Source organism: Sphaeramia orbicularis, chromosome 20, assembly GCF_902148855.1.
Source record: "Sphaeramia orbicularis chromosome 20, fSphaOr1.1, whole genome shotgun sequence".
NCBI lineage: Eukaryota > Metazoa > Chordata > Actinopteri > Kurtiformes > Apogonidae > Sphaeramia > Sphaeramia orbicularis.
The window spans coordinates 6,674,152-6,818,330 of NC_043976.1; the positions used below are offsets into that span (position 1 = coordinate 6,674,152).

The window sequence follows — 144,179 nt, forward strand, 5'->3', positions numbered from 1 at the left end:
TGAAATCAACCTGAAACACTAAGCTAATCCATCTGTTTTGAAAAAGTAAAGTTAAAATAATAAAACTGCAGAAAAATCAAGTAAAGATACTTTCAAACTCTACTTACTGGTACTTTATCAAAGTTCTGGTTCTTATTGAAGAATTATCCTGGAGGTCATATGAATCTATTGAGTCTATTGATCTGTAGTTTACCACACTGTAAAAGTTTCCACAAAGAACCACTTGTCTGTGGAGTCAGCGCCTCTGGGCTTCAGTCGATTCCACAGGATAAAGAAGCGTATTGGCGCCACTGCAACCCAAACACTTGTTGTTGTCACTATACACATAAATCATTCCTTTCTGTTCATCTCCACACAGAAGCTGTGAACAATAGCAGGTAAACAGAGCTGACAGTGGAAGAAGAGTCTGTTAGCTCAGTGCTGTCCTCTCCCACACACATTCCTAACAGCCTGTGTGTCTAGTTAAGGTGCAGATAAACGGCTGTGGCACCATATGTCAGCGCAGAGCAAACACACTGGGCAGACGAGAGCGGGAGACACAATTAGGATCATGCAAATGCAACCATGTACATGTGCACAGGCACACAAACAACACAGATGAATACACCTGCAGGGAAGTCACCTAGTGCACTGTGCATCCAGACAAACCCAAAGCCTTTTTATTTCAAACTTTGACACAAAACAGTGCTGTGCAGTTACACTTCTCCATGGGTCGTTTTTATATACACGACAAACATTCTTTGTACACTCCGATAAAGGAGTGGCCTCGTAAACAGACAGAGAGCAAAGGGAATGCAACTTGGATGGAAGAAACAAAGTGGAGGGTTGCAACAAGGAGCTGTCAGAGATGAGAAATCCATGACGGTGCTTAGAGAAGCATTTTAGAGGCAATTCTTTGCTGTGAAACCTATCCTTTGTCAATGCCTGGTCAATCCAGGATCACTAATGGTTACCACCAGCCCTCACAATTAATTTGACAATTTTTATTAGTACTATAATGTTTAGAACTTTAATTGTGGGTTTCTGTTTCCTGCTGGTTTAACATCAGTGAAATATTGTAGTTTCCACTGCAGTACTCCGCCACTTACTATAAAACGATTTGGGATTTTACATAATAAATAACACAGCCAACTTTTAAATGCAACATGCTGTTGAAGATTACACAAACTTGTGTTTTGTTTCTGACCCACATTTTACATGTCTTCAATTTAACATGTCAAATCTTTATTCTTTTTGACTTCCTTTAATCACAAGTCCTTGGGTTCATTTGTGCCCCTGTTTTTACAAGCAGATACAGTGTAATAGCTCCACCTCCAACAGATTTAACAGGAATATTATGCAATACTGATGCCTCTTATTAATAATCTAATGACATTTATGGTGTCAGAGATACCAAACCAGCTAAAATATCAAGACATTTCCTTGGACAATCACCTGTAATGGACAACTTTACATTGCTACAGTGAATTTTTTCCCTCAAAAGATTTGAAAACATCTTCAACCACTTGTTTGCACAAGTAGAATATTTAATGGTAGGTTCAACACTGTTACATCTGTCTTTAAACTAGAGTCCAGCACATATGAATGTGTGGTAAACATTCCCAATTCTCATGTTGATCACTGAAAGGATATTTACACACTATACATGGAATCAATGATCAATCTTTACTTGGCATAAGACTGCATTAAAAAGATGAATTCTAATTCATGTTCGGCCTGTAGTAACTTATCTGGAGATGGAGATGAAAATATTTTCCAAACATGTTATGACAAAGACTTTATTTTTACTTTGTTTCTGAAACCATGGGCTTAGGAGATCAAATTATTACAGTCATTTATGCAATTTTTTTTAGTAATCAGCATGTTTTTTGATGGCAAAAGCTGGTTTCTTTACCTCTTCTTCTGCTCTGTTTATTACAACCATCTATAATGTGGCCTATTCCAAAGGCAACTGATGACACTACACACTCTGGTTTATTCTCTTCAAACGCATCGATGGAAGGACATCATTATTTTCTTTCTGCCTTGCAACATTTCAAGGTTAGCTGCAAATTTGCTTGTCAGTTATATGGAAACACAACTACTTTAATGACATAAATATTAGTCAGTGCAGCTTTACAATGTGGATCACTAAAATAAAATGACACAGGCCTCACAAACTTTATTCAGCCCAGAAACTCATCCAAATGCCCACAAGCTGGAACCTTTGAAGTCATGCTAGGCCTGCGCACCATCAGTGTTGTGGCCCCTGTCTTAGAGAATCAGCAGTTTGTGCGGTCCTCACACAGGGAACAGAGGATGGCAGGAGTCTGGGTACAGACACAGAGCCATGGTTGAAGGAGGACTGGAGCGGATTGACAGCAGCGGGCTCCCCAGTCAACAATGTGGGCTTCATAATGTTCACTTCCCTGTTTTATGTGGAAGCTCTGCCATGTGAAAAAGAAAAAGGCACCCTATTGCTGTGAGGTCAAAGGCCAATGTATTCATTCACTTGGAGAAAGGGAAACGCTCACTATATATATATATGTGTGTGTGTGTGTGTGTGTGTGTGTGTGTGTGTGTGTGTGTGTGTATATATATACATATATATATATATATATATGGTGATTTGAGAGAGCCAATCACAATGCATAAAGACATGACAAATTCTGAAGCTGAAACTGAAGCATCGTGATACTGTTTGTCTTGCAAATGTTCATTGTGGTCAGTGTAAGACACTGCAGCTCTTTCAAAATTCATAGTTTGACTTTTGTTTTTTCAGTATTAATTTGCAGCCTTGTAAATACAAGCTGGACTGACTGTACATACCCTGAACAACAAAAATAAAATTCTCACTTTGTGCAGTAATCTCAACCTGGCTTTTCGGCCTCTGTCCCTGATAATATACATTATGGCTGAATCCCAATTCACCCCTTGGCCCTCCCTTTTACTCCTACCCCTCCGTTTTGCGCATACACAAGAAGGGGTAGTGTTGTCCCGATTCGTAATTAGACCAAAGGAAAGGGCTAAGGCGGAGGGCTGTGTACCCCTCGAAAGAGATTTAAAGGTTATCCAGGACCACACTATGAATGGAGGGTTAGGAGAAATTTCCCATAATTCTGTTTGAATCATTGGCAAGATGGAGGTAAACACAGCCAGAAAGTGCAGCAGTGTGATGAAAGACACACACAAATGTACATCTTTTCTTCGTAAAAAACTTAATCATTTGATCAACTGTTTAATCCTGTTTCAATGTGTTATAGATCGCATCTCTGCGGTTTACAGTTAATAGCCGTAAAAAGATGATCAAAGCCCATGCAACAGAGATGGTTACAGCTGCTGACGGCATGATGAATACTTTCAGAAACAAAGTTGTCGCATCTGTTAATAGCGGCATCGATGAAGGGGGAGGGCTAAGGGGTGAATTGGGATTGGGCCTATATAGCCTAAATGTTGCCTAAAATTAACGTTTATTTGGAACATAGTATAGCAAACCCATACATCAGTGGTTCCCAACCTTTGTTGGCTCGTTACCTCATTTTAACGTCCCAAATTTCTGGCGATGCCAGGCGTTCAATACAGAGACATTTTTTTTCTGAACCTTGCAGACCCTGCAGACCACATGTGACCTGAGATTGTTGTCTCAATGTCCTCACTGTAACTGTTGCCGTCACTGTCTTGTAATGGATGTGGAAATTACCAAAAATAGTCTCTTGTCCAATAAAGGGTTAAGCCTGTTTAGTAAATCCATGTTTATTGATGCAGAATGAAACTTAAAGGCTTTCCCAAATCAAAACAGTCAAAGATGATAAGCTAAAGTAGCTGAGGATATGTCATGTTACTGGTAGAAAGTAAGCCATTGTTTATAAAGAAAATAAAAATGAGAGGAGTACAGATTTAAAGACACTGTCTGTCTACTATTATTCATAGAGCAGCTGGTAATCAGCCACATGTCAGGGCTGAGACAACTGGGCCCCTGTTGGAGCCAGTCCTGGTAGCCATCCTGCTTTGTGTTAGTTTGCATTTATGTTGCTGTGATATCCATCTCAGAAGGGGGTTCCTATGGGGTGGAGGGAGGACTCAATGGCTTTTAGCTCAGGAGAGTTTACTGTGCTCTGTGATGTTAAGACTGAGAAACATACACAGAGCAGGAACACCTAGATCACAGAGGTAGTAATGTGATACAGATGGAATCCATACCGGTGGCTTGATGAGAGGGTTTGTGATTTCAGGAGCCATACCTCTGCTATTCCAGGCCACAAGGAAATAGCTGCAGCCTCTGTTACTGTCAGTGGCTCCTGACAGACTCCTCCACATGAGGTTTTTGCGGTAAATGGGGAAAGGTACACCTGACAGCAGTGTGCGAGCTCAAGCCTATGCTAAATATACCTGACAATATATTTATGAAGGTTTTAGGTTGTCCTGATAAAATGTCACAAATGATTGAAGGTGATTTCTTTGAAAAAAGCAATTATACAGAAGGAAAAGTGGAAAATGCCAAAGGCCCACCCGCAGTCAGTGGGATGCATTCTTTTAGGGATTATACTGTATGTAATTTGGGCAACTAATGTTTGTGAAACTGCACTGCAACCCACAAAGGCTTCATTTTCTAATGTTTATTGGCTTTAAAGACATCCAGATTGTTGGCTTGCCAATAGACAGTAACCTTGGTGTCACTGGATAGCCTCTCTAACAGCCTGTCCCTCAGATATTGCCAATGACAACATACAATCTTCCACATGGTGGCAAACATAGAGGAAAATCAGTAAAAACCGCAAATGTCCTTAAGAAGGTTTTGTGCCAATGCTGTGTCGCACAGAAACATACCCTGGTGACAAAACTTTCCCCTGTTTGTTTTCTTTTATTTGGATGTTTGTGAGCTGTTGTCCGCAAAAGTAAAAGGCCAATGAAATTATGCGTGAAAGGCTGCTGTCCCTGTGGGTGTCAAGTCAAAAAAGTGAACACAGAGGCCATTCCGGGCCAACACCAGGGTTACTTCATCTGAAAACAAGCAGAGTTTCTGTGGTAAAGACCATGAAATCTAGGTTGTTTTAGTTCATGTTGTGCTTTCACTTTCCCCTAATATTTCAACTTATCATTCAGAGTGGGAATCTGGCAGACTGTGACTTATTCTCCTGGGCTGTAAAACTAATCTGGATTTTGAATTCATTTTTATATAAAGTGCAGATGTATAACTCAGCTTGGTTCAAGTCGACTTAGCTGCGCAGCAACTCTACGTCTGTGTGTGTGACGGGGGTATGAACACACGCCGTTTATTAGCAACGACGTCACTTCTGCTGAGTTGAAATTTACCAGTCCGCCCTGCCCTCAAGGGATGCTTTACTGGGGACACATCCAGCCTCTCAACCTCCCCACTGGGCATCGGTTCCTGCCCACAGTGCCAACAAGTGTGGGGAAACTCACCTCAGAGAATATGTGTCATGTTCTTCTTAGTCGTTCCTGCTGAGCTGAAGGTCCGAATCCAAATCCAGTGGAGGGTAACACAAACACAGCGTGCAGCTGGTGACAGTCGCCAAGTCAAACAAAGAGGAAAATATATGCACAATGATGCTGCACATGCATGTAATTACAGACTGAAATAATGAAAATACGTGCATTCGCTGGGCACATTCTTCACTCTATTGCTCATAAGTTCCCAACAATTGTTTCTCCAAACATATTTATTAATGCATTTTCAGTTTTTGACACACTGAGACTGAACACAGCAATCCAAGTATCATATAATGAACTCTAATTTACAACACCCATCAAGGGTTAATACATTACCGACTGAATTTATACATAAGTATATTAAAAAATAATAAATAGTGTTTTTGCAGTCAAGTAGATGCTAAATTAAGTGGCAATTGTTAATTTGACTATAGTGCATTAAATAGATAGAAATTTAAATATGATGCAAATTTGCATCAACAGGCATAATGGTTAGTAGTAATAAAAAAATTAATAAAACAGATTACAAAAACAAATGCTTGCCAAAGGTTCCTAAATATGTATGGAATGTACCTGAACCAGCATTGGGGGATGGCGTCCGCTATCTCAGCTGATTCCATAATGGGAATGGTTTGATGCAAATTTGCGACAGTTGACAATAACGGGTTAAAAATGTGAGGACTGGAGAAAACAAACAACAGAAAAACCTGTTTGTAACAAGACAGAAACATTTGATGACATTAGACATGAGCACAGATGCATTGTTAAACTAACCAGGATTTGGTAGCTCTTATAAGTGGTAGAGTCTGATGAAAACTTCACATGATTAATAGCGGAATACAGAGCTTTTCTCCTTTCACACAAAAAATTGTGAAAGCAAAAGATGTTTGACAGAATGGAAGTTACAACATGAAGTTGTTCTGGTGAATCTAAAGCAGCTCTGTAATGTTTTTATCTATATTATTCATATCTGTAATTGAACACGTCAAGTTTGATGACAATATAGACCAGGTCAGTATCACCTTAACAGCACTGTTGCCCATAAAGTTGAAATAATTTTGTTTCAGACACTTTCCTCTTTTTATTCCTATTTTTACACATAATATAATATAAAATATAAAATATAATCACCTTTGACGTGGTGTTATGATTACATACTGAGTCCCAGTTACGCTTTATCTATCAAGAATAAATCACATTGTCGCAATCGTTTCATTAGAGGAGGTCACAATATTTTATTCCAACTTTACAGGTGACACTGTACAAAGTCCAGACATAACAAACACTGGCAAGTGTATTGCCCACCATAAGGGAGGGTGAAGCAAGGGGTTTTGGTTGCAATCTGCAATTTTACCCTTTGATGGCACTTAAGATTTCACACAAAACCTTTGCAACAGCACTTCTTGTCACTTCCCGTTTATGCTAATTTTGATATATTTCTGAACAGATATTTTTTCGTTTCCATTTTTGTCACTCAGTCATTGTTTTACTGAATACCAAACACACAACCATACACATAAGAATGCAAAAATGGTTACAAACACACAGGCAGACCCTTGTTTCTGTTGCACTTAAATAGGTGTGGATCAGGTCATATTGGAGAGAGCAGATACAAAGGGTTTAATGTGTCATGACGCCAACGATCAGTGACAAGCTAAGTTAAAAAACGACATTAGCTTATATGTATTGGTTGAAAGTGCAAATTCATATTCAAAGATTTCACCAATACATTAATACACTTGTGTTCCACTCACTAATATGTCTGTGTAATCTCAATCTACAGGTAAAACACTGATGTCAAGAAATCTTCAGCCATGCTTTGGTAATTCTACGGGCTAACCAATGTCAAGAGTCAAGACAAATTTATATCTGCCTTTGTTGTGTCAGACGTAGACATAAACAGGTACATGTTCATTAGACAAGCAACAATAGGAATGTGCAAATAGAAGTATAATATTGTTTCAAAAATTCTCACAGATGTACACAAACCCGAATTTTGTCCACTTTGGGAGGCATTTAATCTCTGTTTTTTCCACAGTTTGCATGCAGATGAGAGGCCTGAACATAGAGAAAAACCTCTTAGTGAGGAAAGGCCATCAGTCAGAGCAAACCAATTTGAGTGAGAGTGAATCAACAGCCAGAGTAAATGTAAGCACACATAATATGCCCGTGACGGTCTTTTAAATGAGCATAACCATATAAATTATCCACTTAAATGCATAGTATGGCCATCTGTACCCTTGCCAGTGTGAGTGCAGCTGCTTAATTCATGGAAGGAAAGAGTGTCTTGGTGGCAGAGTGTCGTGTAAATGGCTGTTGAAATGTCAGTGGCTGAATGTGGAGTTGTCATGCCACCATGGCCCACTGGCCTGCTTCAGCTCAGCACAGACTCAGCTTTGTCAGCCTGGCACAGGAGACCCGGGCCCCGCTCCGAATCCATATTTGTACGTGATGATGGAGCAACTCAGGACTGAATTGGAGCTGCTACCAGAGCAGCTTCATATAGCTTTCGAGATGGAGAAGCAACCTTTTTTTCCAATTCATTTGACTCAAATACAAGAATAACTTGGATACGTTTGTTTGGCTGTAACTGAGATCTTTCTCCTTTCACAAGAAAAAATAAGAATTTGATGAAATGCCTCACTAAATTACCTGAGTGGATGTTTGTCATGCTTACAATCCACAGTGGGTTTATGGTTAATTTAAGCTGAACTGAGCCATTTAAATATAGTTTAATCTTCAAAGGTTTAAACATAGTTAAGCTTGGATGGTATGCATCCAGTGCAAACATACTTACGATCAAACACCTTAACTCAGGCATGAATGTGAGTACACAGAGTCCGTCTACAGAGTGCACACACATGAACACACACATACATGTAGATAAGACAGAGTTATGGGACATCACATGGTTTCTCTGAGGTCAGAAGCGGAGTTTTCACCTGCTGGCTCTCCACTCAAGACAAAGACTGCATTGTGAGCTCTCGGATTCCACTGTAAGACTTGAGCAAGATTATAGGGTATTTGGACACACTTACACATACACACAATCACAGAAACATACACACAAATACTTTGCCTGTGTGTTTGTTTGTTTTTTGTCTTAAAGCAAACTTTCTTCTTTTATACTCATGTTCAAAGATGAGTGTAAAGAGCCTGGAATTAAAGTGGAAAAACTCTCACTAATAAAACACTTAAGTCACCCCTGTCCATCTAATGCCATATTGGCAGGCTATTCCAGTCAGTGAAGCAAAGTGTGAAGAGCGTGAAGGCTTTACAAACCTGCCATCAGTCACAGAAATACTGCTGTTAACGCATTCATTCAATACTATAGAACAATATCACCATCTACTGGGTGGATTGTATATGGCACTGGAATTAACCTAGTAAAAAAAAAAAAAAAAACAAACAAACAGGTAAAAGTGTTATTATAGATTTGTATGTTCAATAGCTGAGGGTTGAGTTTGTTTAGTACATTTTTATTCAGTTTATTTTTTATTTTTCTGAGTGCATATGTGGCTTTAATTTTATTATTTTTGAGCGGGACTAGTTGTAGTGTTATTGTTGGTGCTATTATGAGGAAGACATTGATGACAGATCCTGCACCACTCAAAACTTTAAAAACACTATAAAAAAGTGACTTAATCTGCATTTTCATTTCGCTGTAGTTCCTGTCACATCATGTCACTCATTCATTGTTTAGTTTTTATTTTTCTTGAAAACATGATTTTCTATTTTATTGGAAACAACAACATGACTGCTTCATGGTTAATTTAGGGTTTAGTCTTAGATTCCGTTAATTACAATAACCCTGCAGTAAAGACATTAAAGATATGAACGTCTGTTAATATATATATATATATATATATATATATATATATATATATATATATATATATACACTCAATTTTATGTATTCATGAGTGGATTCGAGGACACTTTTGCATGTAGTTATCAGACCAGTTCCACCACTTGTGTAGAACACACAAGTATAGCTTGACCTGTTGCTCCATCTTGTGGTACATCACGTTACTGTTTTGTGCACAGGTTGCAGTCTACTTCTAAATCAAAACACCTGAAAGAACAAGCATCCACTGAAATGTGTCTAAACAGGGCAGGAGTGTTGAGGGAGTTGTATTAAACCTGAAATGGATGCTGAAGCTGGTGCTCCCTTATCAGTGTAAAATGAATATTTGTTGAATGGCTCTTCACCAGTGAAACTGATCCCAAAGAGTTTTATCACAGGTAACTGTTACGTGTTAAAACACTATAACTCAAGTGTTCTAAAACTCAAGTGTTAAAAGCTGTTCATATGTCTTATCATGTTGTTTTTATTCATAGAATACAATGATTATTTTACTGGTAACTCCTAAAGAATGAGACATGATAGGTTAAGTTTGTACATTTACATTTTGACCAGATTATTTATTATTTCTAACTTTAGACAGTGTTGTGCTGAGGAAAATGTCTGCTCTGCCATGCTTCAACCAGTTTCAGTCAATAACTGTGGAAGGTGCAAATGGGTGTTAGTTGGTACTTTGTTTTTTTTTTGTTTTACACTAAATGAGTCTTAAGGAATGTTACATGAACTCATCAGAGGTGAGTGCTGACTGCACCATCATCCATGACAGAATCATCCAGTTTTCATCCACAACTGCATATGACAACATAGCCCCAGATAAAATTTTAACTTTTGTTGCAACATCATGTGTGCATGGTCAAAGTGGAAGGCCTGCGCAAAGGTGCCCTGCAGTGGTGTTTTGATGGCATCTTTTTGGTGTTGGTGTTCATGCAGAAGGTAGTCAGTCAGGTGATTCCAACCTTCTGAATCACTGTACTGAACAAAAGGAGCTGAATGTGCTTCTAGTCTAAGAAAGTCAGTGATAGTCCTTTGCTCATACTTCCCTGCTTCACCGTCCATGATGATCGGCTGGAGGTAGGACAGCCTGGCAAACCTATATTTGAGATACATCATCCCCATGATCTGCTCGGCTGTGTCTATGTGCCTGAGCACATACATGACTGACTTACAAATAGCCTTCTTACAGGTGACTATAGTTTGTTTCAAGCAGCAGGTTTGTGAATCTCCGTGTAGGTTGTCAACTGACAATTACGGAAATCATTGAAAAAAACTGTGTCCCAGTTGTGTTACTGCTGATTAGTCTGACATAAGTGTCCTGATCTGTTAGTCTTTGTGAAGATGATGTTGTTCTCTCCTTAAGATGTCCTTATCAAAATATCACCCTGTAAACCACACTGAAGTGTACAGGGCTTCTTTAGTGTAAACTGTTAGAATTGTCTTGTGTCTAATAAGTGCAGTAAGCGCCTGACATAACTTCTGGGTATAAATTTGTCTTTGTTTTGAACAGTTGACAGAGATCTCTTCTCATACCCCGACTGTATTTGGTTCCTGGGTGGACTCCTATCTGTGCACAACTATGGTCTTGAAATAAACATTCTTCTTTGAGCATCTCATCTCAAAGTGGTGTTTTTTTGTCTTAAAATCCCACATCAACACATTACACATCACCTCTTGCAGCAATAAACAAAATAACCCCAAGGATGGTCTGGATGAAAACAGGTAGTACTGTCCATTGATGCCAGTAACTACCCGAGGTTGACTGACACCTGCCGACAACCTGAGGATGAACACAACCTCCAAAACATGGCAGAATGTAGCTAGAATTATGTCAGCTTCTGACTTCTTCATTTAAAAAAAGGATGGTGTTGAATGTACTTTGGAGATGGAAGATCAGTGATGCTATCAGTTCATTCTGGCTGGGGAATGACACGCGGTGAGGACACCATCTTCATAGGGTTGCTGATTAGGGCGGAGCCTGGGCATAGTCCCGTGGATTCAAGCTCTTAGTCCAAATCCTCTGCTGGTGTGAACAGTTCCAATTACCAATACTGTTTTCATAAAATGGAGGTGGTGGTGGGGGAGGAAAGCTGGGGCCACTCATTTGTCTAGGAGGTGATGGACAATCTAATGAGGTGATGGACACTACATGATATAATATAGCTCAAGATTTAACTATGCCAATTTTTCAACACACACAAAAACTAATTCACAATATTTTACCACTTGCATTGACTTTTCTGTCCAGATAACAGCTGCAACCGTGTTTGACTGGTCACTGCAGACTTCATAGATATTTTTAAAATATATATGCACTGGGTAAATTTCGAGGGAAGTGTTTTGTATTCATGGTGAAGCGTTACGAGTAGGTGTAAATGCTAATACTGAAAAATGTCACAAATACAGTGGGTTAGTATGTATGAATAGGTTCATCTACATTTTGTCAACGACAGAGCAAATCTAATTAAAAGACAGTATTGGTTTTGTCATGACCCGTGTGATCTTGATGGGTCATGCAGTTGTTTATTGCCTCCGCCAAGGAGGTTATGTTTTTGCCAGGGTTTGTTTGTCTGTTTGTCTGTCCGTTAGTGTGCAACATAACTCAAAAAGTTATGGACAGATTTGGATGAAATTTTCAGGGTTTGTTGGAAATGGGATAAGGAAGATATGATTACATTTTGGTGGTGATCGGAGGTGGGGGGGCCCACGGGGGGTGGCACTGATCAGCCTTGGCGGAGGTCTGTGCTCTCCGAGTGCTTCTAGTTTTTTGTTTGTTTACGGACAGCTCTCTCTCCCCCGCTCTTCAGTGCCTCAAGTGGGCTTTATGCACAGCCCCACTACTTCCTGAACATAAGGCAGCTCCTTTATTTCCTGTCTTTCATTATTGGACACACTGATTAATCCGGGTGGGCCTGCTTCTTCTTGTTGTGACTACTATGGTCAGGAACACCCGGATTAATCAGTGTGTCTAATAATGAAAGACAGGAAAATAAAGGAGCTGCCTTCAGTTGAGGAAGTAGTGGGGTTGTGCATAAAGCCCATTACTGTGAGTATGTGTCGATCAGCCACAGGTGTGTGACGGAGAGGCACAAGCTGATTGGCTGGAGTGAAGATTTAAGCTGGCTGGTGCTGACTCTCTTGCCCCCCCCCCCCCCCCTTCTCGTCTCTCTTCCCATTTCCATCAATGGAGGCCTTGTGATTGTTTGGACTTTGCTGATGAGAGTTGCTGTGAGCAGAGTTAATATTGTAAATGTTGTAAATAGAGTAAATAGTGTGACAGTAGGGAGAAGGAAGGAGAAGTCCTTTTTTTCACAATTACATTCTCTCCTGTCTTTCTGTGGAAGAGTTAGGTCACACCACTTGTCTTTTGTTCCCTATTCTGTTTGATGTGAGGTAAGGATAAAGTGGTGACAGAAAACTGCTACCTTGTTGTGACATGTAACCTTGGTTTGGCCTCACATTCTTGAGGATGGGACAAATGGGGGCATCTTTAAACATATTGTGTTCAGTTTTCCCCTATATGTAAGTAACTGTCTTACCAGTGCTCACTTTGACAGAAACAGCTAAAAAAAATCCCCACATAGTTGGCATTGTGACAGCTGTGTCTATGAGCAAAGGACTTGTTTCTGGCATGAGAAACATTAGCATCTTGGGAAGGGGCACAGCTTCCTTTACATACAGCAACACTGGTGATAAAAGGGAGAAGGCATCAAAAAAATAATCAGTAAATTCAGAATCAGTAAATTGGGTTCATAGTCCCAGAGTTGAGCCAGACACATTTAAGGAACTCTTTCTGACGCCTGACAAGGTCTGATGTAACTGATGGTACTGAAACACCTGAATCTGTAATGGATACAAAATTTAAGTAAAATATACACTAAATAGCTATGACCTTTAAATGACTTTAAATCAAATGTTTATTCACAACCATGCAAATATTTAGAGGGAGAAGTGCTTAAGTGTTAAGTAACACATTTCTTCATTTAAATAAGGCTCCTAGTACGAATTTAATGCTGTCAATTCACTAAGTTTTCACATCACTTGTAAGATTTATATATCTATCATATAAAATTATACAAATCCATGTGTAATAACATATATATCTAGAAAATATCAGCCAACCAGCACTTTTGTCATTTGTTTTCGACTTCATCTTAACCAAGTATCTATCACTATAGTATCTTATTTCCAAAAACTTGTAGACCACATGATGATGGCATATCATCATGATGTAAAACAGTTACATTTCAGGCTGTTTAATGCTAAGGGTAAACATAATGGTCACTACATAACAGCCATTACATAACATAACGTTAGTTTGTGGTTTCCACATCGTGTTTGCATGCATGAAAACAGATCAAATGATTAGCTTTACAACCACTTTGTATTCATTTACATATTTATTTTCAGTTTGTTTCCTCTATAATAACCAGTAGTTACTGTTTACACAATATTAACCACCTTGGATCTCAAAGGACACATTCTATTGTCATACTGACTATAAAACATAACACTTTTTTTTTATTAAGAGGTACAGAATACAGCATCTATTAACTGGTTACACAGTGCCCCCCAGTGGTTATGTTCCCTTCCCAATCTCCTGTCTACAAGTAACCAAGCACGCATCACCTTTGACTTAAGCATCAACCAAGATTTAATTTGGCTCCAACTCAAAATACTTTATATTAGAGCTCAATTTACATTTCAGTAATCCAATCACTTCTTTTCATGCTCTTACTAAACTCAATAACCTTAAATTAAACTTTTTTGAAAGAAACACTAACAAAATGTCTGCTTCACTTCTTTATGTGAATCACATCAAAACAAATGGTTCATTTTAGTACCCATGTAAGAGCATCTTTAAATAGAGGATACACAAAACTACACTACTGAGTGTAATGTAAGCAAAACATATAAGAAAAGAACATAACTATACCAATAACTATGACAATGTCTAATGAAATAAAAAATTACATGGAGCTGCTAAATCAAATCCCCAATGCAACAAGAATTAACTTTAGTCTTACTAAAATAATCCAAGTACAGAACTGGCCCCTTAGCATCTGAAGCTGGTTATTGTGGAATCAATCATTTGTTAGACTGCTGCTTTTAACAAATGCCAGCAAGATACAGGGGTCTTTCATATCAGGACACCTGCAAAGAGAGAAGACGACGACGAAATATAAAGTAACTGAAACAGAGATATCTATGCAATTGATCTGTTCTCAGTCTCTGCTTTAAAAACATTAAAACATTTACATGGACATGATTTGGATACATACAAGTGTCCATCATGAACATTTTAAGTTAAAAAAAAAAAAATCACAAGCTGTAAACAACTATTTAAAATGAACCAACAAACAAATGCTACTCTGATCTGAGACTGCACTGGTAAAGTCAGGGGTTCATTTATTTGGTTTATAATTTACTTGAGAGAACAGTTCATTTCTTACTGACAATATGAAGCAACTGAGCAACATATAGGGGTTGGACAAAATAATGGAAACACCTTCACCTCAAGATGATAATGCCCCAATCCATACAGCTAGAATTGTTAAAGAATGGCATGAGGAACATTCTAATGAAGTTGAGCATCTCGTATGGCCGGCACAGTCCCCAGACCTCAACATTATTGAGCATTTATGGTCAGTTTTAGAGATTCAAGTAAGACGTCGATTTCCACCGCCATCGTCTCTAAAAGACTTGGAGGGTATTCTAACTGAAGAATGGCTTAAAATTCCTTAGGAAACAATTCACAAGTTGCATGAATCAATACCTCGGAGAATTGAGGCTGTAATTGCCGCAAAAGGCGGACCTACACCATATTAAATTATATTTTGTTGATTTTTAAAGTGTTTCCATTATTTTGTCCAACCCCTGTAGATGTACCAAATATAGACCTAGTAGAGGCAAAACCAAAACTAAACTCAACTATTACATATAGAAATATTAGGTCAGATTCAAGTGGAAAAATACTCCCAGTAATCTGGTGGGATATCAAACCAACGTGATGCTTTTATTTTAATTCTTCTCTTACATTTTGGAGATCCAAGCTCAACGTTGAGTGCCGTAGTCCCCTCGACCTCATCACCGGCTCTAGTATGATCTGACCTCCTTTCTGAGTCTTCATCCGCCTCCTCTTCATCACACCCCTCCTCACCTTCTGGGTTATAAGGGCAGCGTTCACATGGCCTCCTTTCCTGGAACCTGAGTAGACAGACACACAAAGAAAATGAGGTTTTTAAAGTACTCCCTATGCTAGAGATCAAAACACAGACTTGATTAGATTTACTATTATCAGTCAAAGGCTGAATGAATACATCACAGATTTTACTTTTAATATTATTTTAGAAAATGTTCAAACAAGGGCTGGGTAATTGACCAACAGATCATACAAGGATTTTCTGAGGTAGTTTCAAGATCCATGATCAAAAAATTCTCAAAAATGTTGATGAGGACAACCAAGCTGTAAGTTTGCCTCTTCCTTTCTTCTGGAGGCTGTGTGAGGGCTTTTTGTTGTTTTATCTGACTACATTATATTTTTGGGCAAGCATTGTTACAACACTGACAATATCTAGAGGAGGAACAATTGTCCCCCTGTCCCTGTACAAACATGCATCTGCAATGCTGCAGTGTTTCATTAAATGCCTTGATTGTCCTGGAGTTAAGAAGCCGGATCTGCAGCAGAGTAATAATACTTACTCATGCACCTGGACAATCCCTCTGACAAATAAATCATATGCCAAATTAATATCGATGACCCTCTGAGATGATGAGATCACCCAGCCCTAGTTCAAACTTCTCTGTAAACAGGGTCTGTATTCTGGAGCTAATTGTAATCTACTGTTGACTTTTGCAAGTACTTTACAGAGCCATTGAAGAATTCCTACTCATACCATGAAAATTGACATTTGGTACAGCAGGAAGCATCATCATGCTAAACTCTGACCTTACATTATATAATATTTGTATATTCAGAGATGCTGAATTTTTGGGTAAAAACCAGAATCAGATTTTTTTAAACAGACTTAGAGTTGACAGTTTATTGTCAACTATTTACTTATTTTATTTACTGATCAATTGCCTGTTTTAATTTGTTACATTATGCATTGATCTACTGGTTAATTTAACTTCTGAGGACATAAAGGTTTCATTTTGATAAGAAAATTTCTTGTAATTTTTCTTCTAATCTAAGTTTCCAATGTCTAAACCCGAGGCTGGTAACCTTTACTACTAAAACACAAACTCTTCTTGGACTTGAAATTGAATTGCTATAGTTAATTTTCTTCATGTTGAAGTGGAGCTCAACCCGTTTGTGGAAGAGATTTGTTAAGATTTGAATCCAGGTCTGTTTAGATCCATCTTACTTCAATGCTATTTCATCTTGACAACCTGGCATTTTTTATTGCATTTCATTGTAATGAATTAAAATAGCTGAAAATAAAACATAAGTAAGAGTACAGCATGTGGTTCTAAATTCACAGGTTGCCTACCCATGATCTAAACTACTACAACAGGCATCCAGAATGGAAAATGAAACATGACATCACATGAACTGTATGTTACAATGCGTATGCAGGGATCAGGGCATACCTCAGTCCTAACATGATGTCCACATAACTGGCATGTCCGGCGTTCACCAGCTTCTTGGTCACATGAACTCCATCTGCCAGGACATCTACCTTCCAGTGAATGTTTGACACAAACTCTCTGAAGAAGATCTTGATGTTCTTTTGGTACATACATTGCTTGAAGAAAAATGCTGCCTCATCATTCCACTGACTGCCCCCCTCACTAGGCTTCACCCCTCTCAAGACGCAGGGGTATGTAAACTTCGGGAGTTTCATTATCTTCTCTGGAAGTCTTTTCAATTTAAATCGTTCTTCATATGGCAAGCATTCATAATGTCCATAGTCCACAAGATTTAGGACTATTGTGGTGTCAGAGTGCATAATTTCAGCCCTGCACCACTTGCCATTGGAGTCTGATTTCAACATGCAGCTGGTACCAGGGATGATGTGGGCTTCTAGAAGAGGAACAGTTAGCTGAGGAATTTCATTCAACATGTTGGACACTATATTCAGGATGAAATGCGAGTCCTCCAACACAACACAGAACTCAAAGGGTGTTGTCACTGCAGCAACAAAACCTGAATATTCTCTGTCTATGTGGACTGGAGCAAACTCAAGCTGCTGAGGAAGACTTGAATCTTCAGTTTGGGTTTCAGCAGGTGACTGTGTGATCATTGCTTCATTTTTCTGCAGTGAGGTTGAGATCTGACGAAAAAGGGATGGTTCATTTAGAACTATTTCAACAAACCAAAGGTGATCAGTTTCTGAACAATGCAAAAACACCAGCTTGACTTCCTTGCCGATCATTGTTTTGAGAGTTTCATAACACAGTTTCTGATCATTCTCTGCTTCCTCACTGAACTCAAGCAGTTCAGTAAAGTACTTCAACCTGCACAGCACTGCAAAAGCTGGGATATTTGTGAGACTGTTACACTGTTGTGTTATGGAATCACGTGGGACTCCCTGTGTTATTCCATGATCCACCAAGAGGACCTGACACCTCTTCTGGTCTACATGTTGAACAACAGCCCTTTGCCACTGGTTGTCTACACGAACTAAACATTTTAGGCCTTCTTTGACGTCCTCTTCAGGCAGTGTTTCACATTTTTCTAAGCTGTCAGCAATGAGTTTTTCCAAAATGACAAGTTTATCACTGCCTTCATTAAGTCTAATGTAAAAATCTCCATTGCTCTGGACAGACAGAACCTTTCCGCTCTCCGTATTTGTAACATTAATAGTGGGAGGTTCCATTGCATTGTCACTGTTTTCCCCTTTGACAGTCAACTTTAATGAGTCCCTCTGATTCTTAGTTGAAACACTCTTGTTTTTGGCCAAAAGGGTGACACATACTTCTTTTGATGTGAGAGTTTTGCATTCACCTTTCACAGCTGGACTTAACCTTTGACATTCAGTGACTTCATCTTCTCTTATTTCAGGGCAGCTCTCTTCACAGGATCTCACTTCCTCCAATATTTGAGATGTGACAAATTCCTCCTCCTTTTCTTGTACACTTGCATTTTCTACAGATGTTTCATGTTTCACTGAAACTGCTCCATTAAGAATCTCAATCTTGACTTCCCAATGACTTCCATTCTGATGTACAAAGTCAACCATAACAGGATTGTCCATAACAGTGTCAGAGAAGGAAGCATTACTTTCCCAGGCACTTGCATCCAACAGGGAGCATGTTATACCAAATCGATGCTGAGAGATATAATCTTTTGGTATGGAATAGATGTTCTCCTCCTTTATTACAGCTGAGTTACCGTAGTCTATAAACTCTACCTTTAAACTGGAACTTCCTTCATAGTCCTTCACAACAGCACGATACAGAGCACCATCTTTCTTGTACTCAGCAAGAACAAGGTCATTCCTTTTCAACTTCACTGATGCACAGGTCTGTAAAGAGTCTCTGAAGACACACGAGTTGAGGTGATCTTCCATTTTTAGGATGTCAGCTTCATCCTCTAAAAGCTGAAGGCAAAAACTGCTGATCGAGTCCATGTGAGAAATGAAACACTTTGCTCTGAAGCCTGCCCTTACTTTGCTGGCTGGTAAATGGGAAATCTGAGCGATATTGGCTTCCTTAGTTTGTTGTGGCTCGTTTGTAGTTGAATTGTGACTTCTCTCATGTTTTATTTTAAATTCTGTCATGGTCTTTTGTGTCTCATTTGTATGTTTGCGATGTTTTGCTTTTATGTTCTTGTTTTGAGCTTTCACAGGAAAATTCTTTGTGTAGTTTTGTTTTTTCTGTGTTGCCTGCCTGGAATTAGTTCCTCTGTGGGCATGTTTGTTTGGTTTCCTGCTTCTTGTGTCAAAACTCACAACTGTCTTTGGCTTAGGTGAAAGGCTGAGAATGAGCTCCTGTACTTTCTTATTGATGTTAACTTCCCCATCAAACAACTCAACATCAAATGATCCATTGTCAGTCTTTCCGACAACAAAAGCTCTCATTTGCTTGTTGAGGACTGTTCCATCAAGCCATTCCTTGACATCAGCATAAAGCACTTCTTTCGACACTGAAGCCAGGGTAAATCTGAAACCCTGCATTGGAGTGTACAGCAGATAAGTGGAGTCTCTTGGGACGAACACAACATTCGCTTTCTCAGCTATGATCATGTTTCCGTAATCCACAAAGTACACACACAGATGCAGTGGTGACGGAACAGGATGTACCAAGCCTCTGTACCATTTGCCATCCAAGTATTTTGCCAGACACAGCTTCCTAACCACAGCTCTTGTACTGGTTTCCATCATTTTCTTGTTCTCCTCTGCGATTTTGGATTCAAGCTCTTCAATGATTTTAGCGTTTTTCTCCAGCTGGCCGTAAATCTCCCACTGACTGCTAACATGAGTGATGTACACTTGTTCTTCATTTCCTGGACTTAGACCATATGGTGAAAAGACAAAAGACTCAGGAAACACTGCTGACAATTGTTTTGGTAAAATGGCTGTTTTTCTCGCCAGATTTTGCTCCACAAGCACATCTGTTATGTTCTGCTGAGTTTGGATGTTGCAGAGATCAACAACATTGCATAGCTTGCTTTTCACATTCAGCTGTAAGACAACCTTACATCTTACGCTGTTGGTGCTGTTATTGATAAAATTTTCCAGAAAGTTGCATGCATCTGGACTCCAATCCCCTTCATTTACGGGGTCAACTGGTTCAATGAGACTTTTAAGGCTGCACTTAAAAGCTTGTCCTTCCAGAGCCATATATTCTGGCAGGATTGATTGAACACTGTTGTGCTCGACTTGGATGGTGAAGCCATAGTCAACTAACATCACTCTTGCATGACTCTGTTGTATTTCTGTGATGAAAGCCCTGTACCATCGTCCATCCTGAGGTGACTTCACAACACAACACAAAACTCCTGGCTGGAGGGCGATAGTGAATGTTGAGTAGTAGGCCTGAATTTCAGTCATCAGTGCCTTTAAAGCTGGAGCTTTATCTAAAGGCTGGCACCAGAAATCATATGGAGAGTTAATGTAAGAGCAGCACACAGCAAACTCATAACCAGGCTTGATGGTGAGAGCTCTGAAGCCAGCAGAAGCTTTGGGCTTTTCAGCTTCGTTTTTGCGTGTTTGTTGTTCTTTCTTACAGTCCTCCCATTGCTCTGTATTCCCACTGATGTCTGATAATGTACAATGTCTTGAGAACTGTGTCTTGTTTTGTTTTGCATTTTGCACAACTTCTCTGGGAATGGCCTTTACGTAGAGAGCCTGGCTGGAAGAGATCAAGAGCTCTGTGATACTGTCACTGTCACGTTCCAGTTCATGGAGATCAACAACAAATTTGTCTTTCCTTATCTGGACAACATGGACTAGCAGGGCTTTATTTGACACAGCTTGTCTGAAGAAGTCACAATTGTTGCTGGTCCAGACTTCATCCAAAGGGGCGACATTAGCAAGAGTAGACCGGAGGGCAAAGGCCGTTTTACTGGCAAATGTCTCTGGTATGTTCTTGATCAACATCTTTGGCACTTTTTCAATGTTCCCAAAATCAATGAAAAAGACTTCAGCTCCATGTTCAAGAATGTCTGTCACTACAGCTCTGTAGAAATGCATGTCTGCCTCATACATCGCACTACAGATGGTACCAGGCTGAGGATCTTCTAGCACATCCTCATCCAGTTTCACTTGACTGTAGTAACTGGTCATTTTCATCATCAGTTCTTCAAACTCATCATTACGTTTTTGTGTTCTGATCCAAAACTCAGTAGGACTGTGGACATGTTCAACATATCCAACAAAAACAGAGTCCACCTCTACCTCTTCCCGTATTTTGTTCATTACTTCGTTCATGATCGTTTCACAGCACAAATAGCCACCCAGAAGTGAATTATTCTTCGTCATAGAGTCTGAGTCAACGGGGTCCATTTTAGTAAGATGTTGGACAGGATCTGGTAATGCCACAGGATTATGATCAACACCATGTACTGTGATAGAGTAGCAATGATGTTCTTTGTCAAATCTATTTATTTCCACATCTAAGACTCCTCCAAGCAGACCTGCCTTGAGAAAACTTATTTGCTTAATTTTCACCATGTCATCCTGACAGGAGAGTGCACATGGAAAAGCCATGATGGGTACTGACCAGATATCAGGTGGCAAACTACAGATATTCTCAACTCTGACAGTTTCAAAGTACCCATAATCGATGAACAACACTCTAATTTGTGAGTTCACTGGGAGATATGGCACAAAGCATCTGTACCAGTTCTCATCTTTACTTTTAACTGAGCAGAGCTGATCAATGTTTTCTGTCATGTGTTTGACATCTTTGATTTTATGCTCACATACTACAGCCAGCTTCTTTGACATTTCTTTAATGACTGCCTCCATGTTGACCATTTGACAGTAAAACAGTCCTGGGTCAACAGCAGCACTGACTCGCACTTTAGCACATGTCCCACAGCTCAATCTAGGTCCACTAACTGACAAAATGTCAATATATCCTTGTAAAGCAGACAGTTTGAAGCAGAATTCTTGTCCTCTTGGCTTCTTCACGTGTAAATTTGGCACCGTTTTGATGTTTTGCACCAAAGGCACCTCTGTGAGTGTCTGGACTAAAAAGAGGAATGTATTAGTGTCCACATGTCTTCCAAAACCATGTCTAACAAGGTCACTGTTGATGTCTGGAGCTTCCAACAAGAGGGTTTCATAAGGCAGGTGGGCTTGAATGTAACCTGTGACATTTCTTCCAATCAGGCTCGAAAAGTACCTGTCCACATCAAATTGACAACTGTCCTGAAACAACAGCACACTTGAAAGAAATCCACAAACTATCTTTGGGGGAAGGATTAACAGGTCGTTTGAACACGATGATATGTGGGTGATGTCGACACTCAAAATATTCCCATGGTCTATGAGGAACACATCAAACAAGTTCTTTTTCTGGTTCTGAACTCTTCCTCTGTACCAGTGGCCTGAAGTCAAATCTTCTACAAGGCAAAAGTCTCCAATACTGACTACTGCTTTGACCTTTGGCTTCTTCTGCATTTCCCTATGTAAGATGGTGTAGTCAAGTTCACATATGGTCAGGTACTGTCCCTGGAATTGTATCAGAGTTGCTTCTGGGTTCCAGTCCAGGTGAGTTAACTTGAGGTCCACATAGTAAGGAGCTTGAGGTCCTGATGGAACTGAATCCTGAGACCTGCAAGTATAAGTGGTTTCTATTACTAATTTCTATTACATATTTCAAACTTCTTATGTGGTAACAATGAAAATTGAATGGAATTCTTTAAAGTAAGAACAAATGTGAGAAAGAAAATTTGAGACATCAGATTTCAACATTAAGATATTAGTAGAGATGTTAAAGATTAAATGAAAAATACGCAACAGGATTCGTGTCACATGGTAGATTTATGAAACAATTTCTTCCCAGCAGACAAAATAAAGCACAGAAGCTCCATTGTGAATGGATAAAGGTCTCTTTAAATTGGGATTTTTCTTAAGATATTTTGAAATTATCATCTAAATCAGGGGTGCCCAACCCTGGTCCTCGAGGGCTACTATCCTGCATGTTTTAGATGTATCCCTCTCCCAGCACACCTGACGGTCATTATCAGGCTTCTGCAGAGCCTGTTGATAGGCCTATCATTTGAATCAGGTGGGTTGGAAGAGGGATACATCTAAAACATGCAGGATAGTAGCCCTCGAGGACCAGGGTTGGGCACCCCTGATCTAAATCATATTGAGAATCTGTGGAGGGAGCTGAAGACCAGAGTGATGGGTAGGAGACCATCAAACCGTATCCAGCTGGAGGCTTTGGCCCAGGAAGAATGGACCAAAGTCCCACAGGAGACATAAGAATGCCTGTGGACACTTACAGGAACCATCAGTAAGAACAAAGGCTACTCAACTGACTGCTAAGAAAAGACAGAGGACTTAATAAACCTAAGGTATGAATAATTTTGAACATGGCATTTTTTAGAAATCCACTAACAGAATACTCCTGAAATAAGGCATTTCTTCAAGTGTCATTTGTAGTTATTCCCTCACTTGTGTATCACATATAAGTCACAAACAAACTTGACGAAACTCATTCATTTCATCACAAAAACAAACAAATCACAAAAAATGCCAGGGGTATGAATAATTTTGAGGATGACTGTATATGAAGATAGTGTGATTTTGAAGTCACAGACTCTAGAAAATTAACCTCAAGCCAACTGTATTCAGGTTTGACAGGAAAACTCTATCCCCACTAAAAGTCCACACCTGGCACCGCCAGTGTTGGGAGTACTGCATTACAAAAGTAATGGATTACAGTAATGGATTACTTCTTGCGGTAACGCAGTAGTGTAAGGCATAACTAATCAATTTTCAGTAATATTTTACTTGGTACATATTCAATAGCACTTGTGTTACAACTACTGCTGCCACGATTAGTCTGCTTAGTCAACGTAATCAACCATGAAAATTAGTTGACAGCAATTTTTTTTTGTCATTTTATTATAGAGGGTATGCACATACGTCACTCCCCCCCCCCCCCGGGCCACGCCCCTCTAAGTCAGACTGAGTGGCAAAAACCAACCTGCTCAACATGTGGGAGTATAGCAGTAAACACAGCGAGACCGGAAAATGTAAAATATGAAATTAAATTGAGAACAACTGGACTCAACATGGATCTGTACGAGCTACCAAAGAACAAGCGGTCCGTGAACATTGACATGCAGACAGAAATTGTGTATCCGGACATCCAGGGTGTAGGGGATCATTGCTATTTTTACTGGAAACAAATATACATGGTGTCATCATCTCTGACATCCAGGGTCCGAAACTGGGCAGAGAAGCAGCTGATCCAAAGTCCATTTACAGTAGACCATGTACTGACCCCAGTGAAGATATGCATGATCTACTGGTACTGTGGATATTTACATCTAGCTAATATCAAGTACTTTATACAACACAGGTACTACTGCTGTGGACCAGCAGGGTACCACTGTATTCTGGGAAATTAGGATATTTTTCCCACCTGTTTTTAAATTATGACATTATTTTTGTATTATGGCTTTGTCGGAATATGACAATTTTGATCTCATAAACGAATGACATTTTCAAGGTTTTTTTTTTTATAATTACAACTTTTTCTCATAACATTGTAATTCTTTTTGTATTTGACTTTATTATTTATTATTATTCCCCAGTACCCCCGTATCTGAAAAACTGGGTTAGCCTCAGTTTAAGTTAGTTTACTAATCATGTAGGTTCATAATCACAAAATGAACACAAAAACCATGAAAGATCTGATCATGAAACCAAGAGCTTTACTAAGAAGTAACATTAGCCAAAACAATGTGTCATTTAAGGTATGATTTTAACCAAAAATACAGCATAAATTAATGTTACCTGACATGAAACGGGATCCACAAATCTAGGTTTGGTCTCCTGGATTTGTGGATCCATCTACTTCTCTTTTTTGTCTTTCGGTGCCTGTAAAACGATAGCTCCGACTGCTTTTTAAACCTGTTCATACAATCAATCGCACAACAGCTCTTCCCATCCATCCATTATCCTCCGCTTTATCCGGGGCCAGGTCGCGGGTGTAACAGTCTAAGCAGGGATGCCCAGACTTCCCTCTCCCCAGACACCTCCTCCAGCTCTTACTGGGGGACCCCGAGGACATAGTCTGAAGGACATACTCTCTCCAGCGTGTCCTAGGTCTTCCCCGAGGTCTCCTCCCGGTGGGACATGCCCGGAACACCTCCCCAGGGAGGTGTCCAGGAGGCATCCAAAACAAATGCCAGAACCACCTCAGCTGGCCCCTCTTGATGTGGAGGAGCAGCGGCTCTACTCCGAGCTCCTCCCTGGTGACTGAGCTCCTCACCCTATCCCTAAGGGTGCGCCCAGCCACCTTACGGAGGAAGCTCATTTCAACCACTTGTATCCGGGATCTTGTCCTTTCGGTCATGACCCAAAGCTCATGACCACAGGTGAGGGTAGGAACGTAGATTGACCGGTAAATCAAGAGCTTCGCCTCTCGGCTCAGCTCCTTCTTCACCACAACAGACTGATACAATGACTGCATCACTGCAGACGCTGCACCAATCCGTCTGTCAATCTCACGCTCCATCCTTTCCTCACTCGTGAACAAGACCCCGAGATACTTGAACTCCTCCACTTGGGGCAAGGGCCCCCCACCTACCCGGAGAGGGCAGACCACCTTTTTCCAAACCATGGCCATGGATTTGGAGGTGCTGATCCTCATCCCGCTCACTTCACACTCGACTGCAAACCGCCCCAGGGCATGCTGAAGGCCCAGGTTCGATGAGGCCAACAGGACGTCATCTGCAAAAGCAGAGATGAAATCCTGTAGTCCCCAAACCGGACCCCCTCCGGCCCCTGGCTGCGCCTAGAAATTCTGTCCATAAAAATTATGAACAGAACCGGTGACAAAGGGCAGCCCTGCCGGAGTCCAACATGCACCTGGAACAGGTCTGACTTACTGCCGGTGTGAGATTGTAAATGGACCCCCATAGAATATGGACCCGGGGGTCCATATTCCGCAGCGGAATATGGACCCCCCCCTATGGAAAATGGACCCCCCTCCAAATTTAGGGAATGGTTAATTCTTTTTATTATTTTTGGAATATACATATATATGTATATATATATATATATATACACACATATAATGGAAACAAAACAACATTTTAAAAAAAACATATTTATTGAGGTATATAACAAGTATTATACAAAGTTAAAAATGTAACAATATCACAGATATCACACTGAATGGCAAATTACACTGTTATGACAGGCTCAAAATGTTCAAACATGTTCTTCACAAACATGGCTTTTGGTGAAGCCTCACAAGGTGAAGGAAGGCCAGAAAGTGGCGCATAGCACTGCCACCTGTGTTCCTCCCCAAATGGTGAGTAGGTCCAGATGGGTGTGGCGAGTAAGCTGGCCACAGCAAGTATTTCTACTTCTGTGGCATACTCTCCAGTCTGGGCCATGTTGCTGACATCTGCGTAGTCGTCCTGTTCTGCAAAGTTGCTGAAGGTGGCGTTGTTCTCCTTCATGTACTGGAGGGTGATGGCACGGAGAATGCGGTGGTTTGTCTGGGCACCTGTGAGGAAGTAGGAAATTGTCCGGAAGAAACAGTTACCATCACCACGCATGGCAATGGTGTTGAGTGGCTCCTCTTCATGGCTGATGGTCTGCTCAGCTGGTGATGGTGGAATCTTCTTCCTGACCCGAAACCCCAGGATCTTGGCCCGATCAGACTGCCACTGAGTATCAACTGTGTTGAAGATCAGTGGTGGGGCCGGAGTGAAGCCAGTCTCACTGTCAATCACTGTCAAAGAGCTTGTAAGCTTCCTTAAGGTGTTACATTACATGGAAAGAACTGTTGTCATATAAATGGGTCTGTCATTCAGTGTGTTATATTTTATATTTATTTGTTATATTAATAAAATCTTACATAGGGAAGGGGTGAAAGATAAGCTTATTGTCAAACGAGTTGTTTCCAGGGTTTTTCCCGAGCTAAAGCTCGGGAAAAAACCATGGAAACAACTCGTTTGACAATAAGCTATCTTTTACCCCTTCCCTGTGTAAGATTTTATTTCTCACATGACCAGTACAGTTAAAAATAACCATTATTTCATACAGTACTGCATTTAATAATTTCTACATATTAGGGGCCTAAATGCTTATTTCTAAGAAAATTATCAGAGGTGGGGGTGGGGGTTGCCCCACCACCACCACAAACAAAAAAAAAAAAGCTGGGCCCTGTAGTGAAGCCTTGCAGCATGAGTGTACCTCCCCGTACAGCCTGGCCTCCCATTGTGACGTCACTGTGGCGGTGACGGTCGTTTGATACATGTTCTTGTACTCTCTTTTCCCTCAGACAGATCACACAATAACAGAACACAAAGAAATTTTGTTTGCAAAATGTTGTTTTGTTTCTATTTTATGTGTTTATAATTCAAAACTTAAAAAAAAATAATTCATTCCCTAAATTTGGAGGGGGGTCCATTTTCCATAGGGGGGGTCCATATTCCGCTGCGGAATCAGGACCCCGGGTCCATATTCCAGGGGGTCCATATTCCATACTACACCGGCAATGCGAACCAGGCTCCTGCTTTGGTCATACAAGGACCGGACTGCCCTTAACAGAGGGCCCCGGACCCCATACTCCCAAAGCACCCCCCACAGGATATCACGAGGGACACGGTCGAACGCCTTCTCCAAATCCACAAAACACATGTGGACCGGTTGGGCGAACTCCCATGAACCCTCGAGCACCCTATGGAGGGTATAGAGCTGGTCCAGTGTTCCGCGACCAGGACGAAAACCGCATTGTTCCTCCTGGATCTGAGGTTCGACTATTGGTTGGATCCTCCTCTCCAGTACCCTGGAATAGACTTTCCCCGGGAGGCTGAGGAGTGTGATCCCCCTGTAGTTGGAACACATCCTCCGGTCCCCCTTCTTAAAAAGGGGGTCTGCCAGTCCAGAGGTACTGTCCCCGACTGCTACGCGATGTTACAGAGACGTGTCAGCCAAGACAGTCCCTGCACATCCAGAGACTTAAGGTACTCAGGGCGAATCTCATCCACCCCCGGTGCTCTGTCACCAAGGAGCTTGCCAACCACTTCGGTGACTTCAGCTTGGGTGATGGATGAGTCCACCTCTGAGACCTCAGCCTCTGCTTCCTCCATGGATGATGTGGCAGTGGGATTGAGGAGATCCTCGAAGTATTCCTTCCACCGTCCTACAATATCCCCAGCCAAGGTCAGCAACTCCCCACTTCCACTGTAAACAGTGCTGGCAGGGAACTGCTTTCCCCTCCTGAGGTGCCGAATGGTTTGCCAGAATTTCCTCGAGGCTGACCGATAGTCTTCCTCCATGGCCTCCCCAAACTCCACCCAGACCTGAGTTTCTGCCTCCACAACAGCTTGGGCTGCAGCACGCTTGGTCTTCCAGTACCCATCAGCTGCCCCCGGAGTCCCACGAGCCAACAAGGCTCGATAAGACTCCTTCTTCAGCTTAACGGCATCCTTACTTCCGGGGTCCACCACCGGGTTCAGGGATTGCCGCCACGACAGGCACCAGAGACCCTGCGGCCACAGCTCCGAGCAGCTGCTTCGACAATGGAGGTGGAGAACATGGTCCACTCGGACTCAATGTCCCCAACCTCCCCCGGGATCTGGGAGAAGCTCTCCCGGAGGTGAGAGTTGAAGACCGCACTGACATTGGACTCTGCCAAACATTCCCAACAGACCCTCACAACACGTTTGGGCCTGCCGGGTCTGTCCGGCTTTCTCTTTTGCCAGTGAATCCAACTCACCACCAGGTGGTGATCGATTGACAGCTCTGCCCCTCTCTTCACCCGAGTGTCCAAAACACGCAGCCGGAGGTCTGATGACACGACAACGAAGTCGATCATCGACCTCCGGGCTAGGGTGTCCTGATAATTTCATCAAGTGATCCTCACCTGACCCTCTCAGATTTTTCTAAATTTTTACATACTTCTGGTTACTAAAAGTAAGTACTAGAATCTAGTACATTACATATGATGGAAAAATCCAAAATTTCAAGGCTTAATTGCAAATAGTTCCAAAGTCATGACCATCTGAAGTGGGTAGGGGGTACCCTAAAATTGCAACCAAAATTAAGACTTGAAATTTTCAGCTATTTTCAGACTTCTATAACTTCTGTACAATAAGACCTAGAGGTCTGAAATTTTCAAAATCATTTCACAGGAATCTATAGTCCTAAGAAATGTGAAAATATTCACCTAAAATTAATAATTGCATGTTACAGAGAATGACAATGTTGAGATTTTATCCATCACGAACTTCTAAAATGCTACTTTTGGCCACTCATTACACAAAAACTAATCATCATATTCATTTTAAATTTTATGTGCTATATCTTGGCTACTCAGGGAATGGATCTGCGTAAAATGAAGGTCCTATGTTATGTTATGTATGATATATGAACAGCTGAAAATCAAAAATATCTGTCTGACCTTCGGATTCAAAGGTCAATATCAGCATGTGGGATAAGTAGTATCACAAAATAAAAGACACCATGTGAAAGTACAGGAATTGCCCTAAATTTTGACACCAATCACAACTTGCTTCAATAAATCCTTCTATGTTAATTGTTCAGATTAAATATGGACGTTTTCGCCCCCATATTTTAGCCATATAACAGAAAATTTAGTTATTTTCAAGTGTTCAAATGTATGTATTGCAGAGTCAAGAAGATACTTTTATTTAGTTTAGAAAATGTAACTTCACTTGGTTCATAAGATGGATCTTCTTCAGTACTCTCAGTCTCAGTATCAGTTTCTCTGGCTTTAACTTTGGCTAGACATTTTGGACAAAGCTTTTGACCAGCTTTTATGTCCTTTCCCGTTTTAGAACTCACCTCATTTGCTGTTATAATATCCACTACACGCGAGGCCCCTTTCACAGACTTAGTGTGAAGGGAGAAAGGATTACGGCATGATTTTTGCAAGTGTTCATATTTGTCAAGATAAAGTTTCTTGTGGTGAAGACACACAGTCATACTTGAGGTTACTGTTGTGTCCATAAGTCCACATCTTGCAAAGAGCAGGTCCTTTTCTTCTACAGATAATTCAGATATTTTAAGAAGATTATCACTCCTGCAATAAGTTTTCTTGTGATATTCTGACTCATCAGACATGTGCTGTCCAACTGTACATGATGCAAGTTTGCTGGCCATGTTAGATTTAGGCTTTATTTCTCAACAGTGCTAACACTTCAATTATAGTGCGCATATGTGGCACTAAAGAATTTTATAAATCCAAACTGTAAATATACATGCTGTTCTATCTGACAGTCTATGACTAAGAACTAAAATAGGACCAATGGCCCTGTAGCTTACCGGCCAAATTAAAAGCTTTGGGAAATGTATCCAGATGCCATTTATTATCACCCAGTTATGTGTAGTTATTATATTACAGAAATAGCCCATGTTTTGGTCATATTCCAATCAGATCTGTAAAAAATTCACATTCCAACTTGATATCATTGATACTTACTGATTTATTGCATCGATCCACTTCCTATCTATTATAATGGTAAAATTTTTCAAAGTCACACCAAATCCAGAGTCAGATCCGGATCAAAATAATTTCAATACCTTGTGTTGACATCATCATAAAGAAGCTGCATACCAAGTCTGAAGTCAATCGGAATTGTGGTTTCGGAGAAGAAGACGATTGAAATTTTTGTAACGGACGACAGATGACGACGACGGATGCCATATGACAACAATAGCTTACGGCCTGTCAGCCAGTAAACTAAAAATAGAAATGTTACTGAATGCTGATGACGGCATCGTGTGGTTTTCCAAGAACTTTGTGGTTACAAAGATCTAATGTATTTATAATATGGGTATTTCAGTAAAGCAATGTTAAAACAATGTTGTGAACTATTATCCCTATTATACATTATACTGTTACATAGATGCTACAATATGAGGACGAAAACAACCAATTTGAACATTTAACATAGAAGGATTTATAGAGGCACATTGTGCTTGGTGTCAAAATTTAGGGCAATTCCTGTACTTTCACATGGTGTCTTTTATTTTGTGATACTATCTATCCTACATGCTGATATTGACCACAGATATTTTTGATTTTCAGCTGTTCATATATCATGCATAACATGCATAACATGATGACAATGCATAACTATACCTGCAGTTCCTAACAGGCGGACCGCGGTGCTGATCCGGACACAGAAGCCGTCCCATACAGACCCGGACCTACAGGAAGTGGTGGACCACTTCTATTTTAACCAGCGCAGCTTATGGTAGAGTAGATGAGTAAACGCACAGACTAGGGGTGAAACAATTCCTCGAGTAATTCGAGTACCTCGATTACAAAAAATGATCGAGGAATTTTCTCTGCCTCGAGGAATCGCTTATTTAATTGTAAAGCTCAAGGCACAGCATTTCACACGGACTACTTGATGTGGCACAACGTGCTTACGTTACTCACGCAAAGGAAGTGGAAGTGTTCAGATAAAGCAGCAGCAAGATGGAAGAGGCGAGTGAATACAACAATGATGACTAAAGACAAAAAAAAAAGAAAAACACAATAAAAAAAGACAGAAAATGTTGAAAGTGTGGAAGCATTTCAGACTGAACAGCAGGGTAAACACCGTGACATGTATCCGTTGTAACACGGCCCTTCCATACCACAACAGCACATCTCCAATGTAGCATCTTCTCCAAAGACACCCAGAATGGAGCAGAGAACCCGAGATAAAAATAAAATTAACGTGGGGCAAATCCATGAGATTAACATCAATGTAGTTTACTAACATAATGTTAGCCCTGCGGAGGGCTAGGTTTCTGTTAATTATGGCTACTGTTGAATGTGTGGCTAGTTTATTACGATTGTGACAAGCATAGATTTAGGCAGCGAGCCGTGCACCCATGATATGCATGGTTAATTTCCCAAAAGCACAATCAAAATGGTGCATGGCTTGCTCAAAGCTTTCTCTTACCTTGTCATGGCCAAATTTTTGCAAAGTCCAACTACTTTTTGCTAAAACGAAGTGAATCATCAATTGACTGGATGTGTGTGTGTGTGTATGTGTGGGGGGGTTATAGGTTATGAGACAGACAGATAAGGTGGGGTGGCCATTGCCCTGATTCTCTTGAATATAGCAGAAATGTGTGAAACTTAATGCATGAACTTGTTCCAAGTTCCCGTTCAAAACTTCTTGCCTCTTATAATGGATGCACAATGCATTCCTGTTATGTCTAAATTGTAAATTCTGAAACTTACAGCTGTCAAAGTTAAGTTGGACATCAAAAAGGCAATGTTTATGCCTTTTTTTTTTTTTTTTAAATGTATTAATGCGTTATATTTTTGATACTTACAAGAAATACTAAGTTGAAAGTAATAACATTTTATTTATTTTTATTTGTATTTGTAATTGCCTCGCTGGAAATGTTTCTAGTCAAGATAATACATTTGGTTGTGTATGCACAATATGAATGTGACAAATAAAACTGTTAATTATCAAAAAAAAAAAAAAAAAGGAAACAACTGGTCCTTCATTATTAAGTGAAATACTTTATTTCTTCTTGTGTATTTATAATTGCTTTTTAACCAAGCAAAAATATGTTTTATCCGATTACTCAATTAATCGAAGGAATTTTCAGTAGAATACTCGAATATTAAAATATTTGATAGCTGCAGCCCTAGCACAGATCAATTACATGCATGTAGAGTCATCCCACATGATACCACTCAGCCAATCACGTCTGTGCATTCAAAACAGTAAACAGTGTGACTGACAGTGCAGACAGATGAGAGAGTTAGAGGCAATAACAATATTCATTTATATGCAAATATTTAAAGTGCTTCTTGTTTAAGTTCATGCGTTGTTATTAGTCTTTTTCCTTTTTTTTTTTTGTACTGCGGTATCGACTTTGGTAACAAGAATCATGAGATTTTAGTGGTATCGGTATCAGTTCCTGAATTTTTGGTATCGTGACATCCCTACTTTCAATCTGTAATCTATCTGTAGACTACATGACAAGAGAGGGGTGCTCAACAACAGATTCCTTGTGTTAAGGTTTCACTATGTCAAACCAAAATGTGTTACTTTAAAACTGAGAAAATGTGTATGTTGTTTAGTAAAATCTCTCAATGCCTTAATCTAACAAAAAGCATAAACCTGTATTTGTACTTATTCGGACCTTAAATGGAGAGGAGGTCTGACTTAGTGGGCCTTATTCTATGTTAGTTAAAGACCCCTACATCAGAGCAAGGTATGGACCATGAATTAATATTTGTAAATAAATATATAGTTATCAATTTCCAGAGTACCTAGATCATTTAAGTTGGTCATTAAAAAGTAGCTCACAAAAGTGTGAGCACCCCTGTCTTTAATCTATTTAGCTGGAAATTTAAAAAAAAAAAAAAAAAGTCTTTGGAATAAGAAACTTGGATATGTTGGCATATTTTTTTATGACAATACCATTACATATGACCAACACATTTAGATAAATAGATATCTATCATAGATAAATAAGAGACGACAGTCTTCTGATGTTCGCATTTTAATTTCTCCACATTTACTCACTTTTGATGCTCGGAGCCCAGTTCTACCTCCATGACAGCAACATAGGTAACTGATTTTCTCAAGAAAACCTGCAATCAAAATCAAAATTTAGTGGTATACACAGCACTTCCGCTGGTAAGGTTTTCCCGTGGTGCTGCGCCACGGCAAAATCCTTGCCACCACACCATATATACCATACAAAAAAATCATGACCATCCCATTAAACTTATTATACATATGTACACTGAACAAAAATATAAATGCCACACTTTTATTTTTGCTCCCATTTTTCATGAGCTGAACTCAACAATCTAAAACTTTTTCTATGTACACAAAAGGCCTATTTCTCTCAAATATTGTTCATAAATTTGTCTAAATCTGTGTTAGTGAGCACTTCTCCTTTGTCCTTTGCTGAGATAATCCATCCACCTCACAGGTGTGGCATATCAAGATGCTGATTAGACAGCAGGATTATTGCACAGGTGTGACTTAGGCTGGCCACAGTAAAAGGCCACTCTAAAATGTGCAGTTTTACTGTATTGGGTGGTCCAGGGGGGTCAGAAAACCAGTCAGTATTTGGTGTGACCACCATTTTCCTCACGCAGTCTCCTTCACGAATTCTCTGAAACACCTTTGGAGATGGCTTATAGTAGAGAAATGAACATTCAATTCACACGCAAAAGCTCTGCTGGACATTCCTGAAGTCAGCATGCCGATTTCACATTCCCTCAAAACTTGTGACATCTGTGGTATTGTGCTGTGTGATAAAACTGCACATTTTAGAGTGGCTTTTTATTGTGGCCAGCCTAAGGCACACCTGTGCAATAATCCTGCTGTCTAATCAGCATCTTGATAGGCCACACCTGTGAGGTGGATGGATTATCTCAGCAAAGGAGAAGTGTTCACTAACACAAATTTAAACAGATTTGTGAGCAATATTTGAGAGAAATAAACCTTATGTGCATACAGAAAAAGTTTTAGATCTTTGAGTTCAGCTCATGAAACATGGGAGCAAAAACAAAAGTGTGGCATTTATATTTTTGTTCAGTGTATAATATATAATAGGCAGGAGTTTAGTTTCATTTTCACTTCCACGGGCGGTATGGTCGAACTGCTCCTTACCCCCATAGTATTATGAGTAGGAAGGAAACCAGCCAAACAAAATGCAGCGCACCCCCAGCCCAACCGCGTTCGGTGCCGCCGCCGCCCCCCCCCCCCCCCCCCCCCCAATTATACACCACCACACCAACAGATCAATTCCACAGGAAACACTGGGTATACTCCATATAGGTATTTTAACAAAAGCTTTACTTGGAGAAAGGATAAACCCAACAGCTAACCTAGCTTACATGGTAAAATGGGTAATACTAAAATATACTGACCTAACGCAAGAGGTTAAAATGCAAAACAAGGGAACAAATACACAAATGAAATAGTTGACTACTGGTAAATACTGATTTCTACGACAAAAATATAGGTACGAACAACAGATTTTTACATAATATCAGCATTAAAAACATTTATTTCATGAGCAGCTCTTTTATGCAGTTGATAATTTAAGACTGATTGATTTAACTGTGTATGGCTAAAGTATAAGCTTTGTTAAATTAAGTACCTTCCTTATAAAAGCAAGTTACTATAGAGTCTCTAATTCCACGGGATCTTAGAGGATTAAAAGTGGACTTTGATCATGGCGGTTTAAGTTGACATTCAGCTAAAAAAGTTAGCACCAACAAGCTAACGAACTTACATGGGCTAACAGCGCGGCACGGTCTGAGGCCAGTAAAACATCAGTTTAGTCTCCAGTTTGTTGACAAACCTGAGGGCGGCGATAACCTAGTAACACCGCCTCATCTTATCAGAGTAAAGTCACTCGTTATTAGTATGGTTCTTACCTTGTATGTTCATGAGTGCAACACGTCTGTCACAATGTAGGACTCACTGAAAACCATGCGCTTCGGCCAGAGTGGGTGTGGTTTACTGGAACGGCGCCATGTACATCCACTGAAGCGCCGTGCCCGCGCTTGTTGAGTACGTAGGTACCGCCTTTCTTGCCTCTGATTGGCTAGAAAGGCTCTTCTCCGATTGGTTACTTGATCTGGCAGTTATCTCACATGCAGGGTAGGCTGTCAGCTGCCACTCAAGCTGTCAGGCGCCAGTAGATGCATTACTCATCGCCGAGCAGAGGTTGATATTATTATTATTATTTTCAATAATAATAATAATAATAATAATAATAATAATAATAATCTATAGCTGGTTCTTGTTTTATTCTAATATACATTCATACACTAGGAGGCAGTCAACTAACATTCACAGTCAATTCTCACATATAACACTGAGTCAATTTAATATCAAATTCAACGTTGCCACATTATGTAATACCAAACCCTCCATCATCAAAAATAGCACCTTCATCTCATTATTCAAATCCAGACTCAAATTCCCTCTGCTAAAGAAATAATACTACATTTCATACCACTATGCTGTTCATTTGAAACATTTTTCATGATTGTGAAAATGAAATCCTATATGGGTCTTGATTGTTTGTTTTCACAGTAATAAAAAAAAAAAAGTGTATTTATTCTGTATACTTGTGACTTTTAAAACGTACATGTGAAACCAAAGTCAAATTTCCACATCCGTGGACAGTAAAGTGATTACTATGCTTTCCTTACATGACACACTGAGAAAACAATGCAGAAATTTCACTTTGACAGTGGCTGTGTATAACTCCATTCTAAATCTGTAGTGGTTAGCACTGGAATATATACAGAGTTGCAGTAAATGTCATCAGTTTCATGCAGAAACATTAAATCTCTACTCAAACCAGGACTGAAGGTGTGAAGGAAGAAGTTTTAAATGCATGCATGTTGCACATTTTGTGGTGCAGTACTTTGCTTTTCATTCCAGGGATATGAAATGCTTTTTACACCTTGGAGATACAAAACAAGCCGTCAGGTCAGGCTCACTGCTACAATATTGATCACACTGTGACTGAAACTGAAGCCCCTGAAACAGCAACCCTGTTTACTATAGTCAGCTGACTTACCAAAGGGGAAAATGCTACAACAAATCACAAGCGACTGAATCACTTTTGTCTACTGATGAATGAACGTACTGAACCTTTAGCATATATCCCATTCATGACATATTTCACTTAACATTGTGCGTTAGGGAAACTGACTTCACCTGGTGAAAACTGGACAGCTCAGTCGCTCCACTCTGCTGGGTCATAGACTCTGTTTCCGGACACACACCTACATCAGATATGGTTTTACCTACATTGAGGACAAAAACCTCAGTGGGTTTAATTCTTGAATAAGTGACTGAATGCACTTTAAATTTTTAACAGAGAGTAAAAAGTAAAAAAGACGACTTGCAGAGTGACATGAAGACATGAATCAGAGGCACCGGTAAGCGGTCATTATGTTTACCAATACCTGACAAAAAGACTTGATTTTATTATGATTTTATTTTGAGAGGAGGAGAACTCCTCTCAAAATAAAATCATTTTAAAACTTCTTGTGGTTAATATTAGTCATAATAATATTAAATGCCAGGCAACTGAACAATTCAACATTGTAATCACACAATTGCTTACTTGCACTGGTAGTTCCCAAAGTTGCAGTCAGCTTTTTGCGTTAGCATTAACTTAGCAACGAACCTTCAGACAGTACACACAAGGGCCATTTACCAATGAAAACTTACCCCAACCATACCCTAACCCTAACCTTAACCATTTAACACCCAGACCTAACCTTAAGCAGACACGGGAACCTTATTTAATCGTTTAATCACTTTGCGAACCATATTAATGTAAATATTTTAAAAATAACTTTATTTTTAGTGCACCAACCTCCACTTCCAGTGGGTTATTTCCTTGGCTTTAGCCACATTAGCTGAAAGCCTTAAAAATTTTTAGCTTATGCTTTTATTTTTTGTGGTGTCTCTAATATTAAAGCAAGAGACCTTTCGGGTAAAACAGCGCCCCACCTTAATTAAAAAGGTGGATGATGTTTTTTTTGTTCTTTTTTTTTTGATGAACCTTATTTAAAAAGTGAAGGGGTTTTCTTTTGTAGGCATATGAAGTTTTATATTTTCAAACTTTTTTTTTTATATAATTGTATAATTTTTTGATGTTTCTTCATTTTATTTTGAGACACTTTTTTGTAGAAGTGTATTTTTTAGACGGTTTTTTTATGTTACAAAAATCATGCACGTTTAGTTTATTTCTTTGTACAAATTCATTTTTTATTAAAATGTTTTTTTTAGGAGATAGGTTTTCATTCATGCAAGTGTATTTTTATTTAAGGGATACATGTATTTTTCAGACACTTCTTTCAAAATAAATCACAATCTCCTTTTTTTCTTATAGTGGGTAATTTTTTTGCGCTATTGCCCCTCTGAGCCACCGTAGTCACTCGACATCGACACTCGAGAATGAATGAAGAACTTGAAATTGAAAGTCTCACTTGCTTTTAGCGCCGCCATAGTTAAAGATGGTACGGTCCACAATACTTTCCCTACACTAAAAATACAAGTTGACTTGTGCTATTTTTTTCACGAAATCAGAAGAATGATTCTGTCCCCCCAAAAAACTGATAATTTTGTCTTTTTAGGGAGATCTGAGTCTTCATCAGGGGGTACAGACCTCCCAGTAATTCAAACTATGACAATCACTATCACAACTTTATGGATAATTAAATAATGACCATGGAGGCAGGAGAGAAGCAGGACCGCAGTAGCAGGTCCTGCTTCTCTCCAGCCTATGAGAGGTCCTACACGGCCTCTCATAAAGGAGCTTTGTGGTAGAAAGTACCTACCTCTTTTCCACTACTCCTCCCTCATATTTCCTTCTCTCCACTCAATGGAATTTCAAACACGTCAGTCTTTTCTCAGAATTTTGCCGTTTTGCAGATTTAGACGTAGCGATGGTGGTATAGTGGTAAGCATAGCTGCCTTCCACTTGGGGGCCAGCCGCGTGTACCTGTAGAACTATGAGTAGCCAATCAGAAGAGAGAAAAAAATCACATGTTCCTGTGGATTTATTAATCACATTCTCCACTGAAACACTGGTTCGATTCTCGGTTGAGGTAAAAATGCAGATGTTACTTTTACCTTTAGACCTTTATATTGAAAAGACTATAATCAAATATGAAAAATTTTACTTTAATTTTCTAAAAGGAAACATAAGTTAATGTCGCCTGAATCATTCAGAAAATACTGTAATTGTATTGCTGACTAATCTTGCATATAGTGCTGTACATTACACATATCAGTTCTGGAAACACTGGTATGACTGCCTCTTCAAAGTATAGAGGTTTTTTTTTAATTGTGTTTGTATTTATCTGTTTGCTTTTTAATGTGGGCCATGAGTCTGTTATAAAGCTTATCTAAACATGTTTTCTAATGTATACTTATGCAATGTTTTATGGGTTATGGTGGAATTAGGTTATAGGCTGTGCTTGTGAAAAAATTAGTATGAGCAGTATGAGCTTTTCGGGTTTTCAGTAAAACCAACTTTTTATGAATCATTCACAAACAAACAACAAAAAATCCAGCCTCTTGAAAGCATAAATAACCAATAAACTAACTAAATAAATATCTTTCCATTATGGTGTGCTCCAGCTTCCATATAAAGAAAGGGTGAAGCTGGAAGTTCTTTGGTGATGACTGTTCATAGGCAGTATCAATAAGTTCAGGCCGAGGTGGGTAATGCCACAAGGAGAGCATGTTCATTAGATGTCTCACTGGTTGAGAGCCTGGCCACAGTCCCAAGGCCTCCATCTCAGTTTTCATCCACATTCTCTGTTGGTGAGAGCAGTTCCATCAGCTCACATCCTGGTCATAACTTGGGAGTGGTGGATCATCAGAGGCCTCCAACTGAGCCAAGGAGTGGCATGAAGAGTCTGCTGCTGAGGGTGGTGCAGATGCAGCAGAGACTGATGAGGGTGGTGCAGATGCAGTAGAGAATGCTGGGATGATGGTGAGAAGCGAGAGGAGAGGGAGAAAGGATGACAGAGACAGAGTTAAAGAGTGAGAAAAAAAACAGGATACAAAATAAATAACTGACACTGAACGTCTGAGAGAGTGCAGTGTGTTAAACAGACACAAACACTTTAAGGAGTGTACAGTACTACTACTGTGTGTGAAAAATATTTGCCATACCACTTATGCATATTGGAAGTGTAGTTCTGTATATAATTTAAATACTAAATCCTTAAGGTATAGCAACAAAGTAACATGCAAAACATGAAATCAACTGTACTTACCCTCAACGATGTGTTATAAATGTCTTCAACATTAGTAGAACAATTGAACACAAGCATTAGAACAGACCAGAACATGGCCTAACCAACAAATCAGTGTAGAGCAGATAATCCTGATTCATGTCAGGATCGTCACTAAAATGCAGTAGGAGTAAAATATTTGACCACTGGGACTCCAACAACTTCTGAACCTGAAAGTAGAGTAAAGACAGTTTAACTTTCCAACCCTTTACTGCTTAAACAGACAGAGTGGCATAGAAAAACCTCTACTATTTGCAATTCATGGAAATTCTAACAGGCCTGATGTTGGCCTTGTAAACTCATAAAGCAGTGTATTAAGATAAGATTAGAGGGGTGTGTGTGTGTGTGTGTGTGTGTGTGTGTGTGTGTGTGTGTGTGTGTGTGTGTGTGTGTGTGTGTGTGTGTGTGTGTTTGTGTGTGTGTGTGTGTGTGTGTGTGTGTGTGTGTGTGTGTGAGCAATAAGGGGGGTGATGGGTGAGAGGAGTGGGCAAAGTGGAAAAGTACTGTGTGCTTGTGTCTATAGGTATGAAGGCAAAAGGGTGTGGGGGCAGCATAAATGTATCATATCACAGACAATAAGTATTAATAGATAATTCAGCCCATCTTTAGATCTATTAATAGCTTTGTGCTTAGTCCTCAGTGCATAGATTCATCAGACAGACAGTAGTCTACCCCAAGCTTATAGCTACTTTGTTTTATGGTATGAAAAATATACAAACTTGATCCAAAACGATCGAATTCAGTCATTTTTTAAGATGTGTTACATCCACAAATCTATAGTTATCTCGTATCCGAGTGAGCTATATTCGCCCATAGCTGACAGAAAATAAATGCTTATTAAGTCCACCCCAAATATTGTCATGAAATAACACTCTGAATACTTTCATAGACAATAATTAGGCCAATGTTCATTCATTATTTACCTGATAAACAAAGTAAATTGATATAAGATAGAAAAGCCAATCCGTGCAGTGATAGGTAATTAAAAAGAATTAGCTGCGAACATTTGTCAGTATACTATCTGTCAAGCTATAACTCGGTGATAAAAAGTATTAATAGTTTCATGACTAAATAAATTTGTATAAAAAAACACATTACCTGAGCGAAATAAGAGCTAAAGAACCGAAAACAACTGGAGACGCGTCGCCTTCTCAGAGGATCAGCGTGATGGAGCTTACTGCGGCTGCGCGTCATCGGAGGAAATTACTCAAAGGCGCTAAACAGCGCCAAAGTGCCGTAGTGGCCAAATATATATTACATCCGTAGTGTTAAGGACTACCATAGAGAATGAATGGGAAAAGTTAAGAAAGTTAAGCTTAACTATACACGGCACTCGGGTTCAATTCCCGGCCATCGCAATCGCTTCTTTTTTCAGTATTTCAGAGCATCACCTTCCTAAGCTTTTCAGTTTATTTAAGAACTTCCGGTGGCGGAGGGTCACAGCCTGACAGTGGAGAAGGATGTTAGACATGTCCATACGCCTACAGACTTCATCTCAGCAGGAAAGCAGACAAACACTCCGCATTATGCATTTTATCTTTTCCCAACATTTTTTTGAGAATAATGTGCCACTATTGACCTTTTTATTACAGCATATAAAATGTATATCGTGAGTGTAATAACGTGCGTCATGATGGAGCTTGCGCTTTTTTACGCACGGTCTGTGGTGCAGCAAACACACATTGATGTGTGAATTACTTTAATAGAATCAATTCAAAGCAGGTTACATCAACCAAAATGATGCGAAGGTAGATCTAGAACAAAAAAGTCCCGCTGTCAGAGTAATTCCTCAGTCTACCTCTGAGTTTTCCATCAGGACTGGGGAAAGAATGTAACCGCAAGTAACCTCTCCGCGCACACCATTAACAGCTTAGTGAGGTTAATTCTTGATAAAGTACAGTATATATCCAACCAGGAATTAATGAATTCAGTTAACAACAAAGTTAAAAGCTGCCTAAGACTTTTGAAGTTCTCCTCCTTCCCAACTGTTGACCACTATGTCTAACGCCACTTAAGTGTCAAAAGAAGGTTTTTCTGCTCTGCTACATATTCAGTAAAACAAAACTTATAACATAGTAGTTCTGGAAGAGAAGAGTTTACAGGGAAATGAAGTTCGTATTTTCAGTAGAGCTTCAGACCCTGTGTGGCCCCATTGTGTTCTGAGACACAATACCCAGGTAGTATAAGAAATAGAGATGAGGGCTGTGTGGAAAATCACAGAATAACACGGTAGACAGATATGTGTGACTGGACATGGAGGAAATATGCCTCTTATCCTTTGAATTCATCATCTCCATATTTAAACACACAGACTAGTAAACTATGAAAAAAATACGATTGCGAAATGCTACGTCATCTGAAACAAATGTTAAAATGTTGTTTAAAGGTATATTTTGATCACTATCGTTATCCTTTATTATCAGGTACCCATTTGCAGATAAATACAGAAACATAATCTTGAATAAATGCTGCATGTGCACATTTTCTATGCTTTGGCGCCATCTGTTGGTCTTTATTGGTCACTGAAAGATGAAGAGGAAGACAGGCTTAATTAGAATCAGAAATATATTATGAATCACCTGTTATATCACTGTAGTATTGAATTATTTTACTGTATATTTAGATGTTGTCTAGCATTTGTCTGCTCTTTGTTCTGTTTATGCTACAATGAGGGATGGGGGAATTATTGGTTGCAGCATACACAGAAAAAAAGAGCAGAGAAAGTGCTAGACAACATCTAAATATACAGAAAAATAATACAATAATACAGTAATATAATAGATAATGATCTCAAAGAAAAAAGAAAAAATAACTTAATAAAATGCAGAGACATATTGGGAAATCAGTCTTGAGTTATCTGTGACACAGAGAAGAATAGTTTAACTCTTTCATTGCACACAGCAGAAAAGATTCCGAGTAGCAGTCCTTCAGGCATTAAATATAATCAAAATGTTACAGTTCATGTATGATGCCTCTGTTTGCTTTTTAACTCAGTCTCCAGGTCAAGATACAGAAGAAAATTTCTACCTTCTTTAAGTAATTTTGGGTGATAAACATAGTATTTGGATATTTTTTCTTAATGGACAAGTGTGGAGATTCCATCATAACTTTATAATATTATTTGTTCCTTCCCTCATAGGACACTTTTGATCAATAAAGACATTCCCATTAATGAGGCAGTAAATGCATAGTGTCTCATAACATTAATACACTGTTGAACATAAAGTTGGAAAAAAAAGGGAAAAAATCAGACACGTTTGTCTTTTAATTACTATTTATACACATCAGTAATCATCTTTAACCTGGTACAATGATTGCATACTCCCAAGACTCCAAATAACATTTTATCTATCTAGAAGAAATCACACTGTCACAGTCATTTTGTGAGAAGAGGTAAAACATTTACCCCAGCTTTATGGCAAATGTGAATGTTTGCACCTGTTAATGTTTTTCAAGACAAGTGTGAAAGGAGTGAAAGTAAGTCAAGAAGTGAGATTCATTTTCAAAAAATTATAAAGACATAAAAAAAAGAGATGAAAGTCTCTTTTCCTGATTTACTTTGACATAAATTGGGAAGTTTCCCAGGTACAAAAGCTGATGCAGTGATGTTTGACAGTTATCCCTCAAAATCCTGGAATTTTCAAAGAACAAAAGAAGAGGGTGAAAATCCTAAATACAAGAACTAAAAGACTATTCACTGGATACAAGTGTTTGCATGCTGTGATATCTACTAAGGGGGCCTTATTACAGAGTGCATAGGATGCCCAAACGTCACATACTGTATGCTACAAGTGAGCATTTATTTTGTTTTCATTCTTGTAACTATCCATTGATGTAGATGATAATATATTTTTTCTACATCCTACAGAGACTGTGTTTGCCTCTTTTCTATTAAAAAAAAAAAAAAAAAAAAATTAACAAATAATGCTATTTTTCCACAAATGCCCAAATTTTTGCAATATTATGTCACCACCAATGCTTGCTGCTCCATTTATCCTCCACCTGACCTCTGGCTTGATCCAAATAACACCTTGTTTACATGCCCATAACAAATACATTTCTGTTAAATGCACTCCTAATTACAATCATCAACTGTCAAATTTGATATAAATCATTATCCTTATCTTTTAATTATCTAAATGTGACTGTAGATCACTCTAAGTGACAGCTCTGTGTGTAGTGTGCCCTGACTGATAAATACATGTTAAGTATTGTATGCAAGATTACAGCTTTGAGCTGTGTTAGGGGAGATAAAAAAAAACAAGGATGTAATGTGGTTGCGTGGTTACAAATCTCTTGGAGTTAATTGTGTATGAAGAATGTGCATCCAAATGATGTTATGAGTATAATTTGCTTGTTTATGATAATAGGGGCTAAGTATTGCTGTTATTTATCCAAGATGTGCTATTGTTAGACGGCAGAACTCCAGATGAGGTGTTGATAAGATTTTATACTTCTGATTCTGTACTTCTGTAAATGACAGATTCAGTTGTACATCCCGTGCTTTGATATCCATCTCCTCCCAAAATAGCATAACTGTATTTTTGGGATAGAACTTTAATCCTTTGGAAAAAAAAATATATGTGTAGAAATGATGTCTAATTTGAGCTAATGACAGAGCAATATGAAAAGCAGCTTAGTGGAGTTTCCATTAGCTTCCCATTTGTGGTCAGCAGCCGCCCTTCACTCTGCACCACCACATTCACCGTCTCCTGGTCCGCCAGGAGGTGGAGACTCTGAGAGGGATTCACCCAATTTATTTGGGATATATTTTGACCATATAGGCTCGGTCCATCAGTCATTTGTCTAATGAGTTGTTACTTCAGAAACCTTTAACTGTACCTGCTGACTACACTGTAAAAAAAAAAATTGAAAATATTTTTTAAAAATTCACTCAAGGCACAAAAGGCCAAAGTTAGTTTTGTAAATACAGAATATATGAAAGCTGAATGAAGCCTATTTAAGTCATTTAATTGCTGAATGTTACCCAATTTCAGTTGAAAAAACTCAAATGATATAATACTGAATAGATTTAATGACTGAAAAGAAAAGAAAGTCATCATAAAGTCACTGATTTCTATTATTTCCACTAGATTTATTTTGTTTTGAGAAAGTATTTAGCTGTTAAAAAAATACAGTTACTTATTATGACTTATTTTTATGAGTGGAAGTAGTTCAGTAGATTTTAATTTCTAGAAATAATTTTCAACCTACTAAAACTTTTGTAAATAAATCTGAATTCAACCCAGACCTTCAATAAATGTAAAATCTCAGTAATTATTTGCTGGTTTAACAATATCTTTGACCAATATTCAAAAACATTGAATCTATTTTTCTTGTGAAATTCAAGTTAGTGTGATTATATTCAATATTTAAGCTGCATGAAATACATTTGACTAACTTTGAGTGTGTCAGTAAAATGGGCCTGAGCTACAAAACAATATGAAAAATGTGGTTAATCTTGTTTACATTATCATTTTTTCTGCTGTTTAACATTATAAAATATTCTTATTGTTTTATATGATCTACACCTAGATTTCTGAAATATTCTGATCTGATTTATTGTAACATTCTGATCATAAATAATGATTTTAAACCACAAGTAACCACTTGGTTTCTCTAACTCTCAGTTATTCCCTCAGAAAAAAATAAAAATAAATGAATTATTAATTTGACATTTACAGAGGTAAGTGTTGATGACAACTTACATGAACATCCTCATCATGATAATATTTTAAACCAGCTGTATCTGTTATGTGTCCTAATATTTTTGTCCATATTGTGTTCTCTTAAACCTAATCTGTTTTTTAAAGTAGCTAAATATTATGTCATGTTAGTAGGTAATTTTATTGCCACAAATTTCTTAAGCAATATAATTTTTAACATTTGAAGGCTTAAGATTCAACAGCCTTTTAATAGAAATAGTGCAGAACAGACACTGATCAGTAGTTGAGTAAGTCTGAGATTGCTATTGGTCATTGTTTTATTGATGAAGTGTTTGATTGGAAAGGCCTGATAATGCTGAGCCTCCCAGTTGGAATTTGTATGGTTGGTGTTGAGAAAGTACTTGTCTTTCTTTTCTTTAATATTGGAGACTACTATAGTATTGTATAGTTTTGTACTGTGTTCCATTTGTCTGAACATGTCAGGTTTTGATATATAAGTGTTGTGATATTCATGTAACCTGAGCATCACTTGGCCCCCATCCAGGACTACAGGTGTACCAGGATGAGCTCTTAGCTCTCCCTCTTCCTGGTACAATACATGTATTATGTTCTGTCCTCATTAAATAAACAATAAAATAAAGATCTAATTTATCAGCTCTTCTCAGTTCAATGAAACAAACAAACAAAAAAAACAAACAAACTAGAAGCTAGTCCTAGAAAATACATGAAAAAGAAAACCAGTAGTAGTTCCAGAACATCCTTGAATCATATCTAATATCAAGGGAGAGTTTACAGCAGAACGCAGCCCTGTATTAGAACAGACCCCTTGTGGTGGGTGCAAAGTTGAATGTGTTCACTGTCTCTTTCCCATGTGTTTTTAAAAAGACTGAAATCTCTGAGAAAACACCAACAAATCCAGAGTGTCCTAATGTGACACGCAAACAGACAAAGGCAAGCAAGAACGCAACTGCCAGCTTTTTTAACATCAACTGAACACTGCCTTATTCTGCATATGCCAGCCCTGTGATGAACCAGTGACATGTCCAGGGTATAACCCACCTTCATCCATTGGTACCTGGGATAGACGTTCGCACCCCTCAGGAACTAAATGGTTCCAAAAATGGATGAATGAATGAACATTGCAAAGCAGCAGGGCAGATAAGTTACCCATCTAGACTAAACATAAAACCATCATCATGTCTTAACTTCAAATATCCTGCCTCCATCACATGACATCTCAACTAAACTTTACAAACAGGGTATTAATTTAATCTCAGGTGCACTTAGAGAACTTACTAAATCTGAATAAAATAAATAAAAATCAGTATGTTCTCCGTGTGTCTGCGTGGGTTCTCTCCGAGTACTCCGGCTTCCTCCCACCATCCAAAGACATGCACTGATAGGTTAATCGGTTGATCTAAATTGCCCATAGGTATGAATGTGAGAGTGATTGTTTGTCTCTGTATGTCAGCCCTGCGATGAACTGGCGACATGTCCAGGGTGTACCTCGTCTTCACCCATAAGTAGCTGGGATAGGTTCCAGCGACCCCCGTGACCCTAGCAAGGGTAAAACGGGTTCAGAAAATGAATGAATGAATGAAAAATCTGTATATATGGAGGTTTGGGTGATGATGAACACCAGATTGAAAGTTGCCTTTGCCAAGAATATCTCTGCTGCCATCTCTGGAGGATCTCACTGGCTCAGGAATCTTTCTGTGACCAGAAAATCTACAAGAATGGCCACGTTTATTCACAGCAAACCTAACTTTAGATTGGTGCAGTTCAGATAGTAAAAGCATTGTTAACAGGAGTAATGCTTTTTCTTTATGGAATTAAACACACAGCTTTTAACTCAACTGTATCCACTAAGGCCTTAAACATTAGAAAAAAGTCATCAGGAGGCAAACATGTTTCATTAGTGTAAAACCATGTATTGTTTCACCTTAGAATGAGCCATGCATTTGGAGGCGGACGCAAGTGACAAGTCAAGCCATACGAAGTTCTGATGATCTATATGAAAAACTGAGTCATGCATTAAAAGTCTTTCAACTGAACAATAATGATGAGAGGTGTTCTGATAGTCTGCTGCATTTGTTATACTTTCTTTGTCTCTGTTTCTCTGTTACTTGGAGGTTGCTTCACCATGATTGGTACATGTCATTAGAAATCACCAGTCCCATTCCAAAAATCATATGTGACATCTTAATCATGTAAAGCCTGAACCATTACATCATTGACAGAAAATTCCACTTCTTTGAAACTGGAGCCTTTATTGGTCCTTCTGAACAACCAAATAATATTTTTTTTCAAATATCAGTTTTCATGTATGAGGTTCAATTTTGTATCATATTTGATACATTAGGTCTCAATGCTCAAATATTATTATTTTTGACCAAATTAAAATATTATGTAACACAAACCTGTCTAACAAATTTGTAATTCCTTTTCAAAATTGGCAAAGTTCTGCCTCCTGATAATCTTGTAGTGTCACTGGAAAGGCCTCTGGTGAAAAAAATCCTCCCCCCGGTGGATTATCCATGTATTGCATGTATCTAGTTGTATACATCAGGTTTTTCAAGAAAAATATCACACTGATCATGTAGAGGGCTTCAAAACTGAAGTATCAAATATGATACATCTGGCATTATAAGGAGGCTGATTTGTCATCTAACACGAGTTAAAGTCAAGTTTAATCTGGAAAAGACTGGGTCTAAAAAGATATGCAAGTCAGTGAATGACCTGCAGGAGATCCAAGGGAAATGGACCGGACCAGACATGCACCAGTTTGTGAAAACCCATGTAGTTTGACAAATGTCAGTGGTTGTAGACATATGTTTTAATGCTGAAAAAGTAACTTTTTTTTTTCCAGTTTTGACATAATAACCACTGGATTTCCTCTGAGCTTTACACATGATCAGTAATTTCAACATTTGAAAGTAGCTGATTTTCACAGAAAAATGCATAATTGAGGTGACAATATAATAATAAATGGTGATAAATCTATTAGGAAAGGTTAAATGTAGGAAAAAAATGTGGAAGTGGCCACAAAAATAGTTTTAAGTCGTAGAGGTTAATATTCGTTTGACTAAAAAGACTAGAATGGAGAAAGGGTGGGCTTCAATTGGTTGCAATCTGCAACTTCGCCAGTTGACATCAGACACTGAACTTTTATACAGAACCTTTCTACACACAGAAATGTTAATCAAATGTTTGAACGTACTTGTTTCCATGTGGCTGCCCTTTCCAGCAGGTTTAGGTCCAGATGTACTTTTGATAAATTAAATTGAAATGTGGCCTGGGACAGAAGGATGTTGTAGAGCTGGTAACTGCAAATTAATTGTCATAGTAATTACATATGAACAATTAATACGTGTTGTTAATTATTATTATGTTATTAAAGCTGTTAATAACCTGACACAGACCTCCATCACCTTTGGCAAGTGATATCTGTAAAAACTAGACTCTTTTGCTGATAATAGTGCCTTCATTAGACACTGATAAAACCACCAGATGATCCGCAGGTGATGCTGTTGTTTAACCCTTTGCAACATGCATCTGAGTAGCAGTTTTTACCAGATACTAAGACAATAAAAGACTCTAAAGCTCAGATTCAAAATTCTCAGTGATCACAATAAAACTATTCTTTTTAAGGCCTTGCTGTTTATTCATTTTTTCCTACAACAGCAAATTACAGAAGCAGTATTGAAAATAAAAGTCTTATTTTCTTGTTCTTGTAAAAAAAAAAAGAAAATCTGCACAAAATCTGAATGACAGTACAAAACGAAGCGTTAATATGCCATGTAAATGGAGGGAGAGGGACAGTACTGTTGGAAAATCTATTATGCCTTTTTCAATAATGAAAACATCTTGATTTTTTACATTTCAGAATTATATCACATAATCTGAAACTATATATAAAAAATTAAAGAAATGAACAAGTGTTTTTTGTATTTTTTTTACTTTCTTCTGTTTTTTTCATTTTTTGCAAATGAACGCTATAAACACATAAACCTCTTAAATATATTTATCAGTGCAACATTGTTTCTTTTGAGTCCACGCTACAGTATCCATTTTCTCTAGTTTAGCAGACCTCCTTGTAGCTACAGTCCACTATAGCTGAAAGCGCAGACGGTAACGGTGGAGAGGCTGAGGAGAGTGGGACGTCGGATCTGAAATGAAGCTCGAGTGTTCACCACGGCACGACATACAAAGCACACGGATGTCAACAAAAAGGAACAGAAAAGAAAGAAGAAAGGACGTCACCCTTCTCAGGAATTAAGTTTTTGATTGTTTGATTGTGGTGTAGAAACCACTGAGTTCCGGCTCCCATGTGCCCTTGTGTCCTGATACTGGCACTCTCCTGAGGAGTTCACACAGAGTCCCTTCCTCTTGTAGTCTGGCTGGGATTGTCCCATCTATCCATCTGCAAATGACTCTCGACAGAGATGTAGAAGAGTTCATATTGAGGTGACATTTTCACTTCTTTTACGCTTAAAAAGAGATAGAAAAAGACATTGCTCTTCTCTACAGATCATTCCCCCTCGGGGGTGAAGCAAGTCTTTTGATAGTGACAAACATGGTGGTCTTTTAGTAGCTGCGTGTGTTGGTGAGCACCCCCGGCAAACAACAAGGAGGTTTATAACCATCCACCATCCTTTGGTAAAGCCGCGGGAGGAAGGAGGCCAGGTGACCTGATTCAGGTGACGCCACTCGATCCCCTCGCTGTACCAGTGTCCCGTCCTAATGACATCAGCTCTGACATCACAACGTTATGGCTGCTACACGTGAAACACGTAGAAACTCTTTGTGGCCAGAAAGGCCATAAGCTACAATACAGCATGTGAACAATACAAACAGGGTTCGCATCATGAGACACACGTGTTGGCCAAAGTAATGATAGCACCAATCTTCAGTTAGTTTAGTGTGTTGTTTAAACCCCTCCTTTAATAGACTCCTGTCATGAGGGAATCAGTAACAAAGTGCATTCAAGCTGCATTGTCCAGATAGCACTTCTTCAGTGAACAATCCACAGTGATGTTTGGAGGTGATGAGCTATTCTAAGTATTGGCTAAAGCAAAGCAATGATGATTGTTGGGGTTTTTTTTTGGTATGTTGGCAGACATTTTACATCTTACATCTGACACCACCTCCTCTGCCACTGACATTTGAAGCTACATGAAAATATCCTGGTAAAAATTCAAACTCACAGCAAAAATAAAGAAAAAATGAAAACAACATTGAGGGAAAGAGATGTTTTTTCACTTTGTTACCTTTTGACTAACTCGTCCTTCCATGGTTTTTGTGAAGCAGTGTATTTTTTTCTATTTTAATAAATGACAGATGGCTTGAATGCACATTGAAATCGCTGGAACATCAGGATCGCATGAATCTTGCTCATCTGAGCAATGTGAAACTAAAAACATACTGCACCTTCCACAAAACAGTCAGAAGATTGTATTTACACACACACAACCCATGAAAAAAGGGATACTGCAGCTTTTTTCCTTTTTACTTTCTTTAAAAAGGGCAATAAAATATATTAAAACTTATTTACAGTGTGTTTTTTTTGTGTTTTTTTGGACATTAAACAACAACAGAAATCAAACAAAGCGCTGTGGTAGATTGGATCCTGTTTCGCAGGTATTTAGAAGATCATGTGCCCCTGTTTCCTGTCATCATAACTTAAGCCAAGTACAGTAAAAAATACCCAGGTCAACAGAGGAGGCCAACCGAGATGTACTAAAGGCACTGTCAGAACCATACATTGCCATGGATGTGACCCTCACTTTAGAGTGACAGAGGTCAAAGTGGAAAGGGTACATGTGTCAGGGTCGGGGTTGGGGGGGGGGACTATGGGCACACCCTGTATGCCACCTCACAGGGGCAAATTCTACAGTTTTGCTGGATATGGTTCATTTAGGATTTCGATACGTCTATTTCAAAACTTGAAAATAAACAACTGCCTTCATGAACTTATAATAAAAACTGTCTCTCCGAGGAAATGATAAATACTTTAAACATTATTAATAAATTGGTCTCAACACCAGCATCCGATTGTAAAAATGAATGAAAATCAAAATAGAAAATTAAAATATCATCTAAATCATCTGTACATATTTTTTTCTGTATTTATTTTGTACACAGTGTCCCCTACTGGTAGGTTTCTTTTTACTGCAGCTCCTGAGAAAAGCGTGGATCAGTCCAAACCTCCCATTGGTTCCTGAACCTGTCCCTCATCCAACGAGTGGAGGGTGTTGGCAGTCCTTTGAGCCCGCCTACTCGCGGTATATATGAGAGGAAAGCCAGTCTTGTGCATGCTCTGAGAGCTCTGCACTTTGCACAGTCACATGAAAGCACTCAGTTTTGTGTGTCTCACGCCTCTGAGTATGAGCTCTGTACATTGAGTTTGTCCTTCTTTAACTTCACACCGTCTACTAGCTCAAAGTTATAGTTTTCCAGGGCTGATAAGTTCCTGTCTGACATGCCTCCGTGAGAGCAGGCACAGTACAGGACCACCCCACAGATGGCGCCCAGGAAGACCCCCAGGGCTGACATGGCGATAATGGTGATGAGGATGGGATCAAGTGTCTTCAGCATGTTGCCTGCTCCGCTGATCTGGTTGGTCTCCACAAGGTCTGGATATTCAGTGATCTCCTCCACTGGAAAACAGAAATGGGGCATAAATTTTTAACTTTTGTACATGATAAATTCTTTTTTTCTTGGCGAACATGCAATAACCTGTTTAAGAGTTAAGGTTACATTTGAACTATGTTTCACCTGATGGAGTTTAGGTTGCGTTTTAGCCACACGCTAACACAAAAACTAGAAGTTGTTTCCTTCGAATGAAGTCTAATACATTAATTTTGAGCTTAAAGTTCTTCTATTATAACCCCAATTCTAAATATCACAATTCAAATCATCATTGTCATGGAATTTTTTGACATACTTTTTAATGGATATATAAACATAAAATTGTAGAAAAAATGTGGGGCAAACTCAAAATAGTAAACTTAAAATCAAATATATCAAGAACTTTTCTTGTTAGTGCCATTGAATGAGGTGCTGGTAAAGATCTGGAGTGGATCTCAAAGCACCTTCACTTTCACTGCTGCTAATGTGCTAAGTGCTAAAACTAAATCACTGACACTGTGTGTATTAGGATAGATAAAATGCACAGAGTTACTTGCCATACAGGAATAGTAAAGTGAGATAACCTTAAACTTCACACCTCTATTTAATAGTATCCTTTTAACTTTGTGCATTGATTCTCTTTTGTAAACAAAAATAAACTCTGATAAAACCATCAAAGCCATCAGGATTGGTTTTTATCCTGTACAAAAGAAATGATAACACAACCTGGGTTCTATTAGAATGTCAATACATCAACCATGAAGGCCATGAAAACTGTATATCAGCCTTGATGAAAACCATTTCCTGTACAGGCAAATATAAATAACTACCATTAAATTAACATTAATGTCACAGGAAATTCTCCAAATGTAGCCATCATAATTGCTTTGTCAAAATATTTGAGATGAATTGAAAAAATGAACATGATAACATTTAAGAATTTTCTGACATTTATAGCACAATAAACCGAGGAATTAACTTACAAATTTCATTGATGCGATCCTCTGGTAGCATTGGTTCCGTAGGTACGTCAGGATCTGTTCAGGCAGAAATTTTAATTAAAATACTAACAGAAAACAAACTGCAGAAAAAATATACACATTTAGAAGTCGGGACTGAGGGCTGAATGGAGGCTTTGTAACCTTCAAAACTAAAAGCCTTACCTTTACAGTCTGTCATGCTGAGGCCATTGAGAACCTTAATGTCATCCACAGCAATGTCCCCCCAGCTCTTTCTCTCCACTAGACCTTCAATCACCACCTTGAGAAAAGCACACAGTGACTTTTTGGCAACTGTTTTCTTGAATGCCTCAGTGGCAAGGGCTCAGATCTATTTGTTCCGTAGTTGAAAGTAGAACAGGTTTCTTTTCAAAGTCCAAGAAAGCTTTGATTTACCTGATAAGGTTTGTTAGTGCGTGGCACAAGGACACGTCCTTCCCTCCAGCGGTTGCCTTGGTGACCACTCACTGTCCATAGCAGGATGTCAGCTGGTCCGTCAACTGTCTGCTTGCGCTGTTTAATATGCAAGGTGCCAATGTGCGGGCCGAACATGTGGTACCAGAAGGACACACAAAGGTCAGAGTCTGGGGAGCTGACAACGGGACTGACCAGCCGAGCCACCTCTGTCTCTTGAGGGCCTGTTGCTAAGGTGTAGATGAAGTTCCCAGATCCACCTGTTGGATGAATGAACTTGTATCACTGACTGAGCAGAAACAAGACACTCAGAAATACTTCTGAGTGGTAATCTTGAAGACCTTCACCTGTGTGATCCATGTTAGGTCCGGTGTTAAGGGTGGGAGTGCCACTGGACTGGATCTGCCACCTTGAGCCGGTATCCTCTGATGTCCAGCTGCAAAAGGATGGGTCGCTGGCCCAGCCAAAGTCACAGGCAAACCACAGGAAAGCTGCAAATGTGACAAAGAGAGATCAACAACAGGTCCTTACAGAAATCACATTTCATTTCCTTCCTTATTCCAAAAGGAGAATCTGTGAAAAGCTTTGGGCTTCACCCCAACAATGACCATGATTCAACTGCAGACTGATCTTTGAGGCTTTACCAATTTATTCTGATCAGCTATAGACAGTAGAGGGCAGCAAAGGACTATGGGATGTAGAGTCCCACCACTGGGGGAAGATAAAAACAGCTAACTCAGGAGGGAGACTGAGACAGAAGGGAAGTTTGAGCCCTGACATCAGAAAGAGAGCAACCCTACATTGTAGATGTCTTGCAGGCCGTACATCTTGGCTATAGTTAATGATGTCTTTTAATGAATATAACAGGGAGTATAAAGAAAGATGTAAAGGGACTCTAGGAGAAGGCACAAAGAAAGGGACAAGGGAAGAGGAAGATGGGGTCTTCTGAGTATGATGTCCAGTTGAGAAAGCAACATTCACAGCAACCCACAGAGAGCTCACGATTTTAATGAGAGTGGGGACTTGAGGTTTTGAAGACAGCTATGGTAACAGTGCTGGGGCCCCATTCCAACAATGCGTTCCCCCATGGACACACGCAGTGCTGAAGAAGGCACCACAGAGGAAAAAATGCGTGGGAGCTCGAGCTTTAGTGCTGCTCAAATTGGATAAAGAAAGACTTCCAAGGAACACAAGGGAGTGAGATGTTTGGGATGGTTGCCACACCCTTAAACTCCAGCATGTGATGCCTCTGGAGATATGAGGCCGTTCTCCAAATGACGAAATATATGGGCCAATGTTCTTTTTAATAACAAGGATGTTTTATGTGGTTTCTGTAGGAGATGATTCTATTTTACCCATTAAACACAAAGGATGTAATTCCCAAGTAGAGCCACATTTCAGATGCCAGGCAACTTCTATTCGAGAAATCCCATTCCCAATTAAAATATCTTTTTTTTTTTTTACTTCATTCTGGGGAGACTTTGATGGTCGCTGACGACAAGTTCTGGACAACAGCTACTAACTGAATTGGTTATTTGATAAAAAGAAAACAGATTTTTTTTTGCTACATCCTCTGAGATTAGGGTGCTCGGCACACATGCACCCACACTTATTCACAGACCTGATTAGTATATGCATGGATTGAGATTCTTGAAATGAAAATTCAAGAGAGGTAAGTGTTTACCCACAAACACATATTATCTATGCCCGCACAAATATACATACACACCTACACCTCAGCTCTCATTTATTATCATAGCCCCAGCAGACTGCAGACAGACCACAGAGCCAGCTGATAGAGTGAAGGGGGCTGGGTGGAGCCTATGGCCCATTAGCCAAGGTCAGACTGGGGCACAGCCTCTCAGCTGGCTGCTGCCTCATCAACCCCGTATAGGAGACAGTGCTGTGTATGTATGTGTGTGTGTGTGTGTGTGTGTGTGTGTCCATGTGGCCCCAAAGCACACCTAATTTCCTGTGGTCATTTGCATTGTGCTTTCCTGTTTGGTACTGTGTGTTCAGTGTGTGTATATGTCGGCCCAGTGATTAGTGATTATGCTGAGAAGGCAGCAGCAGAGCACCAGTGCTAATCATCAGCTAGTCCTGCATCACACAACCTCGCTCACCCTGTCAGCGGGAGCCTCTCAGGGCCATATCATCAGCTTTAATAACAGACACACATCAGAGCAGAGAGGGTGCCTTGAGCAGGCAATCATTAACTAAGGTATAGCTCTCGATAAATATATGAAAATTAATTCCAAGCCAACTTTGAGCAGTTTAATATTTACCCCTTCAAGACTGTGATATGCAGTGGTGGAATGTAACCAACTACACTTACTCAACTTAAGTACAAATTTGAGGTACTTTGTCCATTTTATGATACTTGATACTTGTAATCCATCCATATCAGAGGCAAATATTATACTTTTTAGTAATTTCTATTTGTCTGACAACTGTAGTTACTGGTGCTTTTTAACCCTATAACATCAAACGTATCATATTTGATACATGAGTTTTGAAGCCATCTACATAATCAGTGTGATTTTTTTTTCTTGAAAAACCTGATGTATTTAATTAGATACATGCAATACATGGATAATGCACCAGGAAGGAGAAATTCATTCACCAGAGGCCTTTCCAGTGACACTAAATGAGGAAGGAGGCAGAACTTTGCTAGTTTTGAAAAGGAATTACCAATTTGTTAGACATGTCTGTGTTATATTATGTTTTTGTTTGTTCAAAAATAATAATATTTGAGCATTGAAACCAGATGTATCACATATGATACAAAATTGAAACTCATACATGGAAATTGATATTTAAAAATGTTTTTTGGGGGTTGTTCAGAAGGACCAACAAAGGCTGCAGTTTCAAAGAAGTGGAATTTTCTGTCAGTGATTTAATGGTTCAGGCTTTACAGGGTTAAGGTACAAAATGTGTTTTTGTATCTTGGAATTGCATTTTTATTTCCAACGTGTGAACAGATCACAATGTACCTTGAAACAATTAAGAGTTTCCCATATGTCTTGGTTGCCTACAGCTGATTCAAATTTTTATGTGGAGGACTCAGATGACGACCCAGAGTGCCTCAGTGCAACTTGTAACACTAGCTAGCTACTGTTAGCTTACACACAACATAGACTCCAACAAAAACTTCTCATCAGCATACAAGCATGGGTGAATCTTAGACAAGTATGCACAATGGATAATTCAGCAACCTCTTAAAATACAATAAGCTTGTTATTCCCAGCCTTTTGGCACTGAAATATTTGAAAGCCAGGTGTATCTGTGTTGATTTAGTTTTAGTCTATGATAACTGTGCACACAAGCAGTGCTTTTTCTCTTTTCTTACATGGTGAGAAATGGTTTCATGTCAATAAATCTTCAAGTCATTAAAGAGATTACAGTAAAAGACCTGTCCCATTAATCATCTCAAGCTTTGTCTGCTGTCCCTGTAAATGAAACTAGATGTAAAGCAACATAATTACACTCTGACGCTTCAGTAATAATCTAATTATTTCATATATTTCAGTCTGAGAGAGTAAATCAATATCAAACCAATATCAATAAATCATGTAGCTGATATTGTTACTTGGGTGGAATTTTATTAATAAGATGCCTTAATGTATTATTTATGTGATTATTTCACCCTAAAGCAAAAACCCCATGCTTCATAGGTGAGTAGTGAGATCAGTGATGTGATGAAAAAGTATTAGCATTGTCGGCTCACCTGGGATGGTGTCCACTTCAACAGTAGTGGTCTCCGGTGTCGTGCTACCACCTGCCACAACACAATACATGTGTTAGCCTAGCTTTGCACACTGTTGTTTATTTCACTGTACCATGCACTGTATTCAAGCTACCTAATTTAGCTCATCAACACATGCCTTGCCTTATCTTTGTTCTCAGGAGTGCCCTCCCTTGGTAAATCTACCATGAGGCACTTATGTAATACATTCAGAACAAGTGACTGAGACAGTGCCATGCTCATCATTAGAGACTGCTGGTTAATGGGGAGTGCAGGCAGCAGTGCAGGCTCAGAGTCACTGGGTTAGTGGGAAATGAGGCCAAGAGGAATCAGTGGAAAACGAGGCAGAGGTAGGGGAGAGACGAGAAGAGAGGGAGGCAGAGCTCGCTCTAGTTACGTTTCGGAGCAGGTGTGTGCATGGATGCACGTTTGTCGATCTCTGCTGCAAACGTGATAATCTTCCCCTGTGAGTTTGCAGAGGTGGAGGTAAGTGGGGGTGGGGGAGCTACAGGTGCAGCTAATTACAGCCATGTACATGCCAGAGCTTGTGGGTTCGTGCATGTGTGCTTTTGAGTGTGTACGCCAGTAGATGGCAGATTAGCCGCGGTACTGAATCGAAATATGGCAAAGAGCAGCAGCAGAGGCAGGAAAGCAGTGAAGGTGGTTGGCGGCATCGAATCGGGGGAGCAGATAGAGTGTGAGCCATAGCAGAAGGAGATGGAAGAAAGGGGAAGGAGGGAGAGGGTTGGTAGCAGTCTCATGAGGGCGATGTTAGCACCTGTCACGTCGTAGTCATCACCTGTGCCACTGTGGCAGCTCGCCTGGTCATCGTCACACTCATCAGATGGAGTGGTGCTTGGAATTTGCGTTGTAGGCGGGAGCGTAGGAGCTAGAAGATAAAGAAGAAAGGTAGGTTAGATTTTAAATAGACACAAAATGAGCTGATGGTAGTTGTTTGCTTCATCGTGTTACATATCACATTTGATCACAGGGAAATTTCTGGCAAACTTGAGATGGATAAAAGTTCATAGACTCTGAACTAGATGACATTGCTATTTTTCCACCTCTATGTTGCTAATCTTTCTTATCACAAATGATACCCTATTACCCCTACTCTCAAAGACAAGTATTTTTCAATCTTCCTTCAATGTTATATGTGACTTTGTGTTGTATTATGTCTGCAAAGTTTGAGGGTTTTCTAACATCCATCTGTTGAAGGAAAATGGTTCTTTGTTCACCAAAAAGGTGAATTTAACCCATAAAGACCCAAATGGCTACCACCAACCAAAACAATCCACTGATCAAAAATGTTTAATATCTGTTGATCCACTAATCATATCAATACATCTAAATAATTGACGTAAAATACAGTTTGTCATCTTTTCATGGTCATCAGATACAATCCATTTGGACGTTCAGAGGCTCCATAGTGAATCTGGAAACACCGTCATCTTCTACAACATTCATTCACCACTTAAACCCATGGAGTCTGAAGAATGACAGTGGGTGGAGACACTTGGTTTATGCTCAGTTAATGATATATTTTGCTGAATTAGTCACTTTTTCTTTAAGTTTCCTCTATTTTTAATATAATAACATCATGAGCTTTTATGAACATCTCCATGATCAGTGAATTAAATATAGGAAAATACATGATTTTCACTGAAAAACACAAAATACAGAGGATAGTGTTAGAATAAATGATGATGAATCACTTATGAAAGGTGAAATATAGAGAAAAATTAATTTGGGAACTAACATAAAAGTAGTACTGGGTTAAATGACTGACATACTAGCAGGATTTGTTATATCACAAAAGACTTTTTAAGATTTTAGAGTGATTTTGAAAGACATATTGATGAATATTTGTATATTCCATTTTCACTGTGGATAGACAATCCAAGGTCTTGAACTTTTAGAGAAAACATATTTAACTCTTATTATTAATCATTACAGAGTACTTTTTATCATGCATGATAATATGACTAAAGGGGCTGAAGGTAGCTTGTACAATTACTTCATAGGCAAAACTTTTGTTTTTTAAAAAGCACAAAGAAACCCTGTGTACAACCTCAGCACGCTCCACCCACAGCTACAAACTGAGCCTCAATCTTGGTTTGAGCTATTAGCATCCTGTTTTTTATCAGGCTGTGGAGGTGGATGTGTATAAATAGGGCTGAAGCTAAAATATGGTGTGCAGGGAACTGAAACTCAAAGATGCAGAGGCAGGGCTTGGTATTGGCTATAGGCAGGGCATGTGGCTGCCATAGAAGGGCCTATCATTATGGCCCGGCTACACTTGGATGTGGCTGAGATCCACTCCACACTCCACTGCCATACAGCCGTCCTGTGGTGTGTGTGTGTGCATTTGTGTGTTTACACTAACTGAGTAATGAACGGGCTTCCCCAGTGCAGAGGGAATAAGAAGGAAAAGAGATGAGGATGGTGGAGAGAGAGGAGGAAACAGATAGATCAGGTCCTGAAAAATGCATGTGTGAGTTTGTGTGAACATGTGCAAGCCAGTACTCTTGCTTTCCCCCTCAGCTGGATGAAATATGAGGCAGATCAGCCCCTGTCAGATTCGGGGTGGGGAAGGTCAGGGATGGGGTCAGCACTGCATCAGGGGAGCCTCTCACAGAAATGAGGATTTAGCCCTCCTGCTATAGCCTTCTACACCCACACAGGTGCTTGTACACTCACCCACAGTACAAGCACTTGCGTGTGTGTATGTGATAGTGGTGGTGTATACATGCCTGCAACCACATGTTTGGCAGGTTGAGAGTTGAGGTTGCAGATCTGTGTGTCTATGAGTCTGTGGTGTGTTTGGCATTAACACCAAAAACAAGCATTATCATCTGACTAAAGCTCCCGGTGGGACTCTATAAGGCTTACAACTGAACGGGCCTCCCTGAAATCCAATATGTAAATCCACTTAGGGCTAGCCCGCGACACACTCTTATATTGCTGAGCTGTGCCTGCGCTAAATCAGCTTTAGTAGCAGATAGAGAGGTAGAAAAAAATGATAATTTTAAAGATTGTATATGCAGCAAAGGTGGAATGTAACTACTTTCAGCCAAGTACCGACTAATTTCATTTTCGGGCAACTTTATACTTGTACTCCACTACATCTGACAGAATAATGTGTTTTTTATTCCATTACGTTTGTGTGACAGCTTGAGTTACTTTTCTGACTACAGTTTGTAGTCTTCCTGTCTTGTGGAAAGTACTTACTTCCAAATGTTTTGCTTCTGAATGTTTGTCAAAAACTGATGATTGAAGTGTTCCTTAGGAAGCAAGTAAACATTTTAACTCTAGTATTGTCACTGGTTTTCTGAGCTCATGAAAAATGGACTTTGAGATATGTGGTTCTCACAAGACAGTAGTGCTACAAACATACAATGATATTAAAGAACATGATGTTTTGATATAGATTAAACTACTCAGCAGTATATGAAATAGTTACAATGGGCTCGACAGTAAACATCTACAGCAGTACAATGTGACACCTTAGTCCAGCAGTAATATTAAAACAAAAATATCATTATTTAACTGCTCAATGATCTCTCTTACTTTTCATACTTAAGACATTCAATATGGGAAATTCATGAATACCTGTGTGCTGACATGAAAGTGGTGTTTTATGTTCTAGGTAGAGTCTGTTTTAGGCTGGGAATCAGACGTTAAGCTAATCACTGTCTCCACTGCTAACATGTGATCATCATAACATGAGCTCTAACAAAAACTTAATGTAAGAACTCAAGGAAATTATATATATATATATATATATATATATATATATATATATATATATATTTTTTTTTTTTTTTTTTTTTTTTTTTTTTTTTTTTTTCAAGTACACTTTGCTGTTCATACTTACATGCTTTCTTGAATAAGGTTTTGAACTTTTTCTTGTAGTGGAATATTTTGACAGGATAGTATCAGTAGATTTACCCACCACTGCTATGTGATCTCTTAAAAGAAGAAAGACATGCAGAGGTTGTGAAGAGTGTGACACGGGCCAGGCTGGAATAATCCAGCTGGGCCAGGTGGGCTTTCATTTGATCCCATCTAGAAGTGGCTCGCTATGAGGGCAGCTTTGATGTTACAGAGCAACAAGTCTTAGTGTCCCTTGTAGGGATAAAGAGCTGGAGTTGGACAGCTGTGAGCTCAGTGCAAAAAGCCCTCACGCACATCTTAAAATAACCTGGACTGTGGCGAAGACATTTAGAGCAAGCTACTTACAGCTTGTCATTAGCTAGGATGATAGATAGCTTACCTGCATGTGTGTGTCAAATGTGAATACATGGACATACAAGTCTGTAAATAAACATACCAAGCCTAGCTGCGTGAGGTCACATCATGTAAAGAATGTTATGTGAAGAAATGTAAAGACACAATCACAGAAGGGGATACAAATGTCATTGCCAAGGTAAAAATGATGCCACAGCTGGAAATGTCATCAGTATGAGGAAAAGGCTTCACTCTGGATAATAACTCTGCTACTATTGGTACAAACGTCATTACTGCTTGTGGAGAAATCATCACCATAAGGCGAAATGTCATCCTCATGGGTGGAAATGCCATTTCTTTCTTTCCTCTTTGCATATTTTCGCACCAAAACTGGTAGTGCTGAATGCATTTTTACCTTCTATCTCGCATCCCAGGAGCTCAAGTCGAAGGCCCATCCCAGCAGGAGTGGCCCTCTCTGGGTAAATTCTGATGAAACGGGTCAGCAGGGGCTCCACCGTCCTCAGCTCAGGAGTGTCATAGTTGCTGTTCCCTTCAAATATCTGGCAGGGTTGGGGAAGAGTGGCAGAGACACAGGAGAAAGGGTGAGTGGAAAGAGACTTAAAGCACAATAATGGTCATAATGACACTAGTGGGATTTTGACTGATAACAGCTCCCGAATACTGGCACCCCCCCAACTACATATATAGGCTTTCTGAAAACCACAGGATGGCTGGAGGGGTGACAGCTGCAGGGGAAATGGAAAGATGATGGGGAACAGCAGAAGATGACCAGATCTCTGTCATTTTACTGACATTTTTGCATAGCTTTGGCAGCTGACGTAGGGGAGGACAGTAGAAAAGACATGATGACACACACCTCTGTCAAAGACAACTTTGAGCTCTGTCTTTGATTCACAGCAAGACAAGAAATAAGGAAAAGAGGAGGGTGTGGGATTCGAGACAGATATGGAAGAAAAGAAGCAGAAACAGGATGGAAGTGGATTAATTGGTGTGATCACGTGAAGCAGACTGGTGTGCCTTCGATGCTGGGAACCTCTTAGGCTAAGGGAGAGAGGCAGCTAACTAGGACAGAAGGGATATAGATCCCCCTCACTCCCTTCATAAATCAACCATCAGCCCATCTGGATCAGATTTATGCCCTGTCAGGGATGCTTGTAATTGGGGACGGGCTGTTGCAGCTCTTCTTGGAGGTGTGTGTGCTTGTGTATGTGCTCATCTAGCACACACACACATACATATATATGTATATATATATATATATATATATATATATATATATATATATATATATATATATATATATATATATATATATATATATATACACACACACACACACACACACACAGATGTGTGTATGTGTATGAACGTGCACATGCATTCAGCAAAATGTTGGTAGATAAATCTTGGGTTGCTTCTCCATGTTACACATTCTTTCCTCTCTCGTCCTTGGCCCCCCCACCCCTCTTTCCTCTCTAGAAGGTTTCACTATCCATTGATAGGGTTGAACGGTAGGTGTTGTGCTGAATACCAAACAGGAAAAGAGAACTGGGAAAGGACTTTGAGAGACTTGAGATGCTTATCCTAATGTGATTCAAAGCACTGCTGAAATTGACTTGCCATGACTGCTGAATGACTCACGACTACCAACTCAACACTGTGGTGAAAACTGACTAAAGAGTCATAATGTGAATCAATGTTCTGAGGTATCTGTGAGACATTTTTAGAGGAATCATTTCAAATAATTTTCCACAACACTGTTAGAATTCAGAAGATCAATGTTCTTCAGTTCCCTAGAAAGATGTTTTTAAGACAGGAACTGAGGTCTTTTGTGTTCCATCACGTGACCACGTGTACTGTGTTTATAATGTCTTATGTCTTATGTATGTGATGTATGTGCTTGCGTTATCTTCACTGTAATTCTTTCGAAGGATTTGGGTTGGGCGCATGCGCACGCAGCGACTGGTAGTGAGCGAGAGCTTGCTGCAAAACAAATCTACCCACGGGTACAAATAAAGTCACCTTGAAGCTTGAACCTTATGATTAAGATTCTGATCTGTGACCAGGATTCAGACTTATATCCCAATGATTTTGCATCTTAAGCACTATTATGGATATTATGGCCCAATCCCACCTCCATACCACTTCCTTGTTAAAATCATTTAGATTTTACTTTTAATTAACACAAATTAAGGATACTGCATTGTTTTGTGTGTGTGTGTGTGTGTGTGTGTGTTTTTTGCATTAATATTTATGAAAACATTCAATTTATTAAATCTATTTTTCCCTGCACTAGCAGCCATGATAGCTTCAGTTAGTAAAGCATTCTGGGAATTTTCTTTGGCCATTCTGTTTGGAGTCTGCATTTGAAAATGCTTGTTTGCCTGAATTGGTAATAGTCCCCCCCACCCCCTCACTAGGGGGTGAGGAAAGGCCAAACATGAAGAACTGGTGTTAAGTATACAATGAAGACACAGTCAAAGAAAACATCTTACCTTTGGCTTGTTTGCATTGGTGTCCAACACCATCCTCCACTCAGAGCCATTGTTGCTGTAGCCAAGGCGAAACTTCTTCATGAACACCTTGTTCTCACGGTGCTTCCCTCCCTGGATGATCAACCCCTTCACCAGCTTCTCCTCACCCAGGTCCACTTGCAGCCATTCGTTTGTGAAGGGCTGTGGCTGAGGCAACAATGTCCACCCAGTCCGACTTGTCAGAAGACGAGCGTTTTCTGGAACCCAGTTCCGGTCCGTGTGGGATGATGCAGCGATCTGGTTGTCAGTGATCAAACCTGAAACCATACCCAGCATGCCCGAGCATGGATACTCTACAAGAAAAAAAGGGAAAGGTAGAGGTGCTTAATGTTTTTGTTGGACACTAATGAAAAACCTGCAGAGAAGATTCATGTATATCCAAACAATGGTTTGATCTGCATCCAAAGACCCAATGTTCAACATGCTACAAGTTTAGTTTAGTGAGTTTGAGGTATGTATGGGTACAACAGGGACAGTAAAAGTCAAAGTGAGGAAGACAATTCCCTAAACTCTTTGTGATGTTTCTGTGATCTCTCCCTCTATTCTCTTTCTCTGTGTCTGCAGATCTCATGCATACTAATTTCTCTGCCTGAAGCGGTTGTCTCCAGGCAGCCAATTAAAATCCTGCTCTCGGTTGGTGCTTCCACCTCCTGCATTCAGGGAGCGCTTTTTCTTTTCATCTCCCTTATCCCTCCTCCTCCCCTCCCTCTATAGACTCGCGCACACAAAAACACATTCTCTTTGTGTTTCTCTACTGCATCTACCTTCTGCTTCACAGCTGTCAACATCTGTGGGACCATGCCTTTAAACACCTCGTTCTTTCCTGACCATGTTTTCAGAAGTTTCCTCTTCTCCTTTTATTTTACTCCTCTAATCTTCTGGTATCTTAACTCTCTGTTGGTTTTTGATAAATCGACCCTCTGTTTTCAAAGGCAGACGGCTGGTTTTTTCACATCCTTTATTCTCCATGACAGGCCTTAATATCCAGAGCCGAACAGGATAACAACTTGTTGCTACAGCTTGGAGGCTTCTGCATGCCTTTAACATATTTTATTTTAGCTTTCCATGCACTGTCCCTGTTATTAATGGTTACAATGAATTTTAACACGAAATTTCATTGTTACTTCACTGTTGGACCATTGGATTTCTTGTGTTGGAGTTAATGCCAGGGTTACCTTTCAGCCGTGTATGAAACTAATGCAGTTTAGGTTTGGTGTTTTAGCCACATTCTAAATGAAGTCTAAATGAAGTCTAACAGATACATTTTAGTCTTATAGTTCTTCTGTTATAATGCTGATCCTTTGAAAGAGTTTGATGAAAAGGGTAGATGTTAAAAGGTTACATCTTCTTTCCCACCTTCCTTTAGCTCATAATTTAGAGACATTGGATGGGGGAGCCATTGTAAGCAATAAAATATTTACTATCTGCCTCTCCTTGAGGAATAAATCTGTGCATTATTAGATTTCTGATGTTTGTGTGAGACAAAGTGTTCACTTTACCGCTGCTTCCAGGGAAAACAAATGAAGAACTGATCATTTTGGAGCTCTATTTATAGTTATCTAACGTAGCACCTAAACAGACGTATGAGCCAAATCAGTGGTTTTTCACTCTAAAAAAAGTCTATCAGAGCAAAAGGAACAAATGCTGGCAGTGTGGAGGCCTCCACTGTTTTAAGGGTTTTTCATTTCTTTCTTTCTTTCTTTCTTTCTTTCTTTCTTTCTTTCTTTCTTTCTTTCTTTCTTTCTTTCTTTCTTTCTTTCTTTCTTCCTTCCTTCCTTCCTTCCTTCCTTCCTTCCTTCCTTCCTTCCTTCCTTTCTTTCTTCTTTCTTTCTTTCTTTCTTTCTTCTTTCTTTCTTTCTTTCGTCTTTGGCCAAGATCTGTTTGAGAGTGATCACAGGAGCTAGCCTCTGGCAGAGCAAAGCTAAGACTCTGCACACTCGCTGCCTTTGAAGTGCGAGGATATGTGAGAAAGGTAAATGTGTGCAATTGAGAGTGTGCGCAACTGATCTGACTTTAGATACTTTCTGAACTCCCCGGGTCATCTGGAGCTGTTAATCGACTTCAGCTGCGATCACAGCAGCTACCGAGATGGCAGGCACGCGATGACACACCCAGAGGAACAAACATGTGTGTGTTGGCGGACTCTCAAGTGTGTAGATGGTGATATGTGGTTATGTGGGCCCCGTTTAGGGTTTGGGTGGAGCATCAGTGGTTCATCACAGATATTTATACACCATGGCATATTTACAAACAACCGGGCGGTGGACTTTTTTATTAATGAGAAGCTGTTTGTATTTGGAAGGGCATGCAACACAGGTGGTGTGGCCATGATAATTTGGGGGACACATCTTGCAGCATCTGTTGAACTCCTCCTCTGCTCTGATGTCTGAATTATGGTTCAAAAAGTGGAAACAGACACTTTGAAATATTTAAAAATAACTTTTTTTTTTACATGTTTAGGCAGCTACCATACAGTGGTAGAAAAAGTTTCCACATTCTTTAGATCAATAAAAGTATGAATGCATGCAAAATCTTTACATGCAAGAATTACTAGCAAAATATAATTAAAATAGGAAAATTAAAAGGTTGATTTTACTGTTTTACCACTACATATGATCTTTTTGAAAATCCACTACCATTGGCTACTTTAATATACAGCAATGCATCATACTCCATAAGACTGTAATATGTTTATAGTGTTTCTGTCCTATGAGAACCATACAACATATCTCTAAAAACTCAACTTTTTATGAGTTCAGAAAAAAACATTTGCTTTCAACTTTGTGGTGCATTTTCCAGTGAATCTGGAAAGGTTTTAAAACTTTATTTACTTTGAGAAAGAGGATGATTTTCTCCACTTCTAAAGCTACACTTCACTCTTCAGTTTATTACAAACGTTTAGCATCAACACCACTGGAGTCCATGGTTTTTAACTGAAATTGGTTAAAGCTAAGTGTAAAAAGTAGTAATGGAGTGGAGATGTAGTGGGTAGAGGACTGTAGTGGAAGTAAAATACAAGCCTCAAATTTGGACTTAAGTTACATTCTACTACTGCTACTATGGGTGTACTGTTCAACAAAAATAACACTGATAATGCATTTAAGCTTCTTCTAACAAAAGCTTTCTAATGTTGGGGATTGACAACTATCACCACAGCAGAGGGAGTCAGTGAGTTTATGCGGCCATGAAGAGCTTGCCAGTTTCCCTCTCCCCGACTGAGTTTCTAGCATGCAGTGAAGCTGGCAGTGTCTTCAGAGCACCCAGGGGTGCTGACGTCATCACAGAGGCCCTGTGGTGACTTCGATCCTGTGATGTGTTTACGCTCTGTGCAGCAGCCTGGTCATGTGCCCGAAACACACGCCCCAGCTGTAACCCTGTTGTACCCACAGTGCCCTCGGCTATTACATGAAGCAGCCACACATGCATAAGTAGAGACTATACACTTAAGTACTTACATACACTTTACATATGAGCACAGACTAAACCTAAACCCAACCCCAGTTTGAGTCAAAGCTTCAATCTTTAGCTTTTTTGCTCTTTTTGTAAGATATCCAAAGATAACCAAATATAGAAGAATGTTACACAAACACACAAATTAACATTCAATACACATGCTCTTAAACCCTTAGAGATGCAAACAGATGTGCTAAAACTATTTGAAAGCAAGCTGCAGATGCAAACACACACCTACACACACACACACACACACACACACACACACACCTACACACACACACACGCACACACACACACACACGCACACACACACATACCACTCATTAAAATAACATCGACAAAAAGGCAAGAGATGAGAGGAGCTTTGGCAAAATCAAAGCTCTGTAAGCAAAAGACAGACTGTGGCTAAAGAGGAGGCTGAGACCAGATCAGCAGGAGGGATGAGACCACATACAGCCCACCCAGCTCCAGCTCTCTTTCTCTCTCTTTCTATCCGCCTCTGTCCCTGCCAGCTGTTGGCTGCATGTATATTGAATGAGGCACAGTGCATCTAAACATGGGGTAACATAAATAGGTAATCCTCCTTCATGTACCACTTTTCCATTATGCAGCAGCTTGCTTTAGTCTTAAAGGAGGATGCTCTACAAAATATGCTTTCTCACACTTGGCAAAGGGAAGGTGTTTGCACAATTGGGAAATACCAACTATGGTGCAACAAGAGGAAAGCTAAACATATGTCTTGGAAATTGTAGAGTCACTGGCATCGTGTACTAAAGGCAACTGAAACGGTCCACTGTATAATCAGAAAATATCTACCGTTTTGCAGTGGAAGTTTCAAACAAAGACCAAGGTGAGGTGAATGTATGCATGTGGATCTCAACAGGGACCTCAGCAGTACCAACCTGATATTTTACATCCATACACCTCGAAGCGCAGTGCGATGCCTGTTTCCCAGGTAACAGGACGGATCCGAACGAAGCGTGTCAGCGTGGGTTTGGGCAGCATCGTCTTGGCAACGTCTGTTGGGTTAGTGTTGCCTTGGAAAACCTGCAACAGGGGTAGAAGAAAAGTAAATTATTGAGAGTGTTGGGTTGAGATGCAGAGGATGTCTTTTCTGGGCTGCATTAAATTCAGAAACAGAGAGGAAAGGGAGGCAAAGATCCATATTTATTTCAAAACTGATGTGATAACAATGACACAAATATTGTTGAATCTGTAATTGAAGAAGGAAAAAATATATATTTTTATTCATCAGGTTTGGCCACTGATAAATGGTTTACCTGTCAGTTTAAAAATTGCCTAATACTTCATCTACAGCAACATTCTTCAGCACACACAGGTCGAGGCCAGTGTTGGAGAGGAGCTAGCTTATGTAATTAAAATAAAGGGTAAATGTATTGGTAAATCGGCTACAGTTACTGATTAAAAAAAAAACAAACAAAAAAAACTATTTAGTTAAATTAGTTACAACTCCAAAGGTTTGTAAAAAGCTTAAATATAGAATTTTGAGCACTGTGTTCTCCCCACCTTCTGCTGGTCGATCAAATCAATATCCAACACTCGGAGCAACCCAAATCTGCTACACCTGGTTGCATGCAAAGAACAAGTTCCAAGGTGGGAGGCCACAGTGCAGGATAAGAAAGCCTTTCAGGGCCAGAAATACGACAATGTAATTCTTATGAAACTCGACAGGTGCCAAAAACACTACCATACTTTAGAGAGTACAAATGACGTTTATAATGCCTGGTTTACATCTACGATATGTTTTTCCAACTTTTCACATTATTACGTTTGTTCAAGAGCTAATCAGAAAGTAATCAAAAAAAAAAACTTCATTACTTTGGTAAAGTTATTAAAACAGTTGCATTGTTTCATATATTTGTACAAGGGTTAACTAGTAATCTGAAACCAATTACATTTTAAAAGTAAACTTCCTAACATATAACTCACTGCCTGTGACTGTGAAACCTGAAGCTGCATGTTTTACACTGTCAGGAACAGATTGAGTCAAGTTGCCCTTTCCTCTCCTCTCCTCTAAAGATCTGCTGGAGCCTTTACTTGCAATGTTTTCAAAGGTCAGGGATGACGCTGTTCTCCCCTGGGGTCAGTTGACAGTTTACTAGCACCATACGTAGAAGCTGGTCACCCAGCAAAACAACTCCCCACAGTCCATCACATTTCATTCTGCGTAATTGAATCACACCGATGACCATGTGACCTCCTGACCTCCCTTACTAAAGTATGGGGCTTACAGGATCCCAGCTGAGATGGACAGATAGATAGGAAGACAGCAGTTGAGCTAATGTAACCTGAAGAAAAAAACAAGGATTCGGCCATTAGTCCAGTGCTGCCTTCTTTCCCCTATGCCACCCAGTCCCAGAGCAATACCTGTCAACAACGGCACTAAAAGACCTTGCAAAAACAAAGTCATCCACTCTTTAAAATGTCACGCTGAGTCTCCTCTCCACTTGCAACTGTAAAGTGGCTTTTTCCAGAGCTGTGCTAAGACGGCAAACTGCAGGCTCAGCATGTAGCAAATAGTGCCCCTCTGCACAAAAGCACTTTAGAGTCCGGAAAAACACATACTGGGCTTGCTACAGCACCTTTAAGTTGCCACTTTACAGAAGGGACTGTGAAACCATAAAACAACCCAGCCCGGGGGCATGTGTACACAACAGAACAAACACGTTTGTTTGGATGCTCTGTTGCTGTAGAGAACTTGCCTTGTTCCAGTTGTGGCCTTGTAGTCTTTCACTCAAAAATGCCTTGTGGTATTTACATGTCACCCAACATGATGGTTGTCAGAAGCCCACATGGCTTTATCTCTCTGACCCTCGGGACCCCTTCAGTGGAGGGTGTGTTTGCATCCAGATGGACAAAACCTGCTCTGTTTGATGGGCTGATCAGCAATCAAAGGTTATAGGCTGTGACGCTCTGGTCAAGCATACCATCCCTCGCTTCCTTCCTCATCTTTCTCCTCTCTCCTGAACACTCCTCTACCAGCTGCTCAAACATGACAGCATCTCCTGTTTCCTTCACTATGTTCTTATCCCCTTTAACTCTTGTTTGTCAAGTCTTTTGTCATGCCTGTTTTATTTTACCACAAGCTGACGGGTGCTTGACATAAAACAGCAGCTACATTCCTTACAAAGGCCTCACTATGGCTACAGCAGGGTTATATTAACACCACAGTCTGAGCTGTAAATACCTTCCACTTACACATGCAGTGGGTATATTACCATCCCAAGCAAAGTACATAATTGCATGTTGGGAGATACAGACTCAAGTACATATAGCTGGGTATTCCCCCTTTGTAGAGCTCAAGGCAACATGGTGAGGACCACAATTCAGTTCAGCTGGCTGCTTTATAAAGATGGGATATTCCAAGTGTAAACATGCAGGGGTGGTTTCTATGACCCAGTCACTAACACAGGACACTAAATAAATTGTAATTATTCATTTGTTGTCTATGGCAGTTGTAGGAGGAGCTGAGGACAACAAAACAATCCTTGGTATTGTTTTAAATAGTAATATTACTACTACTATTATTATTATTATTATTATTATTATTATTAATAATAATAATAATAATAATAATAATAATAATAATAATACTTTTTATACATACATACATACATACATATATATATATATATATATATATATATATATATATATATATATATTTTTTTTTTTTTATTTATTTTTTTTTTTACTAAAGATCATTGTTTTTTGGTCAGACATAAATGCACAAAAGACATTTCTGTGTTCTTGTATAATACATACATGTATACATAATAATACATAATACATGTTGTTAATACCATAACAACAAACATGGATTGATACTGTCAGGTCCCCGGGAGCTGCTATTTTTACCATCACAGCCACATTGACCAATTTTACTCATGAAACTGACATTACTAATATTTTATCTAAATTAACTTTGTATATTCAAGTTGTGTCAATTCATTCTAATGTAATTGCCACAGGTGGCATTGGCTAATGCAATAGTGCAATGTTACACAGCAAAAATTGGAGAGTTGAAATTTCAGGGTTAAACATTTGAGAGTCAATTTTCACTCTCAAAGTGTAGTTTTAACTCACTGTGAGTTAAATGTCACTCAGGGTTGGGGTTAATGAAAAGAGTTAGTCAAGCCTGTGGAAATTAATTCAGGAGAAGTGTTGTTTTGCGTCTCTTCATAGTTAATTTGCCTGGCCCCTGCATTTCAAACCAGGTGAACCTGTGCAATTTCTATCAGACTGTCACTGTCTGAGAGAAAAAAGAGGAAAAATAAATTTTCTAAAAAAATGCATCAGCTTTCATTGAATCATCCTGTTCACATTGAATTTTAAGTCATTTTTAACAGATTCACTTTTTTATGATTAAAATTAAAACTACTTTCAGAGTGAAAATTAAGAAAAATGAGTGTTATTTTTGTTACTTTCATGGTGTTAATTTAACTCTGTTTGAATTAAAGGACAAACTCTGACAGTGTAAATAATAAATCCATATAGGTTAATTTAACCCAGGTCGGTGAGCTTATGAAGGGCGGCTGTGGCTCAGTTGGTAGAGCGGGTTGTCCAGTGACCAAAGGGTCGAATCCTGGCTCCGACTATCCACGTGTCGAAGTTACCCGCTGGTGTATGAGTGTGTATGGGTGAATGTGAGGAACTGTAAAGCACTTTGGGCACCATGAAGGTGTAGAAAATGCGCTATATAAGTTCGGTCCATTTACCATTTTTGAACTCTTGTGAGTGTTGGTAGTTAAATCAGTCAGTGTTACATTAACTCAGGTTTCTGAATTAAAAAGGCAACTCTGGCATAGTGTTAAATAATTAACTCCAATGAAAATGTTAATTTAACTCTGTAAAGTGTGGACCTATATAAACTCTGAAAAAGAGTTAAAATCAACTCTGTGGGAGTTGATACAACTCTCCAATTTTTGCTGTGTAGATGCTTGCTCAATACTAACTCAACACTAAGTTGACTTATTTATGGTATGTTAGCCATTCATATTATGTTACCTTATACATCAGCTTGGTGGCTTGCACAAGCCACTCACTGTATAGTGTAAGAATCTAGATCAATATTAAAAGTATGTGTAAATAAGCCTTGTACTGAATTACTTGCATGACATACAAATACAAAAAAGTGCATGTATTGTGGCTGAAATACTGCCGTTACTGTTGTTTTAAAATTTCTGAAAGGCTCTCCTACCTTCTGTTTGGAGCCCTCTTTCAAAGTGATCCAGTCCTCCCCATTAGAGCTGACATCCACTTTGTATGACTTCACAAAATAAGTCCTCCGGGTCTCCTGGGAAATGGCGCCTTGGGTACCGATGGCTGAGACAAACCGCAAGAACCCAAGGTCCACCTGCAGAAGGGGAGAGGAGGGGGGGGGACAAGTGAGCTGCTTGTTTTTTTTTGTGCAAAATTTCACAGGAGCTGTGAGAGTTGCAAGATATCTCTTTTGGAGTTTGGCTTAGGTAGATAAAATATAATTCAAATGTTCAAATGCTTGAATTATTCTTGGTTTTTGTGAATAAAGACTTTCAGTGCATTGTGTATATCAACAACGCACTGACAAGATGGAGAGTCATAGAAATATAACCCCTATATCAGAATCACTCCGGCTGTAGTCTCATCAGCTGCTACCTGGAATTTAATAAACAGCAATGAAATGATATTTGCATTAATGAAAGAGACACAGGATGACAACTTAATTTCCTGAGATGGGAGACAAGAGCTTATTGGATAAAAGTGAATGTTGAATAGAACAGGGGCTGCAATCACATTATCAAAATCGGCCGAGAGGAAAGAGAGATACAGACTGAATATCAAATATTGTGCGTTTAAAATATGCAGGGCTTTATAAAGTAATTATGGACTGCGGTACATCACAGAAGGGCTGTTATAGTTTCATAGGGAGACAGCCAGAATCATTTGGGTCTAGACAAGAACTGAAGCACTGTCTGTATGTATGTTTAGTGTTTCAAATTTGTAGTGTATGTTGAAAAGTGTATTTCCTGATGCTGAGCAGAGACACTGTTTTACATCGAACTTCGTAAAGGAGGACAGTGTCTGTCTGCCAAGTCTCACGCCTGTTTGCAACCATGACCATCACTGCCAGGACAAGAGGAAAAAAGCAAACACACACTGCTCTGTATATTATCCTGGTTACTATAGCTGTGTTTCAGAAGTTACACAAACACAATGGATTTTGTTACGCTAGTTTTCATGCTGATTATGAGTACTTCAATGTTCTACCTGATCTGATAGTGAAACACAGCTACATGTTAGCATTATATGTTAGCTTGGGTACTTATTAGCAAACATTAAGTAAAGCTGGCATTACTGTTATCAAACTCTGCGTATGTGTCAATATTAATAACTTAAAAAAAAAAAAAAGACGGGAAAATTCTTTAGTGGCACCAAGCATAAGATTTCTTCATTAACACTGGTCAGGATTTCAGTAACTCAGCAGGAGCAGCAGCAGTCCTTGTCTCTTTTGTCTGCAGAAAATGGAAGACCGCAAACCAGGACATGTTGCCTTGGTGGCTATGTCCACTTCTTTTCTAGAGTCAATGTTTTTAACTCATTTTGGACATGTTAACGCTCCTGCTTATTTTTTTGCACCTTGAGTACAAGAGCTTAGGTCTGGAGAGGGCCTCAACTATTTGTTGCTCTAGGACACACAATTTTTCAGCCACTAGTGATAACAAATTGGGTCCTTCTGACCTCTGAGGAGGCTACTTAACCCCACTGTACCATCTCTCCATCCATAATAGAAGAAAAGAGTAAGTGTGAAACTGCAAGGCTTTCAAAGAACTCCTCGGTGTGTGAAGCAGCAGGCTTAGTTTTAACAAGCGTTAACACTGTCTCTGACAGGCTGAGCTGACATTAATGAGGAGTAATGGTGTTGCGTGCAGACACCACTAAAGCAAAGAAGAGATGCAGGAAGGCAGGGCATTGGTGGAAAAGGTTTCCAGATCACGATGAGAGACAAGGCCTTTGATGTTGATGTGCGATGGGCTCTGATGGATGGTGACCAGAGTCTTGAGTGGATTACTAAATCAACACAGAGGAGATCATTGATACTGTACAGGTTAAAGGGTTAAAAAGAGTGACAATAGTCAAATCCTCTATATGAGAGGGAATGCAGACATATTTTCAGGAATTTAAAGCCAGGGTAATCTGCCTGTCTCCACCATGCTAAAAACATACTTTCACTCAGAGCCAGATAGCTTTGTCTGCCAACCTTATATACAGTGCCACACTTAATGACTTGGAGCAAGGAGCAGGAGAGCAACATGTGCATGCCACAGCACGCAGGTCATTCCTACTTCTCAAATCTACGTTTCACTTCCAGAACTAAAAAGACATAAACAGATGGGAGTAATAAATGAGGTTCCACCACACTATTCTCTCACCCTCTCTTGCCCAGTCAAAGGATTTGGATGGATGGAGACTAACAAAAAGACAGTCACATACAGAGACAGAATACGTTTGTTCCTGTCTACAGGCTCAGGGGGCTTACTCAGTAAGTCCCAGATTTCTTTTAGGTCCACAAATAGAGACAAAATAAAATCCCCTCAGCTTCAGACAGTTCCCATTTAATAACGCAGGAGCTGAATCCCTTTCTGCTGCCGCAATATATGCCAGGACTGGCTGTGGAAAGCACTGAATGGCAGTGAGGCCTTTTCTGGTGGATATTAACCCAGGCAGATCTTCAACATCTGCAGTGATGCGACTAGCCTGACTCTTTTCCAATCTGGACCAATGGCAAAGCGACTTACTAAATATAAGGCTTACCTAAAAAAGGTCTAATGGGAAGAGTTGGCCTTAGGATGTTTTCTTTAAAAGGATCTCATTAGGTGTAATGGAGAAGAAGAGCCTCTGGGAATGAAATGAGTGGTGGGGCTAATTGGGAACACTCATGGGTGCACAGACTCCAACGATCTCTGAAACAGAAGCATACTGATGGACTGATTTATTGCTTTAATCAATATTCTAGATCAGTATGAAGGTTTTTTTTAGTTTTGTAAATTAAAGCCTTCATTTAAAAGACAGTAATTTGGGGGTTGCTTGGTTCTCCCTGCAAACTGTGTCATTCTTTTCATCAGTTTGTGGTAATTTTAGAGTCCCATTAACCAAGCTGATTCACAGGGTATTCTACCCTGACAGGAATAAATTGCTGAGGAAAACTTAATCATTATAATTCCTGGAACTTCTGGCATTCCGAATATGCAACTTCAGTCCAAAAGTGTCATCAGGTTAAGCCTTGACAGGATGTCACAGGAGGGGAAAATGATGAAAAAGAACAGGAGGGATGGAAAGAGAAAAGATGAAGAGCTAAACTGAGGCAGAGTGAGAGGAAGAAGTGAGGGGAGACAAGTCGCTGACAGTGATGCCTTGGAAAATGTGAAGGACAGAAACATGGGGTCTCGAGTGAAGAAGTGTGCAGACTAGATCAATTTCACAGACACGGCTTGATAACAGGGCCTGGGTAATGAGCAAAGCATGATTTATTAATGGCTGCTTGTTAGAAGCAGAGGAACGAGTGCAGAGACTGTGCCTAACAGACTGGGGTTACGTGGGTCAGGGAAAGAAGACCGGCTGCCAGGACACTTGGATGTAAAGTACAGTCCATTCCACACCACAGAGACCACAGTAAAAACAAACAGGCCCAGATAATGATTACTAGTGGGACTCCTTTTAGCTCAGAGCCATGGACAGCTGACCCATATACATAACCAAAATTTAGAAATCGCAAGAAGCATAGTCAGTCTTGAATAAATATATCACTCTGAGACGATAAACTATTAGTCATCCAGCCCCAAAAAGCTGAATCACGCTTAATGGGTGATTCGATCACTGAGCACAATGGTGTGAATTATGACTCTTAATCTGGCCCTGTTTATTTTGAGAGTTGCTGATCATACAGAAAGATGCTTACTGGTATGTCTCTTCCAAATATTCCTCCTATGAGAGTGCATTTGGACTGAAGCCCACCTATAGATAAATGACACTATACATTCTGGCATGCTACCACGCGGTACTGTAACTCATATCTAGAGAGACACACACCCAGACCCATAAACATGCCAGGCTTGGTAAGAAATCAGCCTCAGAATCTTTCCATAAAGAAGCAGCAGGCTGATATGTGGGCTGGTCTTCAATGTGTCCTTGCCCCCCCGGGAGGTTTTTTACTCCTGTATAATCCTAAATATGTTATATATATATATATATATATATATATATATATATATACACACACACACACACACACACACAAAAAAAAAACATTGCTTTTTTGTGTGTGTGTGTGTGTGTGTGTGTGTTTTGGGTGTTCTCAGTCTACCTTCCTGTTGTGAGGCAAACAGATGACTCAAAACCCCTTTGCCTCACAACAAGCCAGTGTAGACGGCTCCAGTCGTTTCACACACTAATGAAACCAGAAAGGCAGAAAAAGAATTAGTCGTGCTCAGGCTTGTAACATCAGCCAGTTAAATCCTGGTGTGCATGCAATTAGATCAACATACTGAAATTCACATCAGGCATTTGAATGAGGCTCATGTATGTGTGTGTGGGAATCAATGACGGGGAATGACAGACAGTGTATTTATGTATTTATGTGTGTTTGTACAAGTTTGAAGAGATAATTTCCCAATTATCCCTCAACAGTGCTGGCAGCTGTGGGCGTGATCATTAGGTCTATCCGTTACTCAGTGGATCGTCTCTGTGCTGTATGACTCAGATGTGCAGCAAGGCCACATGATACATATTTGAGTCTGATGCCTAGTCATTGTTGTGTGGGTGAAGTGAGGAGATGTGTGGTTTGCAGCATGGGGAAGGAAAGGGGAGGAAATGGCAAAAGGCTTGAAAAAGCTGTGTCTCTCACTGCTTGATTGGCTTATAATTGAGTTGCCAAGAAGTTGTATACAGCATTCCGTACTGTGGGAGAAGTTTACCCAACACTTTTTTAAAATCCATTTCTCTGCTTCCCTAACAGAGGAAAGCAATGGGGAGGTAGCTTCCCAGTGTGTGTGTGTGTGTGTGTGTGTGTGTGGGCTGCTGACTGAATAACTGAGGCCTCTAGGGAATGAGTTTATTCGTTTTCCCCTCACCAAAGAAACAACAAGAGAAATGCCGAGGGTGAAAAAGAATGGAGCACTCCTCTGTTCCAAAGTCAAAACCCAGCTGGTAGACATAGACAGAGGCCCACATCCAGAAAATGGTGTCTGGGAATGTTTTATGGATCTCAGAGGATAGTATAGTTAGGAGAATTATGGCCTGGAATCATTCTACAAAGTCTCAAGTCACCTGCTTTTGAAAATCTGATAATAATGTCTTCTGTATGGTAATAAGAGAAAGGTGACATTTTGTGATTTTGACATGCAGACACTTTGTTATGTGGGCAAAGAGACATGCTCCTAGTAGCAGATGCAGTGTTTCTAAACCAGCTTTTAGCAATCTGTTCACCAATTTTATAGTATGTGGTGGAATAGCTCCATTACCTGAAAGTGTAATTAATTCTTCTTTCATGAAAATTGTATTACTCAAAATGCTGCGGGACCTATGAGCTCCTCTCACGACCTTCCATTTATCACAATGCTCACCTGACAGAATTGCAGTTTATTTTTAGCCCCCAACACCTCTTTGGTGGCATTAAATTATGCATGTCTTCCCATGCGCTTATCATCTGTTTCTCTGACAAAGAGGGATGTATAGGTGGGTCGACAGCTATAATATAATGAAAGGTTGTCTGGTTTGTGCATGTGAAGTGCACTCGGGCTTGGATGTATACAGCTACGTGATTAAAGGTTTTAGTCACAGCTGTAAGAGGAAGGATTTTAATTGTCTGGTTTCCTTTCTTATGAATCATCTTTAAGACTTTAACTCCACGGTCATTCCCATAGTTGGCACACACATGACTAAGGGTCTGAGTAATGATTATGAAACTAAGAAGCAGTGTTTTGGACGGAAAGGAGGGCGACCTGAGAGTATGTCACGTCTGGAAACTGCCTGATGATCCCATCCTGGGATATACAGCTGCGGATGACCGTTAAGCGATGACGACTGACTAAGGGGCTTTAAGGCATTTACCTTGTCTGTAGCGCAGACATCGAAAATGACACTGATTACGACTGAGCTAAGTTTTTGTCTCGAGGTACATATGCGCCACTGTTTCATTTCATTACATCATGCCATCCCTCATGTTTCGATTTCTAGTCCTGCTTTTTTTCGGTTAGTGCGCTCGAGTGTGGGTCTCTATCCTCTCATTGATTTTCCAATTGAGAGCGAGGCCTGGGAGCAGCCAGGCACAGACAGCAGCCATTGTTTCCATTTGTACGGCATGATGATGATCTCACCAGCACAACGCATGCCAGCCTCTGCTTTCACTAGACTTCATCAACTGAGAAGCTGCTGTTAATTACCAGTCCATATTCTAATTACTCATCACTCTGCGCAGTGGGAAGCCCTGGAACGGGGACAAAAAGTGGAGAGGCAAGACAATGGCAATGAAGGGGGCATTTCTGCAACTCATTGACCTGAGTTAATTGAAAGCATATTTGGACAAGAGGAGAAACAGGATATGGTAGAGCATGCTGGTGTAGCATCTGACGTTAGCCTCTGCACCTCAGGAAAAAAAACACTAGAGTGGCCAGAGTGGCATTTTCGACAAGGAAATGTGCAATTAGTGGTTGTTTGGTCGGTCAGACGAAGGAACTTAACCTGTTATCTTTGCTAAGTGGTCCAGGTTTCACTGCTTCCATGTTTGCCTTTCTCCACATGAGGGAATAATAACATGGCAAGTTCCTCTGTGAATAGTTTACCTTGGGATTACAATTGCATGCAGCAGATAAAGAAGCATACTGTGTAAACAAACACTGATATGCTTCTCATGTTCAGAGCTTTCTTCTCTCAGACAAGCATGATTAAAGCACATGACAGGACTAAAGGGGCCCACTATCTTCTTTCATGATTAAACAATATAGGTTATCAGAGACAAATACAAGCTGGTAATGCATAAATACTGATAAAGCAATCAGGCTTGAAGCCTACTACATATTGGCAGGAAGATTGAGGATAATGGCAGGAGCCATTGCAGCTAAATTATAGATACAGTATGGAGAGCAAATCAACTCCGACCTGACATATGGAACACCATGTGCTGTATTTTGCTCAGTAGAGAGTGAGGCTTTCAGGTATTGACAGTTGGCTTTTCTCAAAGACAGTCTAAATTATTCATGTAGTGTGTATGTGCAATCAATGGCAACTGCCTGATAGAGATCCAGTCCTGCCCTTACAGCATCAGTCAAATGCTGCTGTGACTCTTGGTGGCCATCAGATCCGTTTTCCGGCATATTTGACAAACCCATTCCACACTATGTCAGCTTCTTAGCAATTTTCCCTGCCAAGGTCCCACAGGAACCCTTGGTTTTCAGAACCTTGGCATGCCGTCTGAAAAAATATACCTTCCCTTCAGAGACAAATGTGTTGTGCAGATGCAGGTATTTCCTCTACAGTGCTACAAATCATTTATCCTTCCTTCGTTTTCCTATGAAAACCAGTTCATAAAGTGAGGGTCGAGTCATAAACTGGATATTCTGAGGGTGTACTCTCATTTATTTTTGCTGCAACCTGCTGCATAGATCCCCGCTGCTCATCTCTTAAGCTTCAAAGATAACCATGGCTCACACTGGCACATAAATACACAAATCGCCCACTACCTTGATGTAGATCTGTAGCTCTGCATGTTCAAGAGGACAGAGAAGAAGAAATGGAGGAAAGGAGTGATACAAAGAGAGAAAATTGAAGAAATTTGAAATGAAAGCATGTTTTGACAGATTATTGCTTGTGTTTTTACTCCCTTCTCAAACTGCAAACCCCCTCGAAGGACATCTGTCCATCTCTGTGTACACCAAAGGGTTGATTAATGACCTGGCTAACCCAGCACTCAATGTTGAACCACACCACACCAATCTAATTACGCAGAGAAGAGCACACAGACTTCTAGCATCTTGCCCTCCTCCTCCTCTGCCATGCATCAGAATGAGGCAGCATTAAAATGGATGACAAATCTGGATTATGTTTGGCAAAAAAGAAGGAAAACAGAGTGAAGGAAAATGCCCAAGTATCAAAAGGCCCCTGTCATGAATAATAAAACTGTCTGCCTCCAACTGCAGTCAGGGAATGATAATGAAATAAATAATGAATTGATTACTATGCATCTGACAGTGCACTGAGATGATTTGTACGTGCCGCGAGGGAGTTTGAGCTTGTTGCACATTACGGACAGGCCTAATTTAAGAGGAATGAAGAATTCCTCTCTTTTAATACCACTTGTGATAATTGGGCTTCTGCTCAGAGTGCTCAGCACAAGTGCATCACACTCCTCAGAAAACATAAATTATGTGGCAACCGCAGAGTTGGCTCATTTGCTGGGTTTGAAATTAGAAATCAGAAGAGCGCCATTCAGTATTTTGATGTGATTAGTATTGGGAAGTCAGCATGTCCATTAGAACATGTCTGTTTAAAAATCCAGATTTTACTGGCAAATCAAATCCTCAATATGATCAATAGCAGTGAAAGTCTTGAGTGGCAACAAATCATCATGTTCGCCGGTAATTTCCATCGACAAAGAGGCAAACTGAGGTAGAGTACCTTTCAAGTCTGTGCTGTTACCCTTAACACGCATATCTAACTATGAACAATGGCCTTTCCCATCGGAGAGACAAATGCTTTCATGCAACAGTCTGGAGAGAGGAAGTGCTATGGGAGGCCATGTTTCTTCCTGATCCACTCAGACACATGCTGTGTTCCTCTGCAGGACAATATGGACCCGCCAGACCCTCCCACTCACCCATAAAGCCAAGAGTGCACACAAGTATGGGAGAAAACAGCTGAAACACACGCACATGCACACTCACACTGATTAAATTAGTCTGAAGGAGGAACAGCGGCTCTCAGGACAATGTTTTCATTGCAATAATAAAGGAAAAGCTTGCTTATGGTCCTCCTCAAGCAAATATTTGGCTTCAGGTCAGCTCTATTATACATCCCCGGAGGAATATACTGGGGCCAAACTTTCAGCAGTGAAAGTCTGTAGATAAACAGTCAAAAAGGAAAAACAGTCTGGGCAGTTACAAGGCCTGGAGGCTTTCTTTTAATAAATCAAACATGGTCTAAATACTAGGTAACTGTGTCAGTGTGGGGTTAGTGTTGTGTGTAGACTTATGTAGACTGTATATGACGTATCCCCATCTAGGGACAGTGGAACTAAATCTTTAATCTTTCCACATAAAGTTCTGTCAGTGGGTGATGATTGTTTTGTGCAGATAAGCCGACTGATATAAAAGAAAATATAACACAGCTTGTTTGTGTGCTTGAGTGTGTGTAACCACACAGGATGCCTGGAATGAATCCCGGCATCCTCAGAGGAGGCCAGTGTTATCAAGGGAAAGGAAAGTTATCAGGTAGGGCAGGGAGACAGAAGGAGAGGAAAACACAGACAGACAGAAGGATAGATAGGCAGAGACAGAGGACATTTTTGGACCACCAGCTGGAGGTCTATTAGAACAGATGACATTCATCATCAACATTTTTGAGTTGTGTCATTTTTACAGGGAAGCTGCTCTTCTACACACTGAAGGATGAACACAGAACACTCCTACTGTTTTCAAGCAGGCAGCAGTCACTTCTAATACTGCATACACCCATAGACTGTAACTCACCTACAAAAAACTTACTGTAGACAGTTGGTGAGTTGGTCTATTCTGCTGTTGCTAACTTTTCACATGATGTAAAGTCTAAAATCCAATAATCTGAATTTTAGACATTAAAATGTCTTCAGTGCAATTTTGACAGGTCATAAAAATTGATTGGATAATAAAGTTAATGTTACTCTTATTCTTAAGCCCTACTTTTAAACATCTTTTTTTTCTGATGAATTTATATTTATCACATTGTGAGACAACTACAAAAATGAAGCCAACATGGGACCAATAATCACTACACGGTAATGAGATGTGTGGGCTAATGTGGCTACTTCATGAAGTATTCATTCAAAATTGTCATAAGCAATTCAACAAGATCTGGCTTTATAACAACATATTTTGTGCTCTCTTCAAACTAGTTGAAAGTAATAAAAAAACAAAAACCTTACCCAAGAAAATTTGGAAATTTGGGTTTGAAGGCATGAAAGTCACATGGGAAGTTTGAAAAACAGACACCATGAAAGCCACCAGGTAATGTCCAATCCTACTTTAACATTGTTCTGAACATCTCCAAAGCCATCAAAGTTGGACTCCAATTTTCCTTCATATCCTCAATATACTTTTTTTGCCAGTGTGAGATGGGTCTTAAATTGCAATAATTGAAACGTTTATGCAGTCATCAGTCATATTTGCACATAAATCTATTCTTTTAATTTACCTGTATCCACTCCTTGTTGGAGTCCTCTGCTGGTGTCCATGCATTTTCATAGTAGTTGAGTCTGGAACGCTCTGGGGACCAGCTGGGGTTGTACTGAGACGAGGCCATGATTTGATCTGACGTTATCTCTCCTGATTCCATTCCCAAAGGGTCGCTACAGTCAAAGTCTGCAAACGGGGATGAGGACAGAAAAGAGACAAATGCAAAAGAAGGAAGTGAGTAAAATATAGTTTGAATTCTGAGCATGGAAAGCAAGAAAATGTACCCTGCATGTTCTTTCTGTGTCCACCAGAATCAGAGCTGCTCTCTGGGGAGGAGGACACCACACGACACGCACTCAGTTTTTCTGGCCGGAAGAGAGCGGCACATTAGCAACGCCTCACTAAACCCTTTCTATTTCTCTCTCTCTACTTTTTAATGGAAGCAGGATAGAAGCGTTCCACATTAAGACGTAAAAATGTCTTCATAAAACATTCAGTGTGGGCTAAGTTTATGCCTGTATTAGGCGTTAAAGTGACTTTCACTTGAGTTATTTTTTTCCTCTGACTGGATCTGTTTCCTTCACATCCCTGAGGACAGTTTATCTTTTTAGCACATGGTGACTTTTTTCCCCCAACTTGGTCTCCTGGGTAAGTTTAGGTACGGTTAGTATTTGTATTTTGGGACAATATATCAAACTTAATGGCTTCACCACCAAAGACAAGAGGTGGCTTCTCTTGTTTGTGTTGACATGGGGCAGCCGTTTTGAGGTCTCCCTGGCTAAAGATCAGGTTAGGTCAGCTTGGGGGGGGGTTGGTGGCCCCTCTAACCTCCAGAGGTCAGACGTACTGACACCGCTGTGGATGAAGCTGTAGCAATGCACAGAATGAACGACTTCACCTTTTGATGTGGGCAGGAGTCGTATAACTTCACAACAGCATAGAGCTATGCAAAGACACACTCTCACACAGTGGGACCAATTCTGTTTATTGATTATTTACTATTCTTTCTGTAGACAGTGCACCACAAGCATAAGCTTCTCCAAACAAGAGTTTATATGTTTGCGGTTTTTTTTGGTTTGTTTTTTTAAGTTTATTTTAATTCAGTCTTTCTCATTTGGGTCTTGCTTTCCATTTAGATTTAAAGGTTTCGTAAGACTTGTTGTACAAGACTTGACAACTAGACTAAGACTTGTCTTGATGAGCGACATCTATGACAACAGCCTGTGCAATATGTATAAATGACATGCATTACTACTCTTATTATTACTTATTCGTACACACAAGACTTGGGTTATCTTTTATATCCAACTCCTTCATTCACTCCTGAGTTATGTTTCTCCTCTGTCCCTTTTTTATGCAAAAAAAGGGGCAGCACACAACTACAAATGAATGTCCAATAAAGAAATGTAAAAATGTTTGAACCTACAGCACAAACTCAGTAGGTAGCATCCAGTAAATCTGTAAATAGTTGAAAACAAAGTTGATTTTACCTATATTTCTATGTCACTTTAGTTTATGTAGTTTTCAGCTGCTTTTATTTTCAGTACAGTTCAAGATCATTTTTCACTGTCAGTTTTTGTGGGTTATCGTAACACAAGGCAACCACTGACTTAAGCACACACATTTTCCAAAAACCTGACCACACACTGCTTGTGTGGACACTGAGGCGTACTTGCATACAGAGGGCACAGGATGAGGACTGCGAAACTGCTACCTAAGAGCTAACCACAGATGGTCTCCCCATCTGCTACACTGCGAATACACTGCAGTCACTGGGTCAGTGTGTGTTTTGTGCTTAACAGTGTCAATGTCTGGTTGCATATGCATGCATTCACATGGGCCCAGTGTGAGGCTGAGAAAACTGTCTCACACCTATCCAATCTTATCGTCGCCTCACTTTGAGAAGACTGCTTGCTCTTGTCAAACTTTTGCACTAAGACCCACATAATCTAGATTACAAAATTGTGATCAACAAAACCACAAAGAGCTTCTTGTTAGTTGCTAAGGATGGTATCTGATCATGTGGGTTACCGACCAAAGCAGAGTTGATATCTGAGAAGATAGCAAGGGGGGATGGATGTGTGAGGAGGATGATTGGAGGGAATGAGAGCGAGAAAAATGAGACAAGAACAAAAGAAAAGGCCTTCTTTCATCACCTTATCACCTCTCATCAGTGGCTTTCAGTTTGAGTGTACCATTCCCCCTCGCAATGCAAAAGCGAGAAAATCCGCCGTGTATTATGCATAAGGGGATTATGAATGATTCAAGTGGAACAAGTCTGGCAAAGCGCGCACAAAGTTTGGAGTTATTTTCTTGCTCCTCTTCCAGCTTTGAAATGTCTCAGTAACTGATGTAAGACCCAGCAACTCCAAAATACTGTATTTACTGATCACAGGTCAGACGTTTCAACGTGCCTCTCAGTGATGAACATGAAAAGTTGATTTGCGTAATCTGATCTTAGATGAGTGATTAAAGCAATTCAAGTAACTCTGAGGAAACTAAGAAGAAATGACATCAGCAATCAACGCTGGGTTCATTACTGTGAGGAGGGGCTGTTTAGTTTTTAGTTGTGTATGTGCTCAGTGTCTGTCTTCCCTCTAGGCAAGACAAAATCCTTTTGGAGATGATTAGTAGATTTGCTGAATGTCATCCATCTGTATTGCCTTTTAAAGACTGACTGACTGAGTGTGTGTGGATCTGGGGTGGTCTAGCCTCTGGACAGATTTATGACTCCTACCAGCGCTCGTCTTCCTTAATGAAATGTTTAGTTGCAGCGTTTTGCAAAATGGGGTCGGGGGGTCGAGCCCCGTGACGACGATCCTGCATGTAAAAGCCCTGGGGGTGGTGTGTGAGTTTAGAAAGCTAACTAGTGGGGAAGCTGCTTTTTTGGAGTCTGTCTGGGCCCACGTGTTAAAAAACAAGGTCTCATAAACCATGGGAGGCAGACGTTTACCCTGTAACACATTCCCCAAATGAAAAAACAGGAGGTGTTTATTTAATAAGTTCTAAGCTTTGTTTAACAAGAGGGAATGTGTCATAATACGATCTTGTGTAGCTGCAACTGCAGACAACATCTGCTTCATACTTTTAATATTCCTCTGGTGGTTAGTTTATTGCCCTTTAATTCACCTGAATGTGAAGTCTTCTCCAACTTTTCGTCCACTGAACAACTCTATATTAATTCTAAATTCATTACCTCACTTATACGGATTATATTTACCTCCATTTCTTTGCAAACTCTGCTTCTACTTCACTTACATTTATGTCCATTAGATTTTTGGTGTTTTTGTTATGCCAACTCACCCTCTGGAACGGTCCTTTCGATGACAGTGAAGTTGGCAGAGAAGCCTTCCTTAGCAATAGCGCTGTCAGTGTTGATTGTCAGTGCCAGGATGCCGGTGTAGGATATGATCCTGCCTGGAGTGTTTTGCCCACAGTACCTCCCTACATATGGTCCAACTGAGGGAGAAAAGCAAGACACGGGAGAAAGACAATACAAACATCATCACTGAGGTGAAAGTTGGGTTAACTCAATATTTGTTTGTTTGCCACAGCCATGTCACACATGGGTTTAATCACCAGCCCTCCCCCTTTGGAGGTGTTAAAACTAGTGTGTCAGTGTGGTATGGCTACATTTCTTCACCCTAAACCATATCAAAGCGTGAGAAAAGGCTCTAAAAGAAAGAATTCCAGCCTGATTATCTGTTGAACACAAAAAGAGCAAAGTAGATGAGGGACCTCCAGTGCCACCTTGTCATGGTCTCTGTCTATTTACTGGCTGTAAATTCCTCAGACTTCCTGTCTTCCCTGTACCCAGCTTTATTATTTGATGTAGCACAAAGATGAGGAGGACACAACTATGGCAGGATAAGTTTTGTGATGGAGACCGAACAAATGAAGATTAGGTGCAGACAAAGGGTAAACAGACAGAGTGCAATCAAAGCACAAAGAGGACACATTCCAGTGAGCTGACTAAGAGGAATGAGGAAACAGATGAAGATAGAAAATGGGTAAAGTCGGAAGCAGGAATTCTAGACGGCAAAGAAACATGGCAAAGAATGATGGGGAGGCAACAGAGGGAGCAAGAGAGCACAATGACCTTGCCCTCTGCTTCTGATGTGTTCTATGATCCATGAACATTTGTGAGTGTGTGTTCCTGTTGGCGTGCAGGGACCCGCAGCTTATCTGTGATTAGTAATGCTGTGATCAGCGGAGAGTGACAGTTCTACCTCCCTGTCATCCAAACATGCCACTTCTAGCCTGACATGAAAGGCAAAGGCCAGGCCACAGGGACCCATGGGGCAAGGGTGTGATTCAGATTAATCTTCGTAAGTCAGGTGCTTGTTGCACATGTGTGTATATGCGTGTATACAGTATGTGTGCGCTTTAAAGCTTGGACCAAAATGTCATCTCCCGGATTATCTGCATGACTCCCCAGGTCTATGAAATTTTAAAGAATTCTGACTTGAAGTTTCCATTCTGCTTGCACTTGCACTCCCTAGAAAAAAAGAACAAGGGAGCGGAGGCTGCTCCTCACAGCACTTGTTCACTGAGGTGTGCTTACACAGGCAGGGGAGAGGAGAAGCGCATCTTCCCTTGTGCTTCACCAAGGCTTGCGTTTGCCTGGACATCTCCCACCTCTCCACACCCTGATGGCTAACATGCCTCCATCCTCCTGTGCTAATGCACTATTGATCCAGCAGGCACCATGGGTACCGGCACAGTTTTTTTCCTCCCATGGCTTATTTTTATACTAGAATCTCTGTCACACACAACACGCAAAGGGTGTGCTGCCACAGAAACGTTATGCTGTTGTTCAGTTCTTCTTGGAAATTTATATACCTCTTTCTTCTTTGTTTCATAATTCTAACTGGAAGAACAGAGAGATGTCTGCATATTTAATTTATTTAGGTGTGGCTGTGTGCAAAATTATGTTTTAAAAGATGATAATAAAGTGACAACTCCCAAAGCTTTTTCACATCTCTTTAATCAACACAAATGTCGAAAATGAAACACATCCAACCTTTTTGGGAGAATATTCAAATAAGCTGCAGAAAAACTTTTTGGAATCTGAGGTCACCTCTTAACACTTGAATCCTTCGAAGACGTGAGTGCTGACACTATTGAACTTTACGTAAACTCACTTGAAAAAGTGCCCTGATTTACAACTAAGCTTTATCATTTGGAATGCCAGAGAGGAGAATACTGATGTGAACAGGGGTGAACAGTACTAGATAAAATTCTGTCGATTTTCAGCCTCTGATGGAGGAGAAAAGCTTTCATCTTGTCTGCACTCTGTGTTGAAATAGCCAGGAGAAAAACTGAGAACTTCAAGAGGTGATTTCACTCACTGAGTTCAAAGCCTTATCTCAGCATTGGAAGGATTGCTTTGAACATTGCTCACTCTCTATCACTTCTCACCTACTGATTTTAATAGGTTTTAAAATGCTATTTTAGGGTAATATTTCATTATGTGATTTTGTGCTACAGCCTCTGTTGTTTCCTGATTCAGTTCCAAATGAATGAGCCTGCTTTGGTGGGAAACACAAGAATATGTTTAAAGGAAATTCCTTTTAGAGGTATATCCTGCAAGTCTGGTTTGCATTCTTTATGTGTTCAAGGCGCCATAAAGCAGAAACTTAAACATCATGACCTAGATTAGACCCCTGATTCCCAACAGGGCAGACACTAACAAATCCTGTGACACAATGTGGCTCGTGACAGAAAAAGGAAGGGTGGTAGATACTCATAATCAACAAGTGTTTGCCATTGAGAAATGATGAAACATTATGCTCATGATGATAGACTCTTGAACCCCTGCCAAGACTATTAAAGGCAGTTAGCACACAGGCCCAGGTAATGGTATCATGTTGAGTAAAGCTGTTCATTTCTTCTGGAAAAATAGCAAACTCTTTTCTCTCTCATCTCATTGAAGACAGCTGATCTTCTCAGTTTCTTTTTTATGCTGGTCTAAAAACCTGACTTGTGAAGTGCTTTGGTAGCTTCAACAAAAAGGTAGATACAATACTATTCCACCAAAAATAACCTGTTTGTTAACATCTCCCCTTAATTTGTTCATTCCAAGCCCATTAACACTGCTTGCTCACCTCCAGGAAAACCATCCCAGATCTCCAGCCTGTCGTAGCGGCAGAACACACCAGTAGGGGGCGTGGGGTCAGGCTCCAGCTCGAAGCTCTCAAACTCCAAATGATCTCAGACATTTTTGGGGCGAAGATCATGAATGTGCAGTCCAGATTATTGGGGTACTTCTCTGGAAAACCAGGAGACTTTATGACACCGCTGTTGGAGGTGAAATTCCTGGAGCATTCAGGGCCTGCAGAAAGAGAAAAAAGGCGGGCAAATGACATGGAAGAAGATGAGAATCAGTGACAAAGGAGGGAGTGGGGTGATTCTGTTTAATGACTTCTTTAAGAGGTCTGTGAAAAGGTGTCTTTATGCACTTGGTGTTGTGAAGTTTCACCTCTCACATGGTCTGCTGCAGTGGTTCCTGACCTTTCTTGGGTTGTGACCCATTTTTAACATCACAAATTTCTGGCGACCCCAGACGTACAAAATAGAGACTTTTTTTTTTTTGCTAAAATTAATTTTTTTTGGATCATGTAACAGTTTGCTATACTATGTCGCAAATAAACATTAATTTTAGACAGTATTTAGTCTATATAATGTATATTATTATGGACGAAGGCAGAAAAGCCAGGTTGAGATTACTGCACAAAAGGAGAATTTTACTTATACTGAAAAAACAGTAACTCAAACTATGAATTATGAAAGAGCTGCAGCATCTGAAACCAACCACAATGAACATTTGACAGATAAACATTACCACAGTGCTTCAGTTTCAGCTTCAGAGTTTGTCATGTCTTTTATGTTTTGTGATTCTCTCTCAACTCGCCACATATTTTTTGTTAGTACGCTTTTTAAAATTATTTTTATTAATTACTAGAAATTTCAGGCGACCCCGTCTGAATTCCAGGCGACCCCACGTGGGGTCCCGACCCCAAGGTTTAAAAACACTGGTCTACTGAGTGGAGAATGAGAGACAACTTTTTCTTTAATTATTTTTTTTCTTCATTTCAAACTGCCTTTGGATCTCTTGATAGTTTCCTAAAATTCTCATTTGGCCACAGTCCTTCATCACTGCACATGTATTAAATCTATAACTTGTGAAGCATCTGGCATGTGAGAATAAACATTAATGAAAGGCTTCTATCAACGAAATTGGGGGACGATGTGTAAACAGCTTGATTCACATTATAAAGACTTCACATACACACACACTTTCACAAGTTTTCATCAGGATACGTCTGTGAAACATATGAGAGGTGCTCAAGCAAAATTACAGTGTAAGTGAAGGAACGCAATGACTGCATATTCGACAACACGCACAGAATTTTATACAAGGGAAAAGTCAAAATATTTATTCACAGCTCCCCGGAGAGCTGCCTTTCAGCTGATGAGGAGCATTAACACATTCCCCATGTTAGCCACTTCTCAGAGCATCATAAGCCCCAGATTATGATTTGAGAATGAGTGACATGTTATAAAAAAGATGCTAACAGCTGCAGGAATGCTTTTTTTTTTTTTTTTTTTCCAATGAAAGCAACACACATTAAGACATGAACACTATGCAGGCTCAAACACAAGGTTAGAGTTTTACCAAGCCTCGCTTCACACAAAAACATCATGAAAAAAAGGTGCTACTGTCATTCAGAGCAATTATTTGGTGCCATTAGTAGCAAAATTTGCCCAGGATAACATCATTTTCATGCTAGTTTGACAGCTGGCATGATGGGCCCAGATGGGGCCAATCGAAACCCAAATTGCAGGGACTTTTCGCAAGATAGAGCCTCCATGCTCCAGTCATTGTAGCTTAAATGAATGTGGCAAACTGCTTTTTCCACTGCCACACACATATGCTTCTTACTGGGCCTCTAATTCAAGACCATCAAGCCTACTTCAGCTTGTCCACTAGTGGACTGAATGAACTGAGAGGCAGAGAGATTTTCTTTCTCTGTAAGTTGAAAGCCATGACAGGCAGCGTTATGACTCTAAAGAGAGTTGACATTTAGTGCAGCGGTGAAAGTGTTGCTTTTTGAGAACAGTGGGCACCATTAATTTCACAGCCTCCCATCATATTTACCCCTAGAAAATGGTAAGAGTCTATGGGGAAAAAGAGAGTGTTCCCTTGGGATGAGAGGGTAGCTGTTGGATGCAGCCGTTCTGCACTTTACATCATCATATTTAGGAGAAATGTCACACAGGTTTATGGGGGGAGGGTACTATAGATGCATGCCACATGTTTGGAAAAAGGTGCCAGTGGTCGCTGAGTGCTCTTGACAGCAAGTGCAATTCAGGTCAGTGTGGTGAATTTCCTGTGAATATTGGCTCAAAATTCTACTCGCCATCCATTTCATCAGGCTCCACCGTGACCCTTATCTCGGCTCAGCAGTTGACCAGAACAGATTTGGTTTTTGGAAATGGTTCCCTCTAAAACCCTGACAAAATCCAGACTGTAAAGTGGCACAGAATAAAAACCCATGCTTGCACTCACACAGCTTTAATAATGTTTAGTGACATCTTTAGTCCGGAATGTTCAAAACATTAGTAAAGTTTGGAGGCATAAATGAAGTACTCTTGTCTCATATTCCTTATTTACCTTAAAGATCTTGTCAATGCTTTCAGCTCTTTCTGAATGATCATGACTGCAGCTGAGCCAAGGCCAGTGTACACCTTTGTCAGTTTTGTGTGCTGTGGACTGTGTTTAATGCCACCGCGCCCCCCCCCCCCCCCCCCCCCCCCCCCCCCAAGAACAGGACTGAGCAAAGACATCATGACAAAATGAGGTGGCAAGAGAAGACAGAGCACACCGGCTGAGATAATCATCCAACAGATCTCTTTTATCTACTGCCTCCACATGGGAGGGTGTTTGTCCCCTGTCTCCTCTCTCTACACCCAGGATGCCTTGTGTTGATGTCTGTGTGAGAAGCATTCACTGATAGTCATGCTTTCCCATGGCACTGTCTGTACGAACAGCACGTGTGCATGCATCTGTGTTGACAGGGAGCTTCAGGAGACAAATACATCCCGTTGTCAGCCAAATGCTAACTGCATGTCCCATTCTCACTCCCTGTCTCTCCCTTGTTTAGTCACTGCAGTTGTTGTGTCTTGGTGGATTTATCCACTCAATAGCAAGAACAGGAAGGAGGAAATGAAATGGAAAGCATGGGGTTTTGTAAATATAAACGCCTCAACTCAGGTACAGGAACAAAACACACGATTTTTTATTTCATCTGTGATAAAATAAATAGTTTGACCACGGTGAACCCTACAGGCCGAACACTGCTTTTATACAAAGAGACAAATTTACAACAGGAAGTTAGGGGAGACAAAAAAAGAAGTAACCTTCAGTGCATAACATTCACCAGCTTCTCCAACCAGGCGCTTCAACATTTACTGCCAGCAGTAATGGATTCTTTTAACTCTGGTTTACACCGAGCCCTTCTCCTCTGGATGGAGGAGTAAACAAATGTCAGTCTGACTCATTCGCTGAGTGATTACAGTTTGTTTAACAGGACAAGTTGTTGCAGGCAAAATGATATTTAATGGAGATCTGATTTCAATCTTTGTTAGTGTTAGAGATTTATTATGAATCTTAAATAAATATGGTTCCAGCATTAAGGGAGCAAGATTCCTTTCAAATGTTAGTCCCCTGATGACTTGTCCTCTATGTTTCTATTAAGCTGTTGCTTTAAGTGCTGAAAGCAGACCAGAGGCTGGGCGTTAATCATTAGAACAATATTGCGCCAAGGAACAGGCGTTAAGTGTGACAGCCTCTCGCTATTTTCAGTTTTAAATGTATCCCTCTTTCCGCAAACTCCAACCCTCTCTCTTTTTTCCATACATTCATTCCTCTCTCCCTCTCTCTTGTCAGGGTTATTAGTGGCCGGAGCCATAGGGGCTGAAGGTGTTGTTCTTGGACTGCAAAGTAAATCACCACTGTTTATGTTCCATGTTGCTCTCGGGCTGATTATTAGGCCAGTCCTACCCCCCGACCCCACGCCACCCAGCATTTTACAGCCATTATCTCCCCACACAACTCCACTTTGTCCACCACGCTAACAGAAGGGTTAATCGCCAGTGGAAAATTAACTCTTTAAACACAAAATCAAACATTAACTGGAGTCTGCGAAATGTCAGTCATTGAAGCAGATGGAAAGGCGGGTTTACATTTACCCAAGCATTCTTCCTGAGGTAATTCACCACTGACATAGCAGTTAACATGTTGACTGTGCGTGTCAATCCCCCCTTCATAGAACGATGACACATTGCTGATGGAATTGGAGGGAGGGGGTATTCTCCCTGTGGCTTTCCTTAAAGAGATGTGTTGTTTAAGGTTTCCATGAGGGCGGTGTGTGTCTTTGTTTGTGATGACAGTCAGTCTCCATGCCAGATGTGACCTGTGGCATCAAGGCGTGCCGTCCATGAAAGCTACCCTCAAATACGTCCCACCTGACACACAGACGCACTTTGGGAGTGTTTTTACAGGTGTGTGCTTGGAGTAAATGCACCCGCATCATGATGGCATAATAAACAAGGATATTGCATGAAAAGAGCAAAAAGTCAGGCAATGTGTTAGAGCTCCCTCCAACAAACAGACTGAGTCATTCTTGTGAGGAAATGGAGATGAGTTTGTGTTATGGGGGTGGGGGTGGGGGGGGGGGGGGGGGTCCAGTGGCTCTATCTCTGCTTTTTCGCCCACTTCAGTAGGCCCTCAGCCAGCCTTGATGTGGCTCAAAGCAAAGTGGTGAGCTGTTAAAAGAAAACATATGTTGTATATGTGCGCATGTGCATGAATGTGTACACTCAAGAGGATAGATGTCTTCCAGAAACACTTGAGGATTGCAAGAGAGATATGGTCATATAACAGAATAAGCACCACTTGTCATCTTCAACAATACCACTATGATTTTGGAGGATAATACCACCTCAACTTGGTTTAGGTGCTGTTATAACTGATTTTTGTTCACACTACTGGATATTAATAAGGCAATACAAGGAAAATCTCTGCACTGTTTTTTTTTTATTTACCATTTCATTTCTGCCGAGAAGTCAAAGGCCTCTGAAGAGACATACACATACACAAACACAACCATCTTGCTAATCTCCTCCCTTCAGTTCAAATATTCCTCTCTCTCTCTCTCTCTCTCTCTCTGCTTTATCCCTCTTCTCTATCTCTGTCTTCCCCACCATTGCTCTTCCTGTCTCTTGCCAGACTTCAGCCAGTGAAGCAAGGCTGCCAATTTGCAGACTATAAAATAAATAGCCCATGCTAATTAAGATGGTTGGATGGGAATGAGGACTGGAGAGAAGGAGAGACTGATGTGGAAGTGGCCACAGAGAGCTGCGAAACAACCTGTTCTCCTCCAATTAGACACTTTGCAGACTACCGCTGATGAAAGCCAGTAAGTAGGAATGCGTGTGTGTAAGTGTATTTACATAGTTTACAGCTTAAGTGGGTTAACCAGTATGAATAAACACATGTGTATATGTTTGCATATGACCCCTAAAGGGAGAGGTGTTTACATGTGTTTACTTTGTGGGTACATTTATCTTCCATGTGACCTTTGTTTATGTTTAACTAGAGATGAAAGTCAGTACCAGTCCCTGAGGTTGACTTCCACTGAACTTCAGGCCCATAATCACAGTGATAAACAGCCTGCATTCTTTGCATTTCCCTTCATTGGCATGCACAAAGCCTCCCGTTCCTCCATCCGTTATCAGAGCATCTGTGTATCATCATTAACGTTACATGTGTTAGCCAACACAATGTTTTCTCTAATACCCTGCGTGTTGATAAGCTGTGCTAATCAGCTAGCTTTGTATCTCTCTTTCTGCTTGGTTCTCTTTCTCACTCTAACAAACAGGGACATTAATTGATCTCGGAGCAGCGTTCTTGGCGGCAGCTTGTGCTGCAGTAGTCAAAATATGGAGTAAATTCAAAACATAACACTAGACTAGGTCCACTGTGGCAGTTAAAAAAAAAAAAAAAAACACCTATGGTACTTTTCTCAACAGGGGGATGGGAATGGGAACAATTCCAAGCTCCAAACTCCAGGATGAAGATTAGGCTCTGTTCCCCTGCAAACTCCTGTTAGCTACTTCAGCTACTGTTTATTATGAATTTGATACTGCACCGTCTCTCTAATGCACCCCACATCGACACATATTAAGCCTGGTACTGTGTTTATAAATTACACAAAGTTGATATTACCATAAAATATAATAGTATTACTTTGTCTTTAGCATTACAGCCTTAGCTGGCAGTGTGACTGGTGTGAGTTTGTGATAGTGTTAGAATCAGGGGTTCAAATAAGGTGGTTCACAAACCAGTGGATGTGTCCACGTCTTTTATACATTAATTTACAAGAATATTTCTTCCAAGATTTTTATTTCCTCATGTCAGTGCCCTATGAGCATGTTCAGCATTTTCTCCACCACTGGGCTTCCAACAAGCCTCATTTATAATCAGTGCTGCCTAATAGATGGGACTGGAAAATACCCAGCTACTCATGAGAAGAATGTAGTGGATTTCAGCACCCTATCAAGAGGAATGAGGCAGTGTGTGTGTTGATGAGTCTGCATGTGTCGTGGGTGGAGTGACGCTTTGATCTCATAAATGGACCCACACTCCACCAGCTGCCCTACTGCGATGGCGACATGCACAAACCCAAAACACACAAACGTCAACAGACACACAACTAGCCCAGATTAAAAGAAAAGAGGGACCTTGCAGGGCTATTCATCATGTCTGAGGTCAGGGGGTGGGGGGGGGGGTGGGGGGGCGTCCCACAGACTGCTGCTAAGGTTAATTAATGAAAGTGGAGTCTGCAGCACCTGTTTGCCTACAAGTCAATGTCTAGATATGTGTTGTCCTTCTCCTGCTTCCAGACCAAACAAAAGAACGACAGCTAAGGAACAGGAAACTTTTGTTATGTTGTCCTCTGATAAGCCAGACATCCTCTGAAGGATAGACATCCTCTAAAGGATGTCTGTGGTTTGCTATATCTGAAATTTAACTCAAAGCACCACCACAGGTCTTAATTCTAGTTTTAGACAGATTAGAGGGAACCTAAAACTGATCATCCTCTTGCTCTTGATTGCCATCTGACTATACTTGAAGCAAGATTTACTAAATCAATGCTTAGCAAATTGCCCTTATTACAAAAAAAGAAAAATTCACAGTAGATCAAAACCATTACAATTATGGAACATATGGGCCCATGACTCATTGGTTTTGAATGGAGCATATTGCTTGCCATATTGCAATAGCATAATTTGATGCTCTGATGCTTTGACTAAGCTACAAACAAAGCATGAAATTAGATGCTCCTTCTTGCCCCATTATCAGACATATTTCTCCTACTTTCATTCTGTTTCATACAGTGTGTGACAAACACACCAGCAACAGTAAAGAATTATGAAAATAGTTTTTGTAGGAATGTTTTCAAAAAGGCAAATAGGTGTCATACATTAACTGTGTTCTTATTGGACCATTACTCCAGATGACACATAAACCAAGGTTATAATGTTTGTGGACTCTAATAAAGACTCTAGTACTATGTGTTTTCCTTGATTTTGCATGAACTAAGTCGGACCACCCACCTGTCTTGAAGATCTCATATCGGATGGAGAAACCAGCTCCGTGAGTCTCATAGTCAGACACAAATTTGATGAAGAGTTGGTTTCCAGAGGAGATGACGGGTGAGGGCGCGATCTTCCCACAGTACTTCCCGACGAGCTGACCACTCTCATCCACACCATCTCGCACCTCCACGTAGTCATACCTGAATGAAGACAAGAGAAAGGTAAGCATCATTTACACATTTCGTTTGGCCAGGGTCAGGTTAGGGTTGAGGGTTTGTTTTACTCAGTGCATACTGTCGGTGTATGATGGTGTGCACACTCATTCATACACAGAGGAGAACATAAACACAGCACAACAGAACATATTGTGTAGGTAATGTGGTGGAAATAAAACACTGTGTACTAATTAGGTCTCAGGTTAAAACACAGGAACAGGTGGGCAGGTTTTGGTTTCATTATATTGACCTAGCGTACACACACATACACCGACACAAAGACACAAGAGGGGTTTTGTGCTCCCAGCAGCACTGAGGTCAAGTTTACGTAACAGTTTTAACTACAGAACTTCAGCTGAGGTGTTGTTTATCTCCTGTATGACCATACAATATCCCTGAAAGTGTGTGTGTCTCAGTTGTTTAAGGAACTTAAAGTGATTATACTTTGGCCTTTGGCTTAAGGTGGTACACCGAAAGAGCAGGTGTTAAATCTATTAAATACACACAGACTCTAAACTCACATTGAAATGGAATTTCAGACCCACGGCTATTGTGGGAAGCAGATGCCTAATTGACTCAGTGCAGAGTTTAAGGAGCAGAGAAGGAAAACAGTTTTGAAACAGGACTACTAGGAGCAAGAACATATACGCACAGAGAATCTGGCATGTGAAATTTAAGCTTCTAGAGAAGAAATAAGCATGACTGCCCAACGAGGGTGGTCTAAACAACCTCTGGTTATTATGTGCGCTTACAGGCATCTGTAGTGTTAAGAGTGTAAATTAAATGAGTTGGAGTTGTGGTTTTCTTCTACCATCTGCATTTGTGTGTGTATCGTTGCAAGATGGATGAGTCAGATGTCTTCTGTGTTCACTGTTTTGACAGGCTGAGTGCTGCTCCAAAAACATATTTGGGTTCAGATTTCCACAGTACTTAATAGCCTGTAACACCCTGCATTCTCACCAAGTTTTCAGCTCTAAAGGCCACTTATCAAATATATTCCTGACCAGACCCAGACGACCTACTGCACTGCCTCGCCATCTTTATCAAAATCCACAGAAAAACACATTACAAACATGACTCGAATGCAAAAAATGAGTTTAATGCAAGTGTAATGTACAGCAGGTGTGTGGGCACATTCTGTCTCCTCCTCCTATCCTAAGAAAATATGTTCCTTCTGGGCACAGGCGCCTATTTTCATAGTTTTGCTTGATTCCCAAATTACTGTCAAAACACCAGACCTCCTTAGCAATTCTGAACTCACTTAATGCCCAGGATTACACACAAAAAAGCAATGTGTACATTGAATGATGGCTCAGGGTGGGCTGAGTTCCTCAGGTGTGGCCAGACATGTAACCACAAGCACCTTTTTCTATGAAAATGTTTTCCTTCACCTGTCTTGAGTTTAAAAAACAGATTTGTAAAACAGAAATAGAGTAACCTGGGGTGATTTGGGTGACATGGGGCGGGTTGCCTTCTGGGTTTTCACAGTCGTTATGTGAGATATTACAGTGAGAGAACAGGATACAGTGTACGAAAATGTAGTGGCAGCAGCAATGGCCGTGGAAATTGGGTCCCCTGAGGAGGTGCGATGGATGGATGACTTCACTTGTCTTGCAGCTTGGATGGAGTGATCTGAGGTGATATGGAGCTGCCAACATGCATCAAGTGCCTGTTTTTGTTCTTTTCTCTTTTGACTGTGTGTCTCAGGTGAAAGAATCCTGCGGTCTGTCTCTAAAACTAACGGCCAGCACTACCAGCTGCCATTCCATTACTCTGCAGTCGCCGGACTTCTCCCACTGCTTTATGAAAAACTACCCGGAGAGCTCTGGTTTCCTGTGCTTCATATTAACACTCCCCTATCTGCTGCTTTCAGTGTTAAATTCCCTGCTCAAGCTGTTTGGACCCTCTTTATTTCTTATTGCTGTGATTTCAGACCGGATCTTCTTCCTCACCCCACTCTACTAGCCCACCAGCTGTGGCAACAGCCCGACTCCACTTACACAAATACCACTTTGTTTTAGCCATTTTATCAGCTGCAGCTCAGTAAAAAAAAATACTAGTTTCACGTGGTGTTTACAGTGTTATTCCTTCCCTGTTTTGTGGCTCAAAGGATAGAGAGTCACTCATTATTCCGTTTAAAGGGCTCCCCTGAAGCATGGATTGGGTTTCTGTTGTAATGATGTCATGGTCCTGCCAAGTTTTGTGACCACAGTAAATATTTATAGTGCAAGCCAACCAAATCAACCAAAGTTACAATAGGCTTTTTTTTTTTTTGCTGTCAAAAACAATAATAATGAGTCTTTTCAAATGTGGACTTTTCAAGACAGTTATAATTTGAAGTGCAACAGTCTTTGAAATAAATTAAAATTACATTCCGAAAAGACATAGCACAGCTTATTAAATATCAAGTCCTCTCCTCTCTTCTCCTCTCCTCTCCTCTCCTCTCCTCTCCTCTCCTCTCCTCTCCTCTCCTCTCCTCTCCTCTCCTCTCCTCTCCTCTCCTCTCCTCTCCTCTCCTCTCCTCTCTTCTCCTCTCCTCTCCTCTCCTCTCCATCTTTTTTTCCCAGCTCACAACAGAGAGCATCAATCTTTCCATGGCCCTGCTCTGTTCTATCAGCAGACTTATAATTCACCTCAGAGGCTCTGTCTCTACAGCTATCTACCATGCAACTGCCAAAAGCTGAGCACTGCCAGACGCCTAAAAAATTGATGCTGAGATGCATCACTGACATGACGAAGGAGAGAAGAGTAAGCTGCAGTATGAGTGTTTGTGTGATTGTGTTATTTTAGTGCACATTATATGCTTTGTGCAAATAGTACATGTAGTGTGTGTTATGGGATTTGTTGAAGTCAATTAGACAAAAATGTCAAAAATAAACATATATTTCCTCTCTTGCAGCCTTTTAATTTACTGTCTAAACAAAAGCAGCACACTGATTTCTGGTTCTATTTCAACACTCTGCACTTTGAAAAAAACAGTTTATTGCATTTCTACTCTGGCGCATCATCAGCTCGGATGGTCCTCGTAAAGGCAGCACAGCAGGAGAGAGGATGCAGATGGAAAAGAGAATACCCCCCGGGGGTCCTCGCTTTGCTTTATGTGCAATGAAAAAAGAAGAGACCTCCTTCTTGAAATTGTCTCTATTTGTGCCTAAATGACTGGAGTGTCAGCCAGAACTCTAGCGGTTCTGCGCCACTGGGTCCACACACTCTGCTCTGCTAACACAGATCCATCCAGGCCCTTATCATCTGGAAGACATTATGGGAAATGCTTGGCAGGGTAGTTTGACGCCTCCGAAAAGACTCTCCTGTTGCCAGCCATGTTAAATGCAGCTCTAATCCATTGCTCTAAACACCTGCGGGGACTTGCTTTTAGAACTGGGAGTCCTTTAGGGGGACAGAGGATGGTTAACTGCCTCCATCTTGGATCATAAAAGAACAACAAGAACATGGCCTACTTTAAAGCCTCAAATGGTGCCACATTTTCAGGGTTTGACCCATTAAATTAAACTTCTTATTCATGAGGGACTGAGTCATGATTTGTTGTCATAAAGCCTCTGTTGTTATTGTTCTTATGCCCCATGACAATGGAATCCAGTTGCACCATGCACCTATTTATCTGTCTGGTCTGTTTTAAAACTGGGTGGGCCAACCCACAACATAGACACACACACAAAGACAAATACACACATAGTAAGCAGCCTACCACAGTGCTAATAGTGAAAACGGTTTGCCAATCCAGTGGGGAAATTAAAGGGAAAAAAGAAAGGGGAGGGGGTGAGGAGGGGTGAATGTAATTCTCAACGACCTTCGCTTCACCGACTCAAATGTATTAGCCTGCCTTCTTTCTTCAGGCACAGAGAGAAAGCAATCCGCTAGTGTCAAACGAGAACATTAGCCCTCCTTGCAAAGCCAAAGAGAAGGCGACAAACCAGCGGCCTAACAATATAACAGTTATATTGCCTGAAGCTTTCCCATGGAAATAATCTGTCCTCCCTCTATAAATGTCTGCTTGATATGGTTCTACAAAAGCAATACAATCTGAGGCAATGGAATAACGCTATGACAGACTGTGTAAGTCCAGTACAATTGCTTAAATTTCTTAATCAGACCATTTATAAGCTCAAACATGCTGTGGAACACCCCAGAACAAGTGCACTTTCTTTGCTGTTACTTCCTTTGGTTCAGCTGTACATTGAACAAATGTCCAGCGCTTTTCTCTAACATTTCTTTTTCAACAGCTGACACAGTATAAGTTGCTATCGCACCAAAACATGTCACCTACAACATGTCAAAACACCCCTTGGTTACACAAGTGGAAAAGCACCAAACAACAGGCTTGGGACAGCTCTCTGAGGCCCAGAGAGATTGAGTAAGAAAAAGAGCCTTGTTGTCAGCTGTCCGACCCAGTGAATTCACGTGTTAACAAGTCCAGGCTAACAAACTGTCACTCGAGGCTCTGGCAAAACATCATTAACATTTGTACAAGGGGCCCGAGACAAGTTGACTTACTTTTTGTGAGCCTGAAGGGGACGATCCCTCCAGAAATAAAACACACTCTTTTTCCTCAGGTCTCCCCCCATCATATTCTACCCACTACTGAGTGTAACATTCATTACTCTGAACTAGAATAACAGCTTACCTCTTTCTTTGGGCCCAGTCCAGCTGTAATGACTGCCCTGTCAACTCAACATATAAAGTGGTACTGCTAAATGAGTTGCCAACGTTGTGATTTTTATTGAAGGGAAGGACCTCATCATTAAACCAGACGCTTGACCATAGAGTGTGAAAGAGATCAGCAGAGCTTTTTTTTTCTTTTTTTTTTCTTTTACACTATCACCCTCTCCATTGATGTGTCTCCACTTCTAAATCTGCAGAAAATTATTGAAGGCCTCACAACGTGGTAACCCACCCAGCGGGATAAACCACTACCCAATCAGAGCTGATGGGTTCTGAAGTGGTTCCTTGTCAGAGAGGGGAGAAGGGCATGATTGCTTTGCTCACTACTCACCAAGGCACACATAGATGGAAGGATAAAAAGATATCCCCACCCTGACGGCCCAGCTGCATCCATCCAAATGGGTCTCTCTGGGTGTCACCGCCATACGGTTACCCTCAGTTCTGTATTATTTTTAGATTTCATGGCTGTTTTTGATTTTGCGGCAGCTTCTGCCACATGTTCGTAAAGCATATTCACTTTCCTAAACAGCAATTATCATTAGCATTGATGGATTTAGCGTGCCTCCATCCATTAGCTCTCCTAATTACACTGTCGAGAGATCTGCTGTCGCCAACAATCAAATTAATGAATTTGGCTATTTAGACTCAATTATTGCATCCCCCCTCCCACTCCAACATGCACAATAATCCTTTATTCAGAAATATGAGCATAGACTGACAGAGGGAGATTTCTGCCCCAAGGGGGGGATCCTTTCTGCTCAGGCACAGAGCAGGCTAACACGACTACAAACTGTAGCGGGGGCAAGTGAAGGGCGGGGGCCTAAGAACAAGTACAAGAAATACAGCTGACCACAAAAGCTGCACTGTTAGCAAGCCATCTAAATACCCCCATGCTCACCTCACATGTAGAGCTGATTGCACTTTGAACCCTGGCAGAGTTAAAGTATGTTCAGCTGACTTGCTCTCGATTCCCATGGGCGACTGTGACATGCCTACAGGGCCAAAACTGATCAGTGCATATTTTCAGACATCCTGTTCGGCACTTTTTGACCTTGTGCCCTCATTAAACATGCAAAGCATGACAAATAGGTCACAATAACATGATTATAGAAATAGGCATATACGTCAGTGCTAAATATATTTAAAACAAACAGTAAATATGTTCATTGTTTTCATTTAGTCATTTGTCTTCGGAGGCCCCTGATTCTCCTCAGCCGACCTGTTGACTTGAAGTAATTGTAGGACTCAGCATAGTTGACCAAAGTGTGCAGTTTTTCTAAATCATCAGTAAAAAATAAAACAATTGCAACTCTTAAATTGCATTAACACATTTTTGGTTTGTGCAATATGGAGGATTTAGGAGCATATATTTGTAGCAGCCCAGAATAGAAAAAAAACAAAAAAAACACTGGTTCTAGTGATGTCCCTTTACATGTTTTTTTCACGTTTTTAGCAGGCATTGTAGATTCTCATATCTCATATCTTATAAGAAGATGGTGAGGCAAGGGGGTTCTCTGTTATGTACATGCCACAAAACCCTACATAGAGCATCTTTAAACCTGCAGTATACAGAAGATAAACAGAGCCAAATGTAGGTACAGGAGTCAGTTTCTGCTCAGCCCACTTGACTTGAAATGTCAGTTTTTTGTTTTGTTTTTTTTTATCAATTTTTTTGTCCAATGATTCCAAATCTAATATTTTCTAGTTTTAATATACAACAGACAATGGCAAAAGTGATTAAAACACAACACTAAATGGTTGCTGCATTTCAGGTTGTATGTTTAAACTCAATTCCTACTTGTATCAGATCTTCAAAGAATAATATAAAAAGTGCATTCATTGTATTGATTTAGGACACAATTTGAAAATAAGGCTGTGGACTAAGCATTTCTTCATATAACACCAAGTTTTGAATGTGTCAGTATCCATCTACCTACAGTGCATTGCTTGTGTGTATATGTCTCCACTGCACAGTACAAACACTGTAGCTGCACGTACATAAGGTTTAAGAACACCCATCTGGTGCACATTTGCTTTTTTACTGTGCATCTTGTTATCATGAATACAGTGAGAGTGAATAAAGTATATTTAATTACAATAATGCCCAGGGCAAAATGGAGATACACATTTAGCACTTTTCCCGTTATGTGAGCGTCAGATATGAAACTGCTTAGCTTACAGCAGTTCTTGATGCATCTTAATACATAGTTACTGTATGCATATTCATGTTCTAAATGTATATTTTGGAAATGAAGCAATGAACAGTTCGGGCAGATTTCTAAGAAATGCTTAATAGAAGTAAGCCACAATATAATAATGGCCCTTCTGATGTGGTATTTCTGTGCTTTTATGCAGTATAACAGCTCTACATCTAATACAGGAAGGGTATGACACATTAACACAACACACCCAGAAACCTGTCATATCATTTACAAAGGCCTAAAAATGGCAGGAAACTGTTCTGAAAATCAGAAAAAGCATAAGGCAAGAAAGCAAACCAATAAGATATAATGGCTGGAAAAGCAGGTGTGCTTTCTCAAAGAGGAAAGAGAGAAAGAGAGGGATGGTAAGAGAAGCACTTCAACCCATTTCTGGGCCCATTACAGAAGGGAATGGCTCCCATTTGTCCCACCTTGACATTTGAGAGGATCTCTGATTACACAGGAGAGAGGGGCAGGCAGAGGTGAGCATAGAGAGAGTCCTCCACAGGGGTCTGTGGCATGGCTCAGATGATACGCCATCGTTACAACAATGAGAAGTCAAGGGTAAAAATAACAGGTTGCAGGGGGAAAGGGGGCAATGTGGCACAGCAGGACTAACACATACCATATACTGTCTTTCTTTAAAATACAATGGCCCTACCCTGCTCTCAACACCTACTCACCCCCTGGGGCATCTACAGGACTCAGTGGCATGGATACATGCACACACACCCTGCAGGGAGGGAGGGAACGCAAGACTGCTTCATTTACACAAACTATCTAAGGAGATCCATAGCCCTCTGCTCAGTTCAGATATTGAATATATTCAGTGTACCATTGTATACTGTGTGAAACCATCACTGCATTTTAAACAGTGATTCTTCAGCCTTAGAGCTGTGGCTCTGTTCTCAAACTGTATAGGCATTATATGTTTTATGGTTAGGTCAAGGTAATGACAGGTACTAGGGTGTGGTGTGAAACAAGAAAGGCCAGCAAAGATATGATAAAAATGTATGCCTCAATGGATTTATTGTTAATTAAATAAAACAGGATATTTTCTTGAACCTAAAAATTTAGTCAGGATACAAATCTATCACCACCACCAGAAAAGGAAATATCTATTGTTTCCAGGTACATAGAATAACAACCTCTTAATCTGGAAATAAATGACACTTAGCATTTTAACTTTTTTTTGTAATTCCCTGCGATGACATCCATTGGGCATTACTAGTTGCCCATTGGTAGCTGGGATAGACTCCAGCATCCCCACAATCCTCCCAAGGATTAAGAGGTTTGGAAAATGAATGAATGATCTCTTTAAAAAAAAAAAAAAAAAAAAGACTATGCTAAGACTAAGACTAAGATTTTGCAGTCAAACAGGGGTGCTTGCTTAAAGATTATAATTGGATATCCTCTTCATGTTTTCAGTTGTAGGCTGTACATGACTGAGTTCCTGCCTGTTCCAACCATATGACAGATGATGCATGAGAATGCATAGAGTAAAGTGAAAGCAACCTCAAGCCACTGACCTTCTGAATTTTACATGGTATCAAAAAACATGAGTTTACATGAATTTGAGTACCACATGATAAAAACTGCAAAAACAAAATGTTTTCAGTAGATGTAGGAGTTAAACAGCCAATCATCATGCATCTGTATGTCTGAGGAGCTGGGAAGCTCGAGGTGCTCCCTGCCGGGTAATGAGCTGTGTGCCAAAGAGTACACCACATTCAAAAAAGGCAAAAGGAGTAAGAGAGTAGATGAAGGAAAGGGAGGAGGGGAGTTGAGGCTGAGGTCAACTAGAGGTAAAGCCTTTGGGTGTCGTTCAAAACTCTGTCTTTCCTTTCCACAATGGACAGGAAGACAGAAAGAGTGTTGCGTGTGAAATGGTAGTGTTGGTGTGTTAAAGGAAATAGACTGGCACAAAAGATAGAGAGGGGGACTGACCAGAAAAAAGGAGAGAAATAGTGCAAATATGTGTACAGGTAGATGGGAAACAAGTGCCAGCATTACTCCAGGAAAGCAGCAAAGGAGCAGACGTGAAGTATGTTGTTCTCACTCTTTTACATCGCTCCAGAGCGGCTAGTGAGCTCGAGGGCAATGGTAGTAATAACTGCACTGGGAATTATTCAATTAAATGCCTCATCCGTCCCCCCTGGTGCCCTTCTTCCTCTGTCTTTTCTCTGTCCTCCGTGCGAGGAGGCGGCGATTTGTGGGGGTCACGAAGCAGTCTGGCCTGGATGCACCGTGACCCGGTCATCTGGCTGGACATGCAACCACTTGGCTGGGAACAGACCAGACTGTGAACAGACCCTGGGAGAATCTCTTGGAGGATTGAAATTGTCCTCTTGAGTATTTAAAATGTGCTCTAACAGTTAACAGCAACCAAACCTGATTTTAAACAATACAGTAACCTTGAGATAAGACAAGCTAAATTTAGTTCTTAGCAGGAAGAGGAAAGGGAATGGTAGCAAAAATAAATAGGGGGAGTGTTTCCATGATATGCACATGTTGGCAAGCATGACTTGTTAATAAGCTGTTGCCTGTTTTCTTTGAATGAGTTTTTGGGCTTATATTTAATACTGTATTCTTTTGTTTTGATGGTTGTATTGTTCTCATCTTGTTCAAAGATTTTCCAGTGATGCAGCAATTTAAAAGCCAAGTAGCCCACGCTGTGAAGGCCACATGCCAAGGGATGCATCTTTTTCATGGTGCCAAGCAGAGAAGTTGAATGCTTGGCAGTACAGAGACGTTCTAAGTGCTGATGGCCAACTAGCCCTTGCCAGCCTTTAGAGGGCAAGGTGACTCTTCCATTTACTGGTCTCAGAATTGAAGATGCCTGCCAACTTGGAGGCCCGTTGACCAGGGGTATCATTTCCCTACATTATGGTCAAATTGTCTGGGATACTGTGCAAGCATTCCTGCAAAAGAGGGGCCCTCCTGTCCCTTATCCCTTAAATAGGCAGGGGTCACCAAGAAAAGGCTGGTCAGGCGCCAGAAGTAGGCTTCTAATAACACATTTAGCAGCTCCCTACTGTGATAATGCCACAAAAGGGCTGCTGTTGGCCTGAATTTACAGTTCCTTTTTTGACAATTACTGCCATTTAACAAAAGAAACTGTGGAGAAAAAAAGAATTAAATGCTGGCTCTTAAGAAAAACTAGACCACAACTAATGCTGCCAATTTAGTGAGGAGAGATCAAGCAAAGAGCAAACAAAGCAAGTGATTGTGAGTGGCTCTAACTCAATCAGAGAGCAGTAGGGTACCACCCCATCACTCACTGTCTGCTTGCCACTGCGGCTCAATCACGCAGAGTTGAGTGTTAGAGAAACACCAGCAAGCCAACAGCCGCTGTGCACAAACACAGTGACCGAAAATGACCCCAGAGATCTGCGACTCAGACAGGAGGGTCCCTCCTACCTACAAACCCTCTTACGCCACTGCAAACAAACTTCACCCAGGACCCCTCTCGGGGTTTTCTTGATTGTTTGAATAAAGAGCCCTGCGGTTTCTGTGGCCCCCCACCCACCTGCCACATCTTGAGTATCTGGAAGCACTGGGGCATTAGGGCAACAAAAAGGTCAGGTTAGACTTTGGTTACATCAATCAAAATCATGAGCCCCATTCAAGGTTATACCATTGAATGCAACATGTCTGACACGCCTGGACACGCTGTATTAAGGTGTCCAGAACTCCCTCATCAATTCAACTAAAGAGCTTCTTTCCTTTCTCCTCTGGGATTGGTGGACAAGTTAGACTTCAGGAGGTACTGTTTCAAACTAATCCACCCATGACCACTGCTCTACCACCCACATATTATGAACATTCTATTAGTTTTTGCTATTTACTATGCTGCATCATAAACTGAGAAAAAATGTGCATTTGATGGAAGAAGAGTAAAGCGAGAAGGGAAAACCTGTTGCTAATTATATTACATGAAGCAGAGAGAGGGGGATACAGTACTTATTGCCAACTGTCCTTTGGAAATAGAAATGCATAATTGAATTATGGCCTCAGTGTTTAATGCTTTTTCATCGATGCTGGAAGGAAAACGAGTATGAATTTTCTTAGTCAATAGATGTGTGTCCAGATAGAGAGCTGAGATTACCAGATGCTGTCCTCTAATCATGAGTCTTTCCATACATCTCTTTTTCTAGCAATCTGTTTTGGATAAAAAGCAAAAGAGCATCCGACTGACATCTCTAAGCTGTATGAGCTGCGGATTCATTCCACAAGAAACTTCCATATAGGGAAGCTTGTCTTGGTTTAGGGATGGAAAGACTATGAAGATGAAGATGGAGAAGGCAAAAAAAAAAAAAAAACCCTCAGCAGTCGTGTGCCAGAAACAGCTTAGTGACACTCAATCCCTGGCAAATGCTAGCCGCTAACTCCCACATCAAGATGCAAAACAAAACAGGCAGAAACGTGAGACTGTATGATTCCTTTGTGTTGCCACAGATATGTAACAGAGGCTTGAGATCTAGTGTGTTATTTATTAGCATGGTCCTTCTCTTTTCTCTTTTTCTCTTTCCCTACGCTCCCTCTTTCCTTCTTTTCCTACTCTGAATTGGACCTCCCTCCCACTGTGAGCTAGAGTGGCTCGCCTCCCGGTTGTGGTCAGGTTGTGCATGAATCAAAGTGGTGACAGAGCAGCAGGGAGGATGGCAGATGCCACGGCCAGAAAGCTTTTCAATCAGGCTGCCCTTCCAAGCTGTGGCCAAGGTGAAACACTTCACCGGCGGATGAGAAAAAAAGACCGTCAACCCCACGGTCAGTCACACACACACCTAATGCATGTATGCTAGTGCACATGTGCACAGACCTACTTTAATCCTGCTCATTAACCAGGGAGTCACCCTTTATGTTTGAAAGAGATGAAGAAGAAGAAAGAGAGAAATGAAGGTCAATTCATTTCTGAGGCAACATTTCTGTCTGCTATGGTGCCTTTGGTGCCCCCTGGTTAATTACTAAGGTGAACACTTAACATTAATCTGCATTGTGGCTTTCATTTGCTTTGAGTGCCTCACCTGCCTCATTAACGACTGTTTTCTAAATAGCAAATGAGGTATTATATTGTAAATAGAAATTTAAGGTGCAGAGCGCTTGTGGCTAGAAGTTTCACCATGCTGACAAAATAAGCCTTGGTTTAATTGCTGTGAAGTGCAAACAAGATACATTCAAAGTAGATTGCTCTTTGAAATGCTGCTGACAAGCTATTTTTTTTCCTGGTACATAGTTTCAATGTAATTTTCGGTGTAATTTGATTTCCATTGTGATGAACTGTGGGAGTCTATTGCTGCGGAAAATACCAGGTGCATAATTTCAACTGCTTTTGTCAAACCCGGCAGTTAAAAGAAGCAGTGTCGCTCTATGCACTCTTTATTTTGCTATGCCTGTTTTGCAGCGTCTCTTTGAACTCCCCCAGCACAGATGCCTCACTGACATGCACTTTGAAATGAAGCACACACTGATGGCAGAAATAAATGTCCGCTAACAGGCAGTAAGTATCTCCAACAATCTATGTCACTCCAAAGCTGTATCACCTCAGCCTCTTGGGTCACAGCACTTCCCTTCTTTAAAAGCTTCTGCTGCCACAAGCCTGTTAAAAAAAGGTTCCTGTTGTGTCCTTTCCTTATTTATGCTCCTCCATGACAACGGCTGATAAACGCTCACACAGCTCTCCTTATTTGCCCATGGTTGCCTTCCAGAGGAGCGTGAGAGAGTTGCGGGGGGGGGGGGGGGGGCACTAGCGGAGTTATTGCTCCTCACTCCCCCCAGCTGTGAAGCTTCATTACACTTTATCGTGGAGCTGCCGTGTGCTATTCAGGTGGAAGGCTAACAGGGGAATTAGGGGAAAGTGGCCAAGGGGATCTTTTCCCTAAATCCCCTTCTGCTCAACACTCTCACTTTCTAGAAACAGGTGGCACTCTTTGTCAGGAAGTATGACCATATGAGTACAGTGGGATTCCACATAACAAAGGAAGCACTAACTATAGATAAAGTGTAGGGTAAACCCACCCCCCTGTGATCACTTCCAAAGCTTCATCTCTAGGGTCCAAGGCCTTGTCAGGAATGCCAGGAGGGGCAGGATGTCGATTGTAGCGGGTACACAGTAGAGAATGTTTGCCTTCCCAGCAGGCCAAGCAGCTCCACGGGGGCAACTCAGCAGGAGATTGAAGTGGAAGAGGGCAGAGGGGCAGACAGAGGAGAAGGCTACAATTACGAAGAGGAAAAGAGTGCTTTTCCAAGCTTTGAGTTTCAGGCACCTGAACGTAGGGGGGCTCTCACTGACTTTTGAAGCGTGGTGAGGCGTTTGCCAACTTTCTCCTCGATCTCCCCCACAAAGGGCTGCTTGAGAAGACATTCCTCAAATATCTCTGCTGACTAGTACCACCCTGCAATGCATCTCATGTGAACACCCACCACCACCACCACCTTCCATCTGTCACAGCAAAACCTCTGTGAGGTCCAGAAAAATACTATCTAGACAGATAGAAAAGCAAAGAAATAAGGGCAGGGCAGAGAAAAGGGATACCAACTCTCTCCTTTTGTTTTAACCCTCTCTCTTCCATTCCACCAAAACAAACAGTGCAGCCTTGAGTGACGGGTTGGCTGCAAGGGATTTCACTGTGCCGAAGAACTTGTTTTTTTTCAGTCTGGTCAGCAAATCCAAATGCATCAATGATTCATAATGTTGTCAGGAATACATCATATCTAGTAAGTCGGTTCTCCTCTTCCCGTCAGCAGGAGAGAAGAAGATGGTGTGAACAGCCTGCAGCTCAGTTTGAAACATTCTCTCAGTATTGTTCAAAAGTAAAACTCTAACTTTATCAGACCAGAAGTATTGCATGAACAATAAGAGCTAGGGTTTGTCTTACAAATTACATAAATTGCCTTTCTGTCTGGCTTATGTGAAACTCGCCTGTATCGTACTCTGATTCAAATTCCCAACTTTTCTTTCAGATGGCAAAGCTGCCACAGCCAGATGAGCCTGACAGACCTTATCAGATCACACACAAACACAAACATAGTGTGCTGTGCAAGAGCATATCTATTTACTTCAGTTTTCACTTGTGCTTAGCTTGCCCATTCCACTGAATTTCAGAGCAAATTGACTTCAAATATTTGTCTTGATGCGGGCTGTGCCTTTGCCTCAAACTTCATTAGCTGTGAGCGCAGCGAGGGCGGCCCCTGAAACTCCAGTCTGTGAAAGTCTACAACGGTGCGTGAAAGGTAAACACGTTCTGCATTCAGATTCACAGGGCTCACTTAGTCTCCTTATCTCTGTGATGAAGTGTTTTCCTCCTCCAGCTCTCAGGATACAGCCCTCTGAACTTCCCCAAACAAACCTGTCAAGGGTAGTGCACACGTGCAACAACACGGCCACGACCAGACTGCACTCAGTAAAGGCTGCTTTTCTTTTTACGAGCACCACTTTGAGTGCTTCTTGTTTGGTTTGCTGATAACAGCCATGTTGGGGAACATGTGGTGCATGTGTGTTCCATTTGCCCACTAATTAGATTGCAAGGCAGTGCACTGAAGCATGCATTGTAGCCCCCCCGCCTTCCCTGCCCCCACCCCTCTCTGCCAGTCTATCAGATAAGGAGGCCATTCTGGCTCTCATCAGTTTCCATTATGTGAGGGCTGATTTGGTGAGTGGAGCTGTGACAGGGAGTCTGACGGAGTCTACACAAATCACACCCAACCACTGTCCACAGATACATATTTCTGTATGTTTGAGTATTTCTCTGCTCATGGTCACATTACCTAAAACATGCCTTGTCACTAATTAATGCAGTATTTTTGTTACATAGCGCCACAATATGAAATCAAGGACTACAAAGGGAATAGATTTAATTGTTTGTCTGTCTTTGCCAGCTGAAGTCAAAGCTGCACAAGCTGAACATATCATGGAAAGGAACTAAAGTTCCATGAAAACCACTCCATTAAAAACATTAAAAATGAAACAGCACACCAGGTTAAAAATAGGAAAAAGCAGGAGGTCAGGATGGCCCTGTTTCCTGGACAATCTCTACGTGGCCCACATGAACGGGTACTTAAATTTCACAGATGTCTGCTTTAGTCATATGCTAACAAATGACCAAAGTGTGTGGATTTCAACCTTCTAACCACACTATTGGGATTGCATATAGATCTACCACTACTATTCATGTAATGATTAAGCATGCAGAGTAAAGGGAAAAGAAAACAAACTGAAAGGATTAGAGGAGAATCTTACAAATGCAAAAAATACAGTGTACAGACTTCTGCTAGAAAATTTATGAACTGCCAATTAACTGGCAAAGTGTAATCTGCAAATTCAGTGGCTGTGAATGAAAGAGCAGAGCTAATTGGGAAATGATACATCTATGGATCACTATACTCAAAGCCCACCCTCATTTCAACCTGGAAAAAGCTGCCTTCCTTAGCCTCCAGCGGTAAAATTCTTTTTGCTGTGTGTGTTTAGACACAGGAAATTCATTCCTGACTAATTTGATTAGCACAACCATTGTTAGAGCCCCCCCTCCTCCTTTCCCTTCCTTGCGCCCTCTTTCTTACAGAGGATCTTGGACAGTTTAATAGTCCCTATGGTGCTGAAACCAGACCCAAAATCTGTGTCAAGGAGCATCCAGCCTTTAAAAGACAGCAGCATTCAAGCGGCCATAAATCTCTGACAGCAGTAAAGAAAGGTTAAAGTGGGACTGAAATCTGGGATTAAAAAACCAAACCCTGCAAATGTATACAGGGGCCATTCACCGAGCACAAAGGGAGGATGGAGTCCAGGTTTTGGGTGGAGCGGGGATACAGTAACAGGATCCTGCAAAGCCCTGTACTCTCCCGAGCCCTGCAGCGTAAACAAACAGCTGAGACAGAGCAGGGCAGAGGCACCGACACACGCACTAAACCACAGACAATCACACACACACAGACAGGCAATCAGAGTGAGGCAGTCTGCCCAGGCTAGGCTCACCTCAGGGCACCTACGCTGACACAGGCTCATCACATTACTGTCTGTCTCCAGTTTCATCAGCTTAAACTATCTATCTGACAACAGGTTAGCCGCTTAGCCTTTTGTTGGATGCGACAGCTCGCGGCTTACAAGTCAAATACGGATCAGTAACTAACTGTCACTGAGAGACAAAGATCCACCTTTAAAGGGCAAATCCACCTACAGTTTGGAGGCTTATTTTGCATGAGTGACAACATTCTAGATGAGTCAGAATTTCCAAAGACTCTGACGGAAATCAACTTTACCACAGTGACTGCTGATTTAAATGTGGGGACACCTTTTGTTTTCTTAAGTGGAGGAGGAATCATGAAATATCTGGTAGAAGCTGCTCACTTTCTGCCTTCACATCTCTCCCTCTCTCAGTGGCTTATGCAAAACTACAGCAGTTCAAATCAGTACGGTGACTTCATTCCACAAGGACGAGAAGTGAGAAGATTCTAAAATGAATGACTGGGGTGAGACATTCCTGTCGCTCTTTGTAGTGCCAGAGCAGAATTAACACAGTTTCTGAGAGGCTCTGGACACTAGATGGCGCAGTTTCATGTGCAATAGGCATGAGGGAAGCGAGGCATGTGAGTCTCACACACAATATGTGCTCTAATACTATACTTGCACACCGTAGGAACAGATATAAATATGTAGGTGTTTATCTGCGTTAAGCGCATGCGTTTGGATGAAATCCTTTTGCGCAGCCTTTGGGATCTATACAGTCCACTGTCGTTAAGTACAGGCCTATCCAGTGTTTTCAGAACAAAAGCAACTCCAGATCAAGTTTTTAGATGATTTGTTTTGCTCTGTCCCCCCTCAGACTTGGCCAAAAAAAAAAAAAAACAACAACTTCAGCTCACACCAGGGCTCAACACATAAATTTGTGATTGAACGAATCATATTTTTAAGCCAAATAAAGCACATCTGTTCCTTATAGACAATATCGCTAATTCGTGGTGTACTTACTTGCACTCCCGGTCCTCCAGATCGAAATGCGGATTAAAGTTGATGAGAATCCGCTGGTGGGGACCAGGCGCCGTTATCACCCACACGCATCTCTGAGAAGGAGGGTAAGACCTGGGGTAGTCGGGCGAGGTGAGGTAGTTGGCGTTTGAGATTCTGATGTTGCCTCCACATTTATCTGCAGAGGGGAGTGAAGAATTTCTTTCAGCAAAATAACAGCAGAAACTCAGATTTCATTGTGTGGGCTTTTGGCTCATACGTCTGACCACAGCAGGTCTGACACAAGAGGTGGACAGTTTGTCTGAGCGCTGCTTAAGGATACCTGAGGAGGCATTTAGTGCAGTCTGTCAGACTACTTTAAGAGCTTACAGTAAGTCTGAGCACATCATTTTAATTTTTAATAATTTAACACTCACATTAAAAGCGAGGAAACTTAAAAAAAAAAAAAAAAAAAAAAAAAAAAAAAACGTTCCTGTAGTAGTAATTTTGAATAAATGAGAACGTAAATTACACATAAGTCTGTCAATCCTTGTTTTTACTTTTAAATTAATCCAGACAAACCCATTTTAAAGGATTTTTCAGAGTTTTGTGATGAGTTGTTGTAAGTTAATGTTGTGGCGCACGATGCTTAAACTTATTAAAACGTGGCTTCTCACATTAAAATAAGAAAAATGAACAGCTTTAAGTCGATTTGCCTTCATGATTAGTGATCTGAATAATATAAAAGCCTGAACAGTGGTTAGATAGAAGAAGTAAGAGAAGTTGCCGATGCCAAAAGTCAGACGGTACAATAACCTGTTCCTTTAAACTTCCCCAAACGGTGCGTTTTTCAGTATTTAGGAGAATAATGCTTTGAGTTCAGAGGCCCGCTGCTGCCTCTTAGGTTTGTCTTCATTCGCGCTTATTTTCATCTTTTTTGTGACAAAACCCCTCCGCCATCTGCTGCTCTCACCTATTCACACCCCTCTTTAAAAATCGAATAAATCGAAATTAATGATTTAGAAAGCGTAATAATGCGCAAGTAGGCTACTAATGAAATTGATGCTGTAACACTAGAACACAAGGGAAGTTGTGACTTTTTGAACTCCACAAGAAACGGATGAGTTCTATTAACTGGTAACAAACTATGAGGCCAAACAAGAAGTGAAACGAAATTATTGATGAAATCTTGGAAAACAAAAGCAAGACAAAACGTGAGACCCTAATCCGGAACCCTAAATTTTTCTGATAGTATCATAAGTAAAATATATAAACTAATATATGTTATGAATATATAAATAAAGACATTTGGATCCAAACAGCCCTACTCAAACTAATACAGTCAAACTCTAATACATCATAACAGAATGCTGGATTAATATTTAAAATTGGACAAAACAAATAACGAGGGTTATATTAAAGTCTGTTTGAGTCTTTGTAGACATAAAATAAGTTTTTTGTTTTTTTTTTCTTTCTTTATGTGTTGGCAAAATGGGCAGGTGAGCGCTGTACGAGTTTGCTAAAATATCAGCGGAGATCAGAGAGGACTAATCTTTTTTTTAAAAAATATTGGGATTAGTAGGTTTATGAAATATATAAAAGCCTTATATATCTACATACCAGATGTCACACTTACCGTTTTTAAAAGCCTTGACCGCCAAGAGGATTCCCATAAACAGGATAAAGACTAATCCACAATGCATCCTTGTTTTGTAAACAAAAAAATAAAATTATGCATACAAAAAACTCCGAAATAAACTCCCCCGAATGTGTTTTTGGCTACAATTCTTCTTCGTCTTGCCTCCTTTTTTCAAACAAAGCAGAAGTGTCTCGGTTAACGAAGTTGCTCAGTGCCTGCTCAGGTCGCTGGCATCCTGTCATTCAGCTCCTGTTTCCTCTCTCCTCTGTCGGCTGCGCTCCTCTCTCCAGCGCCGACCGTGCCATATCCTTTCCAAAGCAGCCAAAAGCGCAAGAGCACACCAAGAATATACGACCCCTCCGCTCCTTTTTTTTTAGGTCCTTACTCCGTCAGATGATGCCCGAGTAGGAGATAATCCCTGGCTGTGGGAAGAGAGAGAGAAAGAGGAGAGGTGTGCAGGTTAGGAATGCGTGCCGTGACCGTGCGCTCTGGACATTCCCCGAATCTGTTGAAACGCGCCGTTGGTTACGGCCAAGACATTAAAGGCACGGATACACCCTTTCCCCCCAAACTGCTTCTATAGGCTTAGACTTGGTTGAGGTTGATGATTGGCTTGATTACAAATAGTCAACCTACACGCCATGTGCCTTTATATGTAAGCGGAGCTCCACACTGAGTCACAGAGCACCAGCACCCCGTTAAGTGACATGACTCTCTCTCTCTCTCTCTCTCTCTCTCTCTCTCTCTCTCTCTCTCTCTCTCTTCCTTACTCGCTCTCTTTCTCCCTCGTAGTCTCGCAAACACACACTCCCTCTCCTCTCTTCCCCTCCCTCTCTCTTCCCTTACAAAAAAAGCAGTTAGACATTAATGGAAGATGTAGTAACATGACTGGGTTCTGGCCAGGAATACGCGGCACAATATTGAAGACGTTCCATATCGAAAACGTAAAATAAACAAGCACGAATCAACTTCAGTCCTAAAATTTGCATTTTTTACGGTACACTGTGAGGGTATTTCCTCGGGATATCCTCTTCTTGCCTTGATCATTATATGTGACACATTGAACCACCTAATCACCGGAGCAGGTCGTCTCCTCAGCTAATCTGCAACTTGTCTTTCATTTTTCCTCTCGTTCATGAGACTGATTATTTGTCAGTTAAGTCTGGCTATATCTCCATACAAGAGGCAAACTGCAGAGCTTCATGAAAGGCCCCGTTCTTGCACGAGCTAAATAATAGAAGTGTTTTTCCTCCATCCAGTCAGTTGGATTTTTTAACGCACCAGTAGTTCACCAGATGCGCCGATTGTTAAAGCTTGCCCCGCAACAGTGACACCATTAAAACTGCGCTCTGAAATTTAGGGGAAATCAATTAAAGCGTAAATTATTGTAGCCTCGAGTCGTTTGTTCAAGGCTGCCCTTACTGGGTCAGACCGCACGGAGAGGAACGGAGCTCACCGGCTTGTTTTAAGTAACCTTTGTCTGTAGAAACCTGTATGACGCAGAGTGCCCAACGATACATCACTATGAACAATTTCTCTTATTGGATATTTTGTGAATTTAATCTATTTTAAACTGAAAAATAAAGGACTGTCAAACAGGGAGATCATATAAGTCAAATAAATCTACTTTGGAGAAACCACTGGAAAATGACCACAAAAAAAAAAAACAACCTATCTATGATCGAAATTTAAGTGCAATGAAAGCAAGCAATATTTCGTAAAAAATAAAATCAGCTGCATTCACCTGCGTCTTGAAGACTCGCAAACCCGCAGGCATCCAGCCCTGCTCTCTCCACTTCCAACATGCGTGGAGTGGGCTGTAGTACACGATCCGATAGGCTTCCTCTGGTTCTGTTTAAAAGACACTAGATCTTCTCCAGAGTCCTCCCAAAAGAAGAAAAGTCAAGTTATTTCCCCAGCAAACCCCTCATTTACACCGGGGGACAGCCACGACGCAGTATAGTTCGGTCCCAGTTCCGCACCGCGCAAAGACGCACAGCCGATACCCGGAGACTCGCTCTGTTCTCCGCCTTCACACTCGTCTCCTCCCCGCTAATTTCTCCGGTTCTGTGTTCGGTCCCTCTCATTCAGCGCTGTCTAAAGCAAATCCGAGGGAGATCAGACAGTCCTAAAAAGGTCGAAAGGAAGGAAAAAAGACAGTCCTGGTCGATGTAATATAAGTTTTTTTTTAGCTGTCCGTCTCTCCTTGCGCCACCGCTCTCGGTTCCTTCAGTAATGCAAATCCAGAGGGTTTGAGTCCCTGCCAACCCCACACGCCCCTTTACGAGGGATGAGTACGCGGGTGCGCGTGATTGTTCGCGTGTACGTGAGTGTGTGCGTCTAAGCCAAGTGTGTGGAGGGGTGTCTCTGCATCAGATGCAGATTTCACCCAGCTGCCACTCTCTTACTCTCTCTCCACCAGTCTGTAACCTTTATTAGATGCTTTAAAAAGTCACATTATTGCACGAACCTGACGGCGTCTCTGCGCTTGGAAGACGTATCGAAATAGCCACATTTGTAATTCAGGATCATTCGCAGAATATTTATAAGGGCTGTCTTCAAGAAAAGCTACAAGTACCATTTTCCAAGTTTTACAGAGTTGAAACGTGATCGTCGGCTTAAAACTGTAACTCCCTGTTGGAGGGAGTAGCTGTCTGCTTCATAAAGCATCACTCATTCTAAAAACCCATACAGCGATTGCATGAGAATATTATGGAGGGACTATAAGGTTGACAACTGTTTTGTGGGCGCATATAGGGGCCAATGGACTCACTGCAGCCTTGTTCCAGTGAACAAAGACACTGTTCTCTGTTGGTGTCCGTCTGTCTGTCTGTCACCTACTTCTATGCATACCAAAAATGCGCTCAGAACATGCATTTTAAAGCATGATCTGTTTATGAGTGACATCAAAGCGTGCGCTATGGCATATTTACGTAACATAGACGCACAAGTCTACGTCTGATCTCCAAACAGAATTAAAAGGGGATCATAGGGGGAAAGGCTGGCCTTTATATGAATAAATTGTTGAATAAGTAAAAGATGTCACAGGAGAAGGTGAACATTAGACATTCTGTCAGATTTATATAACATTCATAAATGATGCTGTATTACGCACATTCAGATTTCAAAAAGATACATTCTGAAACCTGACTGCTTTGAGAAATAAGTGGCGAAAACGAACATTCATTCACAGATTGTGTCATTGTGCAACTCTCTTGTAAGAGGAATTGAGAGTGACATTTAGCCTTTTCCTTATATAACCCATACTGTAGCTGAAACTTCCTCGCTGGGCCTGGAGCATTAAAACTGTCACCAACCCCCACCCCCCCACCCCACACACACACAGATCCACAGACACCCACTGCTTGAGTTCTCTGCTGTTTTAGCTCAATCGACTGCAATAACTGCAGGCTTCCAGCTGCGGGGTCTCTGTAGTTAGAGCCCTGTGCCCTGTAGGGGGCATCAGAGCCAGTGAGCAGCCAGGACATCCACCCATTCCTCCTTAGGGCTCACCTTACTCTCGTATCTTTAAGCCTGCATGACTGAGTTTACTAACAATTGAGGTGATTAAAGGTTTTTACACACTTAATCACCATATCCAGTTTTCCCATGAGAGAATACACATTGGCGCTGACACTCTTCAGTTATCCTTAAGACTACAGTCAAATAATGTATTTCATTGTACATTACATGTTATAATCTCCCAAAAACCAGTAAACCATTGTGCTACCTATAAGGAATGAAAGCTGAAATATGTCAGTTCATGCGGTTGACATGCTTTATACACAATGAGACGTACCCTTTATGAAAAGTTTTTGTGACACAATAGAGAAAGATAAGCCTACAATCCTGGCACATTATTATTTTTCATTCCTGGAGAGACACACACACACACACACACACACATACACACACACACACAGACGGAGGATCGAGTGGCTTTATTCCCATCCCAGCCCTGGTAATTCTCTGTCTTCCTGATAACACAAATGTTAAAATGATGGCGGGCATCTCTATCAAAGGCAGCACTAACTAGCCTTTGGTGTCTTCAGGATAACACAGGAACAATGGCTTAGAGTCATTTCACACCGGGTGTCTGCCTGTGCCATATCTAAAATGAGAGGGAAGGGGGGGGGGGTTGTACGGGAACAATAAAAGAGCCATTTAAAGGATTTGCTCCTTCATACATATCCTCAATAATCTTAACTAAAGTGCTGATGAATAATTAGCTCCAGTGTAAAAGCAGACAGTTTATAGCTCCTGTGAGCAGTTAGTTAATTTCATTAGTTTGGCCTTTATTCACCAAAGTGAGCAAGTCAGAATTAGAAGTACAGGTTCAAAAAATTTGGCACAAAATCTGCATGTGCATTAAACCTCAGAGTCTGATGGAACTTTTTGACTTTGGAGTCATTTGCCAACAATCTGAAAGTGATTTAACACTTTTTGGAGCTATTTGGATGTTGAACAGTCTGAACAAGTGATGGGCACAAAGACTCTTTGAATGGTTTTATGATTAAATTATAGTCTCTGACCTTCACTTTCAGGGATCAAACACTTTAGGTATATTATGCAGCATTATCATATTGAAAAACACTGAACTGGTGACTAAGATTGATGTGTATACCTATAACAAAGTTCCAGAAAACATCCTGTGTCTTTGCCAAGAATCAGAAAAGATGTCAAGGCCAAAGTGGAAAACCTCCAGAACTTTAAAATAGATATGTTCCTGATGCAGTTCTTTCTTCTCTGTTCAAACCAAAAGATAACGATAGATGACCTGATGCCATTTCACTCTTTTGTGGAAAAATGCAGCAAATATTCCAAGTGTCTATATGGAGCCACAGAGTTGAGCAGATGCAGTTGCTTCTGACTAAATCTGAAGAGTGATTGGTAACTACAACTGCCAATCTGAAAATACCTACAGCAGCCAAAACCACCCAACACAGGCTAGAATTTCTGAAAATGTCCAGATCAGGGGCTCCTGTCAGATCACTTTAGTTACAATATCCTGGAAGGTAATTATTGAATTTTGCTCATCTATTGCTCACTACAGCTTTAAAGCTTCTTCTGTGGCTTATGATAGCCCAAGACTTACTTACATAACACTCCTGCATGAGAAATACACTGATTTTAGAAGCTTTTTTGATCATGTTGACAATCGATAAGATAAACCATGAAGTGCAAACTTGTTCGATATGTATAAGATAAAATATTTGGCTGTATTATGACACATAATCGTGTTTCATTACAAACTTCTAGGTTTAGTCAATACCATCAAAATCTAAAATGAACCCGGACAGCTGTAATGAAATCTCTGCTAATGTGGATTTATGTACAATCTCTACAAAATTTGTCACCAGTGGATCCACAATTGTTTTGCCTTTCTTTTATGGGCAGGGGGTGGCTGGACTGGCAGATACATTAAATCAGGCCTTGGTCTCTAGAGAAAAGAGTTCAAATCCCAACTTAAGTGTTTTAGGTTTTAGCAATGAAATGTTAGGAAGGTTTGGTTTAAATAATACACAATGAGTCATTTTTTTCATGCAACATTGTGGATTTTCTCTATATTAAATCAAGCTCTGGCATTTTTCCCAAAACCATAAGAAAGTTCTGCCAGAGTCAAAACCCAACCATAAAAAGTTTAATAATGCTGTTGTCACAGTCTCCTGATGTTGGAAATCCAGTTGCTAGTTGTTTTGGAAGTAAAAATAAAAATATGTCTGTGTCTGTGAACAATTTGCACAACATCTTTACACCAACAGTGATAGAAGCAACTGGATGCTAATACTCACAAAACAAATGTATGTAAAATTGCTGAGATTCTATACATTCCTGATTTGGAGAAATATAAAATAGCAATTTCTTCTTTTGAATTGCTTGGATGAAATTCAAGAGACAACATTAAGGAAAAAAAAAGAGCCTAACAAGTTGCTTTTTATCACAAAACTGTGATCAACTCTTCTGCAAGATGGAACACGACATTCTGGCTTCCTTAGAACACTTTCCAATCACAACTAGACTAATTATAGTTCATAACTGTGCTTGAAGTAGTCTACTGGTGAGGGGAATCAAACAAGCCTCAGGGGAATAAAGTATTCCACCTTTCTGAGATTTTATCCATTTTCCGATTGCAGCTGCACAGCAATGTCTGATATTTTCAGCCCTGCCACCCTCAATGAGTGGGTGCAGGATGCCAGTCCTGATGTCAGATCATCCAACATATGGCGCACTGATCTTAGTCAGACACTGGGTCTTGTCAAACGGGCCATTTAATCTTCGGGATTTATGTGCTAAAACCACAACCTTTGATACAAGCTACGCCATATCCATCTTGGCAGTGTTTTCTCTCTAAAAACAAAGACCACTCAGACTTTACAGAGTGCATCAGGGACATCCCTGCGGCAGCGTATACTGCACTGTGGACTTTTAAGTTCAGTATGAGGTGACGGACATGGCATTTCCTCCACCGGCAGAAATATTTAAATACATGTTCCTGTTCCACTGCATTACAAAGTGGATTAGAGGTGCAGACCATGAACTTTTTAAAAGACCATGTTACCTACTAATCATGCCATGTTCCAGTTTTTTCTCCATGGTAACCACACCAAAGGACAGCTATAGGCTATGGACGAACTGTGCATGTGAAGGCCTATACAGCTCTTGTTGTATAGAGGCTGCTGTTCACAATTTTGGCAGCTGTTGATAATTGCTAGCCAAAGAATGCTTCACACTCTCTTGAACAGGCTTGCTGGCACAAGCGACACACTTTCAATCCCTGTCAATGTGTCGCAATCCTGGGCTTTTCTTGTTCAGAGGAATGTGGAAAGCACATGTGCGTGCATCTTGTGTGTTCGAGTCAAGAAGGTGTGAAAGCACAAAACAAGAGGGGTGAATGGGTTGGAAAAGACAGTGGAGAGGGACAAACAGAAGACAAAATGAGCTGTCTTTTTAAGATTCTGAGGATTCGGGTGAAGACAAGGAAAACAGAAGAGAGGCCCTGAGAAATCCCTGCACGACTGAGTCTTAAGGGGCAGGTTGGAGCAGTAGGGTTGGAGGGGAGTGGCTGAGTCAGATCAAGGTCTGGAGTAATTGTTACAAAGGCAGCATTTCTCCTCCGAGGCGTATGGGTGAGGTGAAACTAAGTGTGAATGGAATTAGTGGAGGGCTGAATAAAAAGCTTCTGAAGTTTAGAGGCGTTATGGAAATAGAGAAAGAACAAGCGACCTGAAACGTTTGCACGGATAGCATTCCTTGTTCAAACGGGGGCGTGGGGAAACAGAGGGAGATGAAGAGGAGGAGAAGGGCGGGGTGGAGGGGAATAGAACAAAAACATAAAGAAATGGCTTCATTAGAAGTAGAAACATTTACAGTGACATTTAGTGAAGCGGAGAGGATGTATGAATAAATATGCATAATGTTACCGGGTAGCATCGAGAGCTTCTCATGGGTAGAAGGAGGGTGAGAATGATGGCTCCTGAATAAATGATGAGGGAGCCTATTGCCTGTGTCTTGGTGTGTGTGCAGGTTGCTATGAGTGTCTGCACATGTGACAGCATTTAACTGCAAATATGTGTGAACTTTGGGCATGCACACACGCATTTCCAACCCACTCTTGCAGCACCACAATTTCCCATCATCACTGATGGAAATTACCCAATCCTCGATACCTAATCAAGCAATCATTTTTTGGAGACACACAGATTTGCAATTGTCTCTGATGCTTAATTACATTTTTGGAAAGCCAGGGAGCAAACTGCCTGGCAAATTACAATTTTTGGTACATATATCTTTTTTTTTTATTATCTGTTTTTTGTTGGGTTTTTTTTCCCTTTTTTGGTTGATGTTCCACTCTCCACTTGTTTTTTTTTCTCCCACTAGTTCCAAGGCTGAGATGATGAATATTGTGCTACTCATCATCAAACGCATGGGGAGAGGCCCCAGAGATCAGGGCAGTGGAGGAGGGGAAGGGAGGTGCAGAGCGGGAGGGAAACTGTCAGGGAGAAATGCTATGTAGGTCAATGAAGAATTGCACTGGGATATTGCCTCCTCAGCTCACAGTCTGGGAAGCTGATTTGATTTCCGGTGAATCCATCCGACTTGAATTATGAGAGATTACCCTCGTAAAATCACCTTGGTGACTGCCGTTGAAACCCTATGCTCTCAGGGGGCTTTATCCCAAGATCTATATACTATATTGGCTAAATAAATATACTTAAAGTCTGTCCAAGTTCTCCAGAGCACCCTGAGCTCTACTGTTTCAGTACTGTATTTTGTGTCCTTCAGCTGTAAACTAGGGAGGATCTGAATGTAGTCAATCTGAAATAAGCTGCTCCTGTGTTTTAGTACAGAGTAACTTTACATTTTGAGAAATTAAAACTCTAGAACTAACCCAAAAGAACTAGGAGGTGCACAAGTCGTACAATGAGTCTTGAAGGCTGTATAACTGTATTTAAAATATCAAAAATTTTTTGAACCCCATTCAAATCAGTGCTGAAAATGACATCACACCCAAGATGACCCCATCCACAAATTTATCTGATAAACAATAATAATGCCTTTAGCCACATTGGCTACTGTTAGCATTACCAGCTCATAACAGCATGGTGTTTTACAGATGTAAACACTATAGAGACAGAAGATGGAGAGTATATGATTTAATGAGATACAACAGTTGGAAATGCCACTTCAGCACTAGTCCAGTGGAAGCCTTTGACTGGGAACATAGAAATTCCAACATCCCAGGTCAAATGAAGGTGCCCTTAAATGAAAACATCACTTCAGTAACATATCAGTAACTTGTATTATTATGTTCTTAATTAGCTAGTAGCTAAAAACACCATTTCCAGTGGCTACAAGCAGGTTTTAACAAGCGAGTTGACACACAATTGATAGTTTAGGAAAACTTGATGATGATCATTATTTATTAGGTTCCAAAGAAAGAAATATCTGCCTGTATATATCAGACTGAGGTCAAATGTACTGTATGTAACATGAAGAAGTTATATAATTGTAATGATATTTACAAGCATCACAAACTTACAAAGCTATTTTAAAGGATTGTATTTGCAGTTGCTTGTAAGAAATGTGTTAATATATATACTTATTTTTGTCTCAGTGACTGTGATGATCTATTTGCCTTGTATTTTGTTAGTGTATACTCTATCTTTAACCCTAAGAGGGGTTTAAACTAAACTCATTTAAGTAGTGGTGTGTATTTTGTAAGGAAAAGATGATTAGACTTTATTGTGCCATGTTCTGGTGTCTTGCCTTTTGAGGTGCACTCATAAAACAAATCCTAATGACTTTGAAGAAAAGAAAGGTGGAAATAATCACATGAAAGAGCAACATGAAAAACTGGTATTTAATACAGGTATTTGCATGAAACTGAAAGGATATTTAAATGATCTTTTGATTCTTTAATACATAAGAAAAAAAAAAAGTCAGTGACAATTTAGAGTCTTAAATTATCTCAAAGAGCAAACCAACATGCCCACTGAAACAAATAGCTGCGAGAGTTTCGGTTTCTCTGTGTCACTCACCAGCTCACCAGGATCAGGTGAACCTAAGGTAAACCCAAGGAAAATATCATTATCACCACAGGAGCTCTGGAGACTCTATCACTGACCAGAAACACACAGGGGAAATGAAAAAGAACAAAAAATAGCGTGCTCTTTTTTTGTCAGTCTTACAGTATTCACATGTGAAAGCAAAGGATATTACCATTCACAGTTCACACCTGGTTTGTAACAGCTTTTAGCTTCATCTTCATTTGGCTGAAATGTTTGAAAAGCCTGATCTTTTCAAATATTAAGTCATGTTTGCTAGAAAGGAAGGTCATAACAAGTGTTATTCGACAAGTAGGCTGCTTCCCCTATCACAAACAAACCACAAGTATGGAGGAAAAAAAAAGAAGAAAAAAAATAAATGAAGAACAACACAATGTAACCAGTTTTCCTTCCTAGACGTCAAATTTCATATTAAAATTCATTTTGAAGAAGCTCTAAATGTTCAAGAAAATGTAAGTTTTGACAAGGATGTAGGTAGTTTGATGAAAATTATATGACAGATCCATCCCCCAGGAAGGTAAAAAGTGCTGATCAGTGAAACACAGCCCCTCCCTCCCACTCTTGCTTTGTTCCATTAGTAATTGCCACAACAGGTGGTAAACCTAGATGTCCCTCTGGCCCTCCAACTTCACAGGGAGGGTTAAAGAGACACACAACAGGGTTAGAAATGGAGCCTGAATCGCAGTGCGGTGTGCATAAAGCCCAGTGTCCTAGTAATTAAGAAGAGGAAATCCCAACAATGGCGGCCGGGCCTGTGATGGTAAAGATTAGCTGAAACAGTGAGACGTCCTTCTGAGGAAGATGAGATGCCTGCCTTTGTGTGTGAGTGTGTGATGTGCTGGAGGGGTGGGAGGTCCACTGTGGGTTTGTATGAATGGATATTGAACACTCATACACCGTGGGTCCCGTTATACTGATATATAGATGTAAAAAGATATATATTAAAAAAAAAGAAGAGGAAATAGTCAAAGTAAAAATTTTCAAGTAGATGTTTTACCACATAACACAAAAATTTACAATGATGTCATAACAGACCATTACATCTTGTGACAGCACTAGTGGTTTAGTGTTGGACTATATACAGAAGACTAACAGGATGTGACTAAAGAGAGTGACTCACTGAATCTACAAAAAAAGTTTGATTAAGTTTAACCAGGAAGTGGAGACTATTGTGCTACATACAGTAAATATGCAAGTGTATCACAGGATTCACTTCCTCATATGGTCACAAGCAGCAAAATGTTTTCTTATTTGCGTAATTGCTTTCCTCAGATGAGTCACAAGGAGTTTTTCATCAGTTAGTAGAGCATCTAAATCTTCCACTTTGCAGCCACCTCTGCTAAATGTGCTCCTACACTATGTCAAAGTTATCCACATATTTTTAATCTAACATGAAAGGACCAAATTACATGCCACCAAACTGCAATCTGATAAAAGTACCAATGCGTCAACAGGACGGAGTTTCCTGCAGCCATAAACTGATGTACATTTACCATCACAGGCTGCTCAGGATATATAGCATTATCATCCTCACGCTGGGCATGGTCAGGAGTTTCTGGAATTAATTTTTCTAAATGAATCTGGCTTTCACCCTCAAAGCTAATAGCAGCTCTCCAGTCTCCTCAGCTCAGCTTAATGGGATTTTAAGGTGTTGAAACACCGTGGAATAAATTATCCTTTTAGAGATACCCCTCTCCTTCCATTTTCATACTTGACATTAAGGTTTAATGAAGAAACGCCCTGTAACTTGTTATTCTTTACAGAATGACAATAATGTGTGTCATCAGTAAGTTTCTTTTTCTTTAAATGCCCCTCATGAAGCCAAAAAGACTTTGCCCACTAGCATCCTAAGTAGGACACTACAGGTTGGCAGAATCGTGATGAATGATGAACCAGAATCAGTCTTAGTACTTTGGCCTGACTCCAGTGGGACGAGGATGGCCTGAGAACAGCAACTTGAAGGTGATACTCTGCACTTAACGCTAAAAACTTGTAACTGGAAGATATTACAACTTATAAAATCCAATACTGCGAATGCAAACATGCAGGGTAACTGGTGATATATCACAAGGTTTACAGCCCATATAATGCATATATTCTGCTCTTTGGAGCTGTGACGGTGAGGTAATATTAGATCATTTACTGTTTGCGCATGACTTGACCTTTTATTACAGTAAAAGATACAGGTCAGAGAGTTAAAGGGGTGCTCCATCGCAGTACAGCACTTCTATAAAGTGCGAGATTAGCAAGTGAAAGATGAAGGAAAAACATATTCCCACCATGTCCTTGTTGTGAAACTCTGCACCATTACTTTCCTGGCTGTCTGACAAAAATGTGAAGACTGAGGCCCAACCACAGATAACTCTGATGACATTATCAGAAAACTCCCTCCTGAGCCACAGAAAACGTTATACAACTGTCTTAGAAAGGCTGAAAAGCACTCCCATAATGAGTAAACTGACTTTTATGTGTGCTATCAGTTGCCTGGTTCTATAAAGTCTTTGTATAGGAATCCTAAAAGCCAATGTTATTGGATCAATGTGGTTTGTCAGAGGTTTTTACTTATTTTTGGATGTTCAATGGAAAGACAAGATTGGCCAGTAAGCTAAAGATCATAAATCATTATCATTTGATCATATAAGTTGTTTGTCCTTTCACTATGCAACGTGATTTTGATAATGCATGAAATTCAGATGGTGGCAAAAAAATAAAAACAGAATGGACAGGATGAAGAAAAGCCCATACTGTGCAATTCTAAATATTTTCAGAAGAGCATTGCACATGGTCCTTAATTTATATCCAACAGAAGTGAAAGAATGGCTTGCTTGTGAAAGGGCAACTAACCCCTAACATCTTTCCATCTATGACAGCATAAGTTTTGCAATGGTTCCATTCCACAATGGTTGTCTTTTGTTATGTTGCCTTGGGATTAATCTAGCACCTCTTGTCATTTACATTATGGTTGCTCTTTAAACAATATAAGGTTTGTCACTTGCCAGTGGTCAAGTAATACCCTGATCATCTGGCTGTTACAAGATTGACTTTATTAAACTGGAAAGTAAAGACGCAAAATGTTTCTCAATAGTAGAAATATGACGATTTGAGTTTGGATCCTTTTGGTATGGACAGTTTAGCTGCTATGGACATAATCCTGGTGTGTACTGGGATCAAATTTGGAGGAGGGCTTCTGTACTCTTAACAGCCATATATAAGAGTACTTTAGAACCTTTTATAGGCCATGCATATTACATTATGGGCAAGAAATAATTCATGCAACTGTATAGTTTCTGCTCTCTCATATCTCCTTATGTGTAAAAAGTTGAATTATTTTGTTGCAGATTGTAGAATGTACATAGAATTTATGTTAATATGTTTAAGGTTATATGTGTTGGTTACTTTGTATGTCTATTTCATTTATCTAGTGTTTCATTGTTTCCTTTTGTATCTTCTGTTGTATATATCAACCAAAAAGTAAATAGAGAAATAAAAGCCCTGGAAGACAAGTGATTTGTCTTTCCCTGTCTAGTGCCTGATTGTTAAAACTGACTGAAGTGTTAGTGCTGTTTGCAACTATAAGCAAATAAACGGTACAAAATATAATCAAAGGAGAGTGTTTTTTGCTCAGTTTCTTGCAGCTCAGAACAATGGTTGGATTTCAGCATCCATTAATGACACAAACTAGAGAAATGTGCCTGTGTTAGAATGGCTTCCTGTGACTCTATCTACAGTTTGCACTACAGCAATTTTATGATGTGACACCGTATGCAAACAACCTATTAAAGTTTCAGTGTGTACAATTTGTGCATGCCTATGTGTTTACCTGGAGTTTATGTAAGAGTCTGGGTTGGACTGGGAACCTTGTAAATCAACTCTGTTTCTAAGTTAAGGGTAGCTTGCACAAGGACAAAAGAGTGGCACCGAAGAACTCAGGTTGAAGTCCAGGGATTATGTACTTCTACATGCACACCCAAACTGTTAGCTAATGCACATAACAGACTACAACACAAATTTCATGTAATTGCATCCTAATCTTTTTTACAGAAAACCTTAAAACTTTTGGAAATAAGAAAGTGGTATGATTAATTGCCATCTACTCCTCTTTTCTGCCCCATTTGACCACAGTGACAGATAAAAACCAAGAGAAATGCTGCTCTAAACTATCTAACAACCCACTTTAAGCCTCGGCTCCCATACTGTATATTTTTGGAGCTTATAGTGTCCTCCTGTTCCAGTGTCTACAGCTAAAGTGTGTAGTGCTTCAAAGCCGCACTTCTCCTTCCTGCCAGCTAATGGTGACCCCTGAAGTCCTCTCCCTGCTCTCCGTCAATATGTGGAGTTGTTATCCTGACTGAAAAGTGCCGCTGTCGCTGCAGGAACAAACTAACTCCATTTCAGTATGTCAGAGTGCAGCCCTCAGAGAAACCAGCCTGTCCACAGAGACAAATAGAGACAGACAGCGAGAAAAGAGATGCAGCAGGACAGAGGCTGAGACGGGCATAGATAAATAGAGGCACAGCGAGGTAGAGAAGAGAGCAGAAATATTTGGAGTCTGATGCAGCGAAAAGGACAGTGAGTGAGAAATGTATGTACATCAAGAGTGAGAGATGGATTTGGATGTAGGGATATTGTGCTCAGCAGAGACAGAGAAATATAGAAAAACAGAGATCTTGAGCAGGCAGAGAACGAGAGACAGGAATGAAGGTTGACAGGGAGAGAGAAAAATGTAATTGGATGCAGACAGAAACAGAGCAGACGAGTCAAGCACAGACCGAGCGGGCAAAAGTGAATAGGGGAAATGCACTGTACTTACATCTTTGTATATTATACCATAAGTTACATCTTGCATTCTTATTCCATTCTATTCAGTTCTCATTAAGAAATAAAATAAAGAATATGACTTACAGTTTTTATCTCTTGAAAAGTAATGTTATGCAACCAAAGCTTAAGTTATATCTAAGTCCTTAGTGCTCCATTGTTGCCCAAAATATGCAACTAACTTACAAATGTGAGTGTTTTTTGTTCAAATTGTAATGCTGCCCATGCTCTATTTTATTTCCACCCAATCATTAAATGTTGTTAATTAATGTAATTTTCCAGTTGCAGAAGACTTGATCATGAATATAAATGTAAATTGTTCACAGCTGACATACTTCAATTCCTGCCAACACATGTGCCAATATCTTCTTCAGCAGTATTATTATACATTTCTATGGTTTGGTTTAAGCTCTGACAGCAGTTGGTGAGGGTTAGGGAACGATACCAGGGTTTAGAGTCTGCAATGATGTGATAAAACAGTGCCTTTCAATTAGATGCATCTGCAGTCTGTGTACCATAATCTCTTCATGGATTTCTCTCAACCACTAGCAACAGTCGACAACCTTTTAGTTCAGCAACCTTCAGCTATTTTAAGCAGATACTTTGACCTTTGATCACCATAGTCATTTCATTCTTCTTCAAGACAACATGAAACAATTTGGAAAATACAACCTACTGGTGAACAAACCTTACAAATGACTCACAATGTATTCATTAATATGAGAACCAAACCATGATAATTTCCTAACCCTAAACAACGCATGAATCTAAGCACCTCTGGGAGATGGAAAGTAAACTGGGCTACATCTTCCTGATACAATAAAAAATTGTACTTGCAACTTAGTCATATTTAATTTTGGGAGACAGGTTTTCCGTATTAAAGTTGAATATTCTAAAAACTGTACTTAAATTTCATGTATTTCCTGTTTATTATTTACTCACGCTCAAAGTCCATCATTCTAGCCGAACTCACTGTTCCCTGGGAAGACAGGCTAGCCATATCTCACCAGGCAAAGAAGGCTAAGTACCAGGACATAGTGGAAGAGGTGACCCTCACGGGGTGGCATGCCACCCTCTACCCAATCAAGGTCGGCGCTCGGGGTTTTCCCGCCACATCTATGCGCAGTTTTCTGCAGAAGATCGGGCTTAATCCCAAGCAACTGCAGAAGGCCATCAGGGAGATAGCCGCAGTAGCCGAAACCAGTTCTAGGTGGCTGTGGCTGTCAAGGGATCGTAGCTGGACCCCTTCTGCAGGTGAAGGCTAACTCAGCCTTTGCTGCCCCACTCAGGAGAGGTGTACAGGTTAAGGGGCGAAACACCTGTGACCCTGAGATACCTGCTGAGGATGCAGAAGGGGTCCCTAGGAACACCGCTACACACCACCAGCTTGAACCACAACATCCTTAGTTGCTACTCCAGTCTCTGCTTGTAGCAAAGCACCTTCGATGTTTACTTTATCTCAACGAGGTTATGGATAATCTGGATTACACAAAAACTACTACTTACTACTGACTGATTTTCATGAAGCTTGGAAGTGTGAAAGGGTGGGTCATGTCCATGGATGAACCCATTAAATGTTCAAACACATTCTAGATTTTTTTGCAAAATAAGCTGTTGCATTATGGAACTGGGGAGCCTTGGTGTTGTCATAGTCCAGACTCTATTCTGGATTTACTGCACACCTGCAGAAATATTTTAAGTGTCTTTTACTGGCATATATTGCAGCTTGTCAAGTAAAGTTTGTAAAAAAAAAAAAAATAAATAAAAAAAAAATTGGTAGTTGTCTCTTTAAAGCCTCCACATAAACCCTATTGAGGCCCCGCATTGCACCATTCATCTGCCAGATCTGTGAGCTCTGTATACAAACAGTAGCAGAGGAATGTCACATTTTTTTACTTGTTTATTTAAAATGGAACACAAACAACCTCAGCATCACAGACTACCGCAGCGTGTCTCTCTGTGATACTTTTTTTCTTACCTGCTAATTTTTGATATAATTTAGAGTTTAGCTCTTTAATCATAAACCATAATTACCAAATGATGAGTGAAAAGTTAGACCTTTAGACTTGAAGAGATTCCTTTTATATGCATTCATGCCATATTTATTATATTCAACATCATAACAATATCCTATATACATGATAGAATACTACAAAAAGCATTATATCTTCTTTAAAATACATCTGTACCAATTTACGTCAAAGAGTTGACAGGAGTTATGAAGTGGGTCACTGTTGGAGACAGACAAACTTCAACCAGTTCTATGAAAACAGTAACGTTTAACCCTTTATCGAGCAAGTGACTATTTTTGGTAATTTCTGCATACATTACAAGACAGTGACAGCAACAGTTCTAAAACACATATTCCTTTCACCTTACATGTGCTTTTCTTGCAACATGATATCATGACTCATGTAAATATTTTTCCACTTTTAGTTGGCAGGTTATCTGTATGCATTATAAGCTTTCCACATATATGTTCACGCTACATCAAACAGGGTTAGGGTTAGGATTAGGGTTCAGAATAGAGTGACGGTTAGGGTTATGTGAAGCAGAGATCTTGGTGTAAATTGACCTGTGATCAAATGGCGTTTAATAACATTGAAAAGATCAAAAATGCATACATATAGCATGCCAAATGCCATAAGAACTGATGTGACATACAACGCGATTTCATGAGATCAGTTTCTTTTCTTGTATTTTTTTTTTTTATATTTACTTCTTGGATTTTTTTTTTTTTTTTTTTTTTCCACTTACGGGTAACGAACCAAATAGGGTAACTTCACTGACCTTGATTTTCAACATAACAATGTTATACATACATACATACATACATATATACATATATACATATATACATATATAGATAGATAGATAGATAGATAGATAGATAGATAGATAGATAGATAGATAGATACAGGGTGGGGAAGCAAAATTTACAATGAACATTTAGTTGTTTTTTCTCAGCAGGCACTACGTCAATTGTTTTGAAACCAAACATATATTGATGTCATAATCATACCTAACACTATGATCCATACCTTTTCAGAAACTTTTGCCCATATGAGTAATCAGGAAAGCAAACGTCAAAGAGTGTGTGATTTGCTGAATGCACTCGTCACACCAAAGGAGATTTCAAAAATAGTTGGAGTGTCCATAAAGACTGTTTATAATGGAAAGAAGAGAATGACTATGAGCAAAACTATTATGAGAAAGTCTGGAAGATACTATTAAAGAAGAATGGGAGAAGTTGTCACCCAAATATTTGAGGAACACTTGCGCAAGTTTCAGGAAGCGTGTGAAGGCAGTTATTGAGAAAGAAGGAGAACACATAGAATAAAAACATTTTCTATTATGTAAATTTTCTTGTGGCAAATAAATTCTCATGACTTTCAATAAAGTAACTGGTCATACACTGTCTTTCAATCCCTGCCTCAAAATATTGTAAAGTTTGCTTCCCCATATATATATATATATATATATATATATATATATATATTTTTTTTTTTTTTTAATTTCACAAAAGCAATAAAGTCTTGTTAAGTCCTCCAATAACACACTAAGGCTACCATCTTGATTTTCAGAGTATTTCTATGAGTGCCCTATAAAGGGTTAAACACTTTTTCAAAAAGATAATCACCAAAGTAGTGAACAAATGCCAAGTCCTTCCTTATGTAACATAGAGTTCTTAAGTAATTCCACTTTAGACACACCAATACTCTGGCACACTGAGGAAAAAACTGTATTCATTCACACACACCCAGAACCATGCTATTCTGTTTTAATTTGCTTTTAAACTCTCATGAAATCATCCCGCTAGTGGAAGCCAGACTCATTTTTTGGACAGTGGACAAAAGCAACAGCTCACCACTGTTTCTCCAGTCATATTTTATGGTTAATTATAAAGCGTTTGATGAGAGTGGCTGTTTTTAAAAGGCTGAAAGGATTGGAAGGCTGCGAAGCTGCATCGTTCACAGACTAGACATATGGCTGGGTGTAATAGCCACAAGGTTTCGGCAAACACTTAAAACGGGAAGCCTGGCGTGAGAACACAACAACACAAACAACACACTTGTTCCCGACACATTGCGTTCTTGTTAGCTGTTGCGTTAATTTGCAATTGGACACAATCATTTCAGGCTCTGGTGATTTTTCAAATGCCCAACTCTCCCAAGCTTCACTGATATGAATCAAACTGTGACTATGAGGCTGTTTTGCAATATTGTGTCTACTCAAATATTCATGTTTGCTTTATGTTTCTACAAGACATGCACATACCAGTAGCACACTCAGACTGACATTGTGATGTTGTTGACCTTCTCTGACCCCATTTGTTTCACTGCCAGCGTTAGATGTAGAGATATGCCTTTGCTTGCTTTATCAGTCCTGGTCTGTCCCTCTCCAACTCTGCCACCTTCACAACATTACAATGGGCCCTTGAGGCAAACCACACAAAACAACACATACAGCATGCTGTATACTCACAGCATGACACATATGCTCAGCGCTGAGGTTATCTCGCCTTGACATGCTGGCTGTAATCAGTGTCACATCACATTGTGCACTCCATATCCAACAACTCTCCAAATGAGACCTATAAAATAAAGCATTCCTCTCAGCCTTATGATTTTTTTTGTCTGCTCTTTGCCTCTTTTCCTATTACAGCAGCCCTTCATCCTGTCAAACTGAGGAAGTGGGCCTAAGCAGACACTTAATTTGTCTTGTTTGTCATTAGCTCTGTGGCCAAGGAGCGACCCACAAATACAACCCTCCCGTATCGATTTGATGTCAGCCGCTGCATGGCAGTGATGTACGAATCTTGTTTTGGTTTTAAAAAGCTGACGGACAAGGCATTGTAATGTATGTCACACACTGACAAGATACAATGGGCAGCGGGGTGACAACTAGGACTGATGGCATTTGATATAGTGTTCTTTCACTGCTTTGAAGGCGGGCGCGCTGTCTGTGATGATGAACTGATGGAGGGCTGCCTCAATATGCGAATGGGCAGGAAATCCTGTCTGTCCGCTGCTTCTGTCTCTCATCTGATACATTTTGTGACTGTTAAATCTATATCTGCTGCACATCATTTTGTTTACATTTTAAAAAGAATAAGAAACCGATTCAAGGATTAGTCAAACTGTCACGACTACGGGCAGAATGTGTTTGTTCCACAGATGGTATAAATAAGTGATATCACTCATTGGTTTATGGACTGCTGTTTTGAAGCCTCCAGTTGGGCGTTTTGGTTGTCATCATGTTGTTTTATTGTTTTTAAGACCAATGGGGAAGCTGGGGAAGAGCATGGGATGACACTGCCCAACCTAATGCTACTACTAACTTACTTAAAGCACTGGCACTGATATTGTCACCCAGTAATTTCAGCTACATGATAAATGTTAACACATACAGTTGTGTTTATTAACAGTAATGTCAACTTCACATGTATAATTAGTATAATTAGTACTAGCTGGGGTAATTAGCAGGTACCTAGCCAACTGATTGTGTAATGCAGTACCATAGAATGTATATAATTAGTTAAAGGTGCCCTGCCACACAAAGCCATTTTTACTTGTATCTTTTGAATTATGTTAGGTTCATAGGTGTTTGTGTTATGTAGTGAATTTGAAAATGAACCACTACCTCCTCTGTCTGCTATTGCCACTGAAAAAAAATATCGGGTCAATTAGAAAAGCTGGTCAGTGTGACGTGTTAATACCTGAGCTCATTACTATTCATGAGCTCGCCTGGGCGAGACCATGCCCACAGAATTCATCAAGCTTAGCAACAGTTTTTGTATACAGCAAGATGGGGTGCTGAAAAGGGGGGGTAAACATGACAAATTCATGGGGCCCAGCATCCCCATAGAGCAGTGGAGGGGGCCCAGTGGATATAGGTTAGAAGTTGTGAAAATTCCACATAAGGTCCATCGCACAAGTGAAGCCAGGAGTTGGACGTTCAAAGCATGTAATGTTTCATTTTCGGTTTCCGCTAGTTCCTCTACTTGTTGCGCAGGGCTGAAAAGCCAGGCTGTCATTGGCTAGCTGTTTGCCAATCAGAGTCAAGCAGATTAGCATGTTGAATATTTATGAGAAGTGGTGCAAATCGAGCTGAGTCTTCCAGCAGGCTTTCTATACCACGTTAGAATGGCTTGAAACTTTGTAACCAAGGCATTTTTTCCACAAAAAATGTTACAGAGTCCATGGTAGAACTTCAGATATTACCACAAAAGTAATGAAATACACGTGGCAGGGCACCTTTAATAGAAAAAACTGTCAGGTCAGTAATTGGTTTCTAAACTGTTGTTTTGAAGCCATTTGTTTGTGATTTGGTATTTGTCATATTGTTTTTTTAAACCTCAAAGTGACCATATTTAGACCAATTAGCAGTGTTGGGCAGGCTACTTGGAAAATGTAGTGAGCTAAGCTACCAGTTACTCTGCCATGAATGAAGCTTCACTACACAGAAGCTACCACCCAGTCAAATGTAGCAAGCTAAGTTACACAAACACCACAGAAGTAGCTCACTACATGTGAAGCTACTTTAAGTTGCACCAACTCAACATGGTGATAAACATAAGAAACTACATGTTTAATTTACCAAATACATGCAAAGTCAATTCCACTGGGTTATCAATATGCCAGAGTAACTATAATAACACACGAAAGAACAAAAATTACTGGGCAGTTACTGACATCTGCAGACCAGGATGTAGTTTACAATGCTCACTACAGTCCAATTGGAGTTCAAAGTCACGTGGAAGTCGAGGGCAGTAAACAGAATTGAGGTTTTGCACATATGTCACATGATCATGTGGTTTTCTGTTTACAACACCATACTGGTAGGCAAGCTTTCCTTAGATCGTACAATTGCCTATTGTTGGTGATATTTATCTTTCTCCTGTATTGATCTACAATAACGTAAAGCTTTAAGCAGTGTGATCATGGTAACCACATGTGTTGCGATTGGTTGCAATAGATGAGTTTCATGTGACGTATGCATACATTAAGTCTTGGAGGAGGAAGTCACGCCGAGTTCATAGTGTGTTAAACGATGGACCTGCTAAACTCCTGTGTGCCGTTTATTAGCTTTCACCAATTATAAGTTGGGCAGAAAGACCGCTTGGTTCCATTGGTGGCAGCGGTGGTTCTAGTCTGCCGACCGCTGTTTATAGTTATTACCGCGGTTAGCGTAGCTTCTCAGTATAGTTAGCCTGCGTGTCTGTTGCGCTTAGTGACGTGGAAAAAAAAAAATTGTCATCATGTGGTACGGTGATGAAAACCCCTTTAAACCAACAGGAGGGCTTCCCCTGGCCTATCACCCTATAGAGAGAGAGTGACTGTGGATCTACCTGCTCCCTTTGCCAGCGATGGCAGCCAGAGTTTCCTCAACTGGGTGAGGCAGATGGAAATGGCAGTCGGAGCTACGGCGGGTGACACCAGTGACTTCAGTGGGGAGCTGGTGAGAATACTCCCCACCTGTCTGTGCAAGTCTGCTTTTCTACTATAGGACAGCCTTCCCGATGCGCTCAAGTCAAATTATGTGGCCGTGAAAGAGAAGATGGGATCGGCTTTTGAACAGAGACAGTTAATGGACCATTTTAGAGCTAACATATCGGCTCATTCACGAGTTCTGGGGGAGAGCCTGGAGGTGTACATGGCTGATGTGAGCCGGCTGGTAGCTGGTACTCGTGTTTTTACCTCCGAGTTGCATGCGCATCACTGTTGTTAGTAAACATGTAAACTCATCTATGGTGCCTTTATCACAAGCAGACATACTCGCAAATAACAAAACACACAAACACGAGTCCAGAGAAAAACACGATATAAAGCAACACTTCTGACTTTCTGGATCCAGATAGCGTGCCTACCAATATGGCGGTGTAAACAACAATCACATGACCAGTGACGTCAGCTGCAAGTCCTCAATACTTTGGATGGCTGTGCGGGCATGGGGACTCACTAAAAACCAGGGGTTTCACCCAGGGGCGGGGCTCTATGTCCTGTGCCACACACATTGTGGACAATGTGCTTTTGAGTTTATCTGATTGGTTTTGATGTGTGGATTAATTAATTAATTAATTAATTAAAGGTGAAATATGAACAAGGATGTATTGTCAACTTCAGATTTAAGAATTTTATTTGAAGAAATGTTCAAAAATAACTGTAACCCTATGTTTACCTCATGTTGAATACATTTACATTCATGGAGCTGTTTGTCTGACCAGTAAAACCTAGAAGTGCTCCTGATTAAGTCAGGATCATTTTATAACAGTGAGCAAATACCACTGATGGATTTCTGGGTAACATAAATAGAGTAGTCTGACATGTCACTGTTGCTAAAACACCATGTTTTTCTGGACTATTTAAAAAAATAAAGAAAGCAGAAATTGAGAGTATACCCACTTCTCCAGGGACCACTACACCATTGACAAACTGGTTCCTTTAGTGCAGTGTTGGTCAAACTGGGGGTGTGAAGTCTTCCCAGGTGGGTCATGGGATCAGTCCTGGGTGTTTTTGTTTGTTCTTCAGGTTAGAACATGTATCAGGTGGAACTAATGTTTGATGGTTGGAGCACCCTGGACTCATTTTATGGACGTCCACCAAACCAATCTACTGCCATGGTGATCTGTCACTAGACTAGACAGAGAGTTTAGGTTTGGACAATGGACAAGGACTGGACTGGAAAAAACACATGGGACATGTTTGTGTTTTGGACTAGTTTAGACAGTTTGGACTTTAATGTTCTCAGATGTGCAAAGGAAACAGGCTCATTGACCCACTGGTATTGGTCACATGTTCATCTTTGTTACCAAATTAGCTGTTCTAAACAAAAGTAACTTTATTGTCATAGTTGTAAGATAATTGCGCATTTCCTGTTTTTATTTGGAAAAAATGCTGTCTCTGTGAGCAGTCTGGTTGAGTGTATTTAGCAAAAATCTAAGTTATTTTTGAGAGGGGAACCAGCTGTAGTGCTCTTTACTGTGGGTTTGGAGGCTCTGAAAAGAGCCTTTGTAGTGATCAACATCTGCACACCTCAGCCAACAACCATCGGATGTTCTGCAGAACACCGGTTCCCTCTGCATTCAAGTGAACGCCGTCATGTGACAGGTACTCCAGGGTGATACCAGGTGCGGATGTGGGTCTCATCTCCAACTCTGCCATGAAAACTCACCCCCGCATGATGCGCCTGGTCTGCTCCATACCCTATCTGCTGTCCACTCACTGGTAACGCCAGCAACGACACGGGGGGATGTCGGAGAACAGGAAGTAGGGAAAAGCTCCATCACTACCCAGATTTTGCTATGCAGTCCACAAGCACAGGCATGGCGCCTCCAAAAATGTGCACGATGACGTTCCAGTAAGACATGCCCACTCCGGGCGAAACGCCTGGTTTATAGTAAATCCTGTGCAGACAGTGTGTGTGCCCCATCCCAAACAATCTTGAGTACTTGTGTGGTGGATTATATAATTACATTTTCTAGTCTACAAACTGCTTCTCCACTGTGTTAAGGCATATAAAAATAGCGTCTGTGGTTGTTACCACGCTACTTGATCAATAAGAGTTAAGCTAAATGTTACTTGATTCAAGAAATAGTGACGTTACTGCCAAGCTACTGAAAATTGTAGTAAGTTACTAACGTCACTACAAGTAGCGACGCTACTGCCCAACACTGCCAATTAGGTGGAGCTTCAGCAACACAAGAAGTCAGAGCTGTGTGTGAACAGGCATGGGTGAGCTAATGCTAAGTGATAGCTTACTCACTCAGTAAAATGGCAGTCTTCATTAAGCACTGTGTGACTTTACGAGTCAATTTAAAGTCTTGTTGGTGGAACCTGTTATCCACAAATTAAGTAGAGCCATCAATCAGGGTAAAATTGTAAAATTAGAGTTTAAAAAGAAAAACATATGTGTAAATGGTAGCACAAGTTAAAAGGGATTCAAAATTGTCTCTTGCCATTGACAACCATCAATATTTCAACAACTTTAGGTCCCATGGGTCCTTGCCCCTTGTACAGGTAAACCTTTTTGCCTTTGAGATAACCTCAAGTGACCACTCAAGGAACTGCAGCTCATGATGTGTCCATGTTTGTTTCATTTTAAGTCCAGGAGGTCACAGCTTGGTTTGTTCATGTGGGGCCATTTGTCAGAAAGGCATTCAAGACAAGTATTAATGTTGAGACTATATTGTACTGGGCCTGATAGCATATCTCTAAATGTTTTATGCAGACTCTGACTGACTGAACAAGTGATTTGCAGTTTGTAGCTTTAAGCACACACAGCACTGTGCCTACTGTGAACAGGCTTAGTGATGTATGACTCTCTATACAGTATAAAAGTAAGCCATAAATACACAATCATTCTTCAGCTCATAGAAGCACTCACTTATTTATATTTTAAAGCTAGGTTCTTTTTATGTAGTATATACATATAATTCCCATCAGAGACTAGAGTATTAGGCGCATAGTTATGTTTTAAATTTACTTATTTTTTTCATTACACTCTAAGGAGAAAAATACCATCTAATAGCAATCTACTACCACTCATTCCCTGTAGCTCACAATTATGTGCCGCCACTGCAGCTGTGATCTGAAGAATTCCCACTTCAACAATTACATCTAAATCCTGAAATAACTCATGATGTCATGATGATAAGAGAAGACTCAAAAGGACCTCTATGCCCAAGCCTTCCCACACTGTCTGCAAGTATAACAAGAATGGAACAGTTGGATGAGAACCTTTCTGGTTAACACTCACTCTTTGGTTAAACCATTTTGGTCTGGGACTGTTTTTCATGGTTTGGTTTAAGTTCCCTTACATTCATCCATTTCTGTCTGAAATGGTTTTCCAAATTTACTGTGAAAGCATGTGACTAGCCAAACAGAAAGCCCTGGGTTATCCAACACCACTAGCATCAGATATGTCTACAGAAAGCTGTGCCTTATCATCTAACATCAGTGGCAGAGGTCATTTTAAGCAGCCAGGTTCTAAAACACATGCAGTTCAGGAGGCAGTTAGAATGTAAATGTAAATGTGAACTGTTTAATGTCTGCATGGTGTGCTCTTAGTTTTTTTCCATGTACCCATGTACAAACTAAATGATTTGAACTATCAGATAACTGTTATTAAATTTAGTAGTATTTTGATTTCTCATATTTTACATTGAATTTCATCTACTGTGAAAGATGAAATTTGAGTTGGATTAGGACTGGATTGGATCAAACAAATGAAAAATGTCCATGTTAAGATTATTCCTGGTGACCATCAACAACATAAAGGACATATACATCATGTGATATAAGAACATAAATAAACAAAATCTGAAAGAGTGGCTATTAAACCATTCCTCAAAAATGTCTTTTTTTTTTACTTTCTGTAATGTTTCTATCAATTTAAATATATTAATATTGTACAATATTATTGTACAACCTCTGCCTAGGAGGTTATGTTTTTGTCGGCGTTGGTTTGTTTGTTTGTCTGTGTGTTTGTGTGCAAGACAACTCAAAAAGTTATGGACGGATTTGGATGAAAATTTCAGGAAATGTTAATACTGGCACAAGGAACAAATGATTAAATTTTGATGTGCCTTGGCGGAGGTCTGTGCTCTAGAAAAGACAGCGCAGACCTCCACCAAGGCAGATCAGTGCCTGCCCCCCCCCCCGATCACCACCAAAATTTAATCATTTGTTCCTTGTGCCAGTATCAACATTTCCTGAAATTTTCATCCAAATCCGGGGCACTGATCTGCCTTGGCGGAGGTCTGCGCTCTCCGAGTGCTTCTAGTGTTGAATTAGTGACGTATTCTAGTATTATATTACTGTATCAATGCTAAATGAAATCACATTACCATCAGGGATGACTCAAACAGTGTGGTCACCAAGCATGAGACTTTTTCTGTCTGTTGGTCTTTTCATGCCATTTCCTGCCTCCTATACTCTAAGCAGGCACGACCCTCCTCTTTCCTTAACTCTTTTTTTCCTGTTCAGTGAGAATGTTTCTAAGAAGAAAATGAGTTTATATGAGTAAATGGCTTTAAACTTTTGATTTAGAAAAGATCGTGAGTAGGGTTAAAAAAAAAAAAAAAAAAGGGAGGGGGACAAATATCAAGGGGTTAATGTGTAAGAATCACATAATGCTTATGTGCTTACAAGAAAATTATGTTGGAAACCAGTTATTTATTGACTTAAGCTAACTCAGGTTTTAAGTTTATCTACATGCATGGTAACAGCCTGTAAACTGACTTCTATGTAAAGGATTTGGGAGATTTTTTGGGGAGAAACACTCATTCATGTGTTGTTCAGTACCTCTTTTCAGGTCCTTTAAAGTGGTAACAATTTATCCCTAGCTGTGTTAGCTAAGAAATGGAGATGGCAAACATCATGACTGCCTCTCAGCACAACACAGGCTCAAAACCAAACTTAACATAAGCACGAATCTTTCAGACCAGACTTTAAATTCAAAGATTACAGCTAAATGTTTAAGTGTATCCTATACTAGCCACAGGTGCCTAATCATTAAATATATTGTTTGGCAGAATATCAATTGTGGAAACATACTAACAAGAGCAGCATTAAGAAAACTGACAATACAATTTGAAATGTCAACATACCTAATTGTGCTAAAATTGTCCTCCTTTCAGATAAACAAAACAAGCATGGCGCAACATTTGTTCGCAGATTCACTGATAATGATTTTTTTTTTGTTTGTACCAATATGAAGCAGCACTTGTCGCTGGCTTTTTCTCCAAAACAATGGTTGCCAGTGTTAATTATAATGTAATTGTACCCATCTGCATCGTCAAAATTTTCTGCAGTCATTTTTGATGTAGAGCTATGCATGAATCTGTGGACTTAAAAGCAGAGATGTAAGTGCACACAGAGAAAATTAATAATGTTGACAGTTGGGTCTAATCTTCCCCTACTTTCATTCTCAAACTTTCCTTATACTTGATATAACAAGGTTAGGTGTTTACTTTGTGTCAGAAGGTGTTCTCTGCCTCTTCACATGTCTTCGTCATACTCAGTTTCCAGGCAACTGAAGGGCATGGTGATGAGAACAGCAGAGCATAATACAGGGCTGGCAAAGCTGCAGCAGGAACTTGACAAGTTTAATGAAGACAGGCAGGGAAACAAAGAGAGGGGGAGAGAAAGAACCAGAAGCCAGCGACGACTGTAGGTCAAACAAATGGGGAGGGGGTGTGGAAGAGCAGCACAGCAGCTCACAGATGCCGTCCAAGTCTCGACCGAAGCCTGTTCTTGATATATGTGGTAATAAAGTTATTAGGGGCCTCGTAGGCAGTTCGCTTCAGGGGGTGATTCAACAAAATGACCTCACTTAGATATGATGCAGCTTTGGAAATGGCTCTGACAGTCTGCCTCGCTGAATCCACAACACTCCCAAAAGTCCTCTGATACCGCTGCATGTGGAATGTTTTACTTGGCTTGGCTACATGATGCAAAGCTTGGAATTTATTTTCAGTGCGGGTGAGGGTAGTTTGAAGCTCAGCTGAGAGCGCCAGGTGGGTTTTGAGGGTTTAGCTTGGAAATTGGATGATTAAATAAGATGTTTGTGGAAACTTGCGCACGCTTGGATCTTTTTATTGCTTGTTCAATCCAGGATTCGAAGGGTTTCATTCCTACTACCCACATTCAGACCGGTTATAGAATTTTATGGTTGAAGTCCCCACAAAAGGCAGCAATGTTTATTGTGAATGAGAAATGGTTAATCTTTCCAAAGGGCAATAACCAAACAGCATGGCCTGAGGTTCACCTTCCTCAAACACAATATGACCAGATGGGAAGTGCTTTTAGTTCTACGTCCAAACATGAAAACGCAGTTCTCTTATTTCACCAAACACTTACAGAAGAGTAAGATAAACAGTATTACGGTTCATTATGGCAGTGATAAGGCCTTTCATTGGTGCTGTTTGCTTACAGAAAGCAGAGCAATAACAAGCTTTATGTTACGATGTTAGTGTGTGTATTCATCTACATAAATGCAAAGGGATGGTATTCGAACGTGGCTTCAAAGAACGTCTCACTGACAAAAACAAATGCCCCACAAGGTCTGTTGTGCAGCTGCTCTGGAACATTTGATTTTCTTGGTCAGCAGGCATTCTTTTTTTCATAGAATTATTCTGTTCATATTCAGGTTTTCGTTGAATGTTCAGGTTTTGTGCCTTCACAATATATTCTAAAGGTCAAAGAACATACGGTGTTACATAAAAGCTGTTATGAAAGCTCTTAAGGCACATTTCTTTTCTCCGCAACTGTCTGCAATGACAAGAATGAACTCTGAAAAGTCAAACTCAACATGTTTGCATTTGGAGTGGTGATATCTTTAAGGTTCTGGTTCTAAAACTGTGGTGACTGAGGTATGCTGCTTTCAGTTTTCAGTTTGGTTAGTTTAAGGAAAGGCTTATGGTTTGGATGAAATAGATCTTGTCGAAATGTTAACCAATGTCAGAGAAAGCCCTGAGGGAAAAATCTCCAATGTACAATTACAAGTAGTTGGTCATACCTCCATACATGGATTTAACTAAGCAAATACATAAGGTCCTTTCATTGGATAATTACTTCAATGAGGAAAAACGTTATTTCACACTAACTTCTCATGTCTTA

General features: G+C 40.3%; 2 protein-coding genes and 1 long non-coding RNA gene across 3 annotated transcripts; 1 reads left to right on the forward strand and 2 right to left on the reverse strand.

The window, feature by feature from the left end:
• Positions 1-4,025: 4,025 nt before the first annotated feature.
• On the reverse strand, positions 4,026-33,481 carry tdrd15 (tudor domain containing 15). The gene is made up of 8 exons (XM_030123913.1): positions 33,450-33,481; positions 21,879-22,516; positions 16,883-21,821; positions 15,327-15,496; positions 11,042-11,069; positions 10,252-10,436; positions 4,221-4,328; positions 4,026-4,108 (listed from the first exon to the last, which is right to left on the reverse strand). The coding sequence occupies exons 1-8, from the start codon at positions 33,479-33,481 to the stop codon at positions 4,026-4,028; spliced, it is 6,183 nt and encodes a 2,060-aa protein (XP_029979773.1).
• Positions 33,482-34,342: 861 nt separating this feature from the next.
• Positions 34,343-37,306, forward strand: LOC115411423 (uncharacterized). The gene is made up of 3 exons (XR_003934209.1): positions 34,343-34,356; positions 35,143-35,150; positions 37,199-37,306. It is a non-coding gene; the product is annotated as an uncharacterized LOC115411423 (long non-coding RNA).
• Positions 37,307-49,027: 11,721 nt separating this feature from the next.
• nrp1a (neuropilin 1a) lies at positions 49,028-117,425 on the reverse strand. The gene is given in 19 exon segments (XM_030123359.1): positions 49,028-52,046; positions 53,001-53,054; positions 53,181-53,277; positions 53,412-53,689; positions 53,777-53,920; positions 57,157-57,207; positions 57,953-58,063; positions 61,820-61,964; positions 63,921-64,252; positions 68,318-68,462; positions 72,637-72,792; positions 82,857-83,023; positions 86,141-86,296; positions 88,945-89,044; positions 89,047-89,171; positions 96,521-96,702; positions 113,563-113,737; positions 115,175-115,599; positions 116,922-117,425. Coding segments are annotated over 18 exon segments (2,772 nt in total). The 5' UTR covers positions 115,242-115,599; positions 116,922-117,425; the 3' UTR covers positions 49,028-51,759.
• Between the last annotated feature and the right edge of the window lie 26,754 nt (positions 117,426-144,179).

Coding starts and splice junctions, on each gene's coding strand:
- tdrd15 (XM_030123913.1), bottom strand. CDS start 33,481: ATGGAGGTAGAACTGGGCTCCGAGCATCAAAA. Junction 22,517..33,449: donor CTGGGCTCCGAGCATCAAAA/GTGAGTAAATGT, acceptor TTATACTTGCAG/GTCTCAGGATTCAGTTCCAT. Junction 11,070..15,326: donor TGAGCTTGGATCTCCAAAAT/GTAAGAGAAGAA, acceptor GTTCATCCTCAG/GTTGTCGGCAGGTGTCAGTC.